This window comes from Myodes glareolus, chromosome 3 (genome assembly GCF_982192425.1).
Source record: "Myodes glareolus chromosome 3, mMyoGla1.1, whole genome shotgun sequence".
NCBI classification, from domain to species: Eukaryota; Metazoa; Chordata; class Mammalia; order Rodentia; family Cricetidae; genus Myodes; species Myodes glareolus.
This window is the reverse complement of record NC_142028.1, coordinates 29448130-29590466: the sequence shown is the minus strand read 5'-3', so window position 1 is coordinate 29590466 and position 142337 is coordinate 29448130. Positions and strand designations below refer to the sequence as shown.

Here is a 142337-nt window from a genome sequence, read left to right as displayed (position 1 = left end):
TTTGATTTTAAGGCTTTAAACCTTTTTTTTTCAATCCTGCATATATTTTTAACACACTGTAAACCATTTAGAGGTTTCCTTACTCTTTGAATCTCTCCTTACTGTATATCTCTCTTTTTCTGATCACATGGGTCTTTAATTTGCTAAGGAATATGGAGAAGACAACTCTCAAAAGCTCCTATGGTATTTCTAGGTCCTTGCCAGGAAACAAGCTGCAACAGTGTATCCATAGTCCCGAATGCCTGCTTGAAAGAGTCAGAGTTTTCCCTGGCAGGCCGGAATGCCGGCATTTTAAAACAGCGCAACTTTTTTCCTGCTACAGCTGAAAACCAAAATGCTTTACTCTAGTCTTTCCCAAGCTTTCTCAGGCTTTCTGTGGATGCAGTTATTCACATGGGTGCCATTCTGTAACATGAGTGGGGCCTGTTTTTTTGTGTATTTGTCCTGCCCGTTCCCCCTCTTGGGACTCCGTAAGTTATAAAACTGATTGGCCCGTTTGGTCAGGCTTCTTACTGGCTAACTCTCACATCTTGATTAACCCATTTTTCTGATATATTTTAGCCATGTGGCTCTGTACCTTTTGCAGTGGGGCTGCTCACATCCTGCTGCTTCGGTGATCTGGGCAGGAGTGGGAGGAATCAACTTCCTCCTTCCCAGAATTCTCCTGCTCTCCTTGCATCACTTCCACTTCCTGTCTGTTTTTTCCACCTACACCTCCTGCCTGGCCAATCAACGTTTATTTAAAACATGATTGACAGAATACAGACAATTCTCCCGCACCAAGGTTAGGCATTGATGGAGGCACCCTCTTGTGGATCAAAAATGGTTTTAAAAAAATTGCATCTGCACTAGGAGTACACAGTCTTTTCCTTTCATTCCCTTGAGAATACATCTTAAGGTGAGTGAGTTGGAAGTCGTGGATGGGTCCTGTATTTAGACTGTACTATTTCATAGAAGAGTCTTGAGCATGGTGGGGTCTGGTATCCAAATGTTTTTGGAAGCGTTCTTCCAAGGCTACCAGGGACTGACTACGACTGAGCAGACTGGCTCCCGCCACACCTTTCTCTCTCTCAGCTTTAATATGAGGGACCATACGAGGTGCCTTGGCTTTCATCTTGGAGTCGCTGGCTTTTGGGGGTTCTAGGAAAAATGATAAGAAGGACCAGGAGTTAGTTCTTTCCTTATTCTAAACAAGCTGGGGATAGATTTCTGTGGGAACATGATGTCACAGATTAACCCAAATGTCATTTTTTTTTTTTGCTTTAGGCTAGGATTGTTCTTCTAACTCCCTGTGATAACAGGGTTCATATCCCCCTAATTACAGGCACTACTGGATGGAAATTCATCTTTTACTAAAATATGTAGAGAGATTCATTGATTATTGGTTAATAAACACAGTTTTGCAGAGAAAATGGCCTTTCAAAAGAGCAGAAAGATAATTATGTATTAGTATAAGCTCATCTCTGTTTGTGAGAGAGGGGAGCCACTAAACTTAGCCACCCTTAAGAAATGCCTCATCTAGGAGAGAGCCTTCTGTAAGTCATATTTCTGACTCTGTGTTTCAGGGAAGAGTCAGTGGCTGGGCCATTGCCTAAGGTAGATCCGAGCAGAGGGAGAGAAAGTCTAAAATAACCTCCAACTGAATCCCTGTATTGGCTAAGGTCCCCATGGACACTGTCAGGCTGCTTATGTACACAGATGGGGACACACCAGGAGGCTGTGGCCAGGGAGTATTCCCAGGCTAGAGTTAGATCAGCCCATTTGAGGAGAGGACATTGAGGGTGCTGATGTGTGGGAAGCTCAGGAGAAAGCCATGAGCCGAGGGTTCCCCACACGGTGGCCAGAGCCAGTTTCATACGGGCTCTCTCATCTGTAATGGGTGACAGCAGTTACTTCCCTGGTGGGAGGCTGGCTTGTGAGGGTTCTGTGATGCTGCAGTTTGGAAGAGGGTCTGATACAGAAAGCACCAACCAAGTGCTAATGCGCAGATAAGCAAGAATCCTCTTCCCAGGAGGGACCTCTGGGCTAAAATAATGCTTCAGCAGCAGTGCCACAGGTTCCTGTAGGGTTTGCTGCAGGACAGGCAGACCAAACAGACCCCGGAATGGAGGAAAGCCCTCTGAAAACTGTTGGTGAGCAAAGAAAGCTTCCAAGTTGGCTTTGTCTGTTTATTTCTGAAATGTAACCATCTTGATAGTTTACTAAGCCTGTCAAATTATACGGAACACATGCTTTTCTTTCAAAACTAATATGTGATTTGATTTGTAAGACGTAGTAACTAGTTTATTTATCAGAGCATCCATCTTAAGATTTACTTCTTTTCTGTTGACAGAGGTTTCTGTTCCACCAGGTCCTGCAGTCGTTCAGTCCTAAAGAAATACACAGAGGTCTACATCAATCATAAACTGGTTGGCCTAGTAGCTCAGGCTTCTTATTAACTCTTACATCCTGCATCTTAGCCCATAGTTCTTTTCTGTGTTAGCCAGGTGGCTTGGTACCTTTATCAGCGAGGTGTTCTCATTTTGTGTCCTCTGTGTCTGGGTGATGACTGCAGACTGCAGACTGCATCTTTCCTCTTCCCAGAATTCTCCTGTTCTGGTTGCCCTGCTTATACTTCCTGCCTGGCTACTGGCCAATCAGTGTTTTACTAAATTAAATTATATTAAAGCAATACAACTGACAAATCTTTTGAGGGTTTAAGATCATTCTCCCACAGCCCTTTCCCTCCAAAGACTTTGCCTGCCTTACTTGGGGCTCATGTCAGGACATCTCCTGGGCATCCCTGACAGCATGCAGCTGACAGCAGGGAGACACTGTGGGCCTTAGATGTGTGAGGAAGGAGGCTGAGGGTAGAGATGCTGGAGGGGAGTTCGAGGTCCTGAGCAGCAAGTGGCTCAGACTCTGCCTTTTCTTTCCGTTTCAGGAGCTTTCTTTGTCCCCTACTTCATCTTCTTCTTCAGCTGTGGAATCCCAGTGTTCTTCCTGGAGGTGGCACTGGGCCAGTACAGCAGCCAGGGGAGTGTTACTGCTTGGAGGAAGATCTGTCCCCTCCTCCAAGGTGAGCGCCAACCTTCCCCTTTTCAGTTTTTGGACCCACCATCCTGCCCTTCCTCTACTGTTGTTGCTGCTCTTGCTTTCCTGTCCCCAGGCCCACTCTCCATGCTAGCCTCTCCTGTGCTGTGTGAAATAAGCTTCTTGGGGCCCAAAGCTTAGATGACCAGGGAGAAGGATGTGTCAAGAGAAACAGTACAAACTTTTAGGAACCAAATGAGGTGTGGATATTGGAAGTCGCAGTCAGGAACCTGGACCTTAGCTGACTTCATCTGACCCAGGGAAAGTATGTCTCTGACTCTATGTCATGACCCTAACAAGCTTCAGAGGGCATAAGGACAGGAACCCTGCTGATGGTGACAGCTGACCTCTATGGAGCCTGGCTGTGCAATGGAGAGCCCTAGAGCCCCCTTGCTTCTGAGACATCCCTTACACTTAAGATGGAGGGAGAGAGAGAGAGAGAGAGAGAGAGAGAGAGAGAGAGAGAGAGAGAAATCTTTCTTCATGCAAGTCCCTGAAGGACCAGGCTACCTGGGTTATTTGAACAGAAGGGACCAGATGGAGTGTGTCTGATAAGAACAAAGTGTTCACGTGAGCACTTTGTGTGCGTCCCATTACCCAGGCCGCTCATCACTTCATTGATCCCATTCTATAGACAGAGGAAGTGGGGCCATTCGCTGAGAGTTTGAACCAGGGCCTCCTGTGCTCTTTTCCTCTCGGCTCTATTATGGGCAGCATGCTTGCTCTTCTCTGTAGATCTGTGGTGCGGACACAAGTAGCCGGGGGTGTTTCTCACCAGCCTCCTTTCGTGGCTTGGCCAGATCCCTGAGCTGCAATGGAGAGCCCTAGAGCCCCCTTGCTTCTGAGACATCCCTTACACTTAAGATGGAGGGAGAGAGAGAGAGAGAGAGAGAGAGAGAGAGAGAGAGAGAGAGAGAGAGAGAGATCTTTCTTCATGCAAGTCCCTGAAGGACCAGGCTACCTGGGTTATTTGAACAGAAGGGACCAGATGGAGTGTGTCTGATAAGAACTAGGTTCCCTGGCCCCTGAGAAGACTGCCTGACCAACACTGGGGAAAGATGAGGCGGATTGCAAGCTGCACCTCCTGGGGCATAAGCTGGTCTCTTGCAGTAGTTAGAAGACCCTTGATGGGTCTCCAGCCCAGCAAAGCATTGCAGCTAAGGGAGCTGTGAGAATTTCCACAGTGTGTTTCCACCGAAGAGACCAAGTTCCTCCAGGGTAGCTCTTCCCCACTGGCTTCTGCTGCTCGCCCTGCTCCTTCCTGCTTCACCACTTTTCATTTTGCAAGTAGTATATGATGGTAATAGAAAATTAGAAAAGGCAGACAGGGAGAAATAGAGATGGAGAGATGGGGATAGCACTAGAGATGGAGGGTGAGGGAAAGAAATGGGGAGGAATTGTTATCACGGAAATGGGAGGATATGCCAGATAATGAATCTACCACTGGCCTTAAGATGCTGATATGTGCAGTTCGGTGTAGGAGCACATGTGACTGGCAGACCCCATGTGACTGTCTATGCTGATTTCTTTGACTCTCTTTGCTCCCGAAGGCATTGGCATGGCATCTGTGGTCATTGAGTCTTACTTGAACATCTATTACATCATCATCCTTGCCTGGGCGCTCTTCTACCTGTTCAGCTCCTTCACCTGGGAGCTGCCCTGGACAACGTGCAGCAACTCCTGGAACACAGGTGTGTCTGCCCTGCCATGGGACCTTGCCCATGAGGTTGGTCCATGGTGGCTTGTGACAGAGGGCATCATAGACCCTGCCTTATACTGAGCTGGGTGGGTTGTGCTGTCAGTTCTACTGGCTGGTCCTTCTGTGTACCTGTAGACCCCTGGGGGAATCCATGGAGCTGTTATGCGACCACGGCATGCCTTCATTTAGCAAAAGTTTTTGGGTACCTCTCACATGCCAAACACCCTGTCAAAGCTGAGTAAGGGGTGATAGGACCCCATATTGTCTGACCTGGCTATGGTAGAGGAGGATAAATCAACAAAACAAGAATTCACCTTGATGGGTGGGAAAAGGGGTGTAGCAATTATAGAAAAATGGGAGAGGAAAGAGCCCACCTTGAGACCAGTACTGGAAAATTCCAGCACAGGGACTAGGTTCTTTCTAGGGTGACAAGTCAGAGTGACACAACAGGCAGGCCAAGAGCAGGCGGTTGATGGGAACTTCCCATGTGGGCTGTGCATGTCAGTGCTCTGTATTGTTCTGGGGGATGTCAGGGCATTCATAGGAGTGGGCAGACTCACTGGGAGCAAGGGCAGTGGACACAGGCTCTACAGGGAAGAGGAGCTGGTCCCACTGATATCCTGGATCCCAAAGAACCTCATGGGCCTAGAAATGGTGGGAAGCCCTGGTTGCAAGGCCAGAGGGTAAGTGACAGGGCATCTGTACTCATCTGGGCCCTAACTGATGGTCATCCCAACCTTGTCCCCAACAGAGCACTGCGTGGACTTTCTGAACCACTCAGCAGCGACAGCAGCGAGCCGCTCTGAGAACTTCACCTCACCTGTCATGGAATTCTGGGAGTAGGTCCTGGACCTGGCTGCCATATGCCGGGAGTTCTAAGGACAGGGAGCCTTGATGTCTGGATTGTGCAAACTTGAACATGGGTGGTGCATACTTAAGACTCTGTGCACGTCTTCCAGCATCACCCATCCTTCACCCATCACCCATCCCAGACCTGTATCACTTAGAGATAAGAGAACCTTCACATTCTGCCTTGATGGCCTATCTGTACCTTCATAATTACCATGAGGTTTTGAAAACTGATGCCTGCTTAAGACTCTATGCATGCTTTCCTGCCCCCCCCAAGATCCATAGCACTGAGGGACAAGGGAACCTTCACATTCACTCTTGAATTCCTGTCTATACCTTCACACTTACCCCAAGCCCTCACATGTCTGTACAAACTTGAATTTTCCCATTTGCTTCCGCTCATTCTCCTATGCCATCCCCATACTCCAGTGGTACCCACACATCTCTGAACACCTGTCCACAGGTGACTATCTCCTGGCAGTCAGCTGTGTGTGTCTCTTCCAAGCTGGGTGCACTGGTGTCCAGTGGGTACCTTGGCACTGACTAGTGTTTTTGCCACAGAAATGTGCTCCCCATTCTCCCTCCTGCGGGACCATGCGCACCTCCATCTCTACAGGCCGTTGGCATGACCTGTTTCTCCTCATGGTCTATCTGTGAACTCACACTGGTTCACCCTGCACACTCAGCACTCACCTGTATACCCCTGTCCTCCCACCTGCCCTTTCTGGGTTATCTGAGCTCTCTCCTGTGTGTGTGCACCTCCACCTTCATCTTTAGATGGCAGCACGCTTCCATCACCTCCCTCCGATCCTTCGCCACGGCTGTGTCTATCACCCACCCCCAATTTCAGCACCTTCACTTTCTTTATCTCTCTGTGCAACGGAGAAGCCTGGATGAGTTAGAAAGACATAGATACCTGTGGGATTAAAGTGATTTGGTCTTTTAACTAGACCACAGCGGGGAACGTGGCATGGCCATGGAGGAGGTTGGGGAGGGCAGGGTTCTGGAAGCCCTGGGGAGTGTCATCCATTGGGCCAACTCTTATTCAGGAGACTTGGTGACAGAGGCAGACTGTCCCGTTTGGTCCTTCAACTCGTTACTTATTTTTCCCAATCCCTTAGGAGGCGGGTTCTGGGTATTACATCGGGCATCCACGACCTGGGGTCCCTGCGCTGGGAGCTGGCCTTGTGTCTCCTGCTCGCCTGGATCATCTGCTACTTCTGCATCTGGAAGGGGGTCAAGTCCACGGGCAAGGTAAGGTACCCTGGCTCCTTCGGAGTGCTTACAGTCACAGAGTCCTCAGGGACACTTGAGAGGGCCCCTCAGGAGAGCAGAACCAAAGAGCAGTTGGAGAGAGATACATATAAGAACAGGTAAAGTTGCAGAAACAAGGGGAGACCTTTTCCTCGCAATAGGATTCTAAAGACCTGCTTATCTGAGCAATATTTGGAGCAGAATAAACCAGAAGAGTCCCACGTTTCCAAGCTGTCAGCAATCACGGGGGTTGGGGGAGTTGCCCCCTACTCTTCTTTGCCTGTGTGCGACTGTGTATCTCTCTCCATTATGTGTGACAGGGCCACATATTTTTATGACTTGCCTGCTGTAGTTAACTGATACACGAAGAAGAGTTCCCATACCCATTAGCAAACAGAGTCATCTTGGGGGTCAGTCCCCATCAGTGAAGGGGCTTAAGTTAAGAATGGGTGTCCAGTGGGCTTGTTCTGTAGCGAGACTTCAGACCTGGGTATCATTTCCAGTTCAGAGAACTGGGAATGATGGCTCATGCTTTTCAAAACTAAGACTGGCAGGTTCCGAATGTTCTGGTTGCCCTTGCACCTGGAGTGAGAAGCACCTCAAGGGAGGACAGGTTGCTTTCAGCCTGGGGTTTGAGAGATGCAGTCGTGGTGGAGAGTGTCCCATGGTGGCAGGAACTGGAGGCGGATCCTCCTTACATGATGCTGACCAGGAAGCCGAGGGTTTGGATGGGAAGCAGGGCTGGGTTGTAACAATGCCCATCTCACCGTTCAGGCCCTTGTCCCACAGTCCCAGAACTTCCCAGTGTAGTACCGTTAGTTGGGAAGCGAGTATTCAAACACGTGAGCCTCCTGGAGACACTTCACCACCTAATGGTGATAATACTCCTCATTCCTTGGGCTGTGGTCAGAAAAGGCAACGACAGCGAAGATGAGAACGGTGCTGTTGACAGTGACGCCCAGACGGACACGAGGTGGTCAGGGCAGCATGGAGTCCTTTTGGAGTCTCTAGGATGCTCAGGCCACTGCGCTGCTCCAGCTATGACCTGGAAAAGTACAGTATGAATTGGCCTCAGCTTGCCAGACAAGTGTGGTCACCTTCCTCCTGGAGGGGCACCCACACTCAGGGGCTTGGGGAGGGTACCCAGGATGGTGGATGGAGGGGGCCAGGTTCTAGACTTAAAGGTGTCTTTGAAAGGTTGTGACCTGGGAGTGTCTTGCTCTCCCATCTTCCCCGCTTGCTCTCTCCCCTCGTCCCCTCCCTGCTGGTGTGTATCACACTGCTGGGGAGGCAGAGCCACTGGAATGTGTAAGGGGAGGTGTGGAATGTTCCATGTGCTCACCAGCAGCTGTGTGAAGTCTGAGGTCTGAGCTCCGGTGATGAATGCGTTGGCTATCTGCTTGGCCTGGGGACCGGTGGGGGTGGGGCAGGATGATCATGGTGACTCCCTGCCTCCCCTTTGGCCACCCTACTCCTCCCTGCCTTTGGGTATCCATGCCAGGAGTGACTTCGGTCTGCTTTCCCTTCAGGTTGTTTATTTCACAGCCACTTTCCCCTACCTGATGCTGATTATTCTTCTCATCCGCGGTGTCACCCTTCCTGGAGCCTACCAGGGCATTGTCTTCTACCTGAAGCCAGACCTGCTCCGCCTCAAGGACCCCCAGGTGGGAACCAAAAGGGGACTGTTAACTGAGATGTGGCCTCACCAGACTATACTGTGCTTCCAAAGTCTATTAATTTTCCTTTGGTTTAAAAGAGACAGTTGTATCCTGGAGAAGAATTAGATATCGTAGAAAACCGTGAAAAACAAATGGAAGGCTCTAGAAACCCCATCAGCGCTACTAGCGCTTTAGTCTCTACTTCGTCTCACCTCCCACCCTCATGGTGTGCATGTGTGAATACACTTGAGATAATTTCATTTAGAGAAATAGATCCTTTTGACTTAAATTATATCATGAGCCTTTCCCATGCCATTTAATTCACCTTTAAATGCATTCACCTTTAAATTCACCTCAGCATCTGTGTAATATTTCCTCTAAACATAATTTATTCGGCAAAAATATCCCGAGGGCCTCTTTTAATAGCTAAGTACCGTCTGTTGCTGAGGGTAGCCCTGTGGAGCAAACAGGCCATCTCCCTGTCCCGCTGGACCCTGAACCCTGACTCTGAGGTGACGCCTACTTTTAAATAGACACAGTCTATCAGTATCTGAGGGTGATTGTCCACAACACCAGAGCCGCAGACTCTCAGATCTCTCGTTAGAAACGGGGCGGTATGTGTGTCTGACCGAAGTTCGTCCTACCACGCACGTTAAATTCTCTCTCGATTGCTCATAACACTGTAATATCAGCTCTTTAGAAACAGCCGCTCCATTATGTCTGCACAGGCAGCAGTGATAAGAAAGAGCTGGTCCTTGTTAGGACAGGTACAATTTGTTTTTCTGAATATTTTTCCATCTGAGGGCTGGTTACTCCCCACCCACTCCTGTGCCTGTCACCAGCCTGGGACTTAGGCTGCCTGGCCAGGGAGCTCTTGAATCTGCACTGGGCTTACAAGTGCACACCCCGTGCCCGACTTTTTAACCTGGTTTTAGGGATTGAACTCGGCACCTCCAGTTAGTACTACGACACCAGGGCGTTATAATTTATTTGACTCTTTGGTAGCGCTGCAGACCCAGTAGTATCACTTATCACATTATGGTTTATTTTATTGTTCACTACGGTTGGGGCTGGGCATTTTCTCATGAACGTCTTGGCCTCCTTTAGGACTTGTCCGAGCACGTTCTTTGCTTCTGCCAAGAAGTGTTGGTGGATTTCTTTATATTATGATGAGGAAGCCTGTGTGTCAGGTCACAGTTCAAAGGGTGCCATGCAGACAGACAGACTGAAGGAAGGCAGGGACCCCACTGTGCCAGTTCCAGGTTCACCTGGGTCTGTAGATGTTGCCTAGGAAACAGGTAGCCCACGTGTCCTTGATGCTTCCTGTGTACTCACAGAGTTAATGAAAATGGGTGCTGCCCGTGATAAGGTGGCTGTGTGTTACCAGGGAGCAGGATGCAGACACGATGCTGGGTGGGATGTGCTGTAGTGGGGGCTGTGTTCTGCTGGCCACAGCTCTAGGCCCTCGATGCCTCTACCACTTTCTTGGGCCTCACATAGGTGTGGATGGATGCGGGCACCCAGATCTTCTTCTCCTTTGCCATCTGCCAGGGGTGCCTGACAGCCCTGGGCAGCTACAACAAGTACCACAACAACTGCTACAGGTGAGAGCGGCCGGGGTGGGCAGGCAAGGGCAATGCTGCCACTTGGGGAGCTGAGCAGTACCTGTGTGGACACCTTCCCAAGGCCCAGTTTCTTCCACCCCTTTGCTGGATTCCTCTTCCCCCGACATCTGGTGTGTTTGTCTTTCCCTATATCACGCTCCTTGCTTCCCATTTTTCCTCTGGGTATCTTCATCTCTCTTCCTCTGTTACCTTCTGTCTTTCGATCTCTCCTTCTTGGGTTGCCTTTTCTCTTCTCCATTCTCTTTTCTTCCCCTTCTCTGTCTGACCTCCTTTGTCCCCACAGGGACTCCATAGCCCTCTGCTTCCTGAACAGTGCCACCAGCTTCGTGGCTGGGTTTGTCGTCTTCTCCATCCTGGGCTTCATGTCTCAAGAGCAGGGAATACCCATTTCTGAAGTGGCTGAGTCAGGTAGGGGACACTCTCCATACCCACGGTTTTCTTGGGATTCTGGGAAGGAGAGTCAGAGAACACAGACCTGTCTTACAGAGAGGGAGGAGTCCCAGAAACCAGGGCTAGGGGCCTTCTTAACTTGGGGTACGGGGGTTGTGTGACATAAATAAAGTTTCTAGATCTGTAGAATAGAAGAAAGGAGGAGACAGAGGGAGGAAGGGAGGGAGGGAGAGAGAGAATATAAGCATACATGAGGCTTTGTCCCAGGGAAGAGCATAGAATGAACTTACTTTCCTTAAACAGCTACACCCACATGCCTGCACACAGAGCTCACAACTGCTCTAGATGCCCAAAAGTGCTCATAGGCACACATAGGTGCTCACAAGCGTGTACTAAAAATGTTCAAGACTCATACAGATGTTCACAGATGCTCACAGACATACACAGATCACAGAAGTACACACTCACCAACACACTCAGAGGCCCACAGAGATTGCGGACACGCACACTCACAGATGCTCACAGAAACACATGGGAGTGTTTAGTCATTCACAAAGAATCACATGTATAAATTCACATACATACGTGCACAAACTCGGACATTCATAAATGAGCACAAAAGCTCAAAATTACTGAAGTCCACACTCATGGACGCTCACAGATCCACATAGGTGCTCACATAAAATCAAGACATACACAGACATCGATAGATGCACACAGATACTTAGAGACGGGCATAGACTCTCACAGACCCGGTGAGGTTCATAGACACTTGTAGACGGACACTCATGGTGGCCCACACACCTTCACAGAGGCCCACAACGGCTCGCAGGTGATCCCCACAGACACGCACACACAGAAATTCTCAGATACACCTAGATGCTAACCACAGAGTCTCACAGACTCTCACTGACCCTCACAGGGATGTGGAGACGTGTGCAGATGTTCCCAGGAACTCCTGGCGGCACACGGTGCTAAGGGAGGGCTCCTCTTTAGGTAGCAAGTGATCTGAAGTCCAGCCAGCTGTGTTGTGTGCCTGGCAGGTCCTGGTCTGGCCTTCATCGCCTTCCCCAAAGCCGTGACGATGATGCCTTTGTCCCCGCTCTGGTCCTGCCTTTTCTTCCTCATGCTCCTGTTTCTAGGGCTGGACAGCCAGGTATGGAACCCTTGTCTCGGGCCCCTCTTTCAGCTTCTGCTACTCTTGGTGGTACTTTTCTTCATGTTCCTTCTCCCTGACCATGAATCAGAGGCCTCACTCAGGCTGGAGACTTTTCCTTGAAGTTCTGATGGGTAGCCCCAGGCCTCCAGAGACCCTGCTGTGAACAGGCTCACCACTTTGCTCTCAGGCTTGAGCCTGCCCCTGGACATGGGCATTCTCCCAGTTGCTCTAGAGAAGTTCATTCCCAGCCGCATGGTCCTGCCCCATCCATCCTAGCCTTGGGGTGCAGAATCTCTCCCCAATTCCAACCTTTCCTACCGGGTCGTTGATATGAAGTTGTAGCTGAGGTACTAACTGGCTTGCCCCTGCCCTGCCCCCACACCAGTATAGAAGCATGGCGGGGTCATGAGGGGGCAGTGCCGGGCAAGACCTGTGCCCTGGCTGCACTGCTGTCTCATTCTTCTACTCTCCTGGCCCACAGTTTGTCTGTATGGAGTGCCTGGTGACCTCCTCCATGGACATGTTTCCCCAGCAGCTCAGGAAGAGAGGGCGGAGGGAACTGCTGATCCTGGTTGTCGCGATTGTGTGCTACTTGCTGGGGCTCCTTCTGGTCACTGAGGTGAGAGGGTAGCACAGGACTGCTGACTTTTCAGAATCATCCCTTCCCTCTGCCCGGAGCTGCTTGCACTCCCTTTGCCCCCTCATGTGTGGTTGAAGGTCCTACTCACTAGAATATAAGTGCTGGTGATGGGCGCCATACCCAGAGTGCCCTAAGACAAAGGACACTGAACGGGGTCAGGTGATAGCAAAGTCTGGAGCTAGTTTGGCTTCCGTTAAATGTATGAATTTACCTACATCATTGTCTGGCATGTTCCTCTTTGTGCCCCACCTCCCTTTCCTCAGGTCGCTTGGCCTCCAGGCAGATTTCCCTCTGTGATCCCAATGAAGGCTGTTTCTGCTCCTGGTACCTCTCCCCGTTCAGCCAATCAGGCTTTCTCTTGAGTTTGACAAATGTTCAGGCTAAGATCCTTCCCTAGGTTTTCAGTATGGAAGAAGACTGCCACAACCCGAAAGGAACAGACCGAGGGGTACCAGTTCCACCAAGAGTGGGTACTGGGCAGATAATACACCACAGGTCCCTCACCCCCAGCACCTTGTGGGTATCAGAAATTATTGTCCCAAGGCTGATGGTAGTTCCTGACCGCAGAGTCAGGCAGAACAGACTCCTTCTAGCTGCCAAATGTTTCTTCTGAGCAGGCCAGGCCAGCACACCTCACTGTGGGAGCAGGTGTTGGTCCTCCCTGGGCCTCAGCTCCCTCCTCCTCCACAGGGTGGGATGTACATCTTCCAGCTCTTTGACTACTACGCCTCCAGCGGCATATGCCTGCTCTTCCTCTCCTTGTTTGAGGTGATCTGCATCGGCTGGGTATATGGTGAGTGGGGCAGGTGGTTATGTAGCAGGAACAAGGTTCTCTAGGGCTGATGCGGGCAGGCTCTGTCCAGGATGGGAGTCTGGTGTGGCTGCTCTGATTCCTTTTTCTAGGAATGTCACACATGACCTGGAGAGACCGATGTCTCTCTTAAAGTCAAGACAAGAACAAAAAAGATTTCCTTCATCTGTCCCAGTCAGAGGGGACATTTAGGGCCATTTGACTTGACACCTCCCCACACACCCATTCCTTCATTCCCTTTCCAACAGCCAAGCCACTAATGCAGGCTTTGTTAAACACTGAACACTGCGTGGAGATACCCCCATCGTGGTTGTTAAACATTGCCTTCCTACAGTGAGGTGGTCACTGTCACGTCCTGACTTCCATGGATGGCCTGGGCCCCATAGCACTGAGATCACTAAGTAGCAATCTCAATGTCTCAATGTCTAATTGACAGTTGGGGTTCCAGGCACTGCACTGGGCAGGTCACAGGCCATTGCAAGGTCTGTGAATCGGCCTCATGCGGTGGAAAGAAGGCTGGGGACACATGTTATCCTGCCTAAGCTTACACAGCTACCAAGTGGAGATGCCATCTCCTCTCCAGGCCTGTGAGCTCTGCCACAGATCAGGGACACACTGCACTGTCCCAAGGTTCATAGCAGAGAGAATAAGTAGCCACCTCATATTAGGGTCTTGTTGTAGGAGGCTGCTTGTTTGTTCCCGGCTGCCCAGAACCAAAATAATCACACAGAAACCATATTATTTGCAATACTATTTGGCCAATAGCTTAAGCGTATTTCTGGCTAACTCATATCTTAAATTAACCCATCTTCATTAATCTGTATATTGCCACGAGGCTGTGGCTTACTGGGTAAAATTCCGGTGTCTGTCTCCAGTGGGGCTTCTCTCTAACCCTGCCTTCTTTCTTCCAGAATTCAGTTTAGTTTTCCCCACCTAGCTAAATTCTGTCTTACTATAGGCCAAAGCAGTTTCTTTATTCATTCACCAATAAAAGCAACACATTGACAGAAGGACCTCCCACACCAGGGTCTTTCACCCTCCCCCCCATCCGAGACAGTGTTCTCTGTAGCTTTGGAGCCTGTCCTGGAACTAGCTCTTGTAGACCAGGCTGACCACGAACTCACAAAGATCCACCTGCCTCTGCCTCCTGAGTGCTGGGATTAAAGGCGTGAGCTACCACTGCCCGGCTTCATATTAGGGTCTTAGAGAAAGCCCGAATAAAAAGGTTCCTCCATCACCACGTGGCCTTCCCATGGTGTCCTTTCCTGGCCTTGGAGCTGACTCCCACCTTCCCACACTGAGCATTAGATATCCGCCTATTTCTCCTGCTACCCTCGTACTCAAAGGCTCTAACGGAGCTCAGTTGAGGCGGTGGAGGAAGCTGATATATCATACATCCTGCCAATATTAGGCTTGGAATTTTGACCTTTAGAGAAGTCAGTGCTGCGGTTCTTTAAGGGTTGGTGTTCATGTATCAGTATCAGTGGGAAGGCAGGGGTTAAAGAGTCCCCCAGATGTGGCCACTAGTGAATGGTTCTTCACATCCAAGGAGACTGGTTCCACCAGTCTTGCACCTTCTTGCACAAGGCCAGTGTACAAGTTGACATAAGCAAAGCCAGTCAGCGTCTTCAAGCACAAGTCAACCCAGTTGTGGCAGGTGTGAGGAATGCACAGGTCTGGAACCCGGCACACAGCTCTATTCCCAGTACTCCTCTGGCTTTTCTCCCCTCTGCCGTGTGGGTCAGTGAGGCTATTTGCTGGGATTGGCTCTTTAGGCTTGTGTGAACAGGACAGAAGTTACTCATCCTTAGGACAGCAGATTGTCCCAACAGCTTGTGAGTGGCAGTTTCTGCCACCATCACTGCTGTATGACTGGGAGGCTGGGTCTGCCTCTCTACCCACTGTGCCACCATCTCTATTACAGGCAGGTTGGGGGGACATGGGGAGTCTTTCCCAAAGGCCAAGAAGTTGTCTTCACTTCTGGTTCTCACCCTTCCTACCAACTCTGCTGGCACAGGGGCAGACCGTTTCTATGACAACGTTGAGGACATGATTGGCTACCGGCCGTGGCCCTTGGTGAAGATCTCCTGGCTCTTTCTGACACCTGGCCTTTGCCTGGTATGTACTCACCCATTGCCCCTTCTCCCTCTTGTCTGTGGAATACTTGGGATCTGGGGGCTCTTTCCTGCCTGAGCAGGAAGGCTGGTCCCCTGCTCTCTGTTCTCTACAGGGCCTCTCATCTATTTACCTTCATCTTGTTTCTCTTCTGCCTCAGGCTTCCCTCACAGCCCTGCTTCTTCCTGATAGGCCTTCTCTGTCTGCCTTGAACTCTTTAGCCCCCGTACTCACCAACTGTGACTGATGGCCCAATGATGCTGTCCTACCTCAGATGCCCCTCGGTGTGGTTGGGTGGTCCTCTGTCCTCGGCTGTTGGTGTAGCCAGTGAGGGACTCCTGGTGGTCCCTGTCTCATCCTCCCCCTCCCCCTTTTAGGCCACCTTCATCTTCTCCTTGAGCAAGTACACACCTCTCAAATACAACAACGTCTACATGTACCCGTCTTGGGGCTACTTCATTGGATGGCTCTTGGCTTTCTCCTCCATGGCCTGTGTCCCACTCTTCATCATCATCACCCTCCTGCAGACCCAGGGCTCCTTCAGGAAGGTAGGTGGTTGTGGAGTGACCTGGTGAGGAAGGCCCTTGAGGATGACTTAGGCCAGGAACACACACCAGCTCCCTACGCAGGAAAGCCCAGGGCCTATATGGAGACCTTAAAGGCCTTTGAAGAGCAGGACTCTGCAAGCCTAGGTTTGCAGGTGTCAGGCTGATCTCTAAGGTCAGCTAGTGAAGAACAAACTACTTAATGGTTAAGGGAAAACGAGGGCCAAAAGCAGCCAGATGTAGAAGTGTTAAAGAGCACACACACATCCTGGATCTAGGAAAACTGCCAAGCATGCCCTGGCTCCTGGCTCTTTGCTTATCATAGCCCCACTGGGGCACAGCAGACGCCTCCTGGGTAGTTTGGGATATGCTTCCTTTGAAGAAACCATTGCTGATGACCCATAAAGACATTAATTATGTCTGCCAAAGTCAGACTGCCCAACAGTAGTAGAGAGAGCTGATATACAGTAGTTTAAATAAATGGGCTTCTTGAATTCTTACATATCAAGAAGGTCAGAGATGGGGGCAGCTGGCATTTGGTTTGGCTGCAGAGAGGCCCCTGGGGTCCAGCCTCTCCCTGTATCCTCATACCTGCGGCCTGAGTATGTCTCTTCATTGACACGCTTTCTGCTTCCTGGTCACAGTGAGGTTGTCAAGATTCCCAGTTCCCTTCATCGCAGCTGCATCCATAGCCAGAAATGAGGGGAGGGGTGAGACACCAAAACCAACAGATGACTGGGGACGTACTCAACGGGGCATATACCAGTAGCGGTTAGGATAGTGATGACAGTCGTGGCACTTATCACCTGCCCTGTGCCAGGAACTGTACCATAAGGTGTTGCTACACCCATTTTATGGATGAGGAAAGTGAGGGGGCTAAAGGGATGGAAGAGTTAGGCCAATTACCTGAGACTGCCTAGGTCGTCTCGCCGGAACTGGAACCCAGGAGTTCACACTCTCAGTTACCTCTCATGTCCATTTTCATCTCAGAACCACCCTGCGTTTAGCCCCGAGTGCCTGGCTTTGTGCCTGGGGATACATCCACAAAGAGCATCCTCTTGCTCACCCCAGCGCTCACTCATGCTCCTTCATGTCCTGCTTCTCTTCCCCATAGCGCATCCAAAGACTCATCACCCCGGACCCCAGTCTGCCCCAGCCAGGGCGGCGTCCACCTCAGGATGGCACCTCTGCTCACAACTGCTCGCCCTTGCCAGTCAAGCGAGAACTCATTGCCTGGGAGAAGGAGACACACTTGTAGGATGCGCCAGAGGCCAGGTGACTGAAGAGCCAGGAACCTGGACAAGGCTACCTCCTTCTTGCTGAGACCTCAGAGGTCTCTGGACCTCCCTGCCGGGAGCCACTCTTCGGTTCAATTGGAACAGTTTGTCACTTCTCAGTCCTTCTTGTCTGGGCTCCAGGAAGCTGTGTTTGCCATGTGCTTTGAACTCAGAACCCTGACTTTTTGGATTAAAAACTAAGAACCAGAGGAAGTGATGTTTTCAAGTTCACACAGTTTGCCAGAGCCCGAGACCCTCCACTGCCCTGGTGCCGGGCCTTCTGAGCCTCCAGCCTCCCCCCTGCCTCAGCTAACAAACCTGTATGGATCACCTGTCACTACACACGTGCCTCTTCCTTGTCTCGCTCCACTTCAGCTGTTCTGTGGGAGAGAGGTCACCTCCACGCAGGTGCTCTGCAATGGGCACAAACCTTTCTAGAAACTAGAAAGTTCCTTTCTAGTCTCTACCTACCAGACTTCTCCCAGCTTTCCAAACCTTCTCTTCTTGGGTGGTAGGTCTGCAGTCAGGAGTTGTCCCCCTCTCTCTTTCTGTCTCTCTTACACACACACACACACACACACGCACGCACGCACGCACGCACGCACGCACGCGCACACACACCTCCTTTCCCCTACCCACGTTCCCTCTGGTCCCTTCCCATCCATTTCTTCCCACTTGTCAAATCATACAGCACATAGACTCTGGCTCTCAGGCTTCCAGGAAGGCAGGCTGTGGATGAGTTCACGGTGGGCCTTCAGAAGAGAGGGAATAGGGCACCCAGGATATTGGGCCCAGGACCTCACCTCCAAGAAAGGCTGCATAGATAAACACAACTCAGAGACAATGCCCAGTGGTCAGAGTAACAATCCGTGGGCTGACCAGTGTGGCTTCCATTCAGATGGCCTCCAAGCAACCCCACTTCATCCAGCTCTGTAAGCCTTCTCCTTTCTAGGAGGAACATTTGTGGACTCCGAGTACTTCAGCTGCCCTGGCTCTTGGCAACCCCTTCTGTCTCCTTCTAGGCTGCTATGCCTTGCTAATCCTCATAGGACCAGCTAGTGAGAAAATAGGAGGTCCAAGAGAGAATTCTTAGAAACCCTGCCACTACAGCTGGATGCTGGGATACAGAGTCCAGGATCCTGTTGCCCTTTCTTGCCCCCTGGTGGCAGAGGAAGGCAGTATTTTTTTTTTTTTTTTTGTGCCAGCACAGCCTAGAAATCAGCCTACCCAGCCTTAGAAATCAGGCAAGGTGTCTCATTGTCACTCTCATCTGTCACCTGGACCATGGGAGGTAAATTGTCTGTGTGGACACTCCCTCCTAAAACCTTGGAAGATGACTGGCTCATTTGAGTTCTTTCTGTCTGTGTCCTTGGCCTCTCCTTTGTCTTCACCGTCTTGGGCACCTCCAGGCTCTCTGACCCTGGCTTGCTCCCTACTCCTCACTCCCAGGAACTAGCTGCCTTCGTCTCTGCCGCTCTCTCTGCTGGCACCTGTCTAGCTCCCTGGTGGCTTCCTTGTTGATTTAGCTGCTCAATGAGGTAACAAGGGCTGATTGGATCTGACAGGGATGAAAAGCTTGTTAACTCCCCGTGGAGAAAGGTCAGGAAGGACACATGTGCTTGGGAAGCAGATACAATTGGCAGGACCCCCACCAGGCAGGTCACATCGGATTGAGGTGGGCTGGTGCCCCTGGCCCAGCATCTCCATTCCAGCTCTTGTGATAAGTGGGGTTGGCTCTCTCATCTGGTCTGAGGAGCCTGCGCGTAGGTTAGCTAGGCAAGCACAGAATTGCCACAGACAGACAGGATGACAGAGCCTGAGCCCTCCATGGCCAGGTCCATCTGTAAGATCAGTGTCCAGCCCCATTGCTGTGATGAGAATCTGCCAGGACTGACGTGGACACAGGACTGACATAGGTTTGCTCTGTCCATCTCAGCAGCATGAGGACAGGAGCTGTATTAGAACCTGAGGCCTGACCCTTAGACCAGACACTGTAAACACACCTGTCCACCGGGGCAAACCTGTTCTGACAGGATATCCATCAATGGGAATAGACGAAGGGGCCCCACTTTATCCTGGCTGTGTCCGGCCTCGACAGAAGAGGCGGCATTTGCTCTGCTGTGGAGAGAAGGGTCTCAGAGGACTCAAGAGCTGCCAGGACAGACTGAGTAGCCAGCCTGAGTTCTTTGCTTTGTTGTAGCCTCAACGTGGCTCTTTCGGGTTCTCATACAGAGAGTTGGGCTCTCTGGAACTAACCATGGTTCCCAGTCTCTGATGCTTATTCCTTTCCCTTGTTTCCCACCACTCGGTGACCAGAAGTGGTGGCAGGCAGAGTCCTTGCCTCCTTCCCAGCTTTGACAAAAGTCTTAACGTTTCAGCACTAAGTCAGAGTGTTGATGCAGCTGTTTGATGGATGGCATTTATTAAGTGATGACGTTTCATTGGCTTCAAGTTTGTTTTATTTAAAATTAATGGTAAGTGTTGAGCTGGGTGTTGGGTACAACAATGTTGCGGCAAGAGGACCATGTGCTCAACACCGGTGGGGCCGCATGGTGAGAGCATGTCTCAAAAATCAAAACCTGAAACAAAACAACAGTGAAGAGTGTTGACTCTAACTAAGCCCTTTTCCGCATCTCTTAGACTTGTTTCACTCTGTTGATGTACTGAGGTACGCAAGCAGATTTTTCTTTTTATTTATTTTACATCCCGACCGCAGTTTCCCTCCCCCTCTCTTCTCCCAGTCTTCCCCCACCACAGATAGATTTTTCTAATACTAAGCCACCTTCTTCTTCTTGGAACAAACCAAACTTGGTCATGACATGCTGTTTTTGGTCCCTCGATGCCGCGTTCAGTCTGTTAATATTTTGGGTAGAATTTTTGTATGTAGTTCACAAGGTTGGATTGGCTTTTGCATGCTCCTCTCCAAACTGTCCTCACAGAGGTGGGGAGAAGGGTCCTTTGGGTTTAAGATTGTGTTGAGCTTGTAAAGGAGGAAGCTGGGACTAGTTCTGCCTTTTTAAAAGGAGTTTATGTGAGATTAACCTTCTCAGTTACTTGAGTGTACATAGACGGTAGACAGTCACCTCACCGTGCAGTGTCGTGTAGAGGTTTGGGGCGGGTGTATACAGACTTAAAAAGAAATGATCTGTCACTGTCACATATCTCAAAATTACTTTTTCCTCCCTCTTTCCTTAGTTTTTTTTTTTTTTAAAAACAAACACAAACAAACTTCGGCAAGTTTTATTAAGGAAAAAGTTCTCCTACTTTCCCTTTCTGCAGCCTGTACTGGCATGCATCTAATAAGATCAGAAGCCCCCAGGTCAATGACAGCCAGCATGTACATGCTATGGTCTTCTCTGCGTGCTGTGCCCAAGTCAATATTGTTGTCACTGTGTCAATGGGCGATAGCTTTGGCCAACCTCGTGTGGTGTTCTGTTTCAGTTTTCTCAAAGCTGAGCAGCTGGAGAGGATGAACCCTTGTGCTTTGCCGTCTCTGAACATCTTCAGAGTCAGTTTGTAACCTAGAATGCATGCTGCACTTTTCGGAAGTTAGGGTCCAGAACTGATCATCTCCAGAGACATTTTGTTTTCTTTGTGACCGCCATCTTTCTGCCCCTCAACCAAGATGGCTGGGGTGTGAGGAAAAATTTGATTTTTGAAAAAATGTCTTTCTATGTCACCTGAGCTGTCCTCAAGCTCACAAATCTCATGTTTCAGCCTTCCAGGAGATGATAGGATTGGGGGCATGCACTGCCTCGCCTGGCTTTATGTGCTCTAACGTTTTGGTGAGGCATTTTGACAGCCATGGGTTTACAGTTTCTTTGTAACAAGGAACCTGTGCAGTGTCTGCAGCTCCGACTCCAGGACTCACTTACTGGCTCAGTCATAATCTGCCTTAGAGGTCTGTCAGCTTTATTGATCATTAAATGAGCTTTCAGTTCTGTTATGGTTTCTATTGTGCACATATTTTCTATTTCATCACTGCTTCTGTCTTTCTTATTTCTTTCCTTCTGTTTATTTTGGACAATTCTGTTGTTTTTTTCTCTCATTCTTGAAGCAAGGTATCCCAGTACCCACAAAAAAACATAGCGAAGTTAGTTAGTTGGAGTGAGTAACCCCAAGGATCCTGTGCATGCCTGTGAGGGACAAGGCTCTCCAACGTCTTCTATGCCCCGAGGGCAAGTTCTGTACAGATGTCTTGAAGAGAAAGGGTCTGAGGCTCTTAGGAAAGGGGAGCAAGGAGCTATATCTAGGAAGTTTGAAACACAGGGTAAGCCAGATCTCTAGGCTTTCCTGCAGCTAGCCCTGGTTTTCCCAGAGTCTAGCTTTGGGCCTGAGGTCACTCAGTCCTGAGGTCGTGGGAGCAGGAAGCCCTGGGTTGCTAGGGATTAGCTGTTCTCTAGGGAGCAGAGCACACACACAGACCTGTTGGAGCGGGGTGGGTAGGAGTAGGGGTGGGAAGAGTTTCCATCCTTCCTGCCCATCTCTGCCTGTATCCTCTGGCCTAATCCAGGATGGAGTTTTCCTGCTGGGACCAGTTCTGAACCTGCCCCTCCTCCCATCCCAAATAAATTAAGCTCCTTGCTTCCAGGGGCCTCGCTCTGGGCCTGGTTGCCTACCTTGGAAGAACAGGGAGACAGTAAAGGGCATGGGCATGCTTTGACTTCTGGGCTCTGGTGGGGCCTCAGTCCTCCAGAGGAGATATCTGTCCACCCTCCAAAGGGTCCACTTGGAGGGATGTGGAGCGGACCTTCCTTCAGACCGTCACCTGTGTGTGCCCTGGGATGGCTGCTCTCATAGTGTCCCCCCATTGCTCATCCACAGCTGGAACCTCAGCTGCCATGTGGGTTGTGGGTCAGAGGAAGGAGCTGGCTGAAAGGACTGAATGGACATGGTACTTGGTAGGCTATCTCAGCTGTGCGATTACCCAGGGAGAATGACTGTGGTCATCTGAAGGCCAGAGCGCGAGGAAGACAGAGCAGAACCTCTTTCCTGGGAATCTCGGCATCGGGTGGGTGTGGGTGTCAGGCAAATGCATCCTGCTCTGGGTGGATCTCACCCACAGTGTTCTCCCAGCCCCAGTGTCCTCCTCCCAGGCCCTCAGGGGCAGCATGCTCATTCCCCAGCCATGCCTCCCCAAGCTATCTGCCTGCCCACCCTCAGACCCTTCTTTTGTTGGTTTGGGTTTCTGGCAGTCATCTGACCTGGATATTCTAGAAGGCCATTTTTATGATTTCCTTAGTGTTTTTTTTATTTGTTCATTTATTTCATATTTATACCTCTGTGGAATTTTTTTTCAATGTAGGTAAATTTATATATCAGGAGCCATTGGCACATTGTCTTGACTTCTTCCTCAAAAATAATACATCTACCCTGCCCTGTCGATGTGGCTTCAGATGGCCTCTCTGGCCTGGACCAGGACGAACTTCCCTCTGTGGATATCATCTGCGCAGATACTCACCTCACCCCGTCACCTCTTGCCTGTCACCACACGGTGTGAATCTCCCAGGAGATTTCCCTTGTGCGGCTTTGAGAGCAGAGCTTTGTGTGTAGTGATGAGCGCTCTTCCTACCCACTGCCTGTCAGCTGTGTACGAGCTGATTGTTTAATTCACCGACTCTGGCACCAGTTTCTTGTTCTGGCTCTCAGTCAGAAACTCGGAAATTCTAGGACCCCTGGAAAAGTCAGTCACTGATGTGGGACTCCTCCATCTATGAAGTGTCATCACAGGCGCTGACCTATGACAGATGGATCCAGAGGCTCCATTAGAACATTCTGGTGGTGACCTTCCTCGTGGACCACACTGCAGGGGCCAGAATGTTGGGAGAGCGGAGCTGCCTGCTAGCCTGCTTGCATCATTGGTCCTGGGGTCCTCTTGGCCTTAGGCCCTCTCCCAGGCCTATCTCCAGCTGAACCCCTTGTGGATGCTCTCAAGGGACCAGTCTTTAGCTTTCTGGGTCAGAGGATTCCCAGGATGGGACAGGTCCAAGCTGTATCTGCTTCTTCTGGAATTTCCCACTTCCTGGGAAAGGGTGAACTTATGTTCCCAAAGGTTTTTTAATTGAGGACCACGGGGCCAGCCTGTGGAGCTGTTTAGATGTCTGGGTCTTCAGAATTCTGGTCACCTGACAAGCTGGCATCCTCTTTGCAGGTACCAATCATTTTCCTCCTCAGAAGAGGTTCACTGATATCTGGCTGAGGCTCTTTCCGCTGGCCCTGCCAGGAGAAAGCACCCCTAGCGATCTCCTGCCTTGTGCACCGAGCTGAGCTGAGCTGAGCTCGTTGGGCGTGAATATCTACTCAAGCCCTTCTTTCCTCAGCTCTCATTCCAGGTTCCTAGACGTATCTTTGTTTGTGTCCTTGGAACAGAATCTTGCTATATATTTTGGGCTGGCATGGAACCCACTGTGTATCCCAGGTAGGTCTCAAACTCACGGTGACCCTGCTGCCTCAGCCTCTGGTGTGTTGGGGTTACAGGAGTAGGCTATCATGTTGACACATCTCTGAACCCATCTTTTAACCAGCTGGCTGTGGTCTTGCTCTTTCATAGGCTTGGATTTCTTCTCTGCTCCCAGCAGGAGACCCAACACATGGGAAGGGTTTGGAAACACTGTCTTTCCATAATAGTGCCCTACAACTCCTTCACCCAAGTCTGTTATCCTGGCTTTGTTAAGCCATCCCCTGGATTGGGTGTCAGACTTAGGGTGTGAATGTTGATGAAAATCAGATGTGGATGTTCAGGCCTTTGCTCTCCACTGAATGCACAAATGTCCCAGTTGGGGTTGGAGGCAGGTAGCCCCTGCAGATCAATTTTCTGACCTTTTACCTCAGCTCTGCCCCGGTACCCCCCATCCGATGTCTAGTCCTTACTATTTTAGCACCCAGACCTCAATTTCTTAAGACGGAGCTTTTTTTATGGAGTTATACCACAAGACACCATCTATCTTGGGGCAAAGAATGATTGTTGCAGTCAGAGAGAAGCTGGGTATCCCCAAGAGGCGATGGTCAGTATATCGTCTTTCTGAACCCTAGCAAAGAGACACTCTGATTTGAGGTGGCGTGTGTGTTGGTGTGCCACGCCGGCCCCCCACCCCATGAGAGCGAAAGAAACAATGGACCACGGGTTTGCTCAAGTGACACATTTCAATAGAATCTCTAAAACTCTATGAATTGAACAGATAAAATACCTCTGGGCTATTTTGTTACAAAATATTTGCCATTTGGATTAGTTGCTGAGTGCAGCCACCCTGCCTGTCCCCAGAGAGCTGTCACTCCGTCTGGTGGAGGGTGAGCGGGCGGGGGTGGGGGCGGGGGCGGGGGGGGGACTGCAGGAAGATGGACAGCTATGCAGAGAGAGACGGATGAGTGACATCAGGGACCTCTCTTGGGTAACGGAGACACCCTGGCAGGCTCTGGACAGGCGGGTGGGGTGTCAAAGATCCAGGGCCGATACATATTTGTGGGAACAAGACATCTTCGCAAACAAAAAGACAGACAGCCTGGTTTCCAGGAAAGGCTGCCAAGACAGGACCTACATTTGGAGGTGGGTTTGCCTACAAGTAGGTAGGAAGACTGGTTCCACCTCCCACTTGATTTTGGAGTTGGGGCCAAATAGATAAATTGGGAGAGGGGCCCAGGCTCCCCACAGTAAGGCCTAGAGAGTTGATGGGGGGCATCTTGGGGTGACGGGATCTGGGAGCTCAGCCAGTACTGCACTGTTCCTTTAACGTTGAGACAGCTGGGGTCTTAAGAGCCTCTTTCCAGGTCTTCAGGCCCTGACCTGGTCACTGCCATGGGGAGGGGCAGGAGGTTTTTCCCAGGTTCTCTGGGGACCAAGGTACAGATAAATTCTACCATTTGTAGACTGACTAAGCAGGGGAGAGATGCAACATTTGTGGGGGCTCTCACTTCGCCTGACCAGTAAGGTGGGCCAGTACTGCTTCTCAGCTCCCGGGCCCTGGGCTAGTGGGGCTCAAAGCTGGGCCAGGAGCTTTGACCTGGGCCAGGTCAACATTGCGACCCCATGTTGTGGCTTCCTGGGCTGGACTTTGTTCCTGCTGGCAGCGTCTAGGTCAGCTAAGGGAAAGCTCTCCCAGGGGAAAAGGCGCCAGGTGCCTGGGAGTCAGGGTCCTCAGAGCTCACACAGGTGGGCCGGCCCCCAGACCTCTACTGGAGCTCATCAGGAAAGTCAGACTTCAGCGGAGGCAGGAGGGACAGGGGACGCTGTTAGCTGGAAGTCTGATGTGAGCAGCAGGCAGTGTGAACAGGGCTAATGTCCCTCTTCATTAGCCCTCGACACCGTGACCCTACTCCAGAAACACACTTAGATACATTTATAACTCACACTCCTTCATACCTCACATCCTCCCTACGAGTCATCAATTTCCTACTATTTTCGGCCCTCTCATTCATCCAGTCCCATCTAAGGCTCTGCTTTCCCCAGGCCCTAACCCTCTCTGCCCCAGTGCAGACGGGTGAGGCACCTAAGTAATGCCCTCATCTGTCAGTTGTTCCACTTTGACAGAGTCTGATTGTTTTCTGAAATATGGGTGCCCCCAAGGCAGCCAACTCAGAAAAACATAGGCTGGGAGCCCCTCGGGGAGACAGCATATTGGCCGAAAGCTACAGAAAAGGCCAGAAACTCCTCGGGTGACATCATAATGACCTCTGGGTGAAAACACGCATACACATGCATGCACATGAAATGAGGTCATTTGGTCTTTTGTAAGAGCCTGGATGCCTCCTCTCTGGTCCAAAGTACTGAATTGTGGGGGGTACAGCAGGGACCAGGAGAAGCTAATTCAATTCCAGCCATGGCAGCATCCATTGTACCTCTCGCCTCGTGGGAGACTTTAAAAACAGGCTATGACTAGGAGGGTATCTCGAGGAAGGTCAGAAATAGCTGCTGGCGTAGGACAAGGGAGGCTGGCCTGCCTTGTGACAGCCTATGACACCACTCCTGTAGTCTACAGGGCCACCTCGTCTGGCCCTGATAGGCCTGGAAAGTTGATGAGCCCTGCTTGGCTCTGCCCTGCAGTTTTGAAGGTCCAAGAATTCTTTGCCATCCCTGCTGGAAGCCAGCCTGCCTTTTCCAGGGAGGGACTGTTTGAAGACTGGGTCATCAGGGGTGACACAGTGACACTAGAACCTCACGGCTTCACCTTGTCTGCATATGCAGAGGCTGCAGAGTCAGACATGAGGAAGCCCTGATTCCAGGCCAAGTCATCCCTCTGCCGGACTGCCCAGCACCCCATTTCCCTGCTTCTGGCTTCACAGGGAAGCAATCAACCGGGTGGGTTCTCACATGTGTTTATGAGTAACTGCCTGTGCACACTTGGTATTGACTGTGTGTTGTTTGAGGCCAGAGAACCAAGAAATGTTCTCGGAAGTGCACTTCACAGACTTGATCTCACGGTCCTAGGGCCCTGCTGAAATGACCCAGACAGAACTGGAAACCCTGCCCCCTGTCTCTTTCTCAGATCTTTTTTGGGTCTGGGCAGCTCAGAATTCTCTGGTGGTGGCAGGAGAGCTGACATGGTGAAGGGAGCCAAGGTCCCCCGGGAGCTAAGAACCTGTCTCCTAACTACAGGCTTGAGTGGCAGGAGCAGCAGATAGAGCTCCCTCCTCTGCTACGCTTAGGCTCCTCCAGGGAGCCAGGGCTAGTCTGTCCCTCTTCGGCTTGGCTACAGATACACTTTGTGCTGGGGTAGTCTGCCTCTGCCCCTGGGCTGTGCTGCTGACCAGTCCAGCCTTTTGCTCTTGTCCACTGGCCCAAGGCAGGAATCCTAAGAGATCAAGATCACAAGCCCATCAGCCCACGGCCCCTCAGCTTCAGTTTTTCAATCTATAGTCCAGTTAGGGGAGCATGGTGAACACAGAGGAGAAGGCATGGCCCATCTGGCTATGTGGGACCCCTGGAAGAATGAGAAGGTGTTTACATATTTGTGGTGAGGTACTCAAATAAGTTAGTGAAGGATGACTGGGTTAAGCATAACCGTCTCGCCAGGGCATTCTCTTTCCACAACAGTGACCAGTGGCCAGGAAGGCATTTTGCCAAGATGTGAGGAGTGGCAAGGGGCAGCCCAGGCTCCTGAAGGACAGCCCATTGGGATAGTGGGGTGCTAAGGGTAAAGCCTACACCAGGCTCCTCGAGCCGCTGGAATAACGGCGCCGGAGCAGCAGAGAGCCTGGTGGACAGAACTGATGAGGGTGGTTGTATGGGGGTGGGGGCGGGGGCAGTGGGGGCTGGTGGATGACCTTAACTGGGGAGCCTGGACCACGCAAGGGTGTGGAGCCACAGGACTCTGAGGAGGATGAGGCGTAGCAGGACAGAGCCTGGCTCAGCAGGGGCTCCATGCGGGCCAAGCAGGGTTTGTCCAGGACAATGACCTTGACAATTTGCTGGCACTGCACCAGGGTGCCTGGGGGTGTGGGTGGTGGCGGCGGCAGCGGTGGGGGCTGCTCCCTCAGGGGGCTAGGCTGTGGGTCTGGCAGCAACGGCGGTGGTGATGTTGGTGGTGGCGGTGGTGGCTCTCCCCTCTCGACCCCCAACCTGGGGCTGTGCTGGGACGTTTGAAGCCTGTTGTGAATTGACACCTAGTTTAGAAACAGCCAGAGAAGCATGAAATGTTACCACTAATTCCCAGCTGCTGGGGCAGGCCACCCAAGCCTCCCTGAGCCTCCCTTCAGACCTCTCCTGCCTACCATCCATAGGATGCTCTCAGCCCTGGCATAGACCCCATGCTGGTCTCTCCGCCCACAGCAGAACTGCTTCTAAACCTACCCTTCTGTGGTTGTATGGGGACTGCCTGTGACAGCCATGGGTCTCCAGACCCCAGGCTTGTCAGCTGTGAGAGGGTTCTGCAGGGAAAACACCTCCCTATGTACCCTCTACCCACTGAGCTTGAGAAACAGGGCCATCTTCCAAGTGGCCCAGGTGTGATGAAGGAGAAAGCCTCATCATTTAAATTGACATCAAGGTGCCTGATCCCAGGATGCCAAGGGACCTTGTAGGGGCCCTGTGAACCTAACCTGTCCTCCTATTCTCCCTAAGGCCATGATCCCTGCATCTGAGAGCTGCTGAGACAGTCAAGGGCAGAGTTAAGTCCCCATTGCCTTCCTGTCCCACTTGGTCTTGGTTAGGTCTGCTGTTACAGGGAAGAGAGGCAGAGAGACAGAGAGCCCCCATCTTGGTTCCTTGCATGGATCAGGAGCAGATGGCTTAGACTGACTCATGAATGTAATATTAGAGTCCAGACCGGAACAGGCTCAGGCTAAGTACCTGCAGCCGCTGCCTTTTATTTCCACGAACACTGAGAGGTGCCCACTGAGGGCACTGCCTCTGAGTCCTCAGCTAACAGGCTTCCGGGTGTCCGGGTTTCTCGCCCAGAGAAGTACGTGAATGTCTAAGTGGGTATCAGTGGTCCCACATCCTTGACTCCTGCCCGTGACTCCGAGAGCCTGGTGCCAGGCCCATACTTCTTTAGATGGCTCTAAGAAGAGGCTCCCACTTCTGCCATGTGGGCCCTGATTCCTCTCTTCATTCTTATTCATGGTCTGGCACTGGCACTGGGCCTCTCCTTAGAGCCCCGCCATGTTCTTGTCTCTGCCCCATGGTGTCAATAATTCTTTGAATAAACTCCCGACCCCACAACAGTCTGTCCCCTTAAACCTGTGCCTGAGATCTTTCACTCATGAGAGGTCTCCACGGATAGGCCTAGGGGTAGAAACTCATCTAGCCTCCTCTTGCTAGCAGAAGAGGTAGAGGAAGTGGACACAAGGGAAGGGGAATTATTTAATTCCTCACCCTCTTCTACCCCAGTCCCTATCTCCCTAGCTGGTGACTATGACACCACCATCCTCTTTGTGGGCCTTCCTGGGATGGCTGGGACTTTTCTTCTCTCTGAAGATGCTTCCTACTGGGCCTGTCCACCTAGGGGCAGCTTCTCAGGGCACAGAGGGGATGCTGAGGCCATAGGGAGCGGACCTTCTTCCAGGCCTGGGTCAGAACAGCTCACACCTGTCAGAGCCCCAGGGCAGCATTTTCCAGACCCATTTATCACCTATAGGTGTAATTTCAGGGGTCTCTTTCTTAGGCTTGTGCAGCCCCCATCAGATGTTGCCTCCCGAGGTCCTCAAGCTCCAGCATCATCATCTGCCGGCCACAAGCCTTTTTTTTCTGCCCTTACTCTCCACCTGGGCAATGCTTGAAATCACCCTAGATGTGGTGGAGGGGGGAGATCCAGAGTTCTTTGCTGTCAAGACACATAGCCTGCAGAGGGCATGGCAGTGCCTCTGTCATCTCAGGGGATGCCATAGGCAGAAGGGTTCATGTCACTACTACTAATGCAAGGCACAGGCTAACCTTATACCTGCTTGTATTCTGAATAATTTTCCAGAGGTGGCCTGCAACAGCCTGGTCAAGTTCACCCTCTCTGCTTCCTAATCTCCACTCACAGGCACCCTGTGTCTGGTGCACCAAAGCTGGGCTGCACAATTCAGGGCCAGTGAGCCTTTCTTATCCTTCCTCCCCAGTTGCTCCAACGGATAGTCCTACTTCCCTCCATGTAAGCCAGCCCCCCCCATTCAGATTCAAAGAGAGAGAGAGAGAGAGAGAGAGAGAGAGAGAGAGAGAGAGAGAGAGAGAGAATGAACATGGGTAGCAGTCAGAATAGCTCAGAGAAGATGGAGGAGTGCCTGCCATAGGAGCTTGGCTAAGCAATGCTGGAGGAAAGGGAGCTAGGGCCAAGCCAAGAGGCTATAGGATGACCAGATCGCCCTCTGCTAAGGGGAGCAGAGGCTGGCAGGATCCCTGGAGCTAGCTGGAGGGGCAGGGCAGCCTTGCAGATAGCCATGTGACCCCTTTGGGCTGGTAGGAGGGAAGAGGGGCATCATATGGCTGGTCCTCCTTGGGTAGCCCCGGGAGGATGCACTGGAAGGTTGGTGGCTAGGGTTATCTGCAAGGCTGAGAATGGGCAGCTGCGGGAAGATGCGGGCGCAGGGCAGGGGATGGAATACCCACCCTGGGGGCCTGGTCAGCTGCTGGGGCGGGAAGCTCCTCCGGGTAAAGGTGCCTCCTCCAGAAACACGTAGGGGGTGGGGTGCAGGGACAGAGAGAAACTGAACTCCCAGGTATCCTGCGGTTCCCCAGGGCTTGGCAGGCAGCTGGGTGGGTTTCTCCCTCACACCTAGGGGAGCCCTCCTGCTAGTGGGTGTGGGAGAGGACTGTCTATGAGCTGGTGGCCCTCAGGGTCTGGCAGCCATGGAGAAGGTCTAAATGGGAGGCAGTGGATGTTACCCCTAGGGGCTGCTTTGGGTCTAGCAGGAGCCACCTAGTATTTCTAGGTTCCTTTCCCTTGCGGTTAGGAGATGGCGGCCTCTCCTCCAGTGAGGAGGGTCTTCAGCTCTATCAGCTCAGCCCCCAGGAAAAACTGAGGCATCTCAGCCCTGCTCTGCCCTCCTTTCTCCCCTGCTCATCCCACGCTGGGGTCAGCTTTCTGGAGACTAGTGCTCCGGGGGAAAGTTCCTTCTCACCGTCTCAACCCCATTCCTCCCGTTTGCCCAGGAGGTATCCAAATGTCCCCAGGAGTGATCACGGAGGACTTGACTTTAGGGAGGACTTTGGGAGGGAGCCCAGGCTCCCTGTTAAGGGAATGGAAGAACTTGGAAGTGGACCATTAAGCCTCTGATACAGCACGTATTGGGGGGCAGTGAGCAGTATGTTGGGGAAGCGATGTGCAAAGAGCATGGAAGGGAGGGACACGCCGTGTTGTGGGTTCATCTCCCTGGACTGATCCAGGAGCTTGGCCCTGGGGGGGCAGTGGGCTGGGTTGGCTGGCTGGGGAGCGGTTTGGCAGTGCTTGCGGCTTAACTAGGTGCTGGAAGAGTGCCGTTACCCATGCTAGCAGTAACTTTTAATTGTATCTCTTGAAATTGGTAAAATGGTGAGTCGGGCTGGGGAGGCATTGATTAATACCTGAGAAGAGAAACAACAGAGATGGTGAGAAGAGGGACAAGGGGTCACGGATCACTCACCTGGATGCCACCAGGCCTCCACTTACCTCCCCCGAGCTCTCCGCCGCTTTCTCTCCTGCCATGGCTTCCCTTTTGGCTTTGAATGCAAACAGCACAGAGCTCATTCTCCACCAGTCCTGCCTGGAGCCCTTGGCCCTCCTCCTCCCCATTCGGCATCTGGCATCTCTACTTCTAGTGGTGTGGGTAGCAAGACTGTACGTGCCACACACACTCTACTGGGGTGCTACCTGGATTGCAGGAGCCCTGCTTGGCCATTGAGAAGCTGTGCCATTTGGGGGAGTATGCTTCACCTCTCTGGACCTCCACAGACGAGGAGGCCCCTGGAATTCTTTCTGACGTTTGCACTCTGAAGTCATTTATTCCCAGTCGAACCCTTGCCAAGACAGTGTAGGGAAAGCTGACTTTTGAGTGGGCACCACGTAAATCTGCCCCCTTCCACCATAGCTCCCTTGAAGGAGGGACTGTCTTTTGCTATGGTCCCTGTAACAGGGGAATTGTGGCGTTGTGAGGATCTTAAAGGCCCACAGCAACCGGCCACAGTGCTTGCCATCCACGGAGCAGCTGGCAGCTAGTAATTAGGATTACAGTTTCTCGCCACCTGGTGTGCATCAGGGACCCTGTGGCCCCCCAGGAATGACTCGATGACTCTTCCTGGCTAGGGTCTTCTGAAGTCTGGCCTCTGAGTTTCTCATTCCCCATCCCCAGGGCAGTAGGGGAGCCCTCTGCTTCTCCAGGTGCAAAGGGGACTGCGGGGTGAAGGGCACTGTGGGCAAAACCCTGGAGATGCACATCCAGATCTGACAGGGGCTCGCAGCTCCCACAAGAGAAGCTGCGAGGGTGAACAGTCTCAGCTGAGGACTGAAAGGAAAATCCTGGCGGCCCTGAAAACGTGCAGTGACCCATGTCCTGAGCCCTTGTAAAGTGAATGGGGGTGGGGGCGGCTGATTTAGGCAGAAGGGGAGTTATGGGAGAGGGGCTTTCCACAGCACAGAGCCCGAAACCTTGCTGGGAATGGGAATGACACGTCTTGGCTGGTGCCCCCCGTCTCTGGGATGCTGTCTATCTCTCATCTGGCATTAGGACTAGCTGTAGAGGTGGGCATCGTGGCAGGGGCTGGGCTTGGGACTGTAGGAATCCACTGTCTTCCTATGCCCGTGGATGCTCAGTGCCCATGTTCTAAGCTCTGACTGTGGGGTGGGGTGTGAGCCTGAGTGCAGAAGAGGATGCCTGAGCCATGTATGGGGTTTCTGGGTATCTCCTGTCTTTCTTCGAATTTCCCCTTAGGAGGGGACTTTGGGGGGGGGGGAACCAAGCCCACTTTCCACCCTCCCTGCCAGTGGGTGAAACTGGGGTAGTTAACAGAAAGGATAGAGTCAGCAGGCTTTCAGGGCTGAGCAGAGGAAAAACTATGTCCTAAGTTCATTCGGACTCCGCTAGGCTAGTGGGGAAATTTAATCTGAAGACACCACTTAAGCAACAGAGCTTGAGGCTTATCTGGATTGAAGTTAGGACATCAGGGCTCGTGGTCTGACTCCAGGAGCAAGTGGGGACAGTTCACATACAGCCCTGCACTCTGAGACAGTTTGCAAACTGGATACATTTCTCTGTCACCTCTTCTGCACCCTGATCTAAGGACTAAAGGTTAAAGACATAAGCCTGGGACTCCTCCATGGAGAGAAACAGCTACAGAAACAGTATGCCCCTCCCCCCAAAGCTCCCAGAGCCAAGTACAGGACGGTGGTTGCCTCTAAATGGGCCAGGTAAGGGCAGAGCCCAGTCTCACCTGTGGGTGATCCTTGCTTTGACTGTGGGTCCCCCTGGGCTCCAACCGACCTTCCAGAGAGAGCCTTTGTTCCCTGCTGCTTCTCCAGTTCCCCTAAGAAAGGGAGAAGCTATGAACAGAGGCATCCCCCACAACCACCCCTAGCCCCAGGGAGCAAGAGGATATGGGGATAGCAGGAGGAGGTAGGAGAACCTGTTCCTGCCCACTCCGATGGGAATTCAGGTTGGGCCTGAACACTGAGAACCACTTAAATCTCTGGGCGCTGTATCTGAGTGGTGATGGCAAGATTTGCTTGGCTGCCAGAGACCAGTGTGGGATAAGGAGGCCGATGACTGGGGTTGACACCCTGGGCTAACAGTCTTAGGCACGTTACCTAGCCTACTCCGCCTTGCTTGAGGAGACAGCTGGGCCCACTGCCCAGTGTCATTAGGAAGATTACCTGAGGTAGAACACACAGAACAAGGACTGACTTGGGCAAGCGTGACAAGCATTAGCATTAGGACAGTGTGCAAGAAAATGCAGCCTGTGGTCCCCAGGTATGGTTGGCGACACCCGGTCCACACACATGCACCTAGCAGCATTGCCCCCTCCCCCACCCCAGCCGCGGAGCTTCCTGAAGGGTGTCCAGTGCTCCCCTGAGGGGCAGATTCCACAGCCTGTATAGCTGGGACACATGTCCCAGCCGGTCCTTCACTGGAGCCTGTCTGCATCACCAGCTACCCAGTTTATCCTCCTAGTGGCTCTAGGGACCTGCTGGCTGCCATCCATGTAGATCTGACAGGTATTATTAAACCGTTCTCTCAGCTTCTTGGTTCCATGGGACATGACTCAAGTTTCCGTTATTAAAACTATCCACTTGGGCTCCATTTGCTGTTTCTCTGGCTGTCTAGAATCCAGGGATAGGGAGCAGGAAGTATCCAGACCAGCATTTTGTCCTTGTTGCCGGAACCACACGGGTGATCCATCACTTCAGGGCATTCTTACTGAGTTAGTTACTTGCTGGCCCAAGAGGGTCCTCCTGGCTTTGGAGGCATTAGAGCCGTAATTATTTACACATGAGTCTAGAGAGCCTGGGTGTGATGCTTATGGTCACTCCCTGTGAGAACTCAGACTCCCTTCTAAAGCCCTGCTGGCCTCAGTTTTCTCGCTTGTAAGAGGAATGTGCATACATGGGAAGTGGGAATTAAGTGATGGGTCCTGTCACCTGCCCTGTGCCAGGTGTGTAGCAGGTATTTAAATGGTGACTACTTGTGGCTTCCGTTTGCCACCTTACTCATTTCCTCTTCCGCCTGCCTCAATGGCCCGCCTGCTTCCGTCACCCCTGCTACTCCTGAGAACCACTCCTCCGCCTACCCTTCCTGCCAGCTTTGCTTCCCTCCCCCACCCCGGATGTCTGCTGAAGCCGTTTTTTTTTTTTTTTTTTTTTCCTCCCACTTGACATAATGGATTCTGACCAGATCTGTGCCTCCGCTACTTTGAGAAAGGACTTCTGGGACGCCCTTGGGCTAGAAGGACAATACTTCTCTCAGTACAGCTGAGGCCAGGTGGCCAGTGGCTCTCTAAGCAGCTTGGAGCCATTTGTGACATTCTGATCAAAAGAAAAGTAAATCCAATTCAAGACACACTCTGAGAATGTTCCAGAAGAAATAGCCCCACTGGGCCCTCTATGCAACTAGTCTGACCCTGAAGAGAGTCTGTTTGTGAAACCCCTGAGTCCAAATAAACCAACGCTGTACAAAACCAGCATGTACTCGGTGACTACCACCCCCTTGCAAAGCAGCATCCTGTGCTCTGGGCTTCATTTTGGCTCCATTTTGGGTTATTTTCTTAAGAGATTATATACAGAACCTCTTCTTTCTGTCTTCATAGTAGAAAGACTATGAGGCTAAGCATAGGACTCAACTGCATATGCCATCTCTGCCTATGTTAGCACTGGTGACCTTCTCAAAGGGAGACAAAACAGCCGCCTGGCAGGCTACAGCGAAGATAAGCAGAATATAGCTGAACCATCTTGCTTCTTGGTCTCATGGATCTGCTCTACCTGGATCAGCTCTCTAGGCTGTTCTGGACAATGCAGCAGTGTTCTGATGAGAAAGCCCTTGTGCACCCCACAAGGCTGACAGATGTACACATACATGTGTGTACCCTGGGAGGCAGGGCTCAGTGTAATCGTGAAGCAAACCCACATTGGGATGGGATGTTACAGTGAAGTTAGGAGTCCAAGGGGGTGGGAGTGGGGCTCAGGCTGGGGCAGAGCAGGTGTGGCAGTCCCCAGGAGGCAGAGGTAGGTGTGTGCTGGCTTGCTATGCCTTTTCGGACCCCATCTGTCTGTCTTAGAAACTGGGGCCCGTTCTTACACTCTATCCGGATCTGCTCCAGCTCTGTCACCTCAGCGATGGACTCCTTCAGGTCTTCCACAAACTTTTGCATCTCGTCAGAGCCCAGGGCGCAAAAATGCAACACCTGTTTCTTCTCAGAGCCCGCGAGTGGCGTTGCCAGTGTGATTCCGTGGGAGTAATCTGGAATCCAGCCACACCCCAGCGGTGAGCGCACCACAGCAAGGAGGCTCACGCAGGAAGCCTAGGGTTTGGGGGAGGCTCCCACCCTCCCGGCCCTAGGACTCACACTCGTTCTCAAAGAGGTGAAACCGCATGCCTAAGAGGCCGACCGCCTTGCAGAAGGTGTACGTGAAGGAGCTCTTCTTCTTTGGGCACAGCTTGAGAATCTGCCCAGGGGAGGTACAGAAACAGATGAGAGGGGCCGCTGCAAATACGTGTGCACAGAGGCAGGCACCAACGTCCACAGACATTGCGAACACTGTCAATGCACAAAGAGGCACACCTATGCACATCAGACGCAGTCACGCCACACACACCTGGCACAATACACATGTGCCATCCTGCTTAAAACCCTTCAGAACCCACTATGTCTGCATTAGAACCCCGGCCTGTAAGCCCTCCCAGATCCAGCCTCTACCCATGTCGGCTTTATGTCGGCATCACACTGTCCTCTTTTCTGTAGGTTGAAGCAGCCGAGCTCGGCCCTAAGGCAGCCATTCCTTTTCTACAACTCCCGCCTCCCTCTTGCCCCACTTCCCGCAGCTTTCTGCATGGCCAGATTACTCTCATTACTTAAGTTAACACAAAATGCTCCTTAGAGAAAGCTTCCTTTCAAAACTATGTTTAAACCCACAAACTAAAAGCAAGCCCCCCAAGTCTCCCCTGCCACCCAGTCGCTCTGTCCCACTACCACTTTATATATAGAGTTCAAAGCACTCTTCCTCCCATTGGCTATGGTCTCATTTTCTTTCTTCCTTCCTTTCTTTCTTTCTTTCTTTCTTTCTTTCTTTCTTTCTTCCTTCCTTCCTTCCTTCCTTCCTTCCTTCCTTCCTTCCTTCCTTCCTTCCTCCCTCCCTCCCTCCCTCCCTCCCTCTTTCTTTCTTTCTTTCTTTCTTTCTTTCTTTCTTTCTTCCTTTCTTTCTTTCTCCAATTTTTGTTTCTGCCTAATATGAAAGATTCATTCACCAGTTGCTCAAATATGTAAACTTATATTTTATTTAGTAGCTCTTATGAGCAGGGCGCGGAGGATGCAGAGGGACAGGTGTAAGCCCTTCCCTCGAGGGGTTTGTGTGATGGTAGAGGAAGACAGTTAAGGAAAAAACCTCTCTACCCACCCCACAAAGGCAAAGCAAGGGACAAATGAAGCAATTTCAGAAACTTGAGAGTGTTTTTAAGGAAGTAAAATAGGATTAGAAATAGAAAGTGCTTGGGAAGACTGTCTTGCTTGGGCAAGAGGCCGCCCAGGGAGGCCACATTCAATTAGCGACCAGCCTAAAGAGAGCCAAGTAACCACACCCAGAGGAGCTTTTGAAGGGAAGGGGCTGCCCCTGGGGCCAGATGCGCAGCAAATGAGCCCAGAGATCTCTGGGGTTGGGGGACGAAGCACTGAGCTGGAGCCGGGTAGGCGGGAGGCCCTGATGTGCCCACGGCTCTGTGGAAGTGATAGGAGACATGAGGAACCTAGAGGAATATTTTAACATTTCGTATTGTACAGACACATTTGTGCTGCAAAAATGTATATTTCCCACTGGCTGTTCAGGCATATACTCTGGGTTAAGCTCCTCCTCCTAAACGCCATGCTCCTGCTGGAATCCAGAGTTAATGCAGACAGTCACTAATTAGACTCAGTGTTTCAATAAGGGCCTGAGTCTAAGTTTCTACTGCAAGAGGGAAGAGGGCAAGGGGGTAGGAACTAAAGAAGCCAGATATCACATTCCCCCAGTGACTGCTTGATGGGGCGTGGCGGGGGGTCGGCAAGACTCACAGTCTTCATTGCCCCTGCCTGCTCCCCTATGTAACCTGCTGGAAAGAGATGAGACAGGCTTTTAAAATGCTAATCCACTGCCTTCTCAGATTATCCACTCTCTGAAGAAAGCAGTTTTAAGATTCAGCTTCAGTCTCTTCTCATTGACTCTGCCAGTGAGTGACAGGCATCAAGTGCTCCGTTATTCTGGTTACAGAAAGAGGACCTGAGAGACTCACCGGGCCAGATAGGCAGGGTGGATTGAGCTACAGGTGCTTCTGTGGGACCCTGCAGAGGTTTCCATGGGACTTGGAGAAGGCCAGAGAGTACACATCTGTGGGAGGAGCTCATTCACCCCTGCCTGCCTCCCAGCACTTGGGACAACTCCAGGCACAGTGGGATGGAGTAAAGATTTATTGTGGGACACTTGTTTTCAGAGAGAAATACACCATCCATACACATGCTGTTCAGCCTCTCCCTGGGACTGGGGACAGTGGCCCTCTGCTGACCTTCCAGACAGAACAGTGATGTCAAGGTTGAGTACCTTGCCCTAGGTTTTCTGTATCATGGAGAGGCCGGTTGTCTGGGCCTCATTTCCATTTTGACCTGTCTCTGTGCTTCAGATTCACAGCTTGCCAAGTAGGAGCTGCCATATCCTCCACAGTCACAGTCTTGGTCCGCCCTGCCCAGTACCTCCATTTGTAGCCTTGCGCTGCCCAGCCCCAATAGGCAGGGCTAGCCCCAGCCTCAGCTCTCCCCTGCCCAGCCCCAATAGGCAGGGCTAGCCCCAGCCTCAGCTCTCCCCTGCCCAGCCCCAATAGGCAGGGCTAGCCCCAGCCTCAGCTCTCCCCTGCCCAGCCCCAATAGGCAGGGCTAGCCCCAGCCTCAGCTCTCCCCTGCCCAGACAATAGGCAGGGCTAGCTCCAGCCTCAGCTCTCCCCTGCCCAGCCCTGGCCTGCACTGCTCACCACCAGGAGGTCATTGAAGAGGAACACTTCTCTCTGGTGTGCGGCCTGCTTCTGGAGCTTGTTCACGTCAGTCACCTCGAAGAGCCGGCTACAGCAGACCAGGCGGCGGTGTGGCATGGACAGCACCTGAAACCCAGACAGGGCTCTATAGTGAAGCCTCAGATACCCCAGGGGTCTCCTCCAAGCCCAGGACACACATTTTCCAGAAAAGGAGATAGAAGTTCAGGGAGTGGGCATGGGCTCTACTCCTATGCAAAGACCAATGCTTGACCCTCAACCTCTCATGGCCGGGGGGCGGGGGGTTAGGGTGTGTCTCTGTTCCCATCATCACGCCTCTAGGGCAGCAGATCCAGAGACTCATTATGCTTGTGTAATGAGATCATGGGAGGAGGAGCAGAAATTGAGATAAGTTTTCAAACTTTTCACGACCTAATATCAGCCTTCCCCCTCCATGACCATGTGCATGCGAAATCCATGCCCGTTTCTTTACTGCACACTCAAACACAAGCGTGCAAGGGAAAGGGGATTATAGGGACCCCAGGATGTACCCTAATAACTCAAATATCAGCTGGCTTGCGGAGCAGATAAATACTGAGTTTTTAGTCTCAGAGGCTCTGACGTGAGGGTCCTTCCTGCACAGAGAGCTCAAAGCCCCCCTGCAGTGGAAGGACTATGCACCTGCCCCACCTTACCCACACCCAGTGTAAGGTGCCAGTAACATAGGGTACTACAGAGGAGGCCAGCTTTAAAACTCACTGCACATTAGAGCACGCCGCCCGGACCTCGGTTGCCACCACCTACAGTCTAGACGCCTGCCATCCCCTGCTTCCTGTGAGAGGCATCCTAAACTTTCTCAACTGGCCGTCCACATGCTTCAACCTTAGATCGTCGGCCACTTCCTTCTGACATCTCCCCCTAGTAACAGCAGCTGGTGGCAAGAGAGATGAGGACGTTACGCAAAGGGAGAAAGAGGATTGAGTGCCTGGCGCACAGCGCAAACTCAATCCTTGACTCACAGAGAAGCGTCTTTGAGAAAGGTAAGGGAGAGACTGGGGTGATGTCGGGAAGAAAGAAAGAATAGGAAACAGGAGATGGCTGTCTGGGTGGCCCGCCATGGAGAGGAAGTCAAGAGTGGCAGGGAGTGCCGCTCAGCACGGGCACTTACCGTCTTCATGCCCACGATGGACTTCTCCACCTTGGTGACGTATGTGACGTGGTCTTCGTTGGACTTGAGCTCCTTCTGTTGGATCCTTTCATAGATGCCTACCACCAGCTCTCTGGGGATGTCAGCGCCGTCATCCACACCTACCAACATGGAGGACAAGATTTCCCTTCACACCAGAACACCAGGAAGGTGGCCTTGTTTGTGTTTTGTTTTTGATCCAAAGCTTTGAATAGTTGGCTCCCTATCCCCACTAAAGGAAAGATAGACTTCTCAGCAATGTCTGCTAATGCCCTCTGCTCCCACCTCCTAGGCCGCTTTCCTGAGGTCCCCAGGCTCCCCCTAAGGATCTTTGCTTCCGCACTTCTATTGTCTTCTGTGCATTTGCCTTGACCTCACCCTGTGTCTCTCCATGAGCATGAAGATTATCTGTCTTTCCTCTTTGGGGTCTTTTCTTTCTGGGACTTCTCTTCTCCTTTAGCAGGGGACAGGGTACCAAAAACGGATACCATGGAGCAGTGGAATGAGTTGTAGGTGTCTTCCCTCACTGAGGCAGAGAACTGAGCAGGAAGCTAAGAGGAGGCTCATGTCTTGAGGTAGCACAGGCAGTGAACCCCTCCTGTCTGCTCCTGATGTTATATACTGGCAATATTTGGAGAGCAAAAGAGTTATCGGATGGGAATAAAAGGCAGAGCGATTGTGGGAACATGAGTGAGGAAGAAGACTTGAGTGGTAAGGTGAGTAGCGCCTTCCAGAAAGTCAACCAAGAAAACTTCGGTACACAGTAAATACAAGTAAAATCTGACATCTGAGTTAAGCAATTCAGGAGAGAAGATAAGTGACCAGAACCACACTCTGAACTGCTTCTCTATCCATAGTTTTGCTTCAACAAATTGTCAATCAAAAATATTCCAAGAACTGCATCTGTCCCAAACATGTACAGATGTTTTTTTCTTGACTTTATTCCCTAAATAACATGATATAACAATTGTTTACATAGCATTTAAATTGTATTTGGCCTTATAACTCATCTAGAGATGACTTAGAGTATAAAAGAGGGTGAAATAATATGCCAATGTACACACACACACACACACACACACGCACACACACACACAGAGAGAAACTGAACACCCAACAGGGTCCTGGAAACAATTCCTTAGGGACATGGAAGGATACTATGTATCAGAAAACTTCACACAGCTGGACATGTGTTTTTAGGCTGAAAAGATTGGCCCAAATTAATAGTGGATGAAGAAAAACACATTAGTGTGAAAATTCTCTACACAAAGGCAACCAGAAGAACCCATAGACTTTCAGACGTCAAGGAAAAACAACCTTCCCAAGGCCAGGCACTAGACGGCAGAGCTGCACTTCAGCTAAGGCAGAGCAGGGCATGCCCACACCTAAGCTGCATATTTCCAGGCTGGGATCCTATTCCAGTTAGCTCCCAGTCACATGTGAAGGCAGAAGAAGGCAGATTCAGAATGCAGGCTACCGGTTTGTCACCAATGTGCCCTTTCTTTGGAAACCAACTACAAATGAGGGAGCCGTGCTGTCCAGGAACCAGGACTGTGGCTCAGGAGATGTCATGGAGATGCTGACAAGGAGGTAAAACACCTAGGGAACCAACCAAATCTAAAAGATTGATGCCCAGGATAGGGCCAGGTGCTTTAGTGGTACAAACAGAGGAAGCCAAATCTAAAACAAATCTAAAACTGACTCCAAGGAAGGTGGAAAAACTGTAGCCACGATATTCTCAAGATCCAGCTTTGGCTGGTACAACTCCTTTGGATGTCAGTGTGGTGATTTCTCAGAAAATTAGGAAACAACCTTCCTCAAGACCCAGCAATACCACTTTTGGGGATATATCCAAAGGATGCTCAATCGTGCCACAAGGACATGTGCTCAACTAGGTTCATAGCAGCTTTGTTTGCCATAGTTAGAACCTGAAAACACCTAAATGTCCCTCGATCAAAGAATGGATAAGGAGAATGTGGTACATTTACACAATGGAGTACTACACAGCAGACAAAAAATAATGACATCTTGAATTTTGCAGAAAAATGGATGGAGCAAGAAAACATTATTTTGAGTGAGGTAACCCAGATACAGAAAGACAATTATCACATGTACTCACTCATAGGTGGTTTTTAAACATAAAGCAAAAAAAAAAAAAAAACCAGCTTACAAACCACAATCCCAGAGAACTGTGACAACAATGAGGACACTAAGAGGGACTTACATAGATCTAATGTACATGGGATGTAGAAAAAGACAAGATCTCCTGAGTAAATTGGGAGCATGGGAACCTTGGGAGAAGGTTGAAGGTGGGGGGGAGAGACAGGGAGGGGAGCAGAGAAAAATGTAGAACTCAATAAAAATAAATAATAATAATAATAATAATAATAACGATCCAGCTTTGGGCTGTGTTCACTTGGCTTTCTTATCCCTCTCTGGTTTTTAGTGGTGATGTTTGAAGAAATGGGAAAAAACTCTATATAATAGGAAATTTAAACGTTGCTTAAAATAAAAAATTAAGTACTCAATCCCCCCTCCCCGCAATACCACAGCATTTGTACTGTGCGACTCCATTGCTATATCTCTGGAGGTGACAGGATGATGCAAAGCTCAGGAAGGTGTCTCAGGTGAGATGGGATGAGAGAGAAGGTTCTGGGTGATGTAGACTCAGGTGTGAGCACACGGGTGTCCATGAATATAAACTCTTGTCATATTTATTCACCTTATACGGTCTGTGTTTATAACTTGGGATAGGAAGAAAGAAACAGCTTGTCATTTATTGATTTGGAAGGAACACTAGACATATATCAACAGGCTGGGGATGTAGCTCAGTGGGAGATGGCTTGCCTAGAGTTCAGAAGTCCCCGACTTCTCTCTCAGCACCACAAGATGAATCAATAAACAGAAACCTACTCGAGGAAACCTACTCAAAGTGTGGCTTGAGGGAACAGCGGTGGTCACAGGGGCAGCAGCGTCTATTCTCTCTCTTTTTTCCTGTAATGAACCTTGTAGAATTATTTTACTTTTTTAAGTACATACATGCACAACTTTGATTTTTGATTTAATTTCTGGAGATGGTATCATTCTAAAGCCCAGACTGACCTTGAACTCACTCTGTAGCCCAGGCTGACCTTGAGTCAGCCGCAATCCTCCTGCTTTATCCTCCCAAGTGCTGAGATTACAGGTGTGGCGGTATCACCTCTGACACTTTGATTCTTCAATGCCCAAAGCTATCCATGTTACTACATACATTATATGCTGGTAGCTTTGGTCTGGTCCCAGTGAGAGGCACATGGTATCAGTCAGAAAGGCTTTGCTGGCAGGTACTATCAAGTGACCTGCAAGGCTGAATTCAAGGAACTCAGAGCTGGAAAGCCTTATTCACAATCTCTTTCCTCCTAAGTCATGAGGTCAGAAGGGTTGGCCCTAACCGGATACCAGTCTAGTGCCAACGACTAGTGCCAGTCTAGTGCCATCCCAGTGGGGATGGTCCACAGCACGTAGAAGACAGAAGGCAGAAGGCAGAAGGCAGAAGGCATTGCTGTAGGGCCCCACTTCTTTGAATAGGGCTGTGGTACCTGGAAACTCCATATGCTGGAAAGTACGAAACTTCCCCAGTCTGCTAGGGGTGACTAGGTCCTCAGGAACAAATAATATCTACAGTTAGGGCTCATAGTCACAGAATTAACATGAACAGGACCAGGCAGCATTGTGCAGCATCCTTACCCCACCTCCCCAGTCCAGCTTCTTACCTCGAAGGTTTCGGATAAAGTCTTCCAGCATCATCTTCCGGTCAGGCTTGATGTTGGGGCTGTACATGTCGGTGTTGAGAAGGATGATGGCAAAGGCCAGGATGAAGATGGTGTCTGGGTTGTGGAACTGCTGCACCACCTCGGGGTTACACATGCAGTAGCGCTGGCTGTGGGGGTGTGGGGCAGGACCGTGAGCTCCCAAACCCCAGCCCTTGAAGGGTCTGGGGACCTGGAGATCACTGTCTGTCCGTTCCTCAGTACCCACTTCCCACATGTGCTTAGTAAAATGGGCTGGCTCTGGTGAGTGACCAGCATCCATTGGGAGGGTCCCATGTGACTGCCAGCTCGGAGGACTCACTAAAGGATTCTTTTTCTGTTTCTTCCAGTCTGTCTTCCCACCTACACCAGAAGGGCTTCACCCAGGTCAGCATCTCTTAGCCCAGAATCGTGGCAGCTTTTCTTCACCACCTATTTCCCAGAAATCAGGGGATTTGGAGAATCAGGGAGGGGAGCTGGAAAGGCATCTCACCTGAAAGCCTCTATGAGTCGCTCTACCTTCTGGGCCTCTCCTTGCACGCGGATGTGAGCTTGAAACTTCCTCAGGGCCTCGTCCAGCTCCATGTTGGAAAAGTCCATTTCATCTACCACGCAACTGAGGGCAAGCAGGAGGGGGTTGTGGGTAAGGTCAGCCCCCTTCAACTCCTCTGGAGCTGAGGGGTGAGGTGAAGCCACCCTGGAGAGGTTGGGGGGAATGACTTGACTTGCTTCTAGCCAGGAAGGAATGGAGGAAGCCTTACAGCTTTTCATCCCCTGCTCTGGGGTCTCCTCTGAATAACCGAGGTGGACAGCTTTCTTCTGCCACCTCTCACCTCATGCAGCAGTCCTGGAAGGCAAGTTACGGCCTATTGTCTCTGTCCCACAGTCAAATACCTGAGGCCTAGGGTGATGGGCTGTTGTGGAATATTTCTTTAACTATGCAAAGATGTATTTGTTTAATTATGTAAAGATGTGTTGCTGTTTCACCTTGCCTGTCTGAGTTACCTGATTGGTCTAATAAAAAGCTGAATGGCCAATAACAAGAGAGGAGGTATAGGTGGAACTTCCCTGAAGGGAGAATAAGTAGGAGGAGGAATTTAGACTTAGGGAGAAGGAAAGAATGAAGGAGGAGGAGGAGGAAAAGAAGAAGGAGGAGAAGGAGAAAAGAAGAAGAAGAAGAAGAAGAAGAAGAAGAAGAAGAAGAAGAAGAAGAAGAAGAAGAAGAAGAAGAAGAAGACAGGGAGAGGGAAAGAGGAAGATGTCAGGGAAATGCCAGGGGTCATCCAGAAAGACAGACACAGAGAAAGCAGAAAACCAGGACATACAGGATGAAAAAAAGGTAAAAAACCCAAAGGCAATGCATAGAAACAGGTTAAATTAAGTTATAAGAGCTATTGGGACAAGCATAAGCTAAGCCAAACTTTCATAATTAACAAGAATCCTCCATGTCTTTATTTGGAAGCTGGTTGGCGGCCTAAAGAAAATGCCAACTACAATGAGCTGGTGCCCAGCGACACCAAGGGTAGTGGAAGGCTGAGCTCAGGTCTTTCTGTTCTGGACCCGAGTTCTCACCAAACTCCATAGGATCTGAGGGCCAAACAACGTAAATGGGATGAGCCAGGCATGGTGCCACATACTTACGGTCCTAGCTACTTAGAAAATGGAAGCAGAAGGATGCTTGTTTAACAATGATCCTACCTCGGGAAAAAATAAGTTGGCTGAGGTAAATGTTATATAGCCTGTATCCTAACAAGACTGATTAGGAGTCCCTTTCTCTCCACTGGAGTCTCCAAGTGGATGAGTCTTTCCTGTGTCCCCTTTTCTCAGACTGCCCGGAAAAGACGAAGCCTGTATGGTGTTTATGGTGTTCTCTCTATAGACCAACCCCTTCATTTTCTTTTGGTGTTCTATTCCCAGGGTCTCGTGTGGGGTGGCAGGAATTTGAGCGTGGTTATGCTGCCGATCTGCTACTTCCAACATTAGACCTTCCTGCCAAGAGAAACTTATCACAATGTGGCTGGCACATGCCCACAGGCTCTAGAGCTGATATCTGTCATCTCTGCCACATGCCCCCACCCTCATTACCTTTCTATTGGCTCCTTCACAGCCTACCCTCTGTTGTCTCCTCAGTTCTCCTGGCAGGACATTGTCACAGCACGCTGTGGACATGAATCACCTTGCCCTTCAAGGGTGCCCTCCTGTAACTCAGCCCCAGCACTCCCAACAGGGCTTATCAGACATCCACAAGAGGTCAGGTGTCTCTGAGCAGGACCCACCTCTCCCATGATCTCAGAAAACCAGGAGACACCCAACTCCGTTGTCATTTGTCGGATGAAAGCAAACAAGGTGCCACGAAGCAGCAGTCTGGGCATGGAGGTGTGTGGATTCTGCCACCACTCTGAGGGGGGAGTAGGAAGAGAGGTCAGCCCCCCAAGAGTGCTAAGGAGGAAGGAAGAGCTGAGGGGGAGCAGGATCTTTCCTCTTCCCTCACCCTGCCCTGGGTAAAGCCAGAGCCACCCTCAGCTGAGTTCACTGGGCTCTCTCAGGCTTGTCTCAGGTTTGTCCAGGTAGGTTCGTGGATGGGACAGGAAGACCATGAAGGCAAGAGGTTTGCCACGCCTGAAAACCACTCTGGGACGGAGAAGGATGCATGGGCACCAGATCCTCCAAGTCCACCCTCTCTGATCGCTGAATAGCTTCTGTTGCTTCTGCTTTGCCTTTGTGAGCGAGCACCATTGGGTCAGCATCTGTGGCTTAACCCAGGGCTTAACTAGGCAGGAGCCAGCCATCAAGCCACATGGTGCTGCTCTCCTGGAGAAGGAGACAGTCTGTGCAGTAGGGGACACAAAGACAGAGACAGAGCCCATCCAATATGGGCACAGAAGCCAAGCCAGAGCCAGAGATGGAAGGAGATAGAGCGGGTGTGGTGTGAGTCCTACAACCAGAGCTACAAGGAAGAAGCAAGAGAGGTGGGGAAGAGCACAGCAGATAGAGACGAAGAAGGAAAGAGATGACTTAAGAAGAGAGGAGAGAACAAAAGGAAAACAGACAAGAGAAGAAAGGAGTAGACAGAGGAGGGCAGAAGAAAAAGTCAGGGAGAGATGATGTGGGAGGAAGACTCCATGTAGTCAGTAACTGCCGGAGCACACAGGAGCAGAGGGTGAATGAACACAATGTATCATCTCACCCCAGAGTGGGACCCTTATAAAACCACGGAAGAAGGCTGTGGGCTCAGCTGGGCCAACACTGACTAAAAGTCCTGGCTTCCCCAAGGCCCAGGCCTGACTCATTAGTCTATCTCTGCTCCTCCCCGCCTCTGCTGTGGGCCCCTGAACACCCCCTTCCCCGGTTTTCTGTCTCTTCAGAAGCCCCTCTCCATGTCCCTCTGCCTCCAGAACTCTGGGCCAGGTCTCTCCCCTAGATGGTGGAAGTAGATGCTGGAAGCAAGGCTCTGTGGGGGAGGCAGGAAAGGAAGTGGAGGCTGGGGGAGGGAAGGGCTCTGCCCAGTCAAGCACAATGGCCTAGTTTTCAATCCTCTACTCAGGTGACACACAGCCTGCCAGCTCACCGGTTCACTGGCTCGGGGACTGTGGCTAAGAGCTTTAGTAATGAGCCAAGAGTCTGAGACCAGGAGCAGTCCAAGAGAAGCAGTCGGGTGAAACGTGGCTCCCAACCCAAGACAGGAGCGGGAGGATGGCCATGGAGCCAGAGCGCCTCTCGTTCAGCATCTTCTAGCCTGTTCTGAGAGCCCTGAGCTGGGATGGAGAAGGTGTTAGCTAAATGCAGCTCTCTGGGCCCCGTCCAAATCCAGTGACTCACAATGTTGGAGGCCGGCCTAGGAACCTGCATTCTTTATCAGCTCTCTGAGTGATGTTTAAGATGTGGAAACCAGGGGCAGAGTCGAAGCAAAGGGTAGGGGAAGCTCAGCCCATTCATTGGAAGCTTTTGCAGTGGGAGACTAGCCATCACTAAGCCCCAGGGAGCTGCCTTTCCAGGGAGTGGTGCCTTTGTCCTCCCAGGCTATCAGGGCTACTCTGTGTGGGGAAGTAAGAGACAGAGAGGGGCTGGGACTATGGATAGACACAGCACCTCCCACTCTTCACCCACCTCCCTGGGATGCACGTCGGGACATCAGAGGTTTATTTTTTATTTTTATTTTATTTTATTTTTATGTGCATGAGTATTTTGCCTGCATGTAAGGGCAAAATGTATTTATGCAATTTCCTCAGAAGTCAGAAGAGGGCATCAGATCCCCCTGGAGCTGGAGTTATTGGCTGTTGCCAGCTGCCACATGGGTGCTGGAAACTAAACCCAGGTCTTGCGCAAGAGCAGTCAGTGCTCTTAACTAGGGCATCAGTGTTTGATAGCAGGTACAGTTCCCGGACACTGACATCCTGGAGAGAAATCCAAACATTTTCTGGCTACAGAACCCCAGCTGGAAGGTGAAAGAAAGAGTTGAGACATGGAAAAGCCCTCCTCTTTCATAATAGAGAGTCACTTCTTATACAGCTGTGGGTGAGCCAAGGCCAACTCCTAGGACCTGCCCCACCCTCCTCTCAACCCTGGTATTCTCTAAGCTGGGCACAGAAGCAGGGTGAGCTCACAGCCCACCTGTGACGGCACCACGGGTGTCCCCAACAGTGTCAGACAAGGACGTAGCTCTCTGATTGGCTTGGAATTCATCTCCCTGTGACGAGCAGTGGCTACTCCACTCCTGGTGAGGTCTGTGTCCTCCTGGGGAAGGCGACGAGGTGGCAGACTGTGCTGTCTCCCTGCAGTGTGCTCCGGTAGACAGCCATTTCAGGATTGTCACCTGTGACCCTAACGACATGGGTTCTTCAGTATAGATTTCGGCTGGCGTCTCTGCACCCTGAACCGTCCTTGTTTTCTTTCTCCATACTTCTATTCTGTAGCATCTGCTAGAGCTTAAAATTCCCCTCCTCATCCTACTTGGTCACCCGGAATCCCTAAAGGGAGCAGACTGTTGACCACTTTACCAAATCTCCCTGCTGCTGGGACCCGGAGCAGGTAACCTCTCAGCACTGTGCCCCGACACTCTTTTGGGGCCTTCTCATCTCCCAGTTTTACACACAGCGTCTCTTGGGCCCCCTGGCTGCTTGTCTTGTGCTGCCACAACTAGGAGAGGAGATTTTCCCAGTTCCGGGGAGCCTCTTTCTTGTGGGGCTTCCCCGTGTGATGTACAGCTCCAGGACCCCAAGCATCCATCAGTCAGGAGGCTCCCTCTGGACCCCTGCGTCGTGCGGGTTACTTTAGGGCTTGTTACACGTTCAGTGTGAGATAGTTCCCACAATCCTATGTGCCTGAGCACCTGGGTCCAACCTGGTGGCACTGTTTTTATGGGACCCTTGGAGCCCAGGACCTAGCTGGCAGATATAAGCCCCTCGGCAACATGCTTCTGGTTCCCTTGTTACTTCCTGATCTCCCAGGAAGTGAGGAGCTGTTGTCTCACACCCGTGCTGCTGTGCATGGGCCTGCCCCAGTCGCTGTGCCTTCCCAGCTTTGATGGACTGCACCCCAGAAACCAGGAACTAAAGTAAACTTCTCTCCCTTAAGTTACTTCTGTCAAGTGGGGAGAAGAGCAACTCATCATGTCTCACTTAGTATGTAATGAGCCTATGGTCTGGATTTTAGGAGCTATTAACTGCTACCTGCTATTTCTGTAACGTGTTCCTAGAAGAGACCGGCCCTGTGTGGGATCGCGCAGACCTCACTTCAGGAACACCTCCCGGGCAGGCCTGGCCGCCTTCCCCACCTCCCGTGTTCCCTGTTTCTTAGTGATTAGTGCTAAAGTAGTTCTTCCTGATGGATTCTACCTCCTCCAGATCCACAGTGGGGGTCTGGGAAGTCTTGGAGGACATTTGGACACATTTATGCAGGCAGTAACCATGGCTATGCAAGGAACCTCCTGATTGTCAAAGGTGTGTGGGGGGGTGGGTGGCTGATTTCCTTCTGGGTCAGAGGCCACCTGGTGTATATCCCATAGGAGGGTTCACATCCCCAGCTTCTTCTTTTCCCCTCTCTATGCCTTCCCAGAGCTCCAGCAGTGACTGGCTGGTTGGCTTGCTTTCAACACATGTGCTAAATGGCTCCTAAGTTCAAGGCTGGGACAGGACCTGTTGTGAGGGGGCTAGCAACACAGTCTCTGTTCTGGAATGAGACACTGGCTAGTTTTATGACAACTCGATATAAAATGAGCTACAGTCATTTGGAAGGAGGGAACCTCAACTGAGAAAATGCCCCCACCAGATTAGCCTGTGGGCAAGTCTGTAAAGCATATTTTTTTGATTGACGCTTACTTTGGGAAAGACAAGCTCACCATGGGAGGTGCCATCCCTGGACTGGTGAACCTGGATGCTATAAGGTAGCAGACTGAGCACGCTACGAGAAGCAAAGTCAATAAGCAACCCTCCTCCATGGCCTCTGCATCAGCTCTTGCCTCCAGGCTCCTGCCCTGGCTTTTCTCAGTGATGGACTGTAATGAGGAACTGGAAGCAGAAATAAACCCTTTCCTTCACACGTTTCTTTTTTGGCTATGGTTTTTATCACAGCAATAGAAATCCTAACAGCGACAGGGAGCCGTGCTCTGAAAGCAGAGTGAAACTCTTCTTTATAGCGGGGTGTAGTGGCAAACACTTATAATCCCGGGACTTGGGAGGCTGGGGCAGGAGGATCACATGGTCAAGGGCAGCTTGGGCTCTCACCTTTCATCCTCTGAAATTTTTTATAATCATTACAGGTTCTATGTAAAGAAAGGACATATTCCACACAAAGACAAAGAAGACATTTTTTATATTGCTGTGCTCATGAAGAACTCTTAGGGGACATCCAATTACAGTTGAGAGCTGAAAGATGAATTGGATTGTTAAGAAGTAGGTAGGCTAAGGAGGCTGATGTATATACCAAAGTCCGGTGGTAGACAAGAATTGCAAGGATCTAGAAAAGGTTGGTGAGTCTGCAATGTAGGCAGGAAGAGAGCCTGGAGGAAGCAGAGGCCTGGGGCAGATAGGACCTTGACCCGCTAGAGATCAGAGATTTGTCAGTCATGAGGATTCTAGAGTTTCTCCTGAACTCAGCAAGAAACAACAGCAAGGTAGATTCCGTGGAGTGATATGATCCAGTTTCCTCGAAGATTTTTCCAGTTTCTGGGGAGAAGAAATGAAAGGGAGAGAGCCCAGTCAAGATGCTATTGCAGGGGTCCAAGCCAGATGTGTTGGAGCTGCATCTGGGTCGAAGAAGAGGAGGGTGAATGCAGGGTGCAGGGTCTGAGACACAGCTCAGAGGAATCTGGACCGGAAGGATGGAGGGGGCATGGGAGCTATGGAGAAGAGTGGTCCATGGTGAGTCCCAAAGCTCATTGTGAACTTGGGCCAGTTCTTAAGTGAGCATGACGCTAGACTGAGGCTTCAGCTTCGCCCACTAAGTGTGAAATGTTGTGTCCAGTTGCTATTTCTCCTTTAATAACTTATACCTCCCTTCTAGAAATAGGAGCAGAACCCACAGCCTTACACACACTGGGTAACAACTCTAGTCCACAGCCCCGTAAACCATTATTAAGACCCAGTGTGCATCTCTTTTAGTTTACAAATGAAAGCCTTGTGTTGATACCTCCCTGCTCTTTGGTCTCTCCCTTTGTCTCTGCTTTTGTTTGGAGCCAAACTCCAAGAAGACATCCCTGTTGGTGCCATCTTGCCTCCTCACTTCTCTCAGGCTCTAGTCCAGTGTATGTTCTCACACTCTCTCATCAAGGCCACCACTGGTCACCGTATCACCAAGTTCAATGGACTCTAGTTGTCATCCTAACAGGTATGGGGAGCACTGCCTCTTCCTGGGGTGACCCCTTTCTCTTTCTCGGTACTCTTCTTCTACTTGACCTCTGACTTAGAGATGGCCCCCAGACCTTCCTCCCTGGCTTAAAACCCTTTCTTAGGTGGCTTCCCTGATTCCAGTGGCTCTAATTGCTACCTTAGCTGAACGTTTGCCAAGGTTGTCTCTCACCCTGAGTCCCCTTATTGTTGGGTCTCTGTGGTTTATTGCCAATGTTTATAAAAAACCAATGGTAGCTGGGGAGTGAGCAAGAGCATCACCATTGCTTCCACATTCCACAGTACCATGAGTGGCACTTTTTTTTTTTTTTAACATAGTTGAGTTATTTGAGGTCTGAACATCCTTATTGGGTGACATTCATGAGAATGTAGGATGTGTTGACTTCTCTTGCATAGATACCAGGTTATGAGTCTTTTGTTTTACCTGACATTTAACAATTTGACTTGCGTAAGTGAATATTTGACAATGTCTGGTTCGATCAATTCTGCGGATGAGACATCCTTAGGTGCAGCATATATCTTCGCTTTAAACTGAAAATATATATACATGCATCAGGAATTACCTATTCCAGTGCAATGAGCTCAGGACACAGCACAGTTAGTTATATGCAAGGATGAGTGTCCTTAATCCTCACCCCCTCAGGAGGCCACTCACGGTGGGTGACACAGCTCTATGCTCTCCTTCCACACCTGCCACAGGCTCCGGGATCCACCTACTTCCCTCCCCAGTGCAGCCAGGGTTTGGCTGTAGGCTTGGTCCTTTCTTACCCTCTGCCTTCAAATCATCTTTAAGAACCATTCTTCCAGGATGCTTACCTGCTCTGCACTGGCTCTTCTACTTGCTTTTCTTCAGAGCCTTTCACATCCCTGTGTGAAGGTCAAGTTCCTAACAAAGCTAGCAGGCCCTTAGCACCCTCTGCTCTTCTGTTTCCTCCAGGCTCCCTGCTGCAGTCTTGCCTTCATGCCATCCAATCCCAACTTTAAACACCAGCTGGTCTCCATGATTTTCTGGTTTTCTGGACCTGGCTTCTATCTACTTTAAAAATTCTTTGCATGTTGTTGTTTCTCCGATCTGCTTCGGGATAGGCAAACTGGTCTCACCTTTGCTACCCTAGCATGTATATGAACCCAGGAACTTTTGTAGGAAGAGTGAATGAGTGAGAGATTGAATGAAACAGGACTCTGCTCTTGAAGGTCAGCTGGAAAAGAAGCTCAAGAGCCCTTGGACATTCTACCCAGGGACCTAGAATCACTTAGTCTCCTTTGCCTGATCTGAAACTGATCCCAGACCTCTGTCAGGGAGATGTTTTGGAGGATTGCAGACACTGGGCAGCAAAGCAGCAAGGGCCACAAAGACTTCTTGCTCCCTCCAGCCTCAGAAGGAAGGGAGTGCGTGATGAGAGCCAGGGTGTGCAGACATATGTGGCTTTCAAGAGTCTGTCTAAACCTGCCTAATGAATCAACCAGTGAATCGTGGGTGAGGGTGGGAAAAGAGGGTTTGCTTAGGCCTTTTCCTTTCCTGTAGGTCTCGAGGGGTAGGGTGAGGTGGGGTGACCACGAATCTCAGGAGGGCAGCATCTGTGTGAACAGGTACACTCTTGCATTGGATGCTTCTTAACACTGATCTACTCACCCAACCAATTTGTGTTGTGAGAAATAAAGCATCCTACACAACTCTGATCAAAATGAATTGCGTCATCTCGGGATCTTTTTTTTTTTCTTTTTTCTTTTTAAAGGAGAGCAAGACAGTGTCTGGCAGACAAAGGAACTGGTTGGGAGCTGAAAATAGGTAATAGCAACAGCAGGGATTTTTTAATTGGCCAGAAGAGATGGTAAAGATCGTCAGCACAGCCCAGCTGCGGCCTGGGAAGAAGCAAGTAGCTGTGCTTCAGGGGACAAGGCCACGGGATGCAGGAACCCTGCTTTTATTCTGCAGCGCTTGGCTTACACAATTTAATTAAAAATATTCTCATCCGCTGCAGGGTTATTTTTTTTTTCTACTCAGAACTCATAACATGCTCTATAAAAGTTAAGGCCTTTTAGGAAAGTAAATGGGGTCAAGGAAACAGAATGAGAGGATGCTGACTCAGGGGGACCTTCTGGTGTCCCTGAGATGGCACTGGGACCCAAAGATCTTCTCTGAGGCCACCTTCAAAGGGATGCCTGCCAGACGCAGCCCGAGGACTCAGGAATCAAGTACTCAGTTGTAACTACCCAGAGCAATGAGAAGTCATCGCGGAAGCCAGAACAGATTTCTCTCTTCCTGGACTTGATGGCCTCCCGGTGAGCAGGGATCATGAAACCCAAAAACATCTCAGAATCTACTGGTGGTGCTCATACTGACCCTGGATTACTGGGACCCACCCCTGAGGTTCTCATTCAGTGGTCCTGGAGCAGTGACAGACAGCATCACCAGTAGACTTCTGGGTGATGCTGATGTTGCCAGTCAGGGCACCACACTTTGAGAGGCAAGACTGTGTGCTATAACAATGTAGGGCAGGGGAAGAGGTCAGTCTTCAGGCTGGAGTCTTGTTTCTGCTATGCAGTTTGGCTCAAGTCACTAAACCCTTGTATGCCTCTCTTCCCTCCTCTACAGAACAAACACATGCCTGTCACGTCTTCTGGGTAGAGCTGGCATGAGTCTTAAGAAGACGATGTAGGCAAAGGTCCTGGTGTAGCAGGACTTAGTAAGTAGTAGCTTTCATTGTTTCTGGAGATCAAGCCTGTGTTGACAGGCCAGGCAAAGGAGCAGATTCCTAGTCCCTCTTAACGGAGGTGTTGAGAATACCCCTTCCTACAGCAGCATCTGACTGCCCGAATGGCAGCTATCTTCAAGTGCTTTAACACACACACCAAACAAGAAACCGGATCTAGTGCAGACCTCTTGAGACTTGGCAATCATAGTCTCCGCACTGCTCTTTCCCCATGAGAGGATCAGAGCCCCGCAAATCAAGTGAGTAGAAGGGATGGAGTTGTACCTGATTCCGCCCAACTTCCCTGCCACTGGCCAGTGGACAAGCCATTTCCTCTTTCTGGATCCCTGTTCTACCTAGGCAAGGTGAGGACTGTGCTATAGCTGAGTGCCCACAGGGCTTTCCAGGGCTGCAATTCAGAAGCAGAGGTAGATGAGAACCCTGAATGCAGCAGACCACACTTCTCGGGGGGTTGGGCATAGACCTTGGTGTGTTGTGGAATTATGGACTCATTCTACCCCGCTGCAGGTCTCAGCCATCTACGAGCTATGCGGCTGAGGGGAAGCTCCCTAACCTCTCTGTTCCTTGGTTCCTGCATTATTAGAAATAAACACTCCCACAGCTGTTGTTGAGATGGAACAAGGTGTTGTATGGGCGATTCCTGGAGTCATGCCCACTGGCAGGCACATCCTGGATGCCAGAAACAGTGGGTGATCTTTACCAGGCTTCACAGCCACTATTCTAGGGCTTCTAGGGCCATGCTGACTCCTTGGAAGTCCCTCCCAGAAGTCGTTTGGTAGAGAGGCTGGTTGGAGTTATATAGGGCATGGGGGTGACCCCTCCAGAGCTAGGGCCCTGAGAGATCGGGAAGGGGTGGGGGTTAGAAATATCCATTTGTGTAAATTCCCAATGTGTATACCAGAGGGAGCCTCAAGCCCGGAGATCTTCACCCTGGCTTTGGGGACTCCAAAGTCTCCAGTTCAGGGAGTAAGGGACTCCTCAGCTTTCACGACCATTTACTCTTCGAGAGCATCCTTATCCACGTCAGGGATAGGGTGGGGGATGCCTAGAGAGGTAAAAGGTCAAATCTGAAAAGATACCACTGCTTTGTTGTTTTTCTCTCACGGTGCCAGGACTTGAAACTGGGACTTTATACATGCTAAGTGCCTTGCCAATAGGTTATGTATTATCCCCAGACAACACTTTAAAAAGAGACATTTCTCTGTGCCTCTGGTTGCTAGCAGAGAACTTTTCGAAGCTGAGGAAATAACACTGAGTCTTCTTCCTATACGGTTCTTTCTTTCCCTTCCTCTAGACCCTGGAAGGGTCTCCTAGGGCCCCAGTTTCACCTTCCTCTCCTCAAGGGAATTCCTTAGGCATGATGTCTGCTCTGAAGTTACACACAGTGCAGCAGGCAAGATGTTCTCAAAGGATTTCTTGCTAGCCAGAAAGGAAGGCCACAGCCTTCCAAACTGTCATGTATGGCAGACAGTCTGTCTTCATTTCATAATATCCTGGGAAGAACAAGTCTGTTACACTCTGGCCAACACATGCTGGTGGGAATGGAGTCGTGAAAACCTGACTCCAACATCAAATGCTAATTAATGTGTCCCAGAACTTCACAAAGGACCGGGAAAACTAGGAGAAGGAAGGAACATGCCAGAAAGTTCCTGCTGGCAGCTTAATCCTAAAGCTGCCCTTCAAATTGAAATGATAGACATGGGTGTCCTCCCTGTGCCTATGATTCACATCGGAAAGAATCAGCCACGCTAGAAGAGAGACCACTCACAGCCGGCTCAGAACATTTCTCATCCGCCGGCCTTCAAACCCACTGAAGCGAACACTTTAGGAAGGAAATAGAGCAGAGCTAAATTCCAGGCCAAGTGAAAACTGTGGGTGGGTGTGGGCAGGGGAGGGGTGCGGCGAGCCCTAAAAGATCCTAACCCTGCCTGGCTCCTATGTATACCTGAGCTTGCAAGGTTTCTCTTCTCTCCATTCAGAAGGGATGTCTTCAGGATACAGGGTAGTTCCCCCTAGAAGGAGCCACTCCCTCCCTGCTCCTTACCCTCCCTCCCTGGCAGATCCTAGCAAGTGGACATTAGATCTGGTGAGCAGTCTTCAAACCAGAACAGGCACAGTTAAGCTTTCCTGCACTGAAAAAGCAGTAGAGAGGTTCTGTTGCCTCTTGGTTTTAAGTAGGAGACATAAAAATGGAAAGAGCCACCATTTACAGAAACTTCCTGAGTCTCAGGCAGTTCAACTTGTCAACTTTTGTTTCAAAAAGGTGATTTATGGGGTGGTGGTGGCACAAGCCTTTAATCCCAGCATTCAGAAGGCAGAAGCAGGTGGATCTCTGTGAGTTCAAGGCCAGCATGATCTACAGAGTGAATTCCAGGACAATCAGGGTTACACAGAAAAACCCTGTCTCAAAAAAATGTAACTCAGTAGATACTATGACTTTTACATAACAAGATGGACATCAAAAACAAATAGTAACATCTTAAAGTGGGTGTGGTCCTTTGATACTTTTTATTCTTATTTGATTATAAGCCTAGTAGAAGTTATTCTATATATTGTTACTTTTTATAAAAGGTTACTTTTCTTGCACTGTGACCAAATACCTGACAAAAATCAATTTAAGGTAGGAAGAATTTAATTTGACTTGTAGTTTGAGGGAACACAGTCCACTATGGTAAGAAATGGTAGTGGGCAGGCTGGTAGTAATGAGAGCTTCAGGCATCTTATCCACATTTTACTGGCTCAGGAAACAGAGAGCTTGGGTTGGAATAAGGACCTGGCTATAACCAACTAGTTCTGCCCTTAGAGCCCTGTGTCTTCCAGCTAGGCTCCAAGCCCAAGGGATTTTACAAAACAGCACTGTGAGATGGGAATCACGTGTTCAAACATGGGAGCCTGCAGAAGACATTTCACATCCAGACCATCGTGCCCCACCTCTAGCCTCTATTAGGTGCCCTTTGAAATGTCAAATGTATTCAGTATAACCCTTAAAGTCATCATAGTCTCACAGTTCCAACATTGCTCAAAATCCCAAATTCCACAATCTCTTCTGAGATTCAAGACAGTCTCTTATTTGTGAACCCCTGTAAAACCCAAAGACAAGTTTTATATGTCTGACATTAAATGGTACTGAGTAAACACGCCAGTTTCAAAAGGGAGCATAGGAGTATGGCAAGGAAGGATCAAAGCAAAACTGAAGCTCAACAAGACAAATCCCAACCCTTGTACCTTCCCGCCTTGCATCCAGGGCTCATGGTGACGTCACGACAGTGTCTGTTGTGTTTGCAGTGACATCATAAAAATGTCATACTCTAATGCTATATGGCCTTGAATCCAGAATCCATTATTTCTGAATGCAGTCTCACGCAAAACTTTAGAAACTGTGTAGGATGTTTTGACAGAATGTGACAAGAATGGCTTCTAGTCTGTTCCTAACAGAGTCCTTGGTCACTTCTACAGTCCTTGGGTCTGGACCTTTGTTGTCTGTGCTTCAGTCAACATTCTGTTCTTCCAAACTCTAACCGTAACAGTTCACGCAGCTCTCCTTACAACCTTCTAAGACTTCTCTAGCCTACAACTCCAAACTCATCCATAGTCTTTCTTTAACTAGGTTTTAAGGCCCAAGGTCAGTCTTACCAGACCAATGGCCCCATTTTTCAGTACCAATTTTCTGTATTAGCTATCTTCCTCATTGCTATGATCAAACACCCAATGGGAAACAACCTAAATTAGAATGGATTTATTCTAGTTCATGGTTTGAGGGGATGCAATTCAGTGTGGTTGGGGAAGCTTGGTCAGGAAGATTGAAGGTGGTGGGAGTGCTGGGGAATCTGTTCACATCTCAGCAGATCAGAAGGCAGAGACTGGATCAGAACCAGGGTGGGTTTTATAATCATCTACCACCCCTCCCCCCGGCTTTGTATCTGCCAACCGGACAGATAACAGAAGGTTCTACAGCTTTCTAAACCACCACCAGCTGGAGATCAGGCAGATGAGCATGTGACACTTGACATTCAAACCACAACACATTCCTTTCTGCAATGTGTCCTCTGTGAAAATGAGACCAGTGCACAGAGACAGCTGCCAGCCACCAGGAACTCCAAGTGCCGCACTCCGGGATCAGGGCACTTGATGGTACACGCAGACCTGGGTAAGCATTAGAGGCAGCTTCTGCTCTGGTTCCCCAGTCTTTTGCTTTTTCCTCATAGGTCTGAATGTTGTCTCTAAAATAATAATTTCCCTCTGAGAGTCATTCCACCCCCGTCTTCCCTCCTGCAGCTGCTTCTCGGGGAACTCAGTGGCTTGGCATGTCTCAGTCTCTGAGGGCATGGGGGGATTTATGTCCTTTTGTTTGGCAAACAGCTATGTACATGGTTGCAACTTGCTGAATGACCTCAGGTGAGGGCAGGGGAGCCGTAAAGTACCCCAACAGAGCCTTTCCAGCCTGTGCAAAGCAGCACTGGACAGCTGTTACTGCCTGTGCTCTGTCCAATGGAAGTAAGGAGGAGGTAGCACTTTATTTAATGTTCCAGGGTGGGTAGCCGGGATGGCAGGGAGAGAGAGAGACCAATGCTCCCAGAGTCCTGGCTCTCTTCATTCTCCATGTGCTCCTGGCTTTTTGCAGGAAGGAATGACTCTGTCTCAGGCACAAACTAGGTGTTTGTGAACTTGGTTCATAGGACTCTGTTCTGTGGGGCTGAGTGTGTCTGAGTTCAGATCCTGAGGTTCTGGGCTGCAGAATAAAGTGTGGGACATAAGATATCTGTGGAGGTAACATCACGCCTGTGATCCATACTCCACTCTCTCCCCACACCCAGGATGCCAGCGGGAAAGCCTCCGTCTTGCTATTGCCCTTTTACATTCTTCTCTCATCCCTCCCCATCAACGTCCAGGTGTGTAAGTTTCCTGAGACCATGAGCCATCCTTATTCCCACAAACAAATACAGAATGCCCAGTTCAGGTCCACTCTTAACACAGAATACTCACTCAATGTTTGTTGAATGAATAACTGTGGTCACCTCATTCCTTCCTGAAGCCCCAGCACTGCCCTCAAGCCCAAAGGCAACTCTGAGACTCTCTGGCAGGATGACAAAGCATGTCACCACTCCCCGCTTAGGGCAGATGATTCTCTGTCCTAAACCAATCGCCAACCAGTAAGTGTGCCAAGGAATGGGAAAGATGACAGATGTCACAGAACTCAGAGGCACTTGTGAGATCATGCAACCCAAATTTCTCATGAGAAATGATGAGATGAGAAAGCGGGACCTTCCAGATGCCTTTCCCATACTACCTAGCACCCAGGAGCAGAGACAGTCAATTCTTAAAACCTACCCATCAGCCACCTCTCACCAGAAATGCTAGCTGATGTGGGTCCAGCTCAAGCCTGGGTTCCTCAGCTGCCAGATTAATCCCTGACCTGGTTTTCTGCAGCACAGCCCACAGCAGCAGGCCCAGGTCTGAAACTTATCTCCCAGTGACTCATCCGTGCCCTACCATGCCAGGTCACCTGGGAAGTGTGACAATCAGTGTGACACTGTATTGCTCAGCACAAAGCCCAACTTGCGTCCTGGACGCTCCTGATCAAATGTGGGCTTGGCACTAAAATGCTGGCCCAGTCTCATGGGGATGGGGGTGGCAGAAGAAAACAGACAAATCCCGTAAGGGGAGCAGGGTCACTTTTGTCTCCCCAGTGGAGAGAGACAAATCACCTGGGAATGTGAGCCAGCAGGACAGAAGGAAGTTAGTGGAAAGGAAAGAGAAAGTTAGTGGAAAGGGGGAGTTAGGGGAAAGGAGAGGAAAGAGATAGAAGGCCAAAGATGGGGTATGGCAGAACATGTGGTTTTTACCCTCCCCCTGTGTTGCATGGCATGTTCTGGGTGCCTGTATCATTTCCTGGGCATCATTTCAGGACACACCACCTAATAGGGCGGTCAGGACAGGGAAAGGGGAGCTGAAGGAAGGAGAAGGAAAGAGAGCGAATGGGAATTGCTGGAGCCTAATCTCAATATTCTTTTAGGTGTAAAATCTCAGGCCCCAGCCATAGTTTCTAGAGAGGCAAGGATAGGGCATTAGTTCTGTATAGCCAATGCCATTCAGGGATGCCCGAGATCCTTCAGACAGGGTTCAGTTCTTGCTGCCCTACCTGAGTTGAGATGGCACTCCCCCATCCACCACCAGTGACTTCAGAGTGTGCGAGGAGCTGTCATATGGGCCTATAAGTTCTCTCAGACCATGAGGTAGGCCAGGATGCCCAGTCTCATTCTCAGGGAGCAACCGGTCCGTCTGCATAGCAAACCCCTGGCCCTCTCACAGGATGGGACACAGAGCTGTGCTGTGTCAACTTTGCAAGAGTGCCGGGACTGCTCTGTGACCAGAGGGCAGCTCTTCAATTATCCATCCAGCACTGGCCAGAAACAGTCACAGTGACCCCCCCACCCCCGCCCCACTCCTCAGTCCCCTGTCCCTCTCTCTGTAGCTCTCGCAGGAGCAAGAACAAGGAGGACAGGCTTTCCCAGGGGCCTAGAGTAGAACTGATGGACCCTCGTTACCTTTCCCAGGGGAGAGGAGGCCCCAAGGCTCTGGCGTTTCTTAGCCAGAGAAGTGCCACCTATGACCTCTGGAGATGGAGCTTCCGAGCAGTGCAAAGTCCAGCATAGTTAAGGCGGTCCCTGTAGCCCTCACCCCAGTCATTTACTGCAGTTATGGTATAGGCTCTTCGGTGGTAATTTTGTTGGTTAATTCATGTTTATGGACTCAGTATTTCCCTGTTTAATAACACTCATTTCAGCCCCGTTTTCTCCATGGTTTGCCTCTACTAATATGAAAATGAGCCTTGGCACGGGAATGTTCTGGAGCTTCTGGGACAGGTGCTGAGAGAAGGTAGGCTAAGGGGACATCCCCCAGAAGTGGGCCTGAATGGCACAATTCATTAATTATTATTTATATCCCCTCCCCACTGCTGTTTCTCATGCCCAAGGGTGTCCCGGAGTGTCCAAAGGCTCCAGGCGCATCCTACCACCAAATGAATGACTGCACCTATAGCCACTCGGCTGGCTATAGGAAGCTGGAGCAAGGATGCCCACCTCGGAAGGAATCATGAGAATCCTTGGGTCCCGGGGTGTGAAAGGAGGGAGAGCGGGGATGTCTCGGGCACTCACTCCAGCACGTCGCGGTTGAACTGCCTCTTGCTATTGCCCAGGAACTCCCCTATCATCTGGCGGCTCAGGCCTTTCCGTTGGAGGAGGAAGTGGGCCACACCGATGGGGGTGTCAGGGATGAAGCCGCGCGAGATCAGGAACTGGATGCCCTTGTCCGGGTTTCTGTAGAGAGGTTGGAGTGGGGAGGAGAGAGGAAGCCAAGGCTGTTTGGGGCTGCTGTGCTGACTCCTTTCACCCTGGGAAATCTACTTCCCAGGGACCACTAGGGCTCCCCATGGGAGCAACTGTCACCTGAACATCACACAGGGGTGGGGTGGGGAGCAGGGACAGGAATGGGGCTTGAAGGGAGAAGAGATCTGACTCAACAACAAGAATCCATAGCAAGTAGAGAGGCTCCCTTCTCTGTCCCTTCCCTAAGGCTTTGGACAGTCCCTAGAGCCCCCAAGGGGTGCGGGAGGTGCTTCCTCCAGCCTGCACCTCAGCTGCTGGATCTCACTGGCACTGAGGAGATAAATGAGCCCTAGAAACCTTTTCTCAAATGCTTGACATTTTCAGGACATCAAGCCTGTGGCCGCTTTCCTAGCAATTCATTTGTATTGTGTTTTGCAAAGGTACCAGCCCATATACAGGGGGAGGGGATGGAACTGGTTCTTCACTAGGGGTAGACTGGGAATCACTGTCTTGAAGGATGAGAGTATCTGATTTCTTGTGCACTGGAAGGCAACCTGATCTACAAAAGAATGGATGACTCTGGCCACGCCCAGGTTTAACTCCGGCAAGAGGTTGAGCAGTGTGCAACCTCCCTCCCTCTGGTGAGCCTGGTTGCTATTTTGTAAAATAGGAGGATGTTCTCTCTCTCTAGATGCTGCTGGGAGGATTGCAGGTGAGCTAGGAATGGCTGGACATGAGCATCTTGAGGCCAGGGGCCATTTTACTCATCTATCCAGTACAGGCCTGACAAGCAATAAATAATAGTAGTAGGAATAAATGAGTGCAGGGAGCCAGTCCTGCCCTGGGGCAGAGCTAGGAGGGGGGGGGGATGGATGAGGAGGGTTAGTGAGTGTCTCAGGGACTTTCTGTCTCACAGGGAGGGAGGGGCCTATTTCCTCCACCGGGCGGGGCGGTCATATGCTCTTGTTGCATGGAGTCCTGTTTGGGTCTCTGAGTTATGGCAGTCATTAATTTCTCTCCTTCTATTCCCCAATTCCTTTTCTATCCCACTTGGTTCTCGTTCTTCCTGTCTTTCTTTCCTCTTATCTATCCCTCTATCTCATTAAAAATATTTAAAAATACATTTTTATTTTGAGAGAGGGAATGCCTTCCCAGGAGGTCAGAGGACTGCTCAGGGGAGGCACCTTTCTCCTTCCACCTTGGTGGTTGTTCTGGGGCAGAGCTCAGGCTGCCAGACTTGCACAGCAACCACCTTTACCTGAGCCTTCTCAACAGCGACTCTACCTCATTTTCACACTGTCTTCCCATCTCCACCACTTCCTCATTTTGGGACCCCAGTGTAATAACACTGTTTTCCTAACTTCATTTTTGTCTTCAACGATTCCTGCGTGTGCTCAACCTGTATTTTCCCATTTTCTAAACAACCTTTTTAATCTTAAAAAACAATTGTGAAAAACCTATGCTTGATGCGTTGGTCATCGGGAAAAATAGTATATATACTTCTTAAACATTCCCTGGGAGCTGCGGCGAGGGGTATCAGCCCAGGCACAAACTGCCTTGAAGGACCCAGAGAAGATGCTGTCAGGACTTGGTACCCTGCAAGTCTCCCCTCGGTCCCTCCCTCCGGTCCTTCTGGGGACTCCAAGCTCACTCACATGTTGAAGAGGTTGAGGCCAATGCGATAAAGTCGCTTGCGCAGGGTGTCGGTGGAGAGCGTGGGGGACCTGCAGCTGGCTGGGTTCTCACAGTGGTAGCGCGGCAAGCTTAGGATCACCGCCTGCAGGGCCTCCTTCGAGGCAGCGGCAGAAACCTCTGAGCCAGATTTGGCGGACTTGGTGGATGCGCTGCTACTGCTCAGCTGCTCAGAGTTGTCGCCTGCCTCGGCCCCTTTCCCTGCCTGCCCCGCCTCCTGCTCCTCCTCCGCTGCTTCCTCGGCCACAGCCTCCTCAACCACGGCCTCCGCAACCACCTGTTCATGTGCGCCCTGGTCTCGGCTCTCCAACGCTTCTGAGTTCTCACCCGGGGGTTCCTCCTGTTCCGAGGCTGGGGCTTCCGAGACCCCCTGAGCCGCGGCATCCCCCTGCTCGGTTTGGCCCGTCGCTGGCTCAGCTGTGGCCTGGGTGGTCTGTGCGCCTAGACAGTTGGCCACAGACAGGGCGGTGGAGGAGGAAACAGAGATGTTCTGGTTAGCGATCTGCACCGTGACATCCCGGAAAGCCATCATGAGGGTACCGCTGTGACCCTGCGGCAGGCCGCTGGCCTCATCTCCAGACCCTGGACCACTCTCGGGCTCCCGTGCCTCGACTTCCAGGCCTGGCTGTCCCGCACTCGGGTGCAGGGTCTGGTGGAGCTGGTACGCGCCACTCTCTTGCAATGAGCACATAGTCTTGAGACTCCAGGTGTTGAGAGCGTCGTCGATGGATTTGGCCAAGGACTGTACCTGTTCGGTGAAGGAGTCCTCCAGCTCGGTGAGCGATCCTGCGAAGGTGGGTGGCAGGGAGGGCGAGCGCCCCAGCGGCAGCCCCAGGAGTCCGCAGCCCTCCAGGAGCGCCTTCTCCGCCACCAAGCTCTCTGCTGTGGGCGCCCGCACTTTGCGCAGCGAGATCCGCCGGGGCAGGCGGCTTTCCAGGAGCGAGTTACGGATCTTCTCAAAGTTCTTGCTGAGCTGGTATTGGCGGAAAGCGGTTTGGATGGTGCACGCGGCGCGTCGGGATACCAAGTGGCCCCCGTATTTGTGTTCTAGCATTTCAATCTGCAGCAGGGACAGAGAGAAAGGTTCAGTCAGGGAAGGTGGAAGTACATGGGTTAGATCAGTACAGTCCACCACAGTCCCCAGTGCACAAGGCGGCTTTACTGGTTGCCCCCATCAGAAGACTACAGACCAGACAAACCTGAGATGCCAAGGCCTTGGCAAGACTCCTAGAGGCAAGATGGAGGATTACACTCAGGTTTGGGGAGGTGACTTGAGGCAGTGGACAGAGGTACTGGGATGGAAGTCCCGTTTATTTAATCTCTTAATTATTAAAGAACATTTACATCAGAGATGTATGTAGAAGTATTTAGAAGTAAAATACTTTTCCAGAATTTCTATTGAAATTACATAAAATGCACTAGCTAGCATGATATTAATATTAAGAAAACATTAATAAAGACTGTTGGAGCGTGATGATGGTTGTATGGGAGTTTATTATATTGGTGTTTTCTGCCTTGATGCATAATTAAAAATAATTAAAAATGAAAAATTAAACAATGATGTTAAGATCAATCAATCAATCAAACAAACAAAAAAACCACAAAAAACCAAAACTCTTGGAGCTCACTTCGGCGCACTGGGGTGCTTCTGTTTCCCTGGGAGTACCAAGAGCATGACATCTGGGTTTGATCATCTTTCCAAGGCCAGTCCCCGGTTCAGATTCGGGCACATGGGAAGTGGTCAATAAATGTGAACTTTATGAGAAGGACAATGGCCCAAGAGTAAGCTCCCTTCTAGGGAGCATGATTTAAATCACAATTGTATCAATAGGAGCTGTGTAGCAAGGGCCTCACCTGATCATCACTCCCGGCATTCCTGTGTTCAGGGTTTTGCCTCACTTCCTTCAGCTCTGCCCTCCATCTCTGACCCCAGATCTGACCCCGGGGTCTGACCCCGGACCTCCACCCCCACTTAGGTTGCTATGTTCTTGCTTTCTCTACTTTATCAAAACTTCTCAAGAAAGGACTAGGGGGAAATTCCCCCTGTACCACCCCCACCCCTGCCCCACCCCCAGAAGTGACTGATCATTGAACCATGCTCCTTGGAGAGCTTTGACTTTAGCCAAAGGGTCACGCTAAAACTAAGGCGATAGGCTTGATTAATAGTGTAGGCTCCTTGGTAAACCCCTTGAATTTTGTAGGAGTGAAAATGTGTACCTTGTCTCTGAAGTATGCCCTTCACTTATCCTCACCCTCTGCTTGCACACTCTCCTTCTGGAGCTAAAAATCTGGATGAATGGACAGAGAGTCGCTACAGTGCTGACATTCCCACATTCTCGGGAAATCCAGATGGGGGTGGGGCTGGGGGAGCACAGGTAGATTTGCCATCAAAGAAGCAGATGGAAAGGCAAGTCCATCACTCACTACTGCTTCCTGATCTACTCAGCCCACCAATGGCTGTGTCTGAGAGGATGCAGGCTCTAAGCATTAGGGGGAAGCACTCCAGTGACTTCGGATCCCTGTGTTACAGGGGAGTCTTCAAGGCGATATTAAAACATATCAGAATGGACTTGGAGATGTAGCTCAGTGGCAAAGGCCTTGTCTAACTTGTGTAAGGCCATGGGTGTTATCCCCAACGCAGTTTTAGAATGACTCATACTAAGCATGTTGTCTATCAAACTACTAAACACTTAGCAGGTTAAAATAGCACATGTGCATTTTCTTAGGTTCTTTACATCTGGGCACATCTGGGCACAGTCCAACTGGGTTCTCTGGGTAGAGCAGTTCCTGTGGAGGACCTGCCCACCTGGGGCAAGGCTGCATCCCTGTTCTAGGCCTCAGTGGACATGCTAGAGTTCAGCCCTGAGAACCCACGGAGCCATCATCTTCTTTTCTGCCTGGTATGATTGATGCCTGCAAGAGCCGGAACAGATGCCCTGGGGCAGAGCGTGAGGTTTCTTAGAGGCAACCGTGGAGTTACATAGAGAAACGAAGTAGCTACCTTCCAGCTGTGTAGCAGGCAGAATTCCAAGATGGCCCCAATGAGTCCTCACCCTGCAGTGTATAATTCTCCCCCTTTGAATTTGAGCTGGTCTTATTAATGTGATCGACATTATCCCTGTGGGTTTCCAGTATATTAGAAACCTATTTCCAACCAACTGACTGTCAGTTAACAAAAGGGAAATCATCCTTGTGGAATATTTAACTATGTAAAGATGTGTTATATTTGCTTATGCTGTGGAATATGACTTTAACTGTGGAAAGATGTGTTACATTTGTGTTTGCTGCACATCTTTAATTATATAAAGATGCGCTGTGTTTGTTTCATTTTGCCAGCCTAAGGTACCTGAGAGGTTTAATAAAAAGCTGACTGGCCAGTAGCTAGGCAGGAGAGGGATAGGGCTGATGGGAAGAGAAATAGAAGAGAAGAAAGAAGAGGGTGAAAAGAATGAGAAAGAGAGGAAGGAGAAGAGAATGGGGGAGGAAGAGAGGGACACCTCTAAGACCAGAAACCAGGCATCTGCCAGACAGACAGACACTGGAGGAAGCAGGAAAGTAAGACGTACAGAAAGAAAGGCAAAAGATCCCAAGGCAAAAGATAGCTAAAGAGAAACAGGTTAATTTAAGATAAAAGAGCTAGCCAGAGGAGGCAGGAAAGATGGCTCAGGGGTTAAGAGCACTGTTTGTTCTTTCAGCAGTCCTGGGTTCAATTCCCAGCAACCACATGGTGGCTCACAACCATCTATGATGAGATCTGGTGCCCTCTCTGACCTGCAGGTATATATGCAGACAGAACATTGTATACAAAATAAATAAATAAATCTGAAAAAAAGAGCTAGCCAGAAATGAGCCTAAGCTATGCCGAGCGTTCATAACTAATATGAATTCTCTGTGTCATGATCTGGGAGCTGGTTGGTGGCCCAAAAGAAAAAGCCTGGTACAGTTATGGTGAGTCTGGTGCAATTGGGTAAACCTTTTAAAATAAGGCACAACCTAGGGTATATGATTTCCTGTGTGCCCCAAAGGAAGAAATTGCCATGTTGCAGAGAATTAGATGAACAGCACCCTTTTATCCCCATTTTTTAAATCCTTTCTCAATGACCATGACAAACTCACTGAAGGTCCAGACTTTGTATCTCTCTTTCCCACTGGCCCATTTCTACTTCCTGGAGAAACCAAGACCCAAGAGTGTCTTGGCAGGTAATAGGATTTCATAAGCAACTTACCTAAGATAGTTCCAAGACGGTAAAGAATCTATCTGCTTGGTATAGCATTGACACAATCTAGGGTGAGAAAACCTTAACTGAGAAAATGTCTTTTTTTTTTAAGTGAACCACTGAGTTTTATTGGGGTTACTTACAGGGACAGAAATAACTTAAAGACAGGTGCATCATCAAAGCCCACCCCAGCATGGATGACAGCTCACAAAGCTGGAAACTGAAGCACTCTGCACAGCCTGCTGGCAGCACAACAGACTGAACAGCATCCTCTCCAGCTGCCTCTGGTCTTCACCTCTTCCTGGTAGCCTGGCTGTTTTCTGCTTGTTCCAGGCTAGCTGGTCTGATCTCAAAAGGCCTGATCTCAACTGCCAACAAGGCAGTTGGCTTGTCTGAGTGACTCTCAGCACTATTGTGAGAGTGCATGGTAGGTAGAACAGTAGTGAATCTGCTCAGTTTCAGGGACTTCCTGAAGCTATATTGAGTTGTTTACCATCTGTTTTAAGGAACTTTTCTAAAGGATGGAATGTTTAAATCTTGGAGGAACCTTGTACAACAGGGTAGCAGTAAGTAGTGATGTGTGGTTTGAGATGGAATAATACATTTGTAGTCTTTTGTATCCTGTGAAGGAAATGTGACAATTGAGGACATGTTGAACTTTTTAAAGATTGTTAAATTTCTGCCCTGTATGTAAGTCTTTAGGGCATATTCTTGAATAATGATTGATTTGGGAGGGTCCAGTTCAGTGTGATGGTGCCCCATCCCTGGGTAGATATTCCTGAACTGTGCAAGAAAGCAGGCTGAGCAAGCCATGAAGGAAAGCCAGTAAGCAGCATTCTTCCATGGTCTCTGCTTTGGTTCCTGCCTCTAGGCTCCTGCCTTGGCTTCTCACAGTGATGGACCTTGATCTTTAAGCCAAACAAACCTCTTTTCCCAAGCTGCCTTTGGTCACGATGCTTATCACAGCAATAGAAAGCAAGCTAGATAATTATCTTCACCCTCTGAGGCAAAAGACTGGCCAAAATACACCTTCAAGGTCAATGTCTATACTGCTTGAAGAAACCAAATTTAGATTCTTGTTCCTATCCTATCAAGTTCTTCCTACACATTAAAGTTTAAGTATGGTTCAAATCTGAAGAGTCTTCTAGTGGCTCATACTTTGAATGCTTGTCCCCCAGCTTGTAGCACTGTGGTTTTCTTGGGGGGTGGATGGAGAGTGTAGAGCCTTTTAAGGAGGTGAGCATCTATCTGGTAGAAATAGTAAGTAAAGACAGGTTATAGCCAGCCCTTCCTCCTGTCATGCTCGGTTTTCTGATGATGTGAGCAGCCCCCACCACTATGATGCTACGAAGCTTCGTCTGCAATTATGCACCAAACCCTCACAAACTGTGAGCCAAACTACATCTTTTTAAAATCGTTTCTCTTAGGTATTGTAGTTACAGCAGCACAAAACTAACTGGTACCAAAAATGGATGCCAAGGAAGAGCTTGTTACTGTAATTAAATCTGGCCGCGAGGTTCTTAGGCCATTGGAACTGGTTTGTTGGAAGAATTTGGAAGATTTGGAGAAAGGGGTTTAAGAATCCCTAGAATGCTGTTTGCAGAGATTAATCGGTTGATACTTGCAAGGCTGGAATGCTGATGATATTGTAGATAGTAAAAAGACTGTGCTCATAAGATTTCAGACGGGAACAAGGACTCTATTGGGAATTGGGCTACCACCTTTTGGATACAGTGGGGAAACATTTTGTTTGCATCCTGCCTGTACCCTGAATTTTTAAGTGAGCCTGAATTAAAAAGTAATGGGAATTTCAAGACAGCATAGCATTCAAGTTGGATAGGGTTATTACTGTGCACTTTTAGCCAAGTATGTAGTCACAATTTGGAGCAAAAAGCAGTGCAGAAAGCTACACTGTCATAGCAACTGGGCTGGATGGTTTTATATCAAGGCCACAAACTAAAGTCATCTGAAAGGAGGGAACCTCAATTAGGAAAATGCCTCCATAAGATCGGGCTATAAACAAGTCTGTAAAGCATTTCATTTTTAATTTAGTTATTGATGGTGGAGGGCCTAAACCATTGTGGGTGCTGCCACTTGCAGTCCTGAGTTCTATAAGAAAGGAGTTTGAGTAAGCCATGAGGAGCAAGTCAGTAAATGGCACCTCTCTGCAGCCTCTGCATCAGCTCCTACTTCAGGGTTCCTGCCCTGTGTGAGTTCCTGCATAAATGTGGGATTCCCCTCTGGATGCTGTGAATATGTTTTATTACCATTGGTTAATAAGGAAGCTGCTTTGGGCTTATTGAAGTGCAGAATAGGGCAAGGTGGGAATTCCAAGCAGATAGAGAAGGAAAAGAGGCAGAGTCAGAGAGTTGGAGTCTACCAAATCCTTGCGGAACCTTGCAATAGGCCACGACCTCGTGGTGATGCACAGATTAATAGAGATGGGCTGACTTAAGATGTAAGAGTTAGCTAGGAATATGCATAAGCTAATAGGCAAAGAAATGTCGTAATTAGTTTCTGTGTGACTACTTCGAGTCTGGGCTGCTGGGAAACGGATCAGCAGTCTCCTCCTATGCCGCCCTTCCTGCTTTCCAGGACGAACTGTGATATGGAACTGTGAGAGAAATAAACCCTTTCCTCCTCACGTTGCTTTTCATCATGGTGTTTCATCACAGCAGCAGTGACCCCAACTCAGATACGTTTAAAGTGGCAAGAAAGACCACCCGCTGGAGACGCCAGGGTGTAAAACTGCAAACTCACCCAAAAGACTTACCTTTGACGAGAGAGTGTCGTGGGGGCCCTCAACTGTAAAGGAATGCTTAGAGAGCTATTCTCCCACGTTTAACCACACAAACCCTCGGAGGCTGCGATGGCCACTGTCTAAAATGGCCTGGCTACTGCTGACACTCTTGGCACAACTTGGCGTCGTTTACCTAACTGACATCATTTTGTAGGCATCCGGACTACAAGAGTATCTGAAGTCATGGAGACTTGGAACTAGACTTTTAAGGAAGGTCTGGAAGGTCGATGGGGTCATATCCCCACCTTAGGGAGCCCCCGACCAGGGAGACATGTGAGCCGCCAACCAGGGAGACGTGTGAAACTTTGCAGGCGAAAACCTAAGATACAGTAAGACTGCTAGAGATGTCAGGAGCATGGAGTATCTGTTTGCCTAGGAAGGTGGTAGCCACTGGTAGAATCAGCCCAAGAAGGAGGCCACATGGATTGTAAGTATCCAGGCTGCCCAAGGGTGGTGGAACTCAAATGATGTCACGATCTCCAGCAAGCTTCTAGACTTGATCTATTTTCTAAACTTGATCTATTCCCTGATGAGGTTTGGTCTTGCTGTACTCTGCCTTTTGTTTCTATAGTCTCATCTCAACCCCTCCCCCTCTTTTCGGAATGAGAATATTTACTTTGTGTCATTATATATCAGAAGTATGTAACTCATGTTTTAAACAGAGGTTCATAATTTAGAGATTGCTTTTGAGTCTTTTTTTAATATTTATTTATTTACTTATTATGTATACAATATTCTGTCTGCAGACCAGAAGAGGGCACCAGACCTCATTTCAGATGGTTGTGAGCCACCATGTGGTTGCCAGGAATTGAACTCAGAACCTTTGGAAGAGCAGGCAATGCTCTTAACCACTGAGCCATCTCTCCAGCCCCTGCTTTTGAGTCTTAATGTGGCCCTGCAGTATAGAGCTCCCCCAACTTTTGGGGGAATATATTCATTGTTCATAGTGTTCTCTTTCGTAAAGACAGTTACAGTATTTGCTTCTTCTCCCTTCTTCTCTTTTGTTCCTGATCCTCCAAGACTTAGGTTTGTGAATGGTGTTAGAATTGTTAAATCTTGGATAAGCTTATACATAAATGCATTTTGTGTTATGAGATGCCATAGATAGAGCATTTTGACTTGAATGTAAGGTGGTCCCCACAGGCTCATATTTTAAAAGTTTCTTCATGAGCCAGTGGTATCATTTTGGGACTTTACAGACCTTTTTGGAGGTGGAGCCTAGCTGGTTACTAGGGGTGGACCTTTGAAGGTTACACCCAGAATCTGGTTCTTGTCACAATCTGATCTGCAATGTTGTTAAGAGCCCTACCACGTGACCCCACCCCTGTGGAGTAAGATGCTTACTCCATGCCTTTCTTGCTGTGATGGAACTGAAACTATGACACCCCCCCACCACCTCCTTCTTCCCTTGAGTCGTCTCTGAGAGCCGGGTGGTCACAGTCACGCAAAGACATAATGGAAACAGAGCAAAGCCAAGCACTGTGAAGGCAGAGGCTTTGCTTGCCGTTTTCACTGCCTGGTCCCCACACTCCTTGGATAGTCTCCAGCACACAGTCAGCATCCTATGTAGTGAGTAAACGAGAGAACAAATTCCCAGGTTGCTTTTGTGAGTCTTAAAGTCCCTGTCTGATCCAGAGCAAATGATCCCACAGCATCTATCTCCTTTGGACATTCCCTGTCTTTCTGTTTCTTACCTGCGTTTCCAACCTCCATCCGTCTATCTGCTGCTTGTCTCCTGCCTTCAGACCCTCCCCCAGTTCTCTATTAGACTCTTTTACTCACAAGGCACCAGCTAGCCTTCTATTTCCCACTGAACCTCTTGGAGGAGTAGTGTATTCTAAGCCCCCTTTCCAAAAAGTCAGACTCTGATCTACCCTCTTGCTCTGCCCCTGTGTTCTTTGGTTTCTATGCACCCTACAACTTTGGAGGTCCTCGAAAGTGATCCCCAAGAAGGCCGGTTATGTGGCTTCATCAGCACCAGCCCTTTTACACCTTCTTTCCCCTCCTTTCTGAAACTCTTGATGCTCCTCCTTGAGACTCCTTGACACTCAGAACCCTTGTCCCCAGTCAGACTGTCAATCCCAAACTCTAGCTGCAGAGTCCCTAAGCATGTCATTCACACATTATGTGCATACCATTTTCGAATCTCTAAGTACATTTCAGTTTTTTTTCCCCCTAGCCATTTCAGAGCCTCCTCCGTGGTTTCCATGTTGGGAATCTAAGAGAGCAGCTTTATGGTGGCTGATAATTAGCAGCTAATTAAGAGGAGAAGCATCCCAGGGAAAGCCTTTGTCAGGACGCTAAATAGAATCCCAATGGCTATCTTCATACCTTGACAACTATCAGAATGCCACTCTAATAACGCGATGAGCAAACATCACACAGGAGGACAGCTCCTTGTAGGTCTTCTGTGCTGGTGAACCTTGGGCACCTGGGCCACTGCTCAGCCTCTCTTCTTGGGGTACATATATATTCCCCTCTCTTCAAGACCTGTCTTAAATGTGCCTCTTCCAGAAAACCATCTTCCCCTGCCAGCCCACCAATACAGAATGTTGTTCAAACTGGTCTTTGACACTCTGTTTTTCCATAAATTTGGGGGGATATTTAGACTACCCACCCTCTCTTTGTTTACTCTTCTCACCCCAGGTTCTACAGGGCCATCATTTATTTGAGACATTTGCTACGCTTCAGCTCCCCCGAATACTCGAGCAGTGCCTAGCTGCTCACGGAAAGCACAGAAATTCAGTTATTACTTCATTACCCTCTGCTCCAATCATTTTGCACAGCCATCCCCTACTGGCACCAGCTGTTTCTAGTACTGCCTTCCATCCTTTAAAGCCACCCATGATGTTTGCACCTCTACCTTGCTCTGAGCTCTCAGCACTCCCATGCTGCCCCTCAAAGACATCCTTTCTGCCTGGGGCTGGACCCATGGCTGGAGTTTAGTAAATGCCTGTGGTCATGAGCTAAAGTGAACTCTTTCCTATGCTTGGGGGGAAATAAAAACCCAGACTTTCTCCCTGATCTAGACTGAGAGTCAAATTCATCATCCTTCCTCCCCCTTCATACTGTCTTCATATGAGACAAATTCTCATAGGACCGAGGAGTTCTGCAGTGCCCCAGGGCAGGCCCACCCAATCCTATTCTTAACAGGGTCAGGTAGAGAGCTGAGAGGTGAGGGGACAGCCTGGAATGCAGAGGACAGAGTGGGCTGGGGGGTGGGGTGATCAAGGAGCAAGTCTGTTCACTTCTCCCTGAGTCCTGTGATTCACGGGTAATTAACTGTGGCCTGACCGCTCCCAAGAGAAAGATCTCTTAGCTTCTGCCAGGAACGAGGGGTTCTCACTGTCATTGGAACATGCTCCCTCTTTTCAGAAGCCAGGACAACCGAGCTTGATGAAGATCCTGCGAGAGGGCAGCAAGTGAGGGTGGAAAAGAGGCGTTGTGTGGGGGAGGGGCACAGTGTTGAGGAGTCTGGACTGGGTGAGGGTTTCTTTCAAAAGTGAGGGAGGGTTTTTTCTGGTTTGATGTTTCTCAGCTGAGAGTATTAAAGCCAGTCATGTTATGCGTTTCTGGAACTTGGCAAAGCAAAGTCAGACATCAGCCCAAGAGCAAGAGACCCCATGTGCAGGGCTTCTCTACAGCATCTCAGGCTGTGTGTGGAACCTATGCAGTGTACTGTGATGGGCAGAGATGGGAAGGTACCAGCTCAGGCCACAGACTGTGTCTTGGTCTTCCCATCTGTGATATGGTACAGTGACAATATGCAAACCTGGGAAGCAATGCATGGCAAAGGCTTTGCACTCTGCTTGACAGAGAGCCAGTGCTTAGATAGCCCTAGGTGGCACCGACACGCACACCACAGGAAGACTCATTCTGTGACAAAAATGGTTGTGTGCTTTGCATTACGGTATCCCCAGGACCAGTAGTGAGCAGAGGGCAGCAGTGTGACCCCTTCTCTGAGAATGAAGCTGAGTCGGGCACCTCCTGCGTAGCCACCTCTTCACTCCCATCCTGGCAGCCTGGTCCTCTGGTTCCTTCTTACTCAGGGTAGAATCTCACCTCTGGAGTGAGAAGGAGCCTAGAGACGCTTCAGTACAGCACCCAAGTTCACTAGTGAGGAAACCGAGGCTCAGGGAAATCTAGTCAACCACTTCTTGGCCAGGTGCCCTGGGGTGAGGCTCAACTATAGATTGGGGTCTAGAAGATCCGCCAAAAAAGGGGACAGACTATAACATCTGTGGAGCCTGGATTGGGGACAATGCCTGGTTGCTTCTGACCAGACCTCTATGGCCCTGAGGTTTGGCCAGATCAGGGAGCTCTACAATTTGGACAGCCAGCCACGATGGTTTATGCTGCGGCTACAACAGAGAACAGCGTGCAAACTCCGTTGGAGAGCTGGAGGATTTGGGAATCACACTGGGACCTCCATAGTATAGAGGCCATGAGTCTGTACACCTGCCACAGTGGCTTCCTAAAGAGTAGTGACTTTCCTCATAGCTATGGTTCATACATGCATATACTTTCTGTCCCTCTGCTCCCTGGATTGCAGCCCTAAGGATCATTACAAGAAGTGAGCAGACCAGGGAGGAAGGGGCAAAGGGTGTGGGAGTAGTGTCAGAGGACCCCTTCCTGAGGCAGGGTCTTAGGTAAGGGATCAGTGAGGTGCAGGGAAGCTTGGGGCAGATCTCTTTCACCCACTCATTCCCAGGCTGAGCTTTTCCTAGAATCCAGGGACTGTGCTGAACGCAGGAGAGCAGTGATGGCGGAGAGCAGAGCGGCAGCTAGCGAACCACTCTGGGACCGCTAGCTCTCCTTGTGGACTGTACTATGAAGCACAATCCTTGCCCCCACCTGCACCCCGTGAGTGTTCAAAGCATAATCCGCTCAGCTCTGCCAGAGCCAGAGAACAACACAGTCCTCGTCTGTATGAGTGGGACAGCTCCGGGACAGCAGTGTTCGCCACGGCGCTCTTTACAAGGGCTCACCCAGCTTGGGGCTTCTGGATGAGACAGGTGTACGCTGAGACCACCCGAGAAGCACAGTGGCGCCCGCTTAGGCTCAGCGCTTCCAGTGGAGGAGGCATTGTGGATGGAGGGCCAGAGGCAAAGGCTAGACGGGGGACACAGGGACTGTGAATAAGAGCATCAGGGACCCTGGTGTGGGCTCGGGTCTGCGGCAGGGGAGCCAGGGAAGCTTTTGTACTGCACATAAAGGTAGCCATCAAGGGTTTCAAGCAGAGAGCCGCAGTGATTAGAAGTGCACTTTGCGGAGATGACTCAGCCAAGCTGTGGCAGTCAGGTGGGAGAGGCAGAGCTGCCGCTGGAGCTGGCAGGAGGTGACCCGGGGGTGCGGGCGAGAGCGAGGCTGGCCTGGCTTCCGGTGGGACGGTGGACAGGGTGGGGTTTGGGGGGACGTTAGGGGCAGTCTCTGTTAGGGTTGAGGATGGAGACGATATGAGGTAACAAGGAGTCAGAAAACCACTGCTGGGTCTGGATTGACTGACAGGGAACCCTGGGAGATGGAGGAGAGGGGAGGCCATGGTTACTCACAACCCTAAGCCTGAGAACTGACAGATTCCATACGATTGTGGGTAACCACAGGGTCAGAATACCAAACCCTCTCTCTATAAGAGTTCTAATTAGGACCCGGCTTAGGCTTCATGCTCATCCCTGTCTGTCTTCGTCACGAAGTCTTCCTTCCTCCTTTTCATTCTCTGAACATCTTTTAAATCATTGTTCTTTTGAACAACATCATTTGAATTTCCCTGATATCTTTGATATTTCCATACATTTAAATTAACTTTTTTTTTTTTTCAAGACAGGGTTTCTCCCTCGCTGTCCTGGAACTCCCTCTATAGACCAGGCTGACCTTGAACTCAGGAATCCACCTGCCTCTGCCTCCCACCTGCTGGGATTAAAGGAGTGCGCCTCCATTTCTTGACTTAAATTAACTTTGAAGTTGGCCCAAAAGTCATGAACATTTTCATACTTCTTTTTCTTCTATAGTAAACAGGGCTTTTACTAATTTTAAGACACCCCTTCCCATGGTTTAATTTCACCTCACAGTGAGGTGAAATTAAAAAGTTACATGAATGTTCTACCACAGAACACAATCTTACTACCAGGTTCCGTGCTGGGTACGGGGTGGGGGGGGGATGATGAGAGGTCAGAGAAGCTTCCAGAGAGTTGAGGAAACACCTGGAAAGTAAGAGACCAAGGGGGAAGTGCTAGGAGGAGGGAGAACTATGGAGACAGAAGCAAAGGGGAGCATGCAGAGCCCGGAGATTCATGCAGGGTAGCTGAGGCCCAGAGAAGGCAAACAGCTTGCCCAAGGTCACACAGCTCTTTCGTAGAGAAAAGAAAAGTTCAGTTTGCTGTAAACATGGGCCATGCTTCAGTAATCTTGCTCTGGCCTCAATCTGCCTTAGCCCCCTGCTCCTCCTGCCTACTCTACCTATGGTTAGTCTAGAAAGATACAAAGTCCAGGGGAGGGCGCTGTCTCTCAGGCTGAATGGCCTGAAATGCAAACCTAACTGTTAGAATTTGATGCAACACTACTAACAGGTCATCAGTCCCGTCCAACTCTGTCACAGCCCCCTGTTTCCCATTAAGTCACCTAGCACTTAACTAACTTCCTCTCAAGCCAGGTTCCCTGAGGTTGATGAGGTATGACCCCAATCCCTCTTCCGGGGCGGGTAAGGGACTTGACCTTTCTCCTTGGTGCCCTGCTGCTTGCTGCTTCATGTATCCTACTTACTAAAAAGGATACCCACTCTATAAGTACTTGCTACATTCAAGACACTTGGTTGGATGCTGGGGGAAGGTACAAGAGATGGCTCCTGCCTTGGAGGAGTGGAGAGACTCATGAAGTTTTGGGGGTGTTTACAGATACCCCTTCCTTCAGACCACACTGCCTTGATCCTCCTAGATTACTGCATCCAGTAATAAAGAGACCAGGATGGCACGGGCCAGGCATCTACACTATTCTATCAGTTTAATCCTTAAGCTAAAATGTTCTCTATCCATCAGTGTCTCTATATTTTTCTGGAAGGATAGAAAATGCAGCTCATCACTTTCCTGCACCTCAGCCCTTCTGTATTTCAATACAGAATGCAGAAGATCCAAAGATCCCGAGGAGTGTGTGGTTCAGGACTGCTGGCTGGCCACCACATTGTCCTGTGGTTTTATGGGATCTGCTCTGAAGGGTCTCCGAAGACTGTGAGCAGCTCCCTAACTAACAGCGGAAGTCTGTGAGCTTACACTCAACCAGAGCCCCAGGCTTTTGCTCCAGGGCCGTGTTCTCATCCAACATACAAAATATGGGCACTTTGGGCATCATAAGACTGTAAGCAGGATTTTAGATTTCTTCCTATTTTCTCTGACTTATTTTCATTTGAAGCATCCTTCTGTTCATTTTTAAAAAACAAATCTTGGCTTCAGCTGTTAAGGTTCTTGGTGACTGTGCTTCAGCCTTATCTCACGAGAAAGCTTGGTACCTGGAGCTTTCATGTTTTTATCCAGTGCCTTCTCAAAAAACGGGGGAACTGGGCAGGACCAAGGACAGCACTGTCCCTGGCCATGGACCAGACAAAAAATGCTGGCGGTGTGGGGTTTTGTTTGCAAATTCTACTTGACAAACCCACCGGTCTGTGCTGTCATATAATCCACACAATCCTGTCTTGTCACATAGCTCTCAGGAAGGATTTTTGTTAAATGCTTTACTAAAAGTCAGGCACATTGCCCACTGCTGGTCCCAAACCAGGACGATAGCTTGGCAACAGTGTCCTTCAAAAGGAATGAAGTTAGTTTGACTTTCCTTCGTCCTACTGGTTTCCTGAGATTTGCCTTGTCCGCAGGCCAAGACTGGGTCTTTAGGGCCTTCGCATTATAGCGCTAGTAGGGCTATTGGCAGGAACTGAAGGTCTAGTTCCTAGTTTTGCTGGTGAGGAAAGCAAGGCTCAAAGTGTTTCTTGGGCATTCCTGAAGGAATGGTGAGGACTGGGATCCATACCAGTCCTACCTCTCCAAGTCCAAATCTCTTTCTTGGTAGACTCTAACAATCACACCTCCCTCTAAGCAGGTGCCCCTTTCCCAGTAGGGAGGCTCTGATGCCTTCAACAGGATCAGTCTTGGAAATGGTGCCCACTCACACACTTGTGCGTGCCTTAGAATTAGGCTTACCCTTGGGGGAGGCCAATAAGGTTATTTCTTCTGGGTTAAGTGGAAGTGTGGACTGAGGTTTGCACCCTGTAAAGGGCAGAGACCCTGGATATACTAACTATAGGCCTTGTGGTGCAGGGCATAAATCATGCCAAATAAAGGCCGGATGGGGGTTAAGCATGGCCTCTTGAGGAACTGGGCTCTCAAAAAGGAAAAGAACAGGTCGGTAACTCAGCTGGGGAGAAACAATGATAAGTGTTCCTGCGGGTCCCTGACACCCTGGACAGCCCCCAAATACAGGGCCCTTCACCACCCTCCCCGCCCCCCTAGGAGGCCCTGGGTACCTGTTTATTCTTTAGGTCAAGGGAGAGTTCGTATTCGGAGGCAGCAGGGGTGTGGGAGCAGAGCGCCGTCGCCAGGGCAGGCTGCTGCTGGCCAGGGGAGGCCGCGCGGAGGGGGCCAGCCCGTGGGGAGCCCCCCGCCCCCGGTCGCTCCTCCTCCTGCTGTAGCTCCTGGGCTTGAGCCTTCGGGGCATGGGCACTGGGTCTGCCGGCTGCCACCGCGGAGTCCTCCATGCCCCCACCGGCCTGGGCACAGGAGCCATCACTGTGAACAGAAGGCAACGGTGCTCGGTTGGGGGAAGGGGGGAGGGTGCATGTTGCCTGACCTACCTGTTTCTAGTACTTTCCAATGAGAGGGACTAATGGATATCTCTTGCTGCCCTTCTAGGAAAGGGCTCTTATGGCTGGGAAGAACCCAAAGCAGGGGTAAACCCGAGTTTGGGAGGGCACCTAGGTAGAGGGGGCACCTGGGACCAGGACTCAGAACAGGGGCAGAACAGTGAAGAGTGGCTGGGCTCACGTCTGGGATCTTTCCTTGTCCTCTGAGCAGCTGGGCTACCCTAGCAGGTTACTTAGTGATCTGGCACCTGTCCCTAGTCTGGAAATGGGCGTCTTAGCTGTCCAGGCCTCACGGGAAGTGGATAGGTGTAGTTACTGCCCATTTTAAAACCGCCTAGCTTGTGGACACTGCTATACACGGCATTAACCACTGTAGTGGCCACTAGTGTGGCTCCAGGGTCATTGGTTGGGGGCCTTAACGGGACTTGCTACATCTTTAGACTCCCTCGGTGAGTTCACGAGAGGGAATGGTCATCAGCTCTTTCAGACCTTCATTTTGGGACTGGGCCTGTAGAGAGGAGGGGGCGTGCGCTGCTTGGTTCAGAGGAGCCTGTTCTTTGCTGGCTCTCCTTTCCTCCCGTGGAGCCCTCAGCAGGTTGAGCTATTACTACCTTCCTCTCGCCTACCCTAAGAAAACAGGGAATTAGTAACCTGCGCTGCTTCTTTCTCCTCTACCCTATGAGCACTGCCCTACTTCAAGGCTCAGGGCTAAGCCCTTCCTCTAAGCTCCTCCAGATAGCTGTAGTTTCCCCGTTCTGTCTCAGGACACTGAGAACCATCCTCAGAGGGTCCTTGTTTACTGCACAGTAGAGAACAGCAGTGTAATTAATAGCTGGGCTCCAGCTTCAGACCCCACCACTGTGTGGCACTGGTCATGTTGCTTTGCCTCTGAGCCTTGAGTTCCTCATCTACGTAACCAACTGTGCTCTGCCAATAACAGTGGAGGTTGGTGGATAGGTCTTGGCTTTGCCTTCTTTCTCGTGGGCTCACCTAGGAGCAACATGATGTGAAGTGGCCACGAGCCCCCCCTAACTGCTCTCACCAGCATGGCCAAGATCAGAGAGTGGAGGGAGATAATCATGGCTTCACTGCCAGGAAGTATGAATCATAATTCTGCTCTGTTTCTCACTATGTGACCTTGGTCCACTTAGCCACCTTATTTGTAGCTCTATCCGTTCATCCACAGAATGTAGAAGTACCTTGCAAGGTTGCCACAAGGAACAGAGAAAGCATATATTCAGTGCCGGGCATACACCGGGACCGTAATAAATAGAGGGAATGGTTTGTTTCTGAGCCAAAACCGCACAACATTAAATATTCTGAACTAAAAGGTATTTTCCCCCATTTGGTCTTTTGTTGACCTTCACAAAACTGAGTAACAAGGTTCTCCATGGTCTCCATATGGTCTTTGTCAGCCCTCCAGGTAGACTGGCTTCCTTGAGGCTCATCTGACCCCTGTTCTGTGCATGGAGAAGAGGTCCTGGTTTTGAGCATTGCCATCTATGGGATTATTGGCTTCTCTGTGCTCACTGCCTCCATGCAGTGGTTGTACCCATCACAATGTGACTTTCCCTGGAGAGGCATTGTCCAGAGTCCATTGTATAAATTTGTGATTTGGACCCTTGGGTAGGGAGTAAAAGGGTCCTGCATGCTCAGAACCTTTACTTTGTGTCTAAGCTTCAACAGAATGGGCTCTATACCCTGTTTAGACTAATTTTCTTTAAATGCTGGGATTTCATCCTAGAATCATCCTGTTACATTATCACAGATGGAGGGCTGCTGACTGCAACCCAGAGACCATGATCTTCGGTGCACAGCCCTTGTATTTGTACCCAGAGTAATACTTCTTCTGGGACACAGGCTGTTTCTGCAGCTCAGGTCAGGTTCTAGGCAGGGTTTTATAAGCCTTAACCAGGGTTTTATAAGTAAGTCTTTCACTCATTCTGCAAACAAAATAGCTTCATTATAGTCTTTCCCCTGAGTGTCTAGGAGGTGTCTCGGTGACCTCAGCTCCCTTGGACCCAGGGACAATGTACTTCTCTGGGGCAATGTTAGCATGTAAGTGGAACTGCTCACTAGGTTCTCCCTTGGCCATGGATGCCCACTTGAAAAGATAAAAGAATAGAATGTGGGTGGCAGCAAAGGAAACTCTGAGAAAGCTGTTATAGTGCCTATGTGACATTAAGCCCATATACATACAAGGGTCCAGGGCACCAATAATGACCAGTCCATACTTGATAGTGCATCATTTATAGATGGTGAGTGAAGCTCTTTGAGAAACTGAGGAACTGGTATTGTTCAGAGGAACATCACACATGATCAACAGAAGATCACCCATGTCTTGGAACTAGACATCACCCGTGAAGAAGGGCACTCAGGTGGGACATTGATACCTGTTGTGCATGCCTGATTCTGGGGATTTTGTGACTTCTCCATCTGTCCGCCATGTCTATTATTATAGCCACCTTCCTGGAATGTGGGTGTTTTGCTGTCAAGCCTCTGCTCAGAACTCCTCAGTGGCTTCTGGGCTGGAGGAAGAAGACCATTGGCAAGCACCCCTATTGGATGACCTTGCCACTCCATCCACGCTGCCACCAAGTCTGCTGAGCCCTCTTAGAGCAGCGAGCACCTCACAGGATCCTTCTCTTTCTGAACAGCCCTCCCACCCACACCTTCCTCTTTCCTGTGAACTCCCTTGGTCCTCATTTAGTGACTGCGGGAAGACCTGATCCTTCTACATTCTGCTTCTCACCTCCAGACGGGCAGGTTTTGATAATCAATTCTCTTTCAGCAAGGACATTCAAATTATTCACCAATGTGTCTGTATTCTCCCCTAGATTTCTGCGCACCACCCCCTGCTTAAATCACAGGTACTTATTACACTGGGTTGGCTCCTAAGATGTGTGTAATAAATGCTAGTGGGTAGATGAATGGACAGGTGGATAGATATATATTGCTTAATCTTTACTATTTATCCAAGGGTGCAGATGCTGGAAGTGCTTCAGTATGTGCCAGTCCAACTGTCCCCAAGGAAGTATTCTTGCCTGTCTGCAAAGAATGCTGTGGCAGAGTCTCTTTGGTTATGAATGTTATCATTCCTACCATGAATTATCTGAGCAATAGAGAGCTATCTGTCCCCGAGTCACATCCTCCCCAGGAATGCCCACATGACCAACTAAAACAAGGCTCTGGAAGACCACTGGGACAGATTTTAGGGCCTTTGAACCACCCCCATTTATTGTTTATGACAGAACTGGCTGAGACTAGTCAGCTTTTTGCACTTTGCCTCTGCTGTGTCCCTCATTGCTCCCCCATGGAGATCACCCCAAGGCATGCAAGTCAGAAGCTGGCACCTGTAGGTCAGAGGTCAGAGTGTGCTCACCTAACTCACAGTGGAGGTCCAGCTTGCTGCTGCTCCTCTTTTCTCAATGGCTAGGATGATCTTTGTCTTCTGTTCTCAGACCTACAGATCATTTCCCAGATCCAAGTGCCTTTGCTAAAATTCCTGGGTTCTCTCCTACCTAGGAAAATGCCTACACTCCCACATCTGCCAGGTTTCCTCATCACATCAGTGCCATAGGGAATTCATGCACATGGCTAGTTAGAACACTGATTCAGAGTAATGATCCTGGAGAAATGTCAGCGCCAAGGACCGCAGGCAGATATTTGAAGAAGTACCACACAGCTGTGCTGAGCCTTGTCGCTGTCTCTGGTGCTGATGAAATGCCTTTACGAAGGTCAGAGAGCTTGAGAGGGGTAAGAGCCCTGCTCTGTACCTAAGGCTTCTGCACCTTGTTCTCTCATCTGAAAAGTGGAGCTGTGGTTCTTCCCTTCCTGGAGAGCTGAAGATGGTTACCTCATAGGTAACCCTTCTATCGGGAGCAGGCAAGAAAAGAGAGAGTCTGGCAGACTGTCCACATAGCTCTGCCAGGGAGCTGACTCAGGAAGCTAGTGTCCCCTCTAGGCTCCTTAGTGGGCCCTGGTAGGTCATACTTTGCAGTGTCGGGAGCTGGAGGGAACAGGAACCGCTGGAAAACAGGAGAGGGAACGGGAGCTGAGTTTGGAGAGGGGACCACCTCTCCCCAGGCAGAGGCTAGCTTGTCTTTCATCCTGGCACACAGTTGGAATAAGGTAATGAGGAAATGTGCAGACCTCAAGGGGTCGGAGGCAGGAGATGCTGGCCTCTGGGAGGACAAGATGCGAGATATTTTCCTACCACTGCAGTATCTGTAATAGTAATTATGGAGACCTGGCTGGAAGGGTTTTGAAGGCTGGAGCACTCCTCCCTCAGGCTGTGGCTCCTCCTGAGGACCTGGCCACCCACACTAGATTACTCCTGACTCTGCCACTCATTCTCAAAGCTCTTCTGGGACAAAGAAACAAAGAATTCTCTAGACAAAAGCTAACAACATGCCTTACATCCCCTCAAGATTTTTTATCCTTTACTAAAACACAGCTTTTTTTTTCTCCTTTCTTTGAATCAATAGAATTACTTTAGACGGCCAGACTGAGTGTAGGAAGCTAAGTATTTTCTCTTGCCCCAGATGGGATCAGGGAAGGGCTGAGATTAAAGGGAAGTCCAGAGTTAGTGACAGATAAGAACCAAGTCGGGGGATAGGCTGTCAAAATAACCCCTAAGGCAAATCAGGGAATAGGCTGGGAAATCATACTCAGGGTGGGCAGAGCAAAGCCAGGGCTGATCTCATTCCTCCTTCTGAGTTCTCTGGTGTGGAGACACCACTCTCCCATAGTGAACTGTGTTTCCTTACCGTGCAGTGGTGTTTTAAATAAGATGCCTCAGTATCTGGAAGGAGGGAGAGGCTGGCTTCCTGGTTCTCATGCCACGTGCACCACCAGAGGCCACACCCTTCCATCCCTGCTTATGCTCCCAACCCTCAGCCCACCCCAGATCCCTGTGCAGAAGCCTCCTACGTCTTTCCTAGAACATTTAAAACAAGCCCACTTGGCTCATCCCATAGCTCCTTGACCACCATGACTCAAACTGGAAGCTAGGTCTGCTGTAGAAGCCACGGGGAGGGCTCCTCCGTTTCAGGGACTGATGGTGGTAGCCTTTCTTCACCATAGAGTCCCTAAAGAGAAGTTGTTTTCTCTCCATGTTGGCCTCATGGAAGCTTTGACCTCACAGCTGCCCTCCAAGGGGTTGGAGAGTTTGCTTTGTCTCTGGAGATTTTCTGTCCAAGTGATAATCACTTCTTGTCTGGGCTCCAGTCTTCACCCTACCCAGGCCTACCATGCCCAGGTCATTCATCAAGATGGCCACAGCCGGCTAGTCTTGGTGGTAGGCTGGAAGTTCCTGCTTCATCTGTGCAGTGACTGCCATGTTCCATGACACTCCAGGTAGCTTGTCTCAATGTCTCCTTTGGACATTATCTCTCCTGGATCCCAAGCTGACATTGTTTCTTCCATTGGTTGCAGCTGAAGTCTTCATGCTGCCGCGTGTGTCATAGCATGACGGGTGGTCTGAGACCCTCCTCTGCCCTTTGTCACCACACAGCACAATTTCACGTGATCCTTTTTCTCGATGCCTGCTGGACAGCTCAGACACACTCCGCACCCCTGGCCTTGTCTTGCCTGCTCTGTCAGCTAGTCCTCTTATCCCAGGAGGAGGAATCCCCTACCTTCTGACACCCTTGTCTCCCTGAGCTTTGCAACGAGCTTCCAGAACCTTCCCAGAACATTCAGCCCAATGTTGTGTCACAGCTGGTTCATGCGGCATTTACGATTTCCAGCTGTGTGCACACTGTGTGACATCCCCAGCATTTAATGGCCTCACCCACCAGAACCCCTCACAGAGCTCGTCACGGAGACTACCCACACCTTGCACACATGAGTCATCCATGGAGCAGGGCAAGGGGTTGTATCCTCTAACCTGTAGAGCCCCTTCATGGTGCTTTCTTCCTGTTCCAACCCAGGTCATCCACTTCACCCCTACTTCAATGTCCCTGAGCTATTTCCAAGGAAGGAAGCTGCTCTCAGCCTCAGTATGACCACAAGTCCCCAAAAGGTCTCTGCCGTGGAAAACGCGACCCAGGGAGCTGTTGAAAACTGTAGCCTGGTACCTGCTTTGGTTTGAATTGCCAATGCCACTCCCAGACTCAGAGTTTGAGTGCTTAGCCCTCTGCCGGGGGATACTGTTTGTGGAGCTGTGATGGCCAGTGAATCTCGGTTGCCGATGTGGTGAGGTCTCGACTCAGCTGGAGATGAACTTCTGTGCAGCCCACGGGGGACTGTTTGATTAGAGCAATTGAGGCTAGAGTTCTCTCACCATTCTCTGGGCTGGGATCTTAGACTGTGAGAAGGAGAAGAGGAGCTGAGCACTCTTCATGTTTTTCTGCTTCTCAGCTGTGGGTGCGATGTGGCCTGCTGCCTCAGCCTCCTGTTGCTGGGATTTCCCCACCACATGGACCCGAATCTCAAACAAGGAGCCACGTTTATTCTTTACATTGCTTCTGTCAGGGAATTTTGACACAATGGCAGTCAAAGTAATCGAGACAGGAGACTCGAAGAGCCAGGGCCTAGCCTGAAGAGGGGTCACTAGGAGCAGGCTTTTGGGGGATACACCCAGCCTCTGGTTCCTGAGACCCAGCCTGCAGAGAGGTCACTAGGAGCAGGCTTTTGGAGGACACAACCAGCCTCTGGTTCCCACCTCTTTTGCAGCTCCCACATCTCACCATAATGTGAACAACCCTCACACAAGCTTCCAGCGCCATGAAGTGAGTTGCTCCACCATACTGTTCCCTCCATGATGAACTGAAAACCCTTGGAAACCACGAGTCAAAATAAACCTTTCCTCCCTAAAGTGTTTCTATCAGGTGCTGTGGTTATTAAGACACCAAGGTAGTTACTGCAGGACTCTGCAGAGTTGGATGTTCAGGATCATCAGGAGAGTAGGACCTGGGTTCTATCACTGCCCTAACTATGGAGCAAGACTCCCCACTGTGTTCCTGGACTTTTGCTTAATTTTTCTCCTGCGAGGCTTTTCTGGTGTCCCAGCCTGGTATTTCTTGCTCCAGTGGGAAACACAAGCTACAATATCAGACAGGCTCCACTATTTCCCCAGTCCCAGTGGGGAGGGATGCCAGGCGCTGTGGCATCTGAAATGATGGGCATTGTCCCAAACCTCTCCACTACATATTGACTTTGGGAGCAAGCCTTGGAGACCCCAGCTTGCTCAGCAGCTGTTGGGGCAGAACTGAACCATAAACCCTTGAGATCCAATTGATTTCTCATTTCAGAGGAGCAGACAGGCAAGCTCTGGGCTGGCACGGAGACTTTTCTGATACAATAATGCCTGGCTCTCTAAATCATCCCAGTCTCCATGGTGACATCCCAGGTTTGGCTTAACCTCTCCATGTCCTGCCTAAAGTTGAGAAAATCCCCGAATCTGTTGTTCTAATTCCCTGGCGTTCATTCAGGGAACCCCCTTTTATGATCTCTGCTGAATTTTGGTCCCCTTATTTAGAGCTTGTCTTGAATGTTAGACTCTTTTCAGCCAGTCCCCCATTAGTAATAGGTGAGAACTTTGAATGAGGTTTTCTGCCTGTGAGCCCGTCACCTCCAAAGCCTACAAGGGAACCTCTCTCTGAGTGGTCCAGCACAGTGAATGCTATGCTTGGTACCTGAGATGCATCCCCCAAGCCATGTATCAGCTGCTAATCTGTGGCTCTCTAGGACATAGAGGGATGTGAGGACATGAGGTCTGGTGGGAGGGAGTTAGGGCTCTGGGAGCACTCTGTAGAGGGATGGATAGTGATTTCTCAACCCTTGCTTCCCTTCTCTTCTTTTCCTTTCCTGTGAATCCATCTCTGCTTCCATATCTCTTCTTCCTGGTGCTGTGAAATAAGTAGCTTACACTATTGTATGCTCCCTCCATGATATGTGGTACCCCAGGGTTCAGAAACAAGGGAGCGGTCATCTTTAAAATCTTGATTCCCTCCCTTACTCTGTCTCCCTCCCTCCCTTCCATCCTTTCTCCATTCCCCTCCGTGTGTGTGTGTGTGTGTGTGTGTGTGTGTGTGTGTGTGTGTGTGTATGCATGTGCGTGCACTGGAGTAGAAGCCTCATGCATGCTAGGTAAATGCTCTACCATCAAGCTAATCCTAGAAAGTTCAGCTTTCAAGTGACTAGGATTCGTTGAGTTCTTAGGACATGTCAGGCATCTTTCCAACTCATCATCATATTTAATGCCTGCCCCAAACACTACAAAGATGAGAGCTCTCACTATCCCTGCCTCAGATCAGTGAGAGTGAGAAACATCAAGTCACTCAACCAGGATGGAGATTGTAAGCATCGGGCCTTGACTTGAACTTGTGTTTGAATTGTCCTCGTCGGCACTGTCACCTGCTCCTCACCACACTGTCATAGAGTCACCCAGCATCTGGCTTCTACTGTTCAGCACTTCACTACTTCCTGCCTTTGGGAGGCACCCAAACCCTCTGGGATCCATCTTTTACCCTGGAGAGTAGGGGGACTCATGCTTTCAGTGGTGGGTGAACCGGATCCTGCTAAGTAAGATGAGTTTATGAATTAGCCAACTCATGCCGGTATGATTCATGAATCTCTTACGAATACATTTGGTAAGGTAGTTCCCCTAGGGACCCGAGGAGCTCTGACTGACTCTGTACACCTTCCAAGCTTTGGCATGGACATAGAGCATGATGGCCGCACAGAGCTTCCCAGTCTGTATGGGTGGTCCAATCAAAGCAATATTTAAACACAAACAAGAAGAAACAGGGCTCACGGCTGGCACTGCCGCTGCTGTCTTCGAACAACTCTGGTCTTCACCTCTGACAGCTTCTATGCTCCTGACCTTCTTCTCTGAGGGGACACAGAATTCTTTCCCAAGGTCACTTAGGCTGCCACATAAGTACTGAGAAGCATGTAGCTGAAGATGTGTCCCGGGCACTTCTTGAGGGTAAAAGGTGAGGGCCAGCCTCCTTCCAATCACGTGTGTCCTTGGATCAGCAATGAAAAAGTGTCCGAGTCTAGGACAAAGGCTGGGGTTCGACACTGCATCCTGCGTGTCGTACTGGAGAAACTGAAGCACAGAGAAGGGATGGCGAAAGTTCTGGGTTTCTGGGGACCTCAATCATACATCAGCTGGAACCTTCCTAGCTGGAAGGTACATGACAGGTCACGACTCCAATAGAGTCCCCAAGCCCTCCTGCCCTGTGCTTTTCCATCAGTGCATGGATTCTCTTCACGCCTTTGTCTCCTCTCCCTACATACTGGCCTTCGTGGTCTCTTCAGCAAGAGTTGCCATGTTTAGTTTTCATTTGATGTGATCTTCCTGTATATCCCAGGTTGGCCTTAAACTATTGATGTCCTTGCCACAGCCTCTGGCTTATTGGAATTACAGGCATGTGCCACCACTTCTACTATGTCTCTTTAAGGCACTCCCAAAGACATCTTCAGGAGCCTCCTATCGTAAAGCAGTTTAAGCCTCTAATTTCAAGCCTCTAAAGCCTCTAATTTCAAGCCTTCAGAATGCCTGAGATAATTAATCAGTCTTGCTATAGATTATTTTTTTTTTTTATTTTCCTTTCCCCCATTCTTGGTTTGATTTTAAAAAGACAATTGAGCTGGGCAGTGGTGGCGCACGCCTTTAATCCCAGCGCTCGGGAGGCAGAGGCAGGCGGATCTCTGTGAGTTCGAGGCCAGCCTGGTCTACAAGAGCTAGTTCCAAGTCAGCAAGGGCTACACAGAGAATCCCTGTCTCGAAAAAAAAAAGCAAGAAAAAAAAACAAGAATTTTTTTTTTTTTAGTTTTTACTTTTATTTTTTCAGTCCAGCATTAGGTGCCATTGTGGAAATTATAAATTATCTTTATGGACGGGTGATAGATTAAATGACAAATGAACTAGTAAGAGAGTCTTTAAGAAGAAAAACAAAACAGAGCTCAAGAAGTTGTGGGTTAGAAAATCTTCAAGCCCCCAAGGAGCGGCTGCTCCCAGGACCCCGAAAAGAGCGCCCTGAGGACCCACACAAGTCAGTTTTAGTAAATAAAACTTAAACAGCTTCACCAGAAGACCAGGAAGACTGTGTTGAGCTCTGTGTGAACAGCAAGGCACTCCTGTGGCACCCTTCATTCTGTTCTGGAAGATCATGAATGAGCTTTTGATGGGACCAGAAGGGAGGCCACACAGGTCCTTGGGTCGGACTTCTTCACCTTCAAGACCTGGTGCTTCTGACCCTTTCATGTGGCTCCCAGGCCCAGGTGAATGCTGTCTCTAGGCATTCAGAAGCCCCAGTGAGAAGGACTAGACCTCCCTGGCCAACCTTCTGCTCTGCAGGGGCCACTCTGTCATGTATTTCTGTAGTAGGAGGTTTCAGTCCCTATCTGTGGCCCAGTGGGTCAGTTGTGCCATGTCAGGATAGCACACTGAAGGATTTTCATAGATTCACGGCTCCCAAAGGGTTCTTCCACATAAACACAGGACCCCTGAAGGAGATAAACAATTTTCTTGGCCTCCTCTGCCATGCACTGCCCTCTTGGTGTGAGAACACAGAGGCCTTAGTGCCAGCGCCTAGCAGGCTGGGGGACTGTGGCATGCACCTTGAAGGATATCGTGGGAAGATGCCCCGGCAGTGTGACCTGGATGGTACTTCGGCTTGTCTAAATCAGTGAGTGGGATGGGTTTCAGGAAGCCTCTGACAGAGCCCCAGTGACTAAGGGAACAGGCACGTGAGAACTGTAATTACCTAGTAAACACAAGCTGGTCCATTGATCTGCTTTAGGCCCATTACGGCCAGCTGGGTGAAGGATGGAGGTGATGGATTAGGGGTTTCCCCAGGCCAATGCAGGATCTCCCTGGCAGCTTTTCCAGAAAGATGCCGCCTGAAGGGTATCAAACCAGTTCAGCATCCTGCAGCATCAACTCCAGGACCTGCTGGAGGCATCACTGGTCAGCTGGTCCCAGGTAAGTCATGTGAATCACGACCCAAGTCATGTGTGGTGGGTTGGGGAGCCTGGCCAGGACTGGAGGCCCTGGACACGCAAGCAGTGCATACTAGGGGAGAATTCAGGCTGAAAGATTCTTTCTTCTTCTTCTTCTTTTTTTTAATGGTGGGAAAATGCACAACCCAAGGCATAGAGAAACAAAACCGTGGAAGGTTGTCCACTCAAATATTATCAATAGTTAATGCTGTGTGACTGTACAGCAGTTTCATTTTTCTCTCTTCATTTCTGAATCCACTAGACTTCTAAAAGGAAATATATGTCCTTTAAGATCAAATGAAATGGCTGAAAGGATTTTCCTTGAGCTCCAGGGGGAAAAAAAAATCCCACATCAGCATCCAGGGAGAAGGTTAGGCCTTGGAGTTGTATCTGTCTCGGCTACCAGATTTCGCTAGTCATGATCTTTTTGCCAAGACACCTAGAATCCTTGTCTGCACTCGGACCTCACATCTGTCTCACAGATACGCAGGTATGCAGTGATGACTGCCTGGGATAAAGGGGCGGCGATGGGGAAGGAGCAGGCACCAAGGGAGGACTCTGTTCAGGATGTTGGGTGTTGGGGCTCCAGGCTCCCCAACCGTGGGTCCCTCTTCCTTCTGCTGGGTTCCCTCTGCCACCTGCCTCTCCTGCAACCCACCTTCCGTTACTCTAATGGAAGTCGATAGTCCTCATCTAGTCTCATTACCACCCACGGAGAGAAGTGGGCTGCAATTCCGAGAGCTGTTGGGAGGCCACTGGCCAGCTCTTGGGTCATCCATTGTTCTGAATGTCACTGGGCCTGTAGCTGCAATTACAAGCTTATTCATCTCCCAGAGCACAACCCTGTCATCACAGTAGTGAGGGGGAGGTAGGGAGGAGGTAGGGAGGGACCAGGACCAGGTTCGTGTTCATGCCCTCCTCCCGGGCCAGGGGTGGCGGGAGAGGGAGAACCTTGCACACAGCTGCTGTTTCCTGCCTGGCCACAGCAATGCTGAGTCGGGACTCCTCTAGGTCTCGAAGCACCCACTTGAGGGTTTACTTCCCTGGCTGGCAGGCACAGGTTGTTTGCCTGAACAGTGTGGGAGTCAGTCTCATTGGTGTCCACTATAATCCTACCTCTTTATCTCCCTTCAGTACCCTCTGCCAGTCCACAAGTGCTCCTGTGCACCTGACTCCCTGATGCCTGTCCCTGGCCTCCCATTGACAGACAAGCTCACAGATTTACCCAACTTCAGGTTGTATCTCTCCAACAAGCAGCACTGGCAGGCTCCAGGCTCGAGGGTCGTCCCTAACACAGCTACCAGCTGCCTCTCTGGAGTTCTGGGGAGGCTCTCTTTTCTTCCTTATGACTGGGCTTCTCTGCTTCTTTGGGAGCCCTTGGGGATCCCTCCAGAACCCTGTGGCATTCTGTCTAGAGTGTTGGCCTCAGACTAACACAACTGGGCAGATAGGTAAACTGCTCTCGCATCTCATGGGACAAGAGCCCAGGGACTAAGAAACTGGTTGGTTTCTGTTTCGCCCCTGCAGTGTGGAGTAGGGTACAGGGCGGGATGGGGAGGAGAATGCTTTGCTACAAACTTGTGTTGACCTTGACCTCAGCTGGAAAGCAGAGGAAGAAGAGGAGGAGCTTCCAGAATCGACTAGAAGCTCTTATTTACTGGTTTTGGATCCTCTGTCACACAGTCTTCTGTAGAGACCAGCTGGTTTATCTGCACAAGTCCTCTGGAGATGACAGAGCAGGTAGGAAACCAGTCTGGCTATGGATTTCAGGGGTAGCCTAGAGACTCTGGCAGGCACCCCCTGTGTTAGACTCTCTGCCTGATCTTTGACCTTCACACAGCCTTCTTGGGAAGTTCAGTATGTTTTCTGTGAGGTGTGTTTCCTGGTCCTGGAAAGGGGATAAAGTCTATGCGGGGATCAGTGGCAGGGCCAGGAACATGCTGGGAGTCTAACGGGAGAAAACTTGTCATAGTTTGGAGTGTCCCCAGAAACCAGTAACAGACAGACAAGTTGACACATTAATTGTTGAGTAGCCCTCCCAAAGGATTCAAGAAGCTGTTATAGGATCAATAGATATAACAGACTATAGGAAACTACAAACCAGACAGAAGGGAGTATAACTGAAATCGGGAGAGAGTCCACTGACCCGGGATGACTGCCGGTTCATGCAGAAAGGGCAGGACCTGAGAGCGCTCCTGGGACATTCCTGAGAGCCTCCCACCTTCTTCCTCTGGGACTTCCAGTCTCTAAGTCTATTGTCTGAGCTTCCAGAAAAGACCCAGCAAAGTTTCTGTGAACTAAGAGATGGGTTTTCCTAGTATCTACTCCAAGCCTTGAAAACAACCTCTAACTTTTGCAGGGGTTCTGAACCCCTTCCTGCTGCTGCTGGACATGGTGCCCCAGAGGAGCCATGTAGCAGAATACGGAAGAACATGAAGGTAAAAGGGAGGCAGGGAAGAGTCTGCCACACCTGGGCCTCAGTGCCCCTGTTCATCCTCACAAGGAAGCCCTGTCCTTAGACAGTACCAGCAGTGTTCACGGAAAACGGAGATGGCTGCTGGGGTGGGAGGCACCCTCCTCCTCTGCCCACCCAACAGGGACAGTCCACAGGAAGGAGTCAGGGCCCTCTGTCTCATCCAGCAGAGCCATCCGTGTGCCCCCAGAACTCTACACTGTCTTCTCTTTGATGTTATCCTAATGTTCTACTGGACGGGGCAAAGGGTTCTCAAGGATCCAAGTGAGCCTTGTGGGTCTTATGCACCTGGACTTGGCTACAAATGTGGCAAAGACCATGCAAACCCGGGTACACTTGGCCCTTCCTTTTTGTCTCCCCTACTCCACCCTAGCTAGCTTCAGGGAACCCCTCCTCTTCCTAAGCCTTAGATTTAAGGACCCTGACCACGTAGCCCTCTGATGGCCCCACCTCCCCTTGCTTCTGCTTCAGAGTCTTGCCGTTTTCCCAATGGCCTCCTCTTGAGTAGCGACGCCTTTCCGTGTATGTGTGTGTGCATGTGTGCATTTGTGTGTGTGTGCGTGAGCGCGTGCACGTGTGCATGCGTGCCTTTTTATATTAATCCTCATTGTTTTCCAACGAAAGAAAGGGGACACAATCATAGAATCATCGAATCTCAAATGTGAAAATGCTAAGTATTGGGAGTTCAAGATCGCGAGTTCAAGCCCAGGTGTGGGTCTTTATTCTATGACTGTTTGTGACTCACCTGACCTCACTGTCCTCACACTCACAACAGGGAGGATCACCTGCCAGCTCTGCTTCACTGAGCGACTCAGAGATCAGTAACTCTGAGTTATATGTAAGTGCTCCTTTGTAGGTGGACCCACCCTTACTAAATGGATGAGGAGCCTGAGGGCCCAGGGGGCCAAAGATCTCAGGTAATTCCTACGTCTGGAGACTGGAGATGGGGTCAGAATACAAGTGTTGTGAAGGGAAGAGAAATCTGAGGAGAGAAATTGGCAGAGACCGAGAGAAGAGCAGAGGTGGAGGGAGGCTAGAGTGATGGGTGAGGAGGAGGGCCACTAAAAAAGCACAAGGTGGGAGGGAGCGAGAAAACAGAGGGGGGCGTGGTGTAAGCATGGGGATCACAAGGACCACGAAACCATGGAAGACATGAGGGACTGTGATTGGCCTAGACAGAATGAGGACAGGACAGGGCAGTGACACCAAGCCCTGCTGTGTCACCGCTGCCCTTGTTCTCTGGCTTGTCAGGCAGCTCAGTGAGGGCTGAGAAATCCTTAAAATTAAAGCCAGTCTCCTTGGCCCCTTTTTTTGGAAGGAGAAAGTCTGGAAGTAAAACCGAATCTGCTACAGGAAGGCCAGGCAGTGTGCACGGGTTGAGCATCCACTGAGCCCAGCCACCCTGTCGCAAGAAATACACATAACTGTAGAATCAAATTCATCTCTCTTCTTTGCCAAATCCATAATTTACACAAGATGCTCAGAACATGGCTGGGATTAGAGCAATGGGGTATGATGACCTTGAAAGGCGGGAATCACTCACGTAGGGCCAGAGGAAGGGGAGAGGGATGGAAGGATGGGGCGGCAGAGAAAAGCAAACAGACCACACAAGACTAGTGGGAGGCCAAAGCAGCTAGTGTTAAATGCTGGGCTCAGAGAGGAAGGAGATTGGCAGGGGAGGGAGGAAGGTCCAGTTCGCACCTTTGGGAAGCCAAGTCGGAGCAGGCAGGCTTTTGCTCGGTGTCGGCGGCAGGGCAGCAGAATTGGTGCAGCACGGTCTCATTCCTGCGGGCAGAGAGCGGAGGAGGTCAGAACGTAAGGCAGGCTGAGCCAACTCTGAGGACCTCTCAGCATTTTCCCCCAAACCCAGCTGCCCCCAGTGCCATGCCCAGGTGGTCACACACTACTCTGGAGGAGTGTGCCGAACACATTTCTGTCCATCCAGGCTTTCTTGATTGTTCGTGGGACAATTGAAATGCCGGCCCTGAGCACAGCCTCCCTGGTTTCCCGCTCTTGTGCTGCGGTGAAGTGTCCCTGCAGGAAGCTCCTACCCGCGATTCTCCGTTCATGGAGATGCCTTTTATCCTAGTTAGTTCTTTATGACCCCGTTCCTTAGAAGTTCGGTAAGGCAGAAAAAGGTCTAGACACCTGGGACTTGAGGACTCGGCCTCCATAACAAAGCCCATCATGCACAAAGCCTCCCAGCATTCAGGCAGCCATTCCGGTTGCCTGCGGTTCAGAGATGTAACTGAGATGTCTGATGGAGAAGAGGAAGTGGAAGTGTGGGTTCTAGCTGGAACTTTGGATGGTCAGCTGTATTCATGTTTCACCATTGTGGGCCTTCATCTGTCTATTTGCTCCATTGAGACAACTTTCACTTTACTGAGGGGGTTGAACTGGAGAAGCAGCTCTCAGCCCTAACTGCCTGTTAGAGTCACCAGATTTTAAAATATACCAGTGCCTAGATCCTGCACCCCAGGGACTCTGAGTCACATGGTCTGGCAGAAGTTCGAACACAAAACTCATTCTAAACTCCAGGCTGCCAAGATCCCTTCCCTGCTACCACACTGTGATTCTGATATCTGATGTGCACCAAGCTTGAGCTAAGACTGCACTGACTGCAGGGTGAGTTACTCAGCCTGTTGTCAACGTTCCCTTCTTACATCAGAGAATGCCAGGCCTAGAAGGATCCTGGGTCACCTGAAGGAGGCTTTTGGACTTCCTTTATGCCCAGAGTACCTTGTCCAAACCAGAGCTTCCCTTAAAGCACATTTTGTAGAACAACAAACGGGGAACAGTTACGTCACTGGGGAGGTGAAATTCTGTCCCACTTCGCAGACCTCCGGGCCCAGTGTTGAAATCTGCCTCCCAGGCACCTCTTGAGAGTCTCTGAGTCAGCCAGGCAGTGGTGGCACGCTCCTTTAATTTCAGCACTTGGGAGGCAGAGGCAGGCGGATCTCTGTGAGTTCGAGGCCAGCCTGGTCTAGAAGAGCTAGTTCCAGGACAGGCTCTAAAGTTACAGAGAACTTATCTCGGAGGGGGGGGGTGTCCCTGAATCCTGAGACCAGAGATCTATATAGCACACAAAGTTCAACTAATGCCATAAAATTAGTTGGGGCCTATGTTAGTAGATAGTTACAGAGATGGTATATGTTTAGGTAAGAAAAGAATGAGGAGGAAACAAAATTATATAACTTATAAGCTGGGAAATGTTTTTGAACAAAACAGAGAATAGGGATGTCATTAAGAAAAAGATATCCTGGCACTGTGGTATATAGGAGGTTGAGGCAGAAGGATCTGTTTGAAGTCAACCTGGGCTACATAACATGTTCCAAGCTGGCTGGTGTTATGTGGTGAGACCTATTGCTATAAAGCAATGCTACTATAAATCAAAGGCAATAGACTGGGGAGGTGTATTTTGCCATGCACAGCAGAAGGCATGAAAGTTTGAGTCTAATGTTCCCCATGGGCTCCTGTGTTTGAATGCTTGGTTTAACTGGTGATGCTCTTTGGGGGAGGGGGTGGTTGTTGAACCTTTAGGATAGGAGACATGGCTGATAGAGCTGTGTCCCTGGGAGCTCTCTCTGGTCCCGTCTCTTTTTCCCGAGCTTCAAGCATATGAGTAAAGCCACACTGCAAATTTACACTACCACAGACCAGTGGTTCCCACCACCATGGTCTAAGCTACTCCAGCCACCACGTCTTCCCTGCCATGTTGGGCTGTGAACTTTAAAACTGTGAGCCAAGATAAGCCTCTTGCACCTCAAGTGCTTTTCTCAGCTATTCTGTCAACTGATATTCTTCTTACACTGAGCTTCAATATACCCTCATTGAAAAGACAACCCCAAGAGAAAAATGTGGAAATAATCATGGATAGAAGAGAAAATCTAAAGAGCCAATAGATATATAAAGAGATGTTACACATCACTTCTAGCCAGGAAAATGCAAATTAAGGTAGCACGGAGGTACCATAGCTCATCCATCAGATGAACAAACACTAAGAAGATGCCTAACTGCTCGTGTCATTGAGGCTGTGGAAGATGGGAGTGGGTGGCTCTCAGTTCTGCCTGAGTAGGTATAAATTCTTATAGCTGCTTTGGTGAATTAGAAAGGATAGACCTTCCTATCCAGAAATACAACTTCTGGGATGTTATACTTGCAAGGATGCATTTATTCCAAATGTTTAAGGGAGTACTGCTCTTGGGGAAGAAAGAACAGCTAAAAACAACAGCAGTCCCCAGGCAGCAAGGGATGGATAAGACGGTGAGACCTTCATCCATACTTAGTAATTACATGCCTGTCCAAAAGAATCAGCACTTATCTCTCGGTAGATGGAGGGCAACACTCACGGCTAAACGAGAAGATCCGGCACAAGGGAAAGTATAGAGCACAATCCCGACTCACTAAGGAGCAGCAACCTCCTCCCTGAACTCGTCAGTTTTTGTCAATTTTACACAGCCAGGGTCATCTGGGAAGAGGAAGCCTCAGTTGAGAAAATGCTTGCATTTGATTGGTCTGTAGGGAAGTCTGTGGGGGCATTTTCCTGATTAATCATGGATGAGGGAGGACCCAGGTTACTGTGGGCAGTGCCGCTCCTGGGCAGGAGGTCCTGGGTTGTGTAAAGGGGCACGTTGAGCAAGCTATAAGAAGCAAACTAGGGCACTGTGTTACCCGGCTCCTCTGTGGTCTCTGCATCAGGCCCTGCCTCCAGGTTCCTTTCTGAGCTCCTCTTCTGACTTCCCTCAGTGATGGACTGTGATGTGCAAGTATAAGCCAGACAAGCCCTTTCTTTCTCAAGTTGCTTTGCTCATGGTGTTTATCACAGCACTAGAATATAAACCAGGACGTCCCCAAATGTGAATTCAGATTCGCCATGTGTGCACTTCCTGGTTTAAGAGTGCAAATTAAGCTGCTAACTTTGATTACCGCAGTAGATGAAGCGGGGGGAACAGAGAGGTCAGAAGTAGAAGGGGAAAAACAATGCTTGGTGTAGCAGTAACCAAGAAAGTCAAATATAAATTTGTGCTTTTGTCATCCATTACTGTAAATTCATTAAAAGCAAATGCATACTTGGATGGGAATAGAGAGTATTAGAAACCAACACAAATACAGATGTCATTTCAGGAATCACATATAGTTTTTACATTGAATTTTCTAATTTAAAAGATTGTCAATTATTAGTTATAACTTATGATTAAAGATTAAGAATTCAACAAATATGACCTTGTAAAAGGTTGAGGATTGAGGGTATAGTCCAACAAGAGAATGAAGGCTTAGAATGTACCAGACCATGAATTCAGTACCTAATATGGACAAAAAAAATGAATAAAAGGTCAACAAAAAAAATAACGGGGGCTGGGATGGTGGCTCAGTAGTGAGGTGCTCCCTACCCAAACACGAGGACTTGTGTTCAGTTGCCTTCCCAGCATTCCTAATAGTTGTAACCCTCAGCTGGGCAGTGATGGCACACACCTTTAACCCCAGTACTTGCAAGACAGAAGCAGGTGGATGTCTTTGAGTTTGAGGCCAGCAGCTGGATGTATAGAGCGAGTTCCTGAACAGCTAGGACCATTGCATGGAGAAATCCTGTCTTGAAAAACCAAACCAAACCAAACCAAACCAAAACCAAACCAAAACCAAAAACTGTAACTCCAGCAGTGGGGGCACAAAAATAGGACTATCCCTGGTCTCTCTCTCTTTCTTTTCTTTTTCTTCTTCCTTTTTTTTTTTTTTTGAGACAGGGTTTCTCTGTAGTTTTGGAGCCTGTCCTGGAACTAGTTCTTGTAGACCAGGCTGGCCTTGAACTCAAAGAGATCAGTCTGCCTCTGCCTTTCGAGTGCTGGGAATAAAGACATGTGCCACCACTGCCCGCCCAATCTCTGACTTCCACATGCACATGATGTACACACACATATGAACACATACCCACCTACACAGAGAGAGGGGTGGAGGAGGAAGAACAATAATGAGGAAAAATCTATGTCTGACTCTAACCACTCGTATTTGCGGATGAGAACTGAGACCCAGAATGGAGAGATGGTGTGTGGACCACTGTCTTAGGAGCAGTCTTCCAGCCTCCTCTACTCCCTCCTCCCCAAAATATAAAAGTAGCAAATGCTTTTCATTTGATCAGATATAACTCGCCAAAAGAAAATCTCCCCAAAATTAGGGTTGGGGAAGGTTTTTGTTGTTGTCTTTTCCGGAGAATAAAGGTTTCTAGCTAAGGAATCTGAAGACCACTGGATAAATGAGTCAGCTGAAGAAAAAGAACAAATCATTCAGAAAAAAAATGTTCCCCACAAAATAGTAAATTGTCCTATCAGTATATCACATTTCCAACAGGATAAAGTTTCATAAACCTTCTCAAATGTTTGACTCTGCGTTTCTCTACAGATGTATAATGCAAATAGTCTTTGTATAGTCCCAGTCCAATTAAAGATTAAATTGGCTTTGGAGTTGGAGTGTGGCTCTGTCCTTCTCTAAACCCAAGCATGCTTATTAAAGTGAAATCTAAAATCTCTCTCATGTCAGAAGAGCCACCTGATATGGGACAGAGAAAAAACCAAATATTTAAGAACTATTTTATTGCTACTAATCTCATAATCCCTTGATTTTTTTTAATCCCTTGATTTTATATTGACCCTTTAACAGTTTTTTAAGAAAATTTATAATATATATTTATATATGTATATATATAATAAACTTTTTTATTAATGGTCATATAGAGTACTAAATAATTCCAGAAAAAGGTTTCATCTACCTTGCTGTACATGATTTCGGGTTAGAGTCTCTATCAATTTTCTGCAGTGAACCAAGAACCTAACAGTGACCTTTGCAGTCTCCATAAGTAGGATGGGGCCCACAATGATGATTCATCCAGGATTATGATAACACAACTAAGTTGAAAAACACCACCTAAAGATCAGAACAACTTCAAAATGACTAGCTGAGATGATCCAGCCTAACAGACTACTCTAGCCAGAATTCGAGAGAAACCCTGCACTTTCCCATTATGCAGAGACTGGACAAAAATTGATACAGCTACCTCTCTGAGGATTTGATAATTAACCCAGGTTTTTCCTTTCAAGATCACTTAAAGATACAATTGCCACCAGACAGCAGGAAGTAAATTTAAGAATACAATGCCCACATTCCCAAGAGATGGGTGGGTGGTTTTTGGTCATTCAGCGGGTTGTGAATATTTGTCATTGTTTGGGGGATTGTTTACAAGATGTTATTGGTATTGGTCAGAAAAAAAAGGCTAAACAAAGAAAACTAGATTCAAGGTTCTTATTTTGAAAAAAGAAAAGAGGTATATAGGTAGGATAAGATAAAAAGGCAGATTATTTTGAATCTACTTTTAAAAAAGCAACTACTAGTTTTTAATGTTTTACATTGAATTGGATTTTTGTATACTATATACAAATTTTGTATATTGATACAAATTTGAGATTAATTTTGTTAGAACATACTATACATGAATTTCTACTATACAACTCATTTAGCAATGTAATGCAAATTTCTAGTCCTTGAAAGTTATTATTACCAACTGTTTAGAATAATAAGGAAATGTAGGTTAGTTAATTAGTCACCTATTACAATCAAACTTGTAGCTACATTAGGTATGTTTTCAAGGTCAAACAGAGATATATTTTAAATAGGTCATCTTCAAACATGTCAGAGATCTACAGAATATGGCATTTAAGATGTTTTAATAACATTGGTTTTTTTTCTTTTTTTTTATGACAATGAGACATGTCTGATCCTGGTAGCACCAATCTACTTCAGAGAAGATAATGGGCATCAAATGGCATTTGATGAAGTTTACTTTCTTTGTGGCAGAAGTAAGCCACTGGGCAAGAAAATGTCCTTCCCTCAGCTACTGACTTTATGTTGTACTAATTGGGCAAACAGGACACAAAAGAGAGTGACTGCCAAACATTGTCAAGACAAAGTGGGAACAGTCCCTCAGAATATCCGGCTTCACAGAAAAGTCTTTCAAATATTCTAGGCCTTTAAGCTGAAAATGGAAGCCCCAACATTGCAGAGGAACCTTGGGTGACTGTCCAGGCAGCCAGTTGTTTCTGTCATTTCTCACAGTTTTGGAAATCTCTTGCTTGCACTTCCGGCTTACTTAGTTAATATTATTTCCTTCTCGGGTCTCCGAGGTAGTTTAAGACTAGATAGCTATAGTTATAATTTTCCTTGTTTATGAGACTCAGAAAAGAAATTCACTAAAGAAATGTAAAATATATAAGGTTGAGAGATATCGAAAGATAGTTTTGGATGGTAATGAAAGTTGCTATAGAAAGTAAATTAGGTACAAATCTTTGAACTCACCAAGATAGGATAGATAATGGAATATTTTCTCCGAATTTGTCAAATGCAAATGGATTAGACATTGTTGTACTAATAGATATGCTTATTGCCTATATATATTGTATATAGTTATTGTACTTATTGTATATAGTTTTCTTATATTAGTTATAACCTTCTTATTTTAGACAAAAAGGGGAAATATAGTTATGTTTTATTTGTTTTAATAAATAAATCTTGCCTAAAGATCAGAAGGTAAAACTAAGCCTCTAGAAGCCAGGCGGTGGTGTCACATACCTTTAATCCCAGGATTTGGGAGAAAGAGGCAAATGGATCTCTGTGAGTTCAAGGCCACCCTTGGCTACATGAGATCAGTGCAGAAACAGATTCATGTGGTGATGGCTCACCCTTTAATCCCAGTACTAGGGAGTCACATGCCTTTAATCTCAGGACTAGAGGGGACTATAAAATGGGAGGAGACAGAGGCTCAGGGCTCACTCTGCAGTTGCCTAGCCTTGCGGCTTGAGTGTTTTGCTTTTCTGATTTTCCGCTTGAACCTCAATATCTGTCTCTGGGTTTTGATTATCAGTGCTACACCTATGACCACAGCAGGCTTAGAGTTCCTGGCAAAACCATCAAGCACATAGACAGACAGGCAGCCTGTTACCCAGCCAGGCGATGATATTTCAGGAATGAGAACCCAGCAAGCCACAGTTACCAGCTGACACAGAGTGCCTGAGGGTACTGACTCTGTTTCTGAGGCAGGATGTGAGCTGCTCCACTGCCTAATCATGGAAGACAGCCTTGAGGGTCACCCAGATCCTCAGTTTCCTAGCTGCACTGACACATGCCACAGGTGATATACACCAGCCATCTGGGAGTCCTTCTGCTCTCCTGGCTGGCTGTCCATCTTTTTGAGCTTTCTCCTATGACGTTTGTCAGTGACTGAGGCTTCCAGTTCTTCCCTTGCTGCCCCTCCATCCGCTTCCTGCCCCGAGGTCTCCCCAGCTGCACCCAAGGCTTCCTTCTTGGTCTTCCCTTGAGGTTTTAGTCCACACTGAGTTGCAGGTTCTGATCCATTCCCCTGCCCAAAGTCACGCTCCAAGTCCCCTGATCTGGGCAAGTCTTGGTTCTCATTAACAAGAACTCATCCTCACTACGCTGGAAAGGGAGCTGTGATGGGAAAGGCTCTTCCAGGGGCCTGCCTTCTCTGGATCTCAGAGCCCCAGTGTGGTCATGAGGAACACAGCAGACAACTGAAGTTCTAAATTAAGGCTACTCTACTAAGGCTCCCCTAAACCTCGGAGACCATAAAAACCACAGGCAATGGAATTTGACACAGCCGGAGGCCACTGAGGAGACACAATAGTGATGTGTGGTGTGTCAGGAGCCCAGGCTCTGGACCACAGAAGGGACATCGGTGGGAAAACCAGGGAGGTGCACACAAAGAGTAAGGTTTGGGTGATCACGACAGATGGTAGCTCACAGATGAGTAAGTGACGGATGATAGACACATCCTAATCAAACAGGAAGGAAATAGTAATTGTGCGCTGCCACTTGATACTGTTTATTGTGTGTGCTCATGAACGTTTGACAAGACTATTATTTGTCTTTGCAAAATCCAGCACAACTTCATCGCTCAGTAGAAGAGGAAAGTGAAGTGCCCTGTGTTGGTGACCTGTCAGTGATGTATCAAGTTCATGCACGTTTGCCTCCTTGAGGGAGCTCTTCATGGGGTGGTGCGTTGTCAGCCTTGGGTACAGAAGAGGAAGGAGGCAAGTGACTTGTCCACACTCACTACAGTGTGAATGTGAAATACCTCCACCCAGGGCCATGTGTTTCATCTCGGTTGCCAGCTGGGGCCATTGTTTTGGATGTCTGAAGACCCTTTAGACATGGAGTCCAGCAGGTGGAGAGAAATTGCTTCAGGCAGGCCTATGGAGATTCTGCTCAGTTCTGGTCCTAACCAGAGCCCTTTGCTTCCTGGTCTGGCTGCCATGCAAGGAACTCTACCACACCCTCCCATATCCTATATCAGAATGATGGACTGGCCCCTTCCCACACTGAAACCCTACGTCAAAATAAGCATTTTCTTTCCTAAACAGTTTCCACCAGTATTTTGTCAGCACAGCAGGAAAAGGAGTCACTCCGATCGCAAGCTGACTGCAGCTAAGGTACAATGGTAACTGAACGGACTGGTTCAGGGACTGTGGCCCTGGCCTTTTTTTTATAAGTCCTTTGGAAAACTGAGAGCAGTGGTTGGCACAAGGCTGGCTCCCAGTACATTGACAAGGGCTGAAGCTGGGAAGGAAGCTGTGATGAGCATGTAAGCGGGAAATCACCGCCTCCTGTGATCTCTTCCGCTCAGGTTGACACTTACCCTGACATTGTCCTAGGGGCTGTGCCTGGTTCCCTAATCTTTAGGACACGGGTTCTTCCTCTCTCCCTCCCTCCGTCTCTTCCCACCCTTCCTGAGAACTGTGCCCACCAGGAGGAGCTGTGTTCTAGAGGCTGTGAAGAAACCCTAGAGACAGGAGAAGGACCCTGGGTTTCTAGGGTGGCGCCAGCAACAAGGCTGTTCTAGGACAGCCTATCTGTGTGAAAGGTCAGGGTCTCTGAGTGTAGTCCGTCTGTCCACAGAGCCTGGATGAATCCTTTCCTCCAGGTCTGCGATCTTCTCCCCGTCCTATCCCAGGCTGGCTTGTGGGACAGCTTCACGGCACTATGAGTCTCCACACAGGGATCCCAATCTCCATGTCCTTCCTATGAGTCACTCACTTATCTTTCAAGGCCTCCATGTTCTCAATAGTTTCACAGGCCAGCAGTGACATCTGGGCATTTGAGGGCTCTTAAGGGGAGCAAGTGCAACAGCAAATAGGCTCATGGTGACAGGGAAGGCCATGTAAGTGGGTCCTTCATTCCTGACCACAGTGTCGAGTGTTGACAAGGCCAGACAGTTCCTGGATCTGTCTCACATTTCCAGTGGGAAGGCAAAATAGTTGTCTGGCATTTTGGTAAACATACTCCTGGCCAATGGCCCCGCAACTGTATTTACCTGAGATAAAAGCACATAGGGACACAAAACTATTCATAACAGCAAATATTCATAATGGGGGGAGTAAAAGGAACCGCTGAAATGCTCATGGATCTGCCAAAGGGGCAAGCAAACAGTAACATATCTATACCGTGAAATACACACTCTGGAAAGAGGAACCAACCCACCTGTCCCAATGGGCATGGATTTCCCATGTGTGCCAGTAAATTAAGACCAGTCTGGAAAAGGCAGAGATGGGGACAGGAAGAAGGTCTGTGTCAGCCACACGGGAGAGAAAGGACAGCCACAGAAAGAAGCATGGGTCGCCTGGGGCTATGGAAGTGCTCTACATCTTGTTAATGACAGTAGTTTTGCAACTTCAGGCATTTGTTGGGACACATGCCCTTAGACTGAGCTGATCCATTGTATATAATCACACCCCGATAAAACTGATTTGAAAAGAGGAAGAAGACCAAATCGGTGCTCCTCTCTTCTCCCTTCTTCCTTTCCCCAAAGGCTTTTAAGCCGTTTCATCTTTAAATCCCCTCCACCCAGCACCCCGGGTCACATGAGCATTAACCTCCTTCCCAGCTGCAGGATGAGATATGGTATTTTCCCGCTTCCTCCTGTTGGATTGCATTTGCGGAGACCAGATGGCTCATCACTGAGCCAGAGGAGTGCAGGGGCCCCAGAAATGGGACACTCTGGAAACTAGGGTGGGATGGTTGAACGGGAGAAACGTGGGAGAGTCCCTGGGACGTAAGGCGGAAATGACCTGAACTGCAGATGCACATCTGTAGACACACATTTGTATGCATCGCAGCCCGCTCTGGGATGGTCTGGTCATTGCGAGGCTCCTGTCCCTTAATTGTTTGCTTCACCGAGTTGCAGGGATTTGGTTGGACTCTGCATGGGAAATCACCATGAGGGAAACATAAGCCTGTGTCGGGGCAGACTATTTTTTAATGACTACAGCTAAGAGTCTCAGTCTCTGCCCCGGGAACTCAGCAGCCACAGCTCGCTGTGGCTGTCAGTGCGGCTGTCCTCTGCTCGGCTGTACAGTCTGACACCGCACAGTCCCACAGAAGCCTGTGAAAAAGCTCGGCATGGCAAGTGACGACAGCGGTTCCCAGGGCTGGCACTCGTGGCACAGAAAACAATGTCTGGCTCTTCTCGGGGAATGGCGACCACCCAGCCAGGTTCAGGACTCTTGCTGAGCCTGCCAGGGGCTGACATCTGTACCTGGAGCCCCTCCTGCTCCCTCACTCCTTTGGGGCAGCCCTCTCACGGCTTCCTATCCTCACCGCCTGGGGACAGATGGGAGACAAGAGTCCTGGGTAGGAAGCATCGGCTTGTCCCCCTCCGCCAGACCTTCCTTGAAATCGCAAGGCAACTCTTTAGTTGTTCACATGACGATGAGGTGGGTCCTGTGGTAACACAGTGTTTCTCTCTTGATCTCTAAAGACCTGTGGGTCTCCACCAGCCACTTCACGGACTTCAAAGTTGAGCGGGGAAGGAAGATCATAAACCTTTCACTTCACAAAAGTATGACCTGGCCTTTTTATGCATTACAGCACCTTATTGGGTTTAGTTTTGAGGAAAAATTTTTCCCTGTGGGGCAAAAATAAAAACAAAAGCAACTTGGGAGGCTTACACCTATAATCTGAACACAACAATGGTTCTCAACCTTCCTAATGTTTCAACACTTTAGTACAGTTCCTCATGTTGTGGGGACCCCCAACCATGAAATTATCTCATTACTACTTCATAACCACAACTTTGCTACTGTTAGGAATCTTAATGTAAATACCTGATATGCAGGATATCTGTTATTCAACCCCCAAAGGGGTAGAGACCCACAGGTTGAGAACCATTGATCTACTTGATGAAGTAAGAGGATTGCTGTGGGTTCATTGGCCAGCCTGGACTAAATAGTGAGTTCCTACCCAGATGAACTACAGAGCAATACTCTGTCTCAAAAACCAACCATGCTCCCTCAAATACAACACCTGAACTTGAGAACATGTTCTAATCCAAAGTCCTTGATTGTCGCGGCTGAACCTAGACTTATCTCATTCAGCCCTGTCCTCATCAGCCCCCTCTTCCTCACAGCCTATGGGGAGCCTTGCTGACAGCAGTCCTTCCTAATGCTGCTGTACAAACTTGACCACTGCTTCCTCATGGAGGAAGGGATTCGTAACTAACTCCCTTGGTCTCTTGTGTTGCTGCCATGAAATCCCCGACATTGTATGGACCAAAAAGAAAAGGTTTGTTTGGCTCAGGATTTTGGAATTCAGAAAGTCCAAGCAGGAAGGCTCTGGGAAAGTCTTTCTAGACCCACCCAGATCCGGCAGTTGGCCCAAGATGGCACGTGTGTCTGTATAGCAGAGCTCATAGGGCGCGAGGACCCGAGAGCTGAGAGAGAGGACAAGCTAAGCTATGACAGGCCTCCCTCGTGGGACCCAATCAGTCCTTGTGGTGATTAATTTATTGCTCCGAGAGCAGCATTAATCCCTTAAATCCCAGGACCCAATCACTTTCCATTAAGCTCCACCTAGTAAAGGTCATACCACCTTCACATTTTATATATTGAAATATATTGGAAACCAAGCTGTAACATGAATTTTGGCAGGGACAAGTTACATCTAATGTGTAGCAAAACCAGAACTTCTTTGAAGAGTAGGAGGAGGAGAAAATGAGTTAAAACACAACACATTTGAATGAGTTAGCTTAATCAATGGGGGCTGCTATCAATATGTCTGACTTAGGCCATCCTTTTCCTTCTCCGTGTGACTTTGAGGAGCAGGCGTAATGTCCCGTCTATTCCCTGTCACGCCTGCATCTCCTGCTGGCCTTCAAGGTCAGTAGTGTCCTAGGCTGTTTTGTTTTGGCACATAAACTTGCTTACGTCCCCCATCATAAACCCATGATTTCTCTACTAGTTAAATCCTTTCTTCCTCAGCCAGCTCCCAGAAGTGTCTGTGCTAAGTGAGCTTCCTTATGCTTTGCTCTCTTGCCCACCTGCTGGACTCTGGGTCTCCCTCAGACCCTCAGCAATATCTCCCCAGGGAGATCCCCAAACATCTTATGCCCAAATGAGGGAACTTTGCAGTTCCCAGTGGACTCGGCTCTGGCAGGACTCAGGGATCAAAGACCCCCGGAGGCATCCTCCATTTATGGTTTCCTTCCTTTGTAGAGAAGAGCACTATTTTGTTTGCTGCTCTTTTAGAAAAAAAAATGGTAATAAGAGGTAACTAGCACCCTGCTTGGAGGAAGTCCAAGCAGCTGTTACACTGAGAGGCCCATGAAGGAAGGAGCCACTAAGCAGCCTCATCTTCCAGCCATTTGATGACCATCCTACAGATGAGGCTTGAGGCCCCGGGAAGGCCTCTCCAAATCAGGCTATGTGGAGCAGAAAAGACCTGCCTTCAATAAGCCCTGGGCATGTTGCAGATTTCTTAGTGAAGTAGATTCTTCATTGCATGCTGAGTTTGGGGGCTGGGTTGTAAGACATTAGTCTCACAGCGTGAGCATGGCTGTGTGCCTCCAGTCCTTCCAGCTCCTCTATGTGATGCTGTGAGGAAACCCCTCATTCACAGGGAAAACGATTTTACGGGGGCCTCAGCTCAAATCATAGCAGAAGGCAGGGTTCCCAGAACAGCAGTCTGATGGAGATTTGGGGAGACCTGTCTTCAGATCCTGTCTTTTTCCTGCAATGTCTTTGGACTTGCAAGCAGATTCTCAGACCTCTTTCAGCCTGTGTTTCTCAGCTGTTTAAGAGACACCAGAAGCACGTACCTGTGAGCTCTCAGAGGCTCTTCTGATTACTAACAGGCTGCAGCACCCAGCTTTTCCTGGCACATTTGCTGGGGTTTATATGCAGCTCACAGCTCCCTACACTAGAATGGGCTTTCTGGAATCACTCCTGTGGCCAATTCGTTTCTACATCCAGTACAGGACATGGCCTGGCACGTGACAGAACAGCCACTGCTTGTCACCAAATCCATAAATAAATTCTGGTTCCCCAGGGACTGGAAAGCAAGGGGGAATCAAGCGTGTACACATGCAAAACACACATACATGCAAATGAAGGCACCGGTGCATGCCATAGACATATGGGTCTATTCATCACTGCCACCCCAGGTGCAAGGTATACAATCCCTTTCCATCTTTCATCTCAGAATAATCCTCATTTCATATCCATCTGGAAGGCTTTGGGGAGATTCACTCAGAACAGAAAGTCAGTTTGCAAGCTGAGTGGGCCAGAAGGCTTTAATTCCTTTTCCTTCTCCACTCCAGCGACTGCACCCTAAAGGCCAGAGTTCATGCTGCCTTCGCTCCTTCCGCTTTGCAAACCCAGGCAGCTAGTGGTCCAGCTCAAAGCCTAGTTTAACCCGAGTCACATCATATCAGACAAAGGGCTAGGTGGCCTCCCACTGCTAGGCTGGCAGCACCATGCAAATTACAGAGCTGAGCCTTCACTGAGTCTCACCAGCTTCCCTCAGAAAAGAGCTTCTTCATCCCCTGGCAGACTGGAGCCTGGCTGCTGAGCAAAGACGACTCAACAGGGTGGGTCGAGACCATCAAGTCTATGTCAGCTCCACAGGCTGCCTCTCCCAGGGTCCCACGGCTCAACACCAGAGCAGCACAAACCATGGATTCATCCTTCTTCCGCTGTGGACATGCAGTGTCCCCAGAACGGTCAGAGCAAGTCTAGTCAATGATGAGGACTGCATTTGTACAGTATTCCCGTCTCACAGTCATTTCTGAACGTCCTAAGAGCTCCGTGGCAAATATATACTTAATCGTACAGCTAGTTAATATATTGTGTTAATAATTATAATTATGCATTGGTGTCGTGCAGATGATGGGGAACTAAAGCTAATGGAGGTCTGATGACCTCCCGAGGACCCGCAGCTAAGATTTCAGCTGCGCCTCTTGCATGACTTCACGCTGCCTCTGTTGTCCCTTATACTCCTTTGCTCTACTCCAGGCATGTGTAGGGTTGGGGTGAGTGGCATCTGGGCTGTTGATCATTCCTTCTGTTGTGAATGCTTTAGAACCAGACAAAAGCCCTGGGCCTCACCCAGACAACCACCTAGCTTTAACTGACCTCTAAGCACTGACTCTGTGCATGGCACGGACCCACCTTGTAGGCCCACCAAACACCTACTGTCTTCTGATGAATCAGCCAACATGTAACATTCATCACACTTTCGCACACCCACTTGAGTAAACAAACATCCACATATGCAAGCACACACACAGTCCTTGGTGCCCAGCACATCAGTGGTCACTTTCCTTAAATGTGTTTCTAACTTCATGCTCACATTCAGGGTGCTCATAAAAATGCAAGGTTCTTATCTAAACTTCTAGTTCTGCAAACCTATGCATGCACAGGAAGCATATCTGCACACACACTCATTCTTGGTCATGCAGACACACCTGTACACATTTTTACACACATGTGCACTATAGGTGCACACATACCATGTAACAGGTAACCCTGCATGCTTGTACTCTGAGGTCCAACTAAGGATGTTCTGTCAGCTACCTGAACCCTCCCAATCATACAGACCATGGACACAGTCAAAGTCCTGTGGTCACCTGTAAACCATCATCCCGTGGCTACCTCTGGATCGCATTTCCCAGTCCTGTAGCCTAGTCCTGCCTGGCATGATAGAGATGAGCAGGCCAATGGCCAAGTTCACAGCTATGACATGAACAACTGGCATATGGGCATAGCGCCATTAGATTTTTTTGGTCCCTGAATACTGGTTTATGTACCAGACAAGGCTTTGTCTGGGGAAGAGAGATTCTTGCCTAGGACAGGGATGGCTGCATCAGGATTTAACAGGCTACAGTTCTGTGAGGAGCCAAAGGGTGGTTCTTTTTTTTCCCTCTATGGCCTTGGGTCCGTCACCCTAATCTGTCAATCAAATCCTACCTCTGTGGAATAGGGATAATAGTGCATTCCCACCAGGGATGTGTGGATAGATGCAGTAATAAATGGCATGCACAACAGACATTAAGTATACCGAATAGAATATGGAATAGGAGCGAATGGCCTCTCTATTTGGCTCTTAGCCCTTGGGTTGTTTAATGTGCTAGTGGTTGACATCATCCCTCTGCTCAGGAACCCCTTGACTTCCCATGAGTCTTAGCCCCACCAGCTTCTCTGGAAAGCCCTTTCTGTCCGCAGTTTCGCCCACCATCTTTGCTGTCACCTATCTAGGTCTCCCTACCCTCCTTCCCTTCTTGTTCTCTTAGAAAACACGATTTTTTTATGGCTCCAGGGTCCTTGCACCGACTTCTCTCCCTGTAGAAAGGTGTTTGTGCAAATTCAAGCCCAGGCATTCCAGCACTGGCAACGAAGCTCGCCCCCTGTTTTCTACCGGTTTTAATTTTTCCCCGCTCAAATGTTGTCTCCCCAGGGAGGTCTTGCCTGCCACAACTCTCCTCCAAGTCACCCTTTTACTTTTCTTTCCGTTCTTAGGAGCTTAGATGGTGGGCACAGTCACGCGTTTCCGTGCTGTATTTTTCATCTCCTGCCTGTGAGGAGACGCATACAAACACAACGGCAGGGCTTTTGATTTGCCCGTAAGGCCCCAGTACCAGGGATGGCAGCAAAGCCTGGCATGCAGGAGGCACTCAGTAGATATGGTCCACGTTAGCAGAGACCTGACTCCTCCCTGAGGAACATCAATACAATTGTCCATCAGCAGCAGAAACACCCACCTTTCCTTCTCTCCACTCCCCTCGCCTACACAGCAATGCCCCGGGTTTCTAACCTGTTCTGTGCAGCGGGAGCATGCCGTGCTGGAGTGTGAACTGGCAAAGGAATGCACTGGGCTGATCTAGCCTAGTGGTTTGTAAGCAGAGAGGGGCATCAGAATCTGAGGGCTTATTCTGAAGCCCTGATGGCCGCTCCACTTCCAACACCACTCCCTTGGGACCATGTCCAGGACAGACACCCGGGCAGTTGCATTTGGCAAAATCTTCTCTGGGAAACTTGGATGCCTGTAACTGCAGTCATCCACCGGAGGCAGGGGAGAAGAGGCTGCGAACAGCGCAGAGCTGCTGCTGCTGCTGCCGCTGCCTGAGTTTCGATCTGAAGAACAACCCCATGGGGTTTGGGTTGTGGAATGGAGCCCACTCATTATGTTTTCCTAGGACATATTGAGAGAAAGTCTGCAGGGCATTTACACACTGCCCACCCCGCGGTAAGAGCAGGGTAAGTGCATGCTCGCATTTCCTGTGCACTTACAGTGATTAAACAATTATTTTCCTCCGGGAATCTTTGCTGATTGCCTTGCGGTGCTTTGCTTAGGAGTTTTCCTGCAGTGGGTGGCCAGTACGTGATGCTGGCTGGCATGCTGCTGAATGGAGCCTGCTTTCCTCCATTGTAAAGAGCAGCCCCCCGCCCCGAATCACCCCAATTTTCACCACTCTTCACGGCAAAATTCATCAAAGAGATTTCTTCATTTGCTTTATGCAATCCTCTACGTTCTATCTTCTTTTATACTTCTCACTGGGGGAAACTTCAAACACTGCTGGCTAATCTATATCCCTGTATTTTTTGTGGAATATTTTTTAAACAAACCCCAGAAATAATATCACTTTATTCAGCATGTATTTCTAACAGGTAAGAACTTTTAAAAGATATAATAACAGTATCATTATCACACCTACGTAAATTAACGGTAATTCTCTAATCTCTGCTAAAACCTTGTCTGCATGGAAATTTCCCTGGTTGCCTTAAAAATGTCTTTTCCCAGTTGCTTCGTTTAAACCAGGAAATCAGGTCCACACGTTGGGGTCACTTTCCCTCTGAAGCCCCTTCCTGTCCTCCCTCAAGCCTACCCTAATTCAGGACCACATGTTGGGGTCACTTTCTCTCTGAAGCCCCTTCCTGTCCTCCCTCAAGCCTACCCTAATTCAGGACCACATGTTGGGATCACTTTCTCTCTGAAGCCCCTTCCTTTCCTCCCTCAAGCCTACCCTAATTCAGCTTTCCACCACTTTCCCCTTTTCAAGGTCACAATTGATTAAATATTGCTGAAGGCATTGGGCATGGGCATGCCAGGCACTGTCCTGCTGGGCACAGGCCTGGGCATGCCAACAGTGACAGCCTCTGCTGCAATTCCTGGGGTTTACCAAGCACTTCTCTTTTACCTTTGGCCACCGCATCTCAGTTCCTACCGACACTTCCCAGCACAGGTGTGTGTCAGGGCTTTACCACCCCCCTTCTCATCACTTCTTGGTGCTGTTCAGTCTCAAAGACTGAAAAGCTGTCTAGGTTTCTGCTTCTAGCCCACACAGAGGCCCATTCAACATCCCCCGCAAGTGTCTGCTGGGCCTCTCGACCTTCACCTGTCTGAATCTCAACACCTGTCCTTCCAATGACTTTGGCTCAGCCCTTGAGTTTCCCTCTCATCCCCAACCTCTCTCTCTCTCTGGTGCATGTTGTAAGGTTGGAGTTAAGAAGGGCACTACTGGGCTGCACTGTCATTTGGGGCGACAGGGTAGGAGAGTTATTAATGCCAGAGATAGAGGTGCGGGGCTCTGAAGATGTATCCGTTCCTCCAGACTGAGTGAGGTTTGCTTTCCTAAGGTTTCTGAGGAAAGGGAAGGATCCAATGCCACACAGGCAGTAAGCCACTCAAGTGACTACAGCAAGGTTGCCTGTGATTCCCCTCCCTCCCCAAGCCACCCATTGTGATCTCGGAGTCCTAGCAGGCATGCCTGGAGAGGGGCTGCACGGGGCTTGGACAGATCTGTAGACGGTGGCTCCTGTTGACTGCCTCTGTGTTCCCTCAGTCTTAGCTACTGCCATGCTCTCCTTGGATTTTTGCCACGCTCCTGCCTAAGCTCCCAGCTTCTGCCTTCCCCTCTTCTTCCATGTTTTCTCAACTCAGCATTCAAATTTCCTTTGAAGGGTTCTTCATTCAAAATCATCCTATGGGTGCATTTTTCTTAATACTTCACAACAGGCCTTAATTCTCTGGACAAGAAACACTGGTGTTGATGGCAGGAGAGCTCTTCACTATGTGGACCACACTGGGCACTGCTGGATGCTCCACAGGGCCCTGGCTCACTCAAGGTTGGCAGAGATATATCTTCTGGCAAGTCTGCCAGTCCTTTGAGTTCTGGAATGTCCCTATCCATTTCCAGACTGTCTGGCAAACTGGAATCCCAGGCGAGACTCTCTTCCCAGATCTGCTACACCCCTGCATCCTCCAGACCTCCCTCCCGACACTCCACTGTGATGGTGGGTTTTGTCAACATAGTCTAGGTTCACCTGGGAAGGGAGTTCAGTGATGGGTTGTCTAGGTCAGATTGGCCTCAGTGGAGGTTTGAGAGAAAATGGCCCCAAATGGAGTGGCACTATTAGGAGTACCACTATGTGGCCTCGTTGGAGGAAGTGTGTCACTGTGGGGGTAGACTCTGAGGTCTCTTTTGCTCAAGCTTCCCTCAGTGTGACTGTCAGTTGACTTCCTGTTGCCTCTGAATCAAGATGTAGGACTCGTGGCTCCAGCAGCACATCTGCCTGCGTGCTGCCGTGCTCCCTGCCATGCCGATGGTGCACAGAACCGCTGAAACTGTAAGTGAAGCCTCCTCAGTGAAATGCTTTCCTTTATAAGAGTTGCTGTGGTCATGGTGTCTCTTCACAGCAATGAAAACCTGACAGAGACAACTGGTGAGGGACTGCCATGACTTCCCACCTCAGGTAAAGGTGGGAAGACCCACGGTTGGGTGGCACCATTCTCTAGGCGGAGGATTTTGAACTCTGTAAGACTGGGCAAGGGGAGCTAAACACAAGCATACATGTGTGGACGATTAATTTCTCTCTGCTTCTTGACTGTGGGTGGAATGTGAAGAGTTGCTGCTTCCCATAATGGTGAACTGTAACCTGAACCGTGGCTAAAATAAACTCTGTCCCTGCTAGGCTGCTTTGGCCATGGTGTTCTTACCACAGCATCAGAGACTAAGATACCACTCAAGCTCTGTGACTATCTCCGGCTTTGCTCCTTGTGTGCCTAGGTCTTGTCTAGCTGAAACCACCACACTGTCTTAGTCTGGGCTGTACCGCAGGGAGCCCAGAAGCTACATCCTTTCCTCTAGGTCTTTATTCAGAGACTCCCTTGCCCATGGGGGCTTCCCAGCACCTGTTCCTAACCCATATTTCTTAGCACCCAGGCCTTCTTCTATACTTGCCTTTGCTCGAGAGTTGCTAACCCATTCAGCTACACTGAGCTTTTATCATTTTATTTGGAGGACCAGAAAGCTTCCTGGAAGGGTCTGGGAATTTGCTGTATCCCCATGCCTGGAGTATTACTGGAACTTTGTGGACACTTAGAAGTGTGAAGGGACGAACACAGACACCGTGGAAATGTCTTTCTAGAGAGGAAAGCTACTTTCTGTGAGACCTTCGTATGAAATTCTTAGCTCAGTTCAGGAAGACCTCCTGAAGGAGGAGGTGTTTTAGGAGTGGGCTTCAGCCTGCTTGGGAGGTTAGAACATCCCATAACTTCCCCAACCTTGACAGCAAAGAGAGCCACAGAGAACAAAAACATGCTAAGCCGGAGTTTTCTTTCCCTCTGAGAAACATTCTCCCTGGATCTTCAACTGCAATTTACCAGTGTTCCTAGCATGGGAGGGCATTTCAAATGGAGCCCCTCAGTAATGTCTGCCTTGTCTCCCAACCCTCTTGCTAACAGGAAAGCACACCCTAAATGACTACCCAGAGGCAGACTGCCCAGAACCTTCCGTCCAAAATGACCAGTGGGCACCAAGGAACCTAGATTGACGGCCAAGCAATGCTCGCAGCACCTATTGAAGGTAGCTCTTTTGATACCAAATATGGAAAAAAGAATCTAAGTGCAGAACAGCAGCTATTTACTCTAATCTGTGTAAAAAGAATGATGTGCATGTGAGTGCTTGGCTTTACCCGCAAAATCAGTTGAAAGGTGAGAAAATTGCACTGGCTGCTGGAGGGTGAAGGTAAGGTGAGGTGGGGGTAAGTGGTTTTATTATAAAGTGGTGAGGGAGAGGGGGAGATACTCCATCAAACATTGCATATACATCTTAACTTTTTTCCCTCTATCAATGTGGTATGTATTTGAAAAGAACAAACTAAAAAAAATTAAAGGACATGATTAGATTTGATGAAACACAGATCAACAGGGCTGTGGGAAAAGCTCAGGCATTGGTGGTGACAGTGATGAGGCAGAAGCTTTTTGCACAAGTAGAAGTGGCTAGAAGCTAGAGAGTGCACACACTGGCGCTTCAGTGGAGTCGGACGGCTCCTGTCTGCAGCATAGGGCTGGGAAAGTCAGTGGGTGCCCAGGTCTGCCGCCCAAGTTTAGTATTCCCAGACCATGTGACATTGGGACAGAGACTGAGGAGGCTGCTTGTGACTAAGCTGTGTGCCCATGCACCCTGGCTTCCAGGTTTGCTCAGTGTTTTGTAGTGGAGCGTGACGTGACTGAAGTCAGTCATCTCAAAGTCACGTGTAGCGGGGATAAGGTGGCCTCAGATATTTGAGGGAGTCCCACGTTGAGCCTGTTCTAGATTATTCAGGAGGTGGTAACAAGCAATTCCTAAATTCTTGCTACTAGAAGGTCTCCAATGACCAGGAAGTGCCCTACCGCACTGGGAGTCCGCACCGTGACTCCTCTCCCAAAAGGAAATACCAAGGCTGTGCCCAGTTAGTCACCTGGTCAAGATTCAGACTCCACCCTGCATCCTGGTCACCTAACAGCTTAGGCCCAGCCAGGACGTTCTTTGGAATTCTAGCACTGCAGATCTACCAAAGCCAAATACAGGAAGAAGGTTGGGACTCTTTTGCAGGTGTGTTGAGTTGGGTATAAGAAGCCTGTGTGTGTGTGCATGCATGGTGCATGTGTGTGTGTGTGTGTGTGTGTGTGTGTGTGTGCCGAACAGAAATCAACTTTGGTGACACCATCCTCATCCAAGACCCTGTCAACTCCACCTTCACTTCCCTTTCTCCAAAGAGAATCCCCAGGCAGACCTGGGTCAGGCTTCAGGAGGCCAGGCAAGGGTGCTCTCAGCACCAGGTGCCCAGTGCAGGCCACCATGCAATGGTGGGAAGGATGGACTGTGAAGGGGTGTAGAGATGAGTGTGGGGAGGGGTGGGGTGTGGAGGTGGGTGGGGGAGGGAGAGAAGGTTGGCTGAGAGCAGCAGGAAAGTGTGGAGCAACACCCCCCCCCTCCCCCCGGCACGGCGGATGGGGGGGGGATAAGCTGGGGGATGGGGCAGGGGCGGGGCACAGGGAGGGGAGGACAAGGCTTCTCCCACGCCTGTGACTCAGCAACGGGCGCGCGCGCGCGGGACAGCAGAGGCGCGCGGCTTTCCCGAGCCTGGGGTGCCCGCCCCCGTGAGGAAGCGTGATGCCTCTGGCGCTCAGAGGGGGCGCGTGGGCCGGGAGATCCGTGCTGATCGTCAGCAACTCGCCTGCCGCCCACACTCCGTCCTCCGCTCTCGCCCTTAACCGGGAGTCCCTGGAGTCAATGGAGAAGGAAGGACTTTCTCCAGGCTGGCGGTGGGAGCCTTTCCCAGGCTGGGGAGGGAGGCCGCTTGCCTGCAGAGCCCCCTGCTGCTGCTCCTTAGATTTAAGCCTTGATGGCCACAGGGGACCCAGTGGAAATTTCCAGGGTAATTAACTCTAAAAGCCTCTTCCGGGACTTCCCCTTCATCCCGCCCTCGGAGGCTCAACTGCCTCAGTACCCCTACTCCCAGAGTTTCCTGCTCAGGGTCTTGAGATGTCTTTCCAACAATCAACAGAGTAAGGGTCCCTTTCACTGTTCTTGGTAAGCTGAGGGTACAAGCCAAGGGCAGAAAGGATTGGCCCAGTGGAATAAGAGGAAAGTCAAGGTCCAGGAGGGGTTGCTGCTAGGCTGTAATTGGGTCTGTGAGGGACAACTGGCATCAGCATAGTCTTGGCTGTAGGGCCAGAATCCAGTTGCTTAAAAGGATAATGCCTGTCCTTGCCTCCCGAAGTCCTGGGGGTCAGAGAGAAAGTGAGGATGTAGTGTGTGTGTGTGTGTGTGTGTGTGTGTGTGTGTGTGTGTGTGTGTTACTGAGTAGCATGGAATAGTCAGGGCTGTAGGGCAGGGCCTCTTGTGTGCAGAGGCTCTGCAAGGGAAATCCTGATGCTAGACCCAACCCAGCAATTCCCAACTGCTTTGCAGTTTTTGTTTCTGCTGTTTTTAAATAATCATTGTGTTACGTTTTAGGACTGATTGAAAATTGTGGTGGATGGGAACCATTCATCGAGGAAGAAATTGCAGAGTTCCCCGCCTGTGCCAGGGATGGGAGTACATTCCCGGCTGCTGGAAGCTGGAGGCTGGTTTGACCTGGCAAATTCAAAGAGAGGCAGCTAGTGCCAGGCCCTGGCCACCGGACAGCAAGCCGCAAGAGTCTGCAGAAAAAACCACTGCAGATTCTCTCCGCTGCATTTCGCATGGAAGTTCAGAATCTCCAGAGAACTCCTGGGGCGCAGCTCAGCTGCTGCACTACCCAGTTTCTAGGGGGCCTTCCTCCCAGGGGTTCACTTTTCAGGGGGCCTAGGAGTCCTGCCTTTTCCAGATAGAATCCCGGTGAAAGCAGAATGGGTATGGAGGTCTAATGGCAGAGGATTACAGAGGTGAGACGAGAATTTTTTTCAGCCAGCTAAGAGAGATGAAGCTTGCCACGAAGAGAAGGAAAAAACCAAAAACAAAACTGGCATTCTAATAGTATGGATTGACCAAACAGGCCTCACTGGGGGTAGGGGTGAGGAGGGGGAGGTGACCTGCCTCACTGCTAGGCCCGCATAGCCCTGGATACCTCCAAGCCCATTTCAGTAATGCACTCAGCGTCACAAACACACCCACACCCTCCATCGGGATCTTAACACCACCCAGGAAATGTTGCAAGAAATGCCTGGCAGGACTAGAAGGCAGGCAGCCTGGGGGCTGGTTCCTATTGTTTCCTGGGTAGAATGGTGATTCCCCCTCCTATCTCCTAACTCTGTTCTCCCTCTGCTTTCCTCCCTCTTGCTGGGACTAAGGATGGAACTTAGAGCTAGCTTCCTGTGTGCCTTCTGCCCTGCTCCGCCATTGCCAGCCTTGTTCTTCTCCCAGAGATAAGGCCATGGTTCAGGACCACATCCTGTAGTCACGTTTCTGTTGCTCTTTCAACTCGCCAGGAGTATGTGTGTGACTAAGCCATTCATTAGAACATTTTCTCACGGTGCATTTCCTAGGCTAGGGGACTAGCCAGAGGCTGGGAATGGAGGGAGAGGTGAACTCTTCTTGTTCCTAGACTGAAACAGTGGGTTCCATTAGGGATAGACACATTCTTCCACTGTATGTCCCCTGTTCTCCTCACTTGGATACCAGCCCGAAATGCTGAGCCCCCAGGTCTTTTCTGCACATGCTCAGATGAGGGAAAGTAAGTTCAGTGTTGTTGGGCTAACCGCGAGCTACAGGGAAAGGGAGCTGTCTTCTGGTCGGCTCTTCCACGACCTTGATACCTTTCCCTTCTCTCTACCCACTCCAGAATCCAAGAACCCTCTTGACTGTATGGACTCTGGCTTTGTCTGTCTGTCTGTCTGTCTGTCTATTTATCAGCTAGCATTCCTTCAGGCACTAAGCTCTACTGTCATCTCCTACATCTTTGACTTCATGGACCGTCAACCCCTGCTGCTGGCAGTCCGTGCTTCCTGCTTTATAACAATGCCTGATGTAGCCATGGTGCATTTTGCCACCCCAAACATTATCTCAAGGTCTTTGAAAAGAGCAAGGTATTTCCCAGCACCCAGAAGCTTCTTCAGTCCTTCCTTTGCTTTTTCAGCAAAGATGAAGCTCACAAGGGAGCTATTCTCTACAACCCAAATAACAGCGTCTTTTCTGTGTTTCTGTATAACTTCCCCGGGGGGTGAGCTCTATGCCCTCTTCCCCACATGGGGTTTCAATAAAAAAAAATAGTAGAAATAAGGATCCAGTAAGAGTCTCAACAACCTCCTCCTGGGTCCTTTATGTCCCCAAGCCTCCTGCCCCAGTCTTCAGTCAACCAGTGCTGTGTGGTAGCCTCCTCTTCTGGCAAGCACTAACCTGGAATTGTCCACAAACATGTTTCTGTGTGGAAGTGGGAAAGACTGATAAAGCTGTGTGGATGGTTTTGATCCTGTCCTGGAAATGGTGTTTTTGCCAAAAGTGATAAGCTTGAAGCTCAGAAGAGTCTCTGTGGAATTGTGGCATAGGGAAGATAGCCTGCAGGGTGACAATGGATCCCCGTCCCCCAGCCCTCTGAACCTGGGTAGGGTCGTCTGATCTATCACCATGGAGTCAGAGGAACAGGATGAGGAGTTAGAAGAGCAGGAGCGCTAAGCCTAGTCTTGCAACTAACTCGTTTGGAAGTCCCAGTCACTCCCCGTGACCCCTGCCAGACTGGACCAGGTGGCCTTAACGCATCCTTCTAGCGCTGACATTTGCTGGATTTCCCAGAGGGGTCCATGAAATCTTTTAGTCCCTGGACAAGGTGGAAAAGCCTGATGGCAGCACAGAGCACAGGGACCTCCTCTGGGAAGGGACTTGGGAAGGATGCTTGCAGACCCTCTGTCCATAGCAGCCCGCCATGGGCAAGGCCAGGCACCACTCAGTACAGCATTGCTTTTAGTTACATAACCCTCCTGATCCTAGCAAGGAACAACAGCAAGAGAGCCTGCTCCCAGAACCCCAACACACAGGCACATGCACGTGTACACACACACACACACACACACACACACACACACACACACACACAGAATACACATCTTTGCCGATGGTGGTTTTGTAGCCACTATCACCTGGGAGAATATGAGAAATTCTCTTCCTTTTCATGTGTTTTCTTTTTTCCAAAAGTATCTCATTTAAGAAAAATATCAGAAAGGAGACTCATATCCTTTACGTCTGGCCTGAGATAATAGGGTCCCCTCAGTCCCCTCCCATTATTTAGTGTCATATGGGCCTCTTCTCCTTTTGGTCTCTCCCTGCATCCTTTCCACTTCTGCAGGTGTTGCATAGTGAAGGTCCCCCCTTTGTCCCCAGCAGGAGCAGTCTGCAGAAGGGACGGACTCACCGACTTGCTTTATATGAATGTGGAAGGTGTTTACCAGTGCTGGACTCTACCCTTCTCACCAGCCACTGTTGTCCCTGGCAGGTCACTTTGTCTTTTCCTTGAGGACACCGTGACTTCCCATTTTAGGAAAAATGTCACAGAGTTCTCACCACAGGGCATGGTGATAACTCACATGTCTCTGAGATCCTTAAGAGAAGGGCAAATGATCTTAAAGTACTGCAAGACGGCATGCAGTTGGAGATGCATTTTCTCGCTGTGAAGCTGTCGCTGCTCATAGAGATCACAGGCCACGGTGGCTTTGCCCTGCCTGGCTGCCTGACAAGGTCAAGCCGACAGTCCCAGCTCACAGCCCCAGCTCGGGACTAGCTTGGATGCGTGATGTCTGGTGGTAGAGGAATGAAAGAGCAAGGGACACGTGTCCAAAGGTGACCTAACAGACCAGACGGAACCTGCGTGCATTCCATCTACTGCTGCTGTCTGAGAGCAGGTGATCCGCTAGCTTCCCTCGGTCTTGGTTTCTTTATATGCTGAAATACTGTGTTGTATTAAGTGTTCGATAAGAGCCCAGTGTCGTGCTAAATAAGGGACAGTGCATAGTTCTTAAACTTTACAGCGACTCCTCCCTTTTCTGCATGCAAAATTGGGCTGAAAGCAGGGACCAGGTGAGGTCAGCTGGTCAGTGCTAAGACAGGACCCCCGCCTGGGTGGGCCTCTGAGATCCCAGGTTCTCGGACTCCTTGACCTTGAATGGGCTGTGCTGTGGTGTTTTCCTGGAGCTTTGTGGCTGAGGACTCCAGCTTGAACTCTCGCTTCACTCCTATCTCTGAGGGTCTCCAGAACCTGAAGTGAAGCCAGCTGTCCGCCCCCACCTATAGGTGCTATAGGTGCTATAGGAGCTATAGGTGCTATAGGAGCACAGCTTCTATAGGGACCTGTACTTAGTGCTGTTCCAGAGAAGCAGAAAGTGACTGTAGTGTCCTGACTTGGAAACCTGCCAGAGTGTCCCCAGGATCTCTTAGCAAGCTGCTGCCATCTGATGTCCTGGACCATGGAGTTGATGTCCAGACTGCTGTGGGAGAAAAAAAAAGGTTCTGCCTGCCCAGTAAGGGAAGTTAGTGTAAAAAATCTCTATGTGGGCTTTAAATTTAAGAATTGGATCTCCGTTTAGAACTTGGCCCCAGCTATGGGTCCTTGCTTACTCTTCTTTTCCAAGCCACACCCCTTACCTTTCCACTCCAGGAAGTGACCTTTGGGGTGCAGGCGGCAGATACTTGCTGAGTGAGCATTACCAAGTGCCATGCTTCTCGCTTAGGCTGGGACCATGAGGAACCTGTGTCAGGATGCTTCTGTGGGGCTGTGTGATGTTACCTGTGTGATAAGCGAAGGGCTGGGAGTGAGGAGAGGGAGATGCGTGCATGGGGGCATGGGGGTGTGTCGCCAGAGGCTATGGAATGGAGGGGCGTGTCTCCTGATGCATGGGGACATGGGGGCGTGTCTCCTGATGCATGGGGACATGGGGGTGTGTCGCCTGATGCATGGGGACATGGGGGTGTGTCGCCTGATGCATGGGGACATGGGGGTGTGTCACCTGATGCATGGGGGCACAAGGGGGGGGTGTCGCCTGATGCATGGGGCTTGGGGGATGTGTCGCCAGAGGCTAAAGAATGGCTTGAGTGTCTACAACTGTTTTTTGTTTGTTTGTTTTTGTTTTTCTCCCCCGGCAGGAAGAGAATAAGTTTGGGCTTTTGCAAAGGTCTGGGCAGCAAATCTTTATAAAGATCTGCTGTGTGTCAGATTCCGGGAATGAGCAAAAGGATTTACTCCCTCTCGAGGGACCCTTCCTCTGACCCCACTTTCTGACTAATTTGTGGATGTGGATAGACAGATGAGTGAGTGTGGGTAGCCAGGAATTCTAGACACAAGCCATGCTGAGACTATCCATACCCATGGACATGGCTCAGGCAGGTGTGTCCAGTCAGAGGAAGGAATATCTGCATGCGACACAGATGTCTCCCAGGACTGAAACTGCTAGACAATTTTCTTTCTGGCTGTCCTTGGCTCTTGCTGTTTTCTGACACGAATTCTCACCTCTAGCCAAGAAACTCTTCTGCCTGGTTGCAAATCTCTGTGTGCCCATTTCTTTTACTTTAGTGTTTGAAGAAAGGGTGGCTCTAGGCAGCTGCAGTATGCTCACACCTGCTTAAATGTTGCTAGATGTGTTTTGGCATATGTCATGTAAGGACCACTTCCTTCCTTTCCGTCTCTCCACAGCACAGAATTCAGGCTTTTCAACAGACCAAACATCTGATACGCTTAGCTCACTGATGGATAGCTTCATGTTGGCTAGCTTCCAGGGTGAGCTAACCAGACACTGCCACCTTCAGGCAGACCACCCTCACTCAACAGTAGAGATTTCTGCTTCGGTCAGCATCCTAGACAACTCTGGTTGAAAGACGTATAAGTCATTTAGCCATCCCCACATCTAAGGTCTGGAGATAACTCAAAACTTGTTTCATGTACTGCTGGCGAATGAAGCTCAGCGCTAGAACATACACCTAGCATGCTCGCATGTACAAAGCCATGGGTTCACTCTTCATCCAGAGAAGGAAATGGGGAACAGAGGAAAAAAGAGGGGGGTGGTGAAGACGAAAGGAGGAAAGTAATGAAGAAGGACAAGGTTGTTCCAGGAAGGTGAGGGAGGAAGAGACAAAGCCATAATGAATACTAAGGTTCCTGTACTTTTACCCTGAGTTGGGAATCTTGGAGTGAAAGCTGAATTTGAAACACAATGCCCAAATCTTATCTTGAAGTCAGTAATCGCCTGCCTCTGGGACTGGAGATGCAGGCAAGCTCAGGGATTCCCAACAAAACAAGTGACTGAGTAGGTGGGCTAGTGTGCTGTAACAGAAGCTGCAGCCCCCAAGTCCTCTTAGGGTCGTGTACGTCCTTGCAAGGGGTCTTTTCCAGGTCAGGTTAAGGCCTGGCTCCAGCCAGGAAAAAGATAATAATCAATTCCATAGCTACTGGGAGCCTTGATTGAAAAAAAACAAAGAGGAAGGAGCTGTGTTTGCTGCTTTCATTAAGCAGCATAAACAGTAGGGGCTCCTGCTTAGCGGGAGCAGGAAGCGGGCAGAGAAAGGATGTTAACCCCTAGGGTTTCTGTAACATGGCTGTGCTCACCCGCCTCTGCCTCCGCCTCCGCACTGCTGCTTTCTTAGCCTGGATCCCAAGGCCGGCCCCTTTGTGTGAACCCCAGCTGAAGGAGGGAGAGAGGCAGGCTGCACACACATCTTCATCAGATGGCCACTAAATGATCCATCATTTCCCAGGTCCTGTGCTCCTTATTCTCCTAGGGTTGGCGAGGAGAGAAGTTGAGGGACTATATGGCTGGTGTAGTGTGCATGTGTGTGTATGCACGCGCATGTGCATGTTGTAGAAGGTACCTAACAATGACTGGCCATTTGAACCATTTGTCCATCTGTAGCCACCTACCTAGAGCCACGTTCTTCTGTAATAAGGACAGAGAGGAAAAAGTAAAGCTTTGCAGCAAAATTATGATCTGAAGCCCTCTCTTGCATCCCTTCCTCCTCCGCATGGTAGAGAACTGACTTAGCAGAAGCATGGGGGAAAGACCAGGTAGGGCCCAGGGGCACAACTGCTGGTTCCCCTTCCCTTCCCTTTTACATGGGTCTCTCTCTCTCTCTCTCTCTCTCTCTCTCTCTCTCTCTCTCTCTCTCTCTCGTCCTGCCCTGTGGAATACAGGATGCACATTCAGAATAGGTCCACTGATAGAGGGTAGAGTGGGCTAAACACCCAGGGAGCAACAGTCACTCACTCCCGAGTTCTATGGGGAAATGTCGGTTAAGTCAGGCTAAAACATGGGAGAAAAAAAATGGGATCCCAGGGCATCCAAGGTACAAGTTATTTTTCAAAAAAGAGAAGAAAGTTGAGAGGTAAGTATGTTTTCACTCGAAGTTTCTGGGTATCTAGGCCTGGGGAGAAAGGGAAAGGCTGGAGACACCGGAGAAAGTGAGAAGCGAATGGTACAATGAGCCCCTCAGTGCCTGACACAGCTTTCCAAGTAAAAGGTGCCCAGAAGCTTCTTCTCCCCTCCATCATGCTGGTTGGGTTTTATTTTTGCCCCATGGGAAGCAGAAGCAGGACAGGGAAGATGGAGAGAGAAGGACGTCACATGGTATTGGCATGTGAGGCTGGAGAGGAATCCAGGTGATCCCTCAACCTCTGGATTCCTAGCAGGAACATCGGCATGGAAGGTATGGGCTCTCTAGGACCTTTTGGGGGCTACAGAGAAGTCTTTGTCCCAGAACAAGATCTGCCACCAATCCTGCGTAATCACAGCTTCCCGGCGAGATGCAAAGAAAGTGAGAATGTAGCAGGAGCAAGACACCAGATATTATGAGGAGAGAATTCAGGTAGAGAATCCTAATGCCAGGCTGCTATGGCTGTCCCCAAGGATAGTGAGGTGCAATTGTCCCCTATATTGGGAGAAAAGGCTATAGAATATCTTGGAAGAGTATTGTCCTTAGCTGAGATGTGGGTGTTGAGGAAAAACTGCCTTGCTGCTTTTCATGCCAGAAAAGACAGTCATAAAACTGAAAGACAAATAGGCCACGGAGAATTTTCTCGGGGTTTGAATTAGATGTATTGGGTCTATCAAGTGGGGTTATCCTGGGTCTCCACCCCTGGAATCCTATGCTCTGGTCACACCTACCCTGTGATCGAGCATGCCTGACCCACCTTCTTCCCAGAGATGGGAGAGACAGTGAGGTAAGGGGCAGAGAAGAGGTGAGCTCTTAAGAAATGCAGCCAATCTTCACAAGTGTCTTCCAGACATAAATCCCATGTGAGACGAGTAGAGGTGAGGTGCTCAGCTCTCCACCCCCTCCCCCCTCTCCTTTAGCATCACATCATCAGGGCCAGTGTTGACCAGGTACTAATTGCCACAGGGCTGTTCTTTCCTCCCCATCTAATCAGCGAAGTAACACTGACAGGATTGTCAAGCTTTCCCAATACAGAGGAGAAAACATTCCAGCCCCCTTCATCTTTTCCTCCCACGTTCTTATTCCATGGACTTCATGAGTGAAGAAAAATTTCCAGGCCTTAGACTGCCTGGGGACAATTAACACTTCCCCTGGAATCCAAGATGAGGTTTCCAAATAACCAAAGAGAAAGAGGTCTTGCCATAAGTAGCCACAACAGAAATTTACAGAGGGATTGATTTCATGGAACTGTTGCCCAGCTGTCTCCATTCTCACTGCTCCCTTCCCATGACTGCCAATCACCCTGCACCCCTCTATGCTCCTGAGTCAGAGGCAGGCTCCAGCCAGGTGAGTCCGGAAGCTGTAACAGAGGCACCCACAAGTCTGGAAGGTTGTTTCTGCGTTCCCCTTTGGCACTGCAGGTACACAGAATGAAGATGCTCACTTGGGTCAGAAGGGAGAAAGCTTTCCCAAGTGAGCTACTTCTGGCTTTGACTCCCACTGCATCACATAAAGAACCACCTCTTCCCCCTGGGCAGTACTGTCTCCCACCCTTCATCTTCCTGTATCTGGCTACCTTTCCCTGTTCCCTGCTGTCCTTCAGCTTTCTAATCCTTGTTGCTGGACCCCAGCCTCTTTGAAGCTCGTAACAAACCTCCAGATCGAGCTTGCCTTCTTGGCATCTCACTCTTTATTTAAACAGTTTTACTATGCAAACTCCCTTCCGAAATTTTCCTAGCTTAAATCCTCCAGTGGTACCCCTGGCTTAATTTTTTACCCCATCTTCCTCAATTTTATCCCTTTAATTCCTAGAAGTTACCAATATCCCCAATCAGTTTAAGCCCACGTCTCTCATTCTTTGCCCCAAAGATGGTCTGTATAGGTACTTCCTTTTGCTCCAACCACCACAAACCCTCAAACGCGGATCTCAAGCCCTTCCTTGTGGGGATCTCCTTGACACGTTTCTACGCAAGGCGTCCTCACTGCTTTACTTGACATTACCCCAGTCCTTCACTCTTACATGCTGGTTTCCCCTCCTCACACCCACTTGCTTCTCCCACCTCCTCTTCCCCACTCACTCGGGTCTCCTGCTCAGGACGCCCTTGCCGAGGGCGGCGGGTGATGTGTGCTGAAGCAGGGCTCCGGCGGCAGCGCAGCAACTCGGTGGACGCTCCTTCTCCTTGTCAGCCACGGCCCCGGGTGCCACCGGGTGCTGGTGGGGCGACTGGGGAGCCTGAGCCCTGCCGCTGGACTGGGGCTGCGCCAGGAGCTGTCCGTGGTGCTGAAGCGGTGGCTCCGGCGTGGCGGGTGTGAGCTGTCCGTGGTCCTGGAGAGGCTCCTGGGCCGCAGTGGCGGCCGGAGTGGTGGTTGTAGGAGCAGGCAGTGGGGCGGACGGCGGGGGGACGAGCCCGGGCGGAGGCTGGGCTTGCAGCAGCTGCTGATGTTCCCACAGGCTACGGTTCTCCGCGCTCAGCTCGTCTAGACGCCGCTCCAGCTCATCGATGCGCTGGCGCTGGGTGTGGATGAGACTTTGCTGGTTCTGCACGATGGCCGTGAGCTCCTTGAGGTAGAGCACGGCGCGCACCGGGTTCTCCAGCAGGCTCTCCATGCCGCCCGCCGCCGCCTGCGCCCTGCCTGCGCCTGCCTCGGCGGGCGGCGAGGTGCGTGAGCGCGCAGAAGCCCAGCAGCCCGGGCGGTCCGCGGCCTCCTTCCCTCTCTCTCGCTTTCTCTCTCTCCCTCTCCCTCCCCTTTCCACCGCCGCCTGCGCGTCACCGCCACTCAGGCATTCGCACACGCACTGAGGGGCGGACCCGGCGCCAGGACCCACCTCCCACCTCTGGGCTTCGTGAGGAACTCTGCTTTCCGTGGGGCGGGTAGGAGAAGAGGGGGGCGAGCAAGGAGCAGCGGGGAAAAGGCTGGGCCTGGCGGGATACTCCATGAGAACCCAGGAAGGAGATCAGTCCTACCGGTGAGGAAAGAACAGCCAGCCCAAGCAGCAGCGCTGGGAAAGTGCCATGGGACCAAGAAAAAGAGAAAAGGAAACTGAGAGAAAAAGAGGAAGACTAACGAGAGGCGGGTACAGAGAAAGATAGAAATATAGGCACCGGGCTCTAAAAGGTCACAATCTTTTTTTCCTATCTAGCCATCTCAGAGACTAGGGCCCATTTTTAAGACCTTCTGAGGAGGGGACACACCTGCCTCTTTGACGCTCAACAATTCGCTTTTAGGGATGCCCTGGAACAGAGGACATGAATAGTCGAGAGACTCTAGAAAACACGTATGTCTGTTGTTTAGTTCTGCCAGGGGTAAATGAAGGCAGGAAGGCTGCTAGGCTGCTCATGAAGGATTTTCTCTGGAAATGACATCTCATGGCTCTTTGTACTAGAACAGAAACGAAATAGAGCAGGGCCTCTGAGGCCACTGTTTCCAGCACCTTTTGAAGCAACCATTCCGTTAGACATATAGGAAGTGCTCGCAATTCGTAAATGCTGGATGAGGAGACAGTATAATGATAATGCTAGACCAGGATAGATTTGCTGGCTTCTTGTAGTTAACGAACAGTGGACTAAAGAGGTGATAGTTAACTCTGGAATGTGGCAATAAGACAGAGTTGTGACCAGAGCATTGTCAGAGTCATCAGTCTGAGCTTGGAAGAGTTAACATTTGAGGAGCGAAGGGTTTTTCTGGAAATTTGGAGACGTGAACATGATCTGTTCATGATCTGTTTGGAGACAGATCAACATGGAATGATCTGTTCACAGTCTTTGCATATAAACACCCACTGAACACAGCATCATATTAGGTCAGCCAGGAAAAAAATGAAGGCAGGCAGGCGGCTGCTAGTGCTGGATTTTCTCTAGAAATGAGGTCTCAGGGCACTTGGAGTCATAATTCATATGCAACAATCTGTACTCATTCTGGCTACACAGTTCAGTGGATTTTGACAGTGTACACCAACCATTCATCATTACAAACAAAACTGCTATGTGTAATAAGTGCCCCTTCACTCTGTTCAACATCTTGTCCTCCGCCCCAGCTAAGCAAACATCTGCTTCCTCGAACACATTAGTCTTACCTGGAATTTAATGTTATTGAAATCGGATAATGTAGGCTTGCTGTGTCTGATGTGTGTGAGGTCCATCCATTCTGTAACAAGCACCATTAATTTATTGTTATTTCGGAGTGATTAACAGCAGATATAGCACAATCGTTTCTCCTGTCTACCTGCTGATGCTGTTGATGGACATGTTGGTGGTTTAGCACATTTGTTGATTTTACTTCAAAGGGAAAAGGGCTGAGTAGTCTCAGGAACACCTCTACCAACAGATGTTTGCCTCGATGGTGTAGAATCAGCCGCTATCATCATTAAAGGGCAAGTGGACACATGTTTTGCAAAGAGTCCAAATCTAGAATTGAAATTCTTGGATTGTCAGTGCAGGTTTAGCTTTGGAAGAAACTTCCTGATAATCTTTTTACAGTGGCTACCTTTGTTCTCAGCAGCAGGACAGAGCTCTCTGGTATTTCTCTTTGTTGGAGTTTCTTTGTCCCAGGTTGACTTTTATTTTCTTTCAGCGCTAACAAACATGGTGCCAGGGTCCTTGGCTTGCAGTTTTTTTATGACCATTCTTATTCCCATTATGACTCGAGAGACAGAAGAAAATGGAAACAATGTGAACGGCAGAATTCACAGGCGGAATTCACAGGCAGAGTTTTGAACAGCTGCACTACATATGTTTAAGGATTTAAAGATATATGTAAACACAATGAAGCAAGAAATGTGATTTTAAAAAATAGCTAAATGGGATTTCTAGGCAGTTTTCACCTCTCGGAATGTAATATCCGAAATGAAATTTGTCCTGGATGGGATTCCCAGCAGATATAGACTACAGCAGGTCCAAGCATCAGTGAGATCAAACATAAACTATCTAAATTGGCTAATGCTCCTCGATAGGTCACTGAGTCTCTGGTGTCATTTCTTTCAGTTTTTTAATTTTCTATGTTACAGTTTGAAGATTCAACTGTATAAATTCCATCTATTTCTTTTCTAAAGATGTCTTTCCAAATTTGCTCTTGGTTGTCTATGCTGGTTTCTCCCATACTCTTCATGTCTCTGCACGTATGTGGCAATTTTTTACATTTTGATTGTGATTTTGTTGTCTTTCTTTTCAGAACACTGGCCATTGTTCTGGCATATAGATATGTCCTCTGGGGGTTGGCTTGGTTTTGAGCTTTGGTGGGATAATGGCCACTCTATGGCTGAGGGCTGATCCCTGTGCCATCTTTTCCAGCCTGTATGAGCCCCAAGTGTTCAGTCTGCAGTTCACCAGTGCTTGGTGGGATCCCGCTGCGGTCAGTCTCATGAAGTGCCACTCTGTGCATTTCAGCTTAGTAACCATGAGGCAGAGTGGGAAGATGGAGCACTATGGGGACATAAGCAGTGAAAGGGGCCCCTCCCCCAGGGACTGTGTTGAAGACTGAGTATCAAGGATTCCAACACAATGAGCAACATTCCGTAAAGGCCCTCCTCTCTTTTCAGATAAAGATCTGGAGATTTACAGACATCTTGTCAGAAGTCCCCTTTATAGTTAAAGGGTACCTTCTAATCCCGTTGTGCAACCCCAGTGACTTCTGAGTCACCCTTATCAGATTACAACCCCACCTAAGATACTTCTGGAGCAACCCTATAACGTCACTTATCAAAAAGAGTAGCCCTATGAAATGTAGTTTGAACAGCCATCAATTCCAGTGTGGGAACATGATGGTTGTGTAGGATATTAAAGTGGAAGTCCCTTTATTTTGATTTATCTCCCTGTTTCCAAAGACCACTTGTTTATTCAAAATTCACAAATATTCACATCCCCACCTTACCTGAATAAACTTTCTGCAGAATTTCTCTCATTTTTAAAAATAGCTTGAGAGCTACCAACATGCTGTATACGGTTAATTTTAAGACATTTAACTATTACTTTCCTTTAAAAACCCATACACCCTGGGCGGTGGTGGTGTACACCTTTAATTTCAGCACCAGGTGGATCCCTGTGAGTCAGAGGCCATCTTGGTCTATAGAACTGGTTCCAGGGCTACACAAAGAAACCCCGTCTCAAATGATGATGATGATGGATGATGATGATAGTCCTTGCCCGTACTTGAATATCTTATTCTTTCCCTGGATGTCTCTTTCTCTTAGCCATTGTGCTTGGCATCTAAGCTAAAATGTCTTTTAGTAAACTGCAACTATCCCTTAAGAAGTCCACACCCACGCTCTCACCACACCCATGCTCTTCCCACATCCATGCTCTCCCCACACCCATGGTCTCCCCACACCATGGTCTCCCCACACCCATGCTCTCCCCACACCCACACTCTCCCCACACCCACATTCTCCCTACACCCATGGTGTCACCACACCCACACTCTCATCACAGTCCTGCTCTCCTCACACCCAGCTCCCACCACACCCCTGCTCTCACCACACTCATGGACTCACCACACCCCTGCTCTCACCACACCCATGGTCTCCCCACACCCCTGCTCTCACCACACCCATGCTTTCCCCACGCCCACAGTCTCCCCACACTCCTGCTCTCACCACACCCCTGCTCTCACCACATCCCTGCTCTGATCACACCCATGCTCTCAGGTGTACTTTATTTTTTTCCCTATTCTTTTCCATAACTCCAACTCTACTTCATACTGGTTTGTCCTGAAATTCTTTTCTGTGTCTAAGCTAAGGATCAGTTTATCTACTATGACTTCCCTGAGACAACTAATGACCTCCTCTGGTTGCTGTGATTGACAGCATGGGGCTGTGTCTCTGTCCCTGCTGCTGTGGACATTTGTTAGCAGATTTGAAGGGGATTCTCCAGTTTCTGGAGGTCCCTCCTTGCCTACTGTCCTAGTTTTCCTTCTATATTGCTGGGATAAACATCATGACCACAAGCAACTTGTGGAGGAAATGGTTTAGATCATCTTTTTAAAGTTGTTTTTATTGAGCTATATATTTTCTCCACTTTTCTTCCTTCCTCCCCCTCCCCTTCTACCCTCTCCCAGAATCCCCACGCTCCCAGTTTACTCAGGAGATCTTGTCTTTTCCTACTTCCCATGTCTATTAGATTCATATATGTCTCTCTTAGGATCCTCTTTGCTGTCTTGGTTCTCTGGGATTGTGAATTGTATGCTGGTATTTCTTTGTCTTATGTCTAAAAGCCATTTATGAGTGAGTACATATTATATTTGTCTTTCTATGTCTGAGTTACCCCACTCAATATTGTTTTTTCTAGATCCACCCATTTGCCCACAAATTTCAAGTTGTCATTATTTTTTTCCACTGTGTAGTACGCCATTGTGTAAATGTACCACATCTTCTTTATCCATTCTTCAGTTGAGGGGCATTTAGGGTGTTTCCAGGTTCTGCCTATGACAAATAATGCTGCTATGAACATAGTTAACACGTGTCCTTGTAGCACGATTGAACATCCTTTGGGTATATACCCAAAGTGGTATTGCTGGATCTTGAGGTAGGTGGTTTTCTAATTTTCTGAGAAGTTGCCATACTGATTTCTAAACTGACTGTACAAGTTTGCACTCCCACCAGCAATGGATAAGTGTTCCCTTTATCTCACAACCTCTCCAGCATAAGCTGTCATTAGGGTTTTTGAACTTGGCCATTCTTGCAGGTGTAAGATGGAATCTGAGTTGTTTTGATTTACGTTACCCTGATGGCTAAGGATGTTGAGCATTTTCTTAAGTGTCTTTCAGCCATTTTAGATTCCTCTGTTGAGAGTTCTCTGTTTAGGTCTGTACCCCATTTTTTAAAAATTGGATTATTTGTTCTTTTGATGACCAATTTCTTGAGTTCTTTGTATATTTTGGAGATCAATTCTCTGTCATATGTAGGGCTGGTAAAGATCTTTGTATTGTTTTCTTTGTTCCTATTTTGTTGATTTTAGTTCTCAATTTGATTATTTCCTGCCTTCCAGTCTTCCTGGGTGAATTTGATTCTTTTTATTCTAGAGTTTTCAGGTGTTCTGTTAACTGGCTAGTGTGGGATTTTCCCCAGCTTCTTTATATAGGCATTTAGTGCTATGAACTTTCCTCTTAGCACAGCCTTCATTGTGTCCCATAAATTTGGGCATGTTATGTAGTCATTTTTGTTGAATTTTAGGAAGTCTTTAATTTCGTCCTTTATTTCTTCCTTGACCGATTGGTGATTCCAGTAGCATTGTTTAATTTTCCATGTTTGTGGGCTTCTGAAATTAGTATTGCTGTTGAATTCTAATTTTAAGCCATGGTGATTTGATAAAGATACATGGGGTTATTTCAATTTTTAAAAATATCTGTTGAGGTTTACTTTGTTTCTGATTATGTGGTCAATTTTTGAGAAGGTTCCATGAGGTGATGAGAAGAAGGTATAGTCTTTTATGTTTGGATAGAATGTTCTATAGATCTCTATTAAGTCCATTTGAATCATAACATCTGTTAGTTCCCTTATTTCTCTGCTAATTTTCTGTCTGACATACCTGTCCAGTTGTGAGAGTGGGGTTTTGAAGTCTCCCACTATTAGTGTGTGGGGCTTAATGTGTGATTTAAATTTTAGTAATGTTTCTATTACATATGAGGGTGCCTTTGTGTTTGGGACATAGATGTAATTAATTGAGAGTTCCTCTTGATGTATTTTTTGTGATTAATATAAAATGTCCTTTGTCTCTTTTGATTGATTTTAGTTTGAAGTATATTTTGTTAGATACTAGTATACCTATGCCAGTTTGTTTCTTAGGTTCATTTGATTGGAAAAATTTTTCTCAACTCTTTACTCTGAGATGATATCTTTGAGGTTGAGGTGTATTTATTGAATGCAGCAGAAGGATAGATTCTGTTTTCACATCCAGTCTGTTGGCCTGTGTGTTTTTATAGGTGAGCTGAATACATTTATGTTAAGGGATATTAATGTTCAGTGATTGCTAGTTCCTGTTATTTTAGTTTTCATCATTGATGATGTTATTGCTGCATTTCCTCCTTTTTATGATTTGCTGCTGTGAGATCATCTATTGTCTGTGTTTTTGTGGGTGAAGCTAACTTCCTTGAGTTGGAGTTTTCCTTCTAGTACTTTTTGTAGGGCTGTATTTGTGGCTTTGTATTGTTTAAATCTTGTTCTGTCATGGAATATCTTGTTTTGTCCTTCTATGGTGATTGAACATTTTCCTGGGTATAGTAGTCTAGGCTTGTATTGTATTAGGTCTCTTAATATCTGCACAACACTCAACCAGGACCTTCTGGCTTTTATTGTTTCCACTGAGAACACAAATGTAATTCTGATAGGTCTGCCTTGTAGTTCTTGATTGTTCTCCCGTATTTTCTGTTTCCAGATTTCCCTCACTTTGTATTTTCTTTATTACCTGAGCCAGCAACCTCCTCTGGAACAGGCCTGAGACAGTGACCCCCATGGGAGCAGGTCCAAGCAAATGACCTCCATGGGAGTGTGCTGGAACGACCTCCAGGACTGCAGAGCAGCCTCAGGGAGTGCTGAGTGACCTCTGGGGTGACTAGAACCATGCCCCGGACTTTTCCACAAGGAGCAACCATCTGAGCCTTAGATCCACTGGCACCTAGAAGAGTGGTCACCAGAGACACGTCCCTAGCTACATCAATCAGAGGAAAAGATGGGTAGACAAGGTATGAACACATTTAACACCACAAAGAGCAACATTAAACCAACAAAAAGTAGTGACTCTAAAACAGCAAGACTTGAACACCCCAGTACACATGAAGCAGAAGAAAATGACCTAAAAAATAACTTTAGGAGAATGTTTCAGGTCTTTAAGGAGGAAATGAAAAATTCTCTCAAAGAAATGGAGGAAAAGACATACAAAAAATTGAATGAAATCAACAAATCCTTTAAAGAAAATCAAGAAAAGCAATCAAACAGATGGAAGAAACAATTCAAGACTTGAAAACCGAGATAGAGACAATAAAGTAAACACAAACCAAGGAAATTCTGGAAATGGAAAATATGGGAAAATGATCAGGAACCACAAATGCAAGGATAAATAGCAGAATATAAGAGATGGAAAAGAAAATTTCAAGTCTTGAAGATATGATAGAGAAAATAGACTTATCAGTCAACAAAAATGTTAAATCTAACAAAAGTTTAACACAAAATGGTCCAGCAAATTTGGGATAATATTAAAAGACAAAACCTAAGAATAATGGGGATAGAAAGAGAAGTCCAAATCAAAAAAGCACAGAAAATATATTAAACAAAGTCATAGAAGAAAACTTTCCCAACCTAATAAAGATACGCATATGAAGATATAAGAAACTTACAGAACACCAAATAAACTGGATCAAAAAAAAATCCCCTCACCATATAATAATCAAAACAATAAACACACAGAATAAAGAAATAATATTAAGAGCTGTAAAGGAAAAAGGTCAAGTAGTATATAAAGGCAGATCTATCAGAATTACACTGATTTCTCAATGGAAACAATGAAAGCCAGAAGATTCTGGTCAAGCGTTATGCAGACATTAAGAGTGAACCACATCTTCTATCTTCCTGATGTTTCTACTCTGTCTAACATGCTCTTCCTCATCTCAAACCCCTACATGTTTCCAAGGCTCTGCACCCTATGCCGCGAGTAGTTTCGGATCTCTTCTTCCAGGTGATTTCTGTATCAGCTTGCTCTAGCTCTCCCTGTCAGTCACTACTCTCTGTGTTAGCTGTGGAGTTTTCTTCTCCCATAAGATTGTAAACTCTTTATGAATATCTCATGAGTCTGGCTACTCATTCATTAATCCATCCTGCCCCAAGTCTAAGGTTTGGGCACAATAAATATTCAAACAATATGTTCAATAAATGCCAGTGGCCGTGTCAGAGGAGCAGCAGGTGGCAGTTGACTTCAGGAAGTCTGCTCACCAGAATGCAAAGCACTGATGGGTGAATCTCAGCTAGGCAAAGTCCAGAGGACTTTGGCTCCAGAATGTCTCTTGCTACTCCTGTGTCTTTACCTGTTTGCTGATGCCATTTTTTCTCTGGTATCTGACATGGTGTGAATGAGTATGGGGGGGATTATTATGAAGATGTTTTCCCTTTAAGCTGTACTGTTTAATTGAAGTAATGACTTTACACAATAGTACTGCTAGTTTAAATAGAATTTTGATGATTAAGGGTTTTTAACAAATTAGTAAGGTTTGTGATAGAGGTTAGTTTGGTGGAAAAATTAACAAAAGTAAAGGTAGTATAGATATAGTGTTGCCCCTGCCTCTGATGAAGCAGGGGCTACAGAGGATAAAGATTAGGACCGAGGAAGTGGCATGCAGTTAGGACTCATAAATTTCTCTTGAGGAGCCATATAGAACATGGTTTAGTTAATGATTAAGGAAAACTATTGAGTTCCAGGAGTTTACTCAAGTTCTTTCTGATATTGGGAAATGTGTTCATGGGTTTGGGTGTGCATCATAGCTAACACAAAGCTTTAAACAATTGACTCCATGTAACTAGAAAACAAGCAGAAGACTGGACCCTCTGTAAATAAAATTATGAGGTAGTAAGTAGTCGAGAGAAAGAAATGAAGGACAACAATTGTGTTGGTGGTAGGGAAGAATGTAGCCATATAAAATACCACTCCAAGCCGCGAGCTGGATGTCTCACTTGCTGAAAAAGCATTATAAGGACAGAAAGTGTATTTAAATGCTAGATGAATTTGCTTATTATGCAAGAGGCCCTGGGCATGATCTCCAGGATGGCAGAACGAATAAATAATAAAGTATAAAGAGTAAAATTATATTTTTTGACAAGTTATATGTGCAAATATATACTATACATCACATGTGTGTATAGTTATCACATATATTCTCATAAATATGTACTTTATATTTTTCCTTGTATATATAATTAACAATACAATGTTTCCAAATCAAGAGCTGTTTGACTTGATAGGTCACAGGCCTTAGGGGAGAACTCGCCATTATTGCTCTCCTAAATGTACATAGTATTTACCAGCTTCTAATGACTTATTGTTATACACATAGATTAATGTGTTAATACACATAGATTATTGCTTCTCTCTGTAACATGAGGGCCTGCTTGTTGGGGTTTCTGTCCTCCCACCAGGTCCCACAGCCATTCAGCCCCAAAGAAATCATGCAGAGGTCTATATTAATGATATACTGAGTGGCCCATTAGCTCAGACTTCTTGTTAACTCTTGCAACTTATATTAACCCAGTATTCCTATCTGTGTTAGCCACATGACTTGATACCCTTTTCAGCAGGACAGGACACATCTTCCTTCTTCCGTGTCTGGGCAGGACTGGATAGGAATGAGCTTCCTCTTTCCCAGAATTCTCCTATTCTCTTTGACCTGCCTCTACTTCCTGTCTGGTTGTCCCTCCTATACTTCCTGCCTGACTACAACCAATCATCCCTTATTTAAAACATAATTGAAAGAATATAGAATCGTCCCACACCACTTCCTTTTTTTTTTTTTTTTTTTTTTAAGAAAACAAGAACATCCATAGTCCATTTTTTGGGAATGTGGGTGTAGTTTTTTTAGGCTACTTACTTCCTGCTGGTTGGGAGCACTGATAATCTTATGGGGACCTAGAGAAAATTTAAAATTATGATCATGTCCTGATTAGAGTATCCTGTGAGTCTTGATCATCTCAGGCAACAGTCTTGAATCTGTTCTGGATGTAGAACTCTGACATCTGGGCCATCTGTTTCTACCGGAGATTTCTCAGGTGCTCTTTCTTGATCAAACCTGATTTTTCTTAACTCAGAATAAATCCACAGCTTCTCATTTCCTGTGAAAACAAAAGCAAAATCTCTTCTCCAAAGTAACATACCCTTTGACTTCAATTTTGAAGTCAAGGTATTTTCAAAATACCTATCTTGGATTAATTTAGCAGCATTTATAAAGAAATATCTTTTAGCAGCTGTTGCTCCTTCCTCAGCTTTCAAACAATTCAAAGAGAGCACAATAACATACAGTAGCAAGATTCTCTGTGCATTTTTCATCTTCACATGGCTTTATTTTAACCTCTACTTCTTTTATTTTCAATTTTAATTTTTGGTTTTTTGAGACAGGTTCTCTGTATATCTTTGGCTGTCTTGGAACTCCTTCTGTAGACCAGGCTGTCCTTGAATTTACAGAGATCTATCTGCCTCTGCCTCCCAAGTGCTGGGATTAAAGGTGTGTACCAACACATATCTCAAATCCTTATCAGAAAAGCTTCTATTTGCAGTAGATGGTGATTAACTCAGAGACTCCACAACCTGAAAAGTAACAAATATGCATATAAAAATTAATAATTATGCAGTAATTTGGTAGTGCAATAGGGATATTGGGTACAACTTAGATGCCCAAAGACCTCATGCTCTTGGGTCATTCTGGTTCAGAGTCCTAACTGTACCCACCATCTGTCCCTTCCTGTCTCTGTGGCAAGTCCACCCATAGGACACCATCTAAGAATAAATTCTCTCACTGCAGCACAGAAAGTCCCAAGGTTCTCACCTGTATCTGTTCAGGTATGGGAAGACGGTGCAGGTGTGGAGAGGACAGTGGCCACACCTACTCCAGCTCAGATTTGATGGATTCTAGACAGCTAGAATGGGTGATCAGGGGTCAGTTCTCCTAGACCCCTGTGTCTCTGGGAAGACATTAGCCAATCCCTCTCCCACAAACCACAGCCAAATCTTCTGGCTCATACAGATTCCTCTGGTTTCTATTGGCTGAACTGAAATAAATGAGACTATCAGCTCTGGGGAAATGAAACAGGCAGCCTTTCCCGGGACTGTCTAGCTCTGCTGTTGTGTGCATTTGTTTCACTGGCCGTTGGTTCTAGTCAGCATTTTTATTTCACCCTGTGTTGTTCAAAGCTTGGTCCCTGGCCTATGGCACCAGTAGTACTGGAAGCGGGACATGGGAAGAGAAAGTTAGGTGGCTTGGGGGCTTGCCTATGAGAGAGGTATTAGAACGCTGACCCTGCCTCTTCCTCTCTCTTATATTGGTGCGTGGCTTTTTTGATTATGTGTTTCCACCATGATGTGGCAGGTAGGGCCAGAGACAGCAACAACAATCATGGATAGGAAATGGATTTGGTACAAGATAGAGTAAGAGTGTAGCTCATGCTTGTCAATTCCGTCACTCAGGAGGCTGAGGTCGGAGGTCCTAAGGCATAAACAAACAGACAAATAAACAAACAGATGGACAATGAAACTTCCCTCCTTTATGACCTGGTCACCTCTAGTATTTATTAGAACAACAGGAATCTAACCCAGAATCCTGGGGGGTGGATAGCAGTTCCTCTAAAATTGTGTGTGTTATCAGCAAGGCCGCGAGTGGAAAGCTCTTGGAAGAACATCTAATGTACATACCAGGCGTACAGCAGCTTTCCTGCCAAGAGGGCAAAGCTGTCCTGATGCAGAGTGCTTTCCCCAGACTCGAGCCTCTTTCTTCTTCACCCAAGGTCCATGGAAAATGATCATTTCTGTAAGCCCATCTTACAGGACACAGAGGGACAGAGGTAGAGGGACAGTGACTCACCTAAGCCAGAGAATGACATAGACCTTCTTTCCTTGCCCTGCCCTCTTTTCCCTGGAGGGGGCTTCTCTCAGACACAGCCTAGGGAATGAAGTTTGTTCTGCATCTAAGCAGTCAGTGCTAGTTGGAGGATACATTGGGACTCTCCAGACTATACTACGTCAGTACTTCTCACTGGGAAGCCCTGCTCATCCCTAATTGCCTGACTGATGAACCAAGGCAGGCTTGCCTGGTTCAGGTCCGTTTTGAAGCAATCAGGCTCTCTGGTCTGAGTAAAACACCCTTTTGAGTTGTCCTTTCTTGGGATTTTTCTGGATTTGTGGGTAAAATAATGGGAAATAAAACAGGTTCTGTGAAACGCAGGTGGGATAGAATTCTCACTCTCTGCCTTTTCAGAAATGCAATGTTCTCCAGGTCCTGGGTGTCACAAGGTTTCTGGGAGCATACAATAGGTGTGCATTGGGCTTAGGTTTTCAGGCAGAGGAAGATTTACTGTGATAGGAAGGAAGGCCAAGTCTGCCCTGTGGTTGTAGAATACGGGGTTCACCTATCCTAGCCTCTGAACACATTTGGGAACGTGTTGTGAGCCCCTTGACTCTCATCTGTGTCTGTTCTACATGAACAGGAACCTGGCCAAAAAAAAAAATGCTTTGGGACGTATATCCAGATCTAAACAGATCCTTCAGACCAGCTAAAGGTAGGAACATCCATTGCCCATTGTACCCCCACCTTCTGTCCTGACAGGTAGCCTGGATTGACTTTGCAGAAGGCTGGAAGCCTCCGAGAAGGATACACTGAAAACTCAGCAAGCCATGCATTGGGATGGCATAAGAAGACTTTGCCACCCTCTCAAATGCTGAGCTTGGAAGGGAAGTGACATTGGATCCATGGAGTGGTGTTGAATATTCTTGGGGAAGCTCCTAGCTGGAGCCACAGGATGGTCAGCAAACCAAAGCTAATCCTCAGACCTGACCTCTGACCCCATAGCTATGCATGTTGGGATCAAGGTCTGCCTCCTCTTGGCCTCAGGAGTTCCACCATGGAGTCAGTGTGAATGTGTTACAGAATTTAGGAGGATAAGGTATAAGATGTCACCTCTTTATTTTTGACAATTTCATATATACAATATATTATGATCAGTCACCCAGCTATCCTTTCTTATCTGCCTTCCTTTCACCCCAAGCCCCTCCCCCTTCCCAGCTAGCTCCCCCTTCCTAGTTTCATGTCTTTTGTTACTGACTGAGTTTCATTAGGGTTGTTTATACACGTGTGGGTAAGGGGCTAGAGAGTGGACAACTTACCAATGGCTACACTACTGAAGGAATCCCTACCCAGCCAATAGCTACCCAAAAGGATGGGGCTCAGGGGCTTCTCCTTCAACCACAGTGAGATGCTGAAAAGCCCAGTCGTATACAGATCTTGTGCAGGCACCCACAGCTTCTGTATGTTCTTGATGGCCACAGCCTCGTCCCAACTGGCGGGCGCTATTCCGTAGCACTTCTTCCCATCCTCTGAGTCTTACAACTTTTTCTTCTCCCTCTTCTGGGATATTCCCTAGACCTTGGAGGGGCTAAGCATTCAACAGTTTTTATCCCTCCTCGCCCCTCCTCTCCTCCCCCACTACCTCCTCTTCCTCCTCACTTTGACCAGGCATGAGTTTCTGTATTACCCACCACCCATTGCTAAAAGGAGCTTCTCTGTCCCAAACTGAGAGCAGTGCTGGTCACTGGGTGCAAACATCAGTATTTAGGAGGCAGTTTGACATCATGTTTGATATCATGTCCATTTAGCAAAACAGCAACAGTAGGTTCCCCCACTGAGTGACTATGCCCTCCCTTTTGGGCCAAACTTATAGGATCAGGCATGTACTCCCTTCCATGGAACAGGCCTCAAATATAATCAGAAAGTGATTGATTACCCCTTAAACAGCCATGCTACTGTGGCACCAGTGTGATTTAGGAGGGTCTTCTATCTATCTGTTGCTTTCATTGGTTAATTAATAAAGAAAACTGCTTGGCCTGATAGGTCAGAACATAGGTAGGTGGGGAAGACAGAACAGAATTGTGGGAGAAAGAAAACAGAGGCAGGCAGACTCCATGAAGCTCCGGCCCAAGATGGATGTAGGTTAGAATCTTCCCGGTAAGCCACAACCTCGTGGTGCTACACACATCAAAAGAAATGGGTTAATCAAGATGTGAGAGTTAGCCAGTAAGAGGCTAGAGCTAATGGGCCAGGTAGTATTTAAATGAATACAATTTGTGTGTTGTTATTTCGGGTGTAAAGCTAGCCGTGCGGGAGCCGGGCAGGATGAAAAGCAGGCCTGCTTACCTCATCACTACACCAGTGGACATTACTTGCCTCTCAGGTCAGTATTAAGAATGCTGGATCCATGACTGGGTAAGACTGTTGAGCCTTTCTCCCCAGCAACCTGAATAGTGCCTTCCTACATCAAGAACGTTAGCAACAGAGAGGGGACTCACAGGTGAGCTCCAGGTTGACTTCTGTGTCCTATAACCAAGTGGGTAGGATCTTCAGCAGTAGGGTCTTAGTTCAAGATTGGCAATCAAAGGCAATGGCATTAGTGTGTATTGATTTGGGAACTACTCGGCTCACCACTCAAAAGGGAGCTTGTCCCAGACCTGGCACTGAGGTTAAAAATAATACAATTCCTGGGAGCAGCATTATCCAGCCATGCAGAGTTCCAGGAAATCACCTCCTGTTGTGCACCCACACAGTGCAGGCAACCACTCAGTTCCCCTGGTTAGCAGACCCTGCCCACGACCTCGGGACAAACAAATTACCTTACACCTGATTATCAAACCTTCGGGTGACAACAAATAGTGAATAGACTTTGTGTGTGCACGTGCATGTGTGTCTGTGTGTGTGTGTATGTGCACGCGTGTGTGTGAGCAGGTGCACACATGTATGTGCGTGTGTTTGTGTATACACACACTGAGTTGTGATCACCCTCCTGTTTCCGTTCTCTCCTGGGTTCAGTTCAGTCCTCTGAGATCTCATCAAACCACCTCTCTAGCTCTGCTTTCTGAGAAGAAAAGAGGTATGAAGTAGGAAGGGTGAAGAAGGAAGCCCGATTCCAGCTTCCTGAGCTTCTCATGTCGCGTCTGTCTGCGCACAGAATCTGTGGGCTGCTGTGTTTGACAAGGTCTTCTAAAACACTCTCTTGTTCTGAGTCTGCCCACACTTCCCTGCCTTTACCCTAAGGGCGACCTAGGAAGTGGGAGGCAGCCCCAGCTCCCCACCCCAGGGACTTCTCCGCTTTCAATAGTAACAGCTGGTGGTTATCAACCTTCTTTCACGTCGTTGCTAGACAAACTCACGTGGAACTCAGGTGGGAGGATGGATAGATAACTACACTGGTAGGTGAGTAAAATGGGAGCTGTGTAGCTAAGCAAGGGTACGGACTGCAAGGGTTCACATCTCTCCTATGCCATTTACCAGGTGCATGACCCCGAATAAACCACTTAACCTGTTTCCTCATCGGAAAATAGGCAGTGAAAGGCCACCCTGTAAGAGCATTGTAACTACTGACTGTGTTGATACCCACAAAGAGTGAAGGTTACCCCAGTAGCAGTGAGTGTTTGGTATGGGTGCCCTATATTGCTATTCCGCCACTAGATTCTTTCTTCTGGTGACTGAAGTTGGAGAGATTTTCCCCTGCCCCAACTACTTCAGTTCCTGAGATTCTGGTGATTTTGAGGAACCTTATTTTAGGACACTTACCTCGTTCATTTTTTCATTTGACAAAAGCAGAATATGAGGCCCAGAGACTGGATATTACTTGACTAAAGTCACATGCAGGCATAGTGTTGTACAGCCTACCTTCAGAGGAGAAACCTTTTAACCCATGACCTTTATTACTCATGGAAGTCTTTCTGCACCCGCTGAGCTGTGGGCTCGGCAGCAAGGTCAGGTACAAGGCATTGGAGCATGCCCAGTAGCCTGCAGACCTGATCTAGGCAGAGCTGCAATAATCCATCTCCAGCAGGATGGTTCCCAAAGCTCACATGCTGATGAGGTAGGACACCAGCTCTCTTCAAGAGAAGGGTGAAAGCCGATCAAAATAATGAGCTTAGATGCTTGATTAACACTTAGGTCTTGATGTGAAGGGGAGAAAAGGGGATAACGGGAAGGGAGGCGTAAATGGGGAAAGTGATGGGAGAGCAGGGCAGAGAAGAGAGGAGGTGGGTAAGTAACACTAAGGATGTCTGAGAAAGCTGTATGAAAACCTACTATTTTATAAGCTTTGTCTATCATCTATCTATCTATCTACCTATCTACCT

The 142337-nt window shown here is 48.9% G+C and overlaps 2 protein-coding genes across 13 annotated transcripts in view; one reads left to right on the top strand and one right to left on the bottom strand.

Annotated features, from left to right (window-relative positions):
• Positions 1 to 17436, top strand: part of Slc6a12 (solute carrier family 6 member 12) — a 23966-nt gene extending 6530 nt beyond the window's left edge. For all 6 annotated transcript variants that reach the window (XM_085687061.2, XM_048444323.3, XM_048444325.3 and 3 more), the window contains exons 3-15: positions 2924 to 3058; positions 4623 to 4763; positions 5523 to 5610; positions 6742 to 6874; positions 8404 to 8538; positions 10033 to 10136; positions 10441 to 10565; positions 11591 to 11703; positions 12188 to 12325; positions 13037 to 13139; positions 15175 to 15275; positions 15650 to 15820; positions 16932 to 17436. In XM_085687061.2, the coding sequence (XP_085543187.1) occupies positions 2924 to 3058; positions 4623 to 4763; positions 5523 to 5610; positions 6742 to 6874; positions 8404 to 8538; positions 10033 to 10136; positions 10441 to 10565; positions 11591 to 11703; positions 12188 to 12325; positions 13037 to 13139; positions 15175 to 15275; positions 15650 to 15820; positions 16932 to 17075 (1631 nt within the window). In that variant the 3' untranslated portion in view covers positions 17076 to 17436. The remainder of the gene's footprint in view (positions 1 to 2923; positions 3059 to 4622; positions 4764 to 5522; positions 5611 to 6741; positions 6875 to 8403; positions 8539 to 10032; positions 10137 to 10440; positions 10566 to 11590; positions 11704 to 12187; positions 12326 to 13036; positions 13140 to 15174; positions 15276 to 15649; positions 15821 to 16931) is intronic.
• A 6782-nt stretch (positions 17437 to 24218) lies between these two features.
• On the bottom strand, positions 24219 to 126209 carry Iqsec3 (IQ motif and Sec7 domain ArfGEF 3). Of its 7 annotated transcripts, XM_087904286.1 has the most exons (15): positions 125574 to 126208; positions 93717 to 93800; positions 78251 to 78512; positions 62691 to 63787; positions 60865 to 61026; positions 43646 to 43768; positions 43117 to 43283; positions 39347 to 39486; positions 38182 to 38307; positions 35537 to 35636; positions 35269 to 35430; positions 32912 to 33004; positions 31155 to 31204; positions 30990 to 31069; positions 27561 to 27690 (listed from the first exon to the last, which is right to left on the bottom strand). In XM_087904286.1, exons 1-14 carry the CDS (start codon positions 126101 to 126103, stop codon positions 30995 to 30997), a joined length of 3171 nt encoding a protein of 1056 aa, XP_087760412.1. In that variant the 5' UTR covers positions 126104 to 126208; the 3' UTR covers positions 27561 to 27690; positions 30990 to 30994. The 7 variants fall into 7 exon arrangements, with proteins under 7 accessions (XP_087760409.1, XP_087760415.1, XP_087760410.1 ...); XM_087904283.1 differs by lacking the exon at positions 30990 to 31069 and having other exon boundaries at positions 24219 to 27690; positions 125574 to 126209; XM_087904284.1 differs by lacking the exon at positions 30990 to 31069 and having other exon boundaries at positions 27431 to 27673.
• Between the last annotated feature and the right edge of the window lie 16128 nt (positions 126210 to 142337).

What these genes read in the sequence shown, in the direction of transcription:
- Iqsec3 (XM_087904283.1), bottom strand. Translation starts at nt 126,103, where the DNA reads ATGGAGAGCCTGCTGGAGAACCCGGTGCGCGCCGTGCTCTACCTCAAG. An exon ending in TTGACCTAAAGAATAAACAG is followed by an intron (nt 63,788 to 78,250) that starts GTACCCAGGGCC and finishes TCCCTGCTGCAG; the next exon opens with ATTGAAATGCTAGAACACAA. An exon ending in TTCAACCGCGACGTGCTGGA is followed by an intron (nt 43,769 to 60,864) that starts GTGAGTGCCCGA and finishes GCTTGCCCTCAG; the next exon opens with TTGCGTGGTAGATGAAATGG.